The sequence below is a fragment of the Peromyscus leucopus genome, chromosome 9, assembly GCF_004664715.2.
Source record: "Peromyscus leucopus breed LL Stock chromosome 9, UCI_PerLeu_2.1, whole genome shotgun sequence".
Taxonomy (NCBI): domain Eukaryota; kingdom Metazoa; phylum Chordata; class Mammalia; order Rodentia; family Cricetidae; genus Peromyscus; species Peromyscus leucopus.
Genome location: NC_051070.1, coordinates 65940767 through 66076585, shown reverse-complemented (window position 1 = coordinate 66076585; position 135819 = coordinate 65940767). Strand labels below are relative to the sequence as shown.

At 42.7% G+C, this 135819-nt stretch overlaps 1 protein-coding gene across 2 annotated transcripts; it reads left to right on the top strand.

Annotated features, from left to right (window-relative positions):
• Positions 1–24310: 24310 nt before the first annotated feature.
• Positions 24311–130709, top strand: Ift88 (intraflagellar transport 88). Of its 2 annotated transcripts, XM_028870417.2 has the most exons (26): positions 24311–24446; positions 30989–31084; positions 35149–35211; positions 37826–37882; positions 39120–39173; positions 40290–40353; positions 41127–41196; positions 44851–44941; positions 48193–48297; positions 49942–50044; positions 51255–51369; positions 53283–53514; positions 56132–56202; positions 58850–58936; positions 72878–72977; positions 76444–76530; positions 78070–78256; positions 80645–80753; positions 82976–83126; positions 83545–83660; positions 89144–89196; positions 90438–90503; positions 102113–102219; positions 113006–113072; positions 129742–129852; positions 130084–130709. In XM_028870417.2, the coding sequence occupies exons 2-26, from the start codon at positions 30995–30997 to the stop codon at positions 130203–130205; spliced, it is 2478 nt and encodes an 825-aa protein (XP_028726250.1). In that variant the 5' UTR covers positions 24311–24446; positions 30989–30994; the 3' UTR covers positions 130206–130709. The 2 variants fall into 2 exon arrangements, with proteins under 2 accessions (XP_028726250.1, XP_028726249.1); XM_028870416.2 differs by lacking the exon at positions 129742–129852 and having other exon boundaries at positions 24367–24446.
• Positions 130710–135819: the final 5110 nt, after the last annotated feature.

The window sequence follows — 135819 nt, the reverse complement described above, 5'->3', positions numbered from 1 at the left end:
GTGTGCTGGCTCCATGACTACAAGATTACTAATCATTGGTTTGAGTTCCCAAGGGCATCTAAAAACTAAATACTTTGATGGTGCTTATTTTTTTTTTTAACCTGAAGATTTTTGTTTGTGTGTTTGTTTTTCAAGACAGGGTTTCTCTGTGCAGCCCTGGCTGTCCTGGAACTCCTCTGTAGACCAGGCTGGCTTCAAACTCACAGAGATCTGCCTGCCTCTGCCTCCCAAGTGCTGAGATTAAAGGCGTGTGCCACCACCACCCAACTTCCTCTTTTGTATTCTTATTTTCATGATACTAAGGAATTAACTGTTAAATTGGTGTACTCACACATGCTAAGCTCACCTCTGACACCAAGCAACTCTCACATGCCCTTGAGTTTGGATCCTCAGTGTTTCTCACATGCCCACATGTTGAAGGCTTGGTCCGAAACCTGTGGCACTTTTGAGAGATGACAGAATCTTTAGGAGGAAGTTAGCACATTGAATAATAAACAATAACAACCTTGAGTGGCATATTGAGACCCCAGCCCTCATGGTCTTTTCTTTGGCTTCCTGGCCACCATGAGGTAAACAGATTTCCTTTGTCCTTGCTGCCTCCATGATGTACTTTACTGCCCCAGGCCCAAAGCAATGGGGCCAAGTGATCCTCAGAGAGATCATGAGACAGAATAAAGCTATCCCTTCTTTAAGTTGATCATCTTGGACATTTTGTGACTGAAAGTTAACTAGCGATTTTTTTTTTCAATAAGGTAGCCACCAGCCACATGTATTGACTGCTACTTTAGCTATGACTGAAACAGCCAAGGAAATTCATTTCATTTCAGTTAATTCTACTTTCAGTAAATGGCCGAGCGTATCCAGTATTGATAGCTCATTCTAGGCATTGAGAACAATGGTAACCAAGACCAACAAAGACGTTTAGTTTCATGAAGTGTCCTCTAAGTAAAGATACAGAAACTAAAGGGAGACAAATAAGCACAGTATATATGGCTTTGGAATCAGTGGTTAGCAAAGGCCTCTTTGGGAAGGTGAGATTTGAAGCACTGAAAGATGTCTGGTAGGGTTTGTATATTTTTTTTAGGGTTTTTGTTGTTTGTTTGTTTGTTTCTGTTTTCTGTTCACTTTGGCCAGAGAGGACGTACAGATTTGATCCTTGGGCCTAGTGCATAGGCAAGCATTCTATCACTGAGCTATCTCTTCAGCCTGAGATTTGGGGTGTTGAAATAGCTCTACTGATCTACAGCCTCTCCAAATCCCAGACTGTTTTCACCAGAGATTCTCTGAAACTCCCTCTCTTCCTAAAGAGCTCACTCCACTTCCCCTTTGCAGCTCTGACAACTGCATCCACGATGGCTGCTCTTTTCTCCGAGCTCCCAGGATGCTGATCACCAGCACTGCACAGTGCAGCCCTCAAGTTGTGGTTATTCATTCACCCGATTTTTTTTTTAACTATGCAAACCAGTTGGTTAACAAATGCTTAATGTTTAGTCTTCGACTAAATTATAAACGTCTTGGTTTTTTTTTCCTTACTAAGCACATAATAGGTTTAATCTTTAATGATGCTCCTGAAAGCTTTCTCTCACTTGTTTCCAAACCCCCAGGGAGGGGACAAAGCATTCTCCTGCTTTGTTTCCTTTTCCAGTTTGACAGAGGCACTGTGCAGGTGAGGACATCCACGCCAATGGAATCTGCCAGGCTTTAAGTGACCGCTGCACTCATAGACTAACAAATCAAAGCAGTGAGCCCCAGAGCAGACAAACAACATTACTTTCCAAACAAGTTGAGATGAAATAAAATTCAAAATAGGCCAGCCAGGACTATTGGTACATGACTGTCATGGCAGTTGGTCTGTAATGGCAGCCTGGTCAGGACGATGAGGCAGGAGAGTCACTTGAGCCCAGGAGTTCCAGACCAGCCCGAGCAACACATTGGGACTCAGGCTCAAAAGAAGAACAAAAGTTTATTCTAAAGCCTTAAATAGGGTCTGGCGATGGTGGTGTACACCTTTAATCCCAGTACTCAGGAGGCAGAGGCAGGCAGATCTCTGTGAGTTCGATGCCAGCCTGGTCTACAAAGTGAGTTCAGGACTATGTAGAAAGACCCTGTCCCAGACACACACACACACACACACACACACACACACACACACACACACACACACACACGCCTTAAATAGGAAAAATAAAACTGTTCCCAGCACTTCAGTTCTAGGCCAGCCTGGGCTATAAAGTGGGACCCTAGAGAGGGCGGAGTGGAAAGCAGGAAAGAAGGAAGGAAGGGAGAAGAATATGCTCCTGCTGGAAGAGACAGGGACCCTTAAAAAAATAGAATACAGGGGTTGGGGGTTTAGCTCAGTGGTAGAGCGCTTGCCTAGCAAGTGCAAGGCCCTGGGTTCGATCCTCAGCTCTGAAGAAAAAAAAATAGAATACATTAGCAAAATATGACAACATTTTAGTGTATCATAGTATTATTAAAATTATTAGAAAAAAGCAGACAAAAGTTAGCTGTGGGGATACACGGTAAGATTTTTTTTCAAGGGATGGCTCAGCAGTTAAGAGTACTGACTGCTTTCTCTGAGGACCCAGGTTTGATTCCCAGCACCCACATGTCAGCTCAAGCTATATGTAACTCCAATACTAAGGGATCCAGTGCCCTCTCCTGTCCTCCGTGGACACCGGGCACATTCGTGGTACACAGACATACATGTGGACAAAACACCCATTAAATATAAAATAAAAATAAATAAATCTCAAAAGTTTTTTTCAAGCCTTGTAAATGTCTGTTTCATAAACAATAAAAAAAAGTTACTTCAGAGAGTTAAATTATAGCCAGGAGGTGGTGGCACACTCTAATCCCAGCACTCAAGAGGCAAAGGCAGGTAAATCACCGAGTTCTGGGCCAGCCTGGTCTACAGAGCAAGTCCCAGGACAGCCAGGGATGCACACAGAGATATCCTGTCTTGAAAACAGAGAGAGGGAGAGGGGGAGAGAGAGAGAGAGAGAGAGAGAGAGAGAGAGAGAGAGAGAGAGAGAGAGAGAGAACTATAGATCTCATTTGTCAACATTAACTGGGGGGTATGATCTGAAGAACTCTGCATAACTCTGATGGGGAATAGAAAAGAAGCCTAGGGGCTGGAGTGTGGTGGTATTGTGTTCCCCGAAATATTGTGCACTCTAATAAACTTATCTGGGGTCAGAGAACAGGACAGCCACAATATTAAACATAGAGGTTGGGCAGTGGTAGCACACGCCTTTAATCCTAGCATTCCAGAGGCAGAAATCCCTCTGGATCTCTGTGAGTTCAAGGCCACATTGGAAACAGCCAGGCATGGTGACACACGTCTTTAATCCCAGGGAGTGAGGGCAGAAAGCAAAAAGGTATATAAGGCGTGAGGACCAGAAACTAGAAGCATTTGGCTGATTAAGCTTTCAGGCTTTCAAGCAGCACAGTTCAGCTGAGAGGCATTGGGATGAGGACACAGAAGCTTCCAGTCTGAGGAAACAAGATCAGCTGAGAAGCTGGCCAGGTAAGGTTAGCTGTGGCTTGTTCTGTCTCTCTGATCTTCCAGCATTCACCCCAATAACTGGCCTCAGGTTTGATTTTTTTAATAAGACCGTTTAAGATTCCTGCTACATCTGGAGAGATGGCACAACAGTTAAGAGCACTGGCTGCTCATCCAGAGGTCCTGAGTTCAATTCCCAGCACCCACATGGTGGCTCCCAGCCATCTGTAATGAGATCTGATGTCCTCTCCTAGCATGCTGATACAACACTCATATGCATAAAATGAAGCCTAAAGGGAACTCCGTGGTAAAGACAGCCTCAGTTAGAGAGTTAAATTTCCGGTCCCCACTGGCCGAAGTTGCAAGGAGGGAAGAAAAGAGAGTCAGGCAAGATCAGACTGTTTCTCAGTCACTTCTGTCCCCTTCACTGCTGCTTTGTTCTTCCTGGGTCCAGTTGGATGACAGGAAGAGGCTGGTGACGGAGGGCATAAGATCCTCACTGCTCACTGCTTCTCTTAAGGATGCTTAGGGAGGTCTGGATCTGGCAGATAATCAAGACAGGCAGTGTCTCTTGGCTGCTTGGATGGACTGGACCTCTAGAGGGACCCTCTGGGTCATTTAAACTAACTCCTGTGACTGGGAAGAGGCCTTTGCTCCTGTGTCTGCCTTCCCTCCCTCAGATTTCCTGGTGGCCTGCTTGGCCCCACTCTCCTGTGGGAGTCTTGCCCACCCACGTGAACCTGTCCTCTTTGGAGTCACGTGGTCCCAGGAGTCTCCCATGTGTTTCCTCATCTGTGTTCACTTAAAAAACTCAGAGTTTTGCTGATCTCAACCTAGCAGCATTTTCTGTGTTTGCTGAGCAAGGATTTAACACACACACACACACACACACACACACACACACACACACACACACCCTTTTTTTTCTCTTTAGTATTTCTGCTTTTTAGACATTTTGAAGTCAAATATTAACCCATCAATCCGTGTCCCAAATCACAGTTCTCTGAGTGGTCATCAAGCTCAAATTCCACTATATATCAGCACTTCACACTTTCAGATTCAACCAACCACAGGACAAATACATTTTTGAAAAAAGTACTACATTTGTAAGGAACACATACAGACTTTTCTCTAATTATTCCCTCAACATTCCATGTAATGACTATTTCCATGCTGTTGGCATTGTTGTGGGCACTGTAAGTCATCTGAAGAATGTACATAGGTTCTATGTAAATACAACACCATTTTATTTAAGAGCCTTGTGCATCTATGGATTGGGGTATTTGCACACTGATCTATCACCACTCCTAAATCCATGCAAAGTCTTAAAACAACTAGAAAAAAACAGCCAGCTTCTGTTTATATATCTTCTAGCATGCCTCTGTGTCCTTTACCTGCATTCTGTTCTTCCTCAGCACCTAATATTTACCCTTTTTGTTTGTTTGTTTTCTAGACAGGGTTTCTCTGTGTAGTTTTGGTGCCTGTTCTACATCTTGCTCTGTAGACCAGGCTGGCCTCGAACTCACAGAGATCCACCTGGCTCTGCCTTCCGAGTGCTGGGATTAAAGGTGTGCGCTGCCGCCGCCGCCGCCGCCGCCGCCGCCGCCGCCGCCGCCGCCACCGCCACCGCCACCACCACCACCCAGCCTATTTACCCTTTCTTATTCTCCCTTATACTAGTTATACTGGATCCACGTGTGTAAACTCCAGTGTGAAACCCTGCACATTCATAATATCTGTTCTTGCTGTATAGAGGTTCATTGAGAGAGATAGACTTTGAGTCTGGCTAATCTTGATTCATATGTTTTCTTTGCAATAACATTTGGTTAAAAAAAAAGACATAAATCCTGATCAGCACAAAGTTGTCACAATTTCTTGTGCATACATATTCATATATGTATGTGGGTGTGCATTTAAGTGCACATCTGTGTGCCTGAGTATGGAGATCAGAGGTGTTTTCCTCAGTTGCTCTCCACCTTATTTTTCCCTGTGTGCTCCAAGGATTTGCAAGGTGATTTGTCTTCACCTCCCAGGCACCAGGCTCACATACACACACCCCTGAACTGGCCATTTATATGGTTCCTCAAGCTTATGTGACAAGAACTTCTCCTACCGAGCCGTCTCCCAACATCAAAGTTCTGTTTTGTTTTTAAACAAAACCAAACCAAGATACTTTACTGCCATCTTCTGGAAGATTGTTTTTTTGTTTTTCCTGTTACTATCATTATAAGTATCAGATCTGTGATGCCCATGATATAAATAGGACCACCTTAGGTAGTTCTGTCTCCATGCATAACAAGAGCTGTAATAATCATAATATTCTTTAGGGAACTTGATAAGCTTGAATGTAACTATATTCAGTCAGATGGTGACTTTTCACCAGAAAGTCCTGTTTCTAATAACCATGTATAATTACCATGACTTCTTTCCGAGTAACCACTGAATTTGCTACGAGATGACATCACATATATTCTAAATGTGTGTGAATACTCTGAGTGGCAGGTGAGTTGTCAGCAGGTGATGGACATCCTGAATAAGAAATCTATGCAAAGGCAAGAAGCTCATTCAACAAGCACAGTCTTAGTCGAGGAAATGGAATGATTACATCATGGCCCAGGGTGACTTTTGAGGGCTGTTTGTGCTAGAAACGGAAGCTAGGCTTAGAGAATTCTAAGCAATCAGTCTACTGTTGAGCTGCCCACAGCCTCCGTTGACTTCCTTTCCTGGGATTTCAGAGGACAGACTTAGGTGCCCCTTCAGAGCTGTTAGTGGGTAAAGATGTACTTGTAGTGACAAGGACTTCTTTGTTTTTTTCTCACAGGTCTACAACCCCCCCCCCAACACACACACACATATATATCTACCTTAAATTTAAAAATAGAGGGCAAGGATTCTTTATTATCGAAATTTTAGGTCAAAACAGAAAATAATGGATTTCATCGTGGCATCTTCATACACGAGTGTCACTATACTTCATGTTCATTTGTCCCCTCCCCGACTGGTGTTCTCTGTGCCTCATTCCCCATTCCAGCTGGTTCTCCCCCATCAGGCCCTGTTGGCTTTTCCTGTTCCATGTGCTCCATTACCTTCTCTATGAAAAATAGAGACCAGCCCGATGCGGTGGTGCACATTTTTAATCCAAGCACTCAGGAGACTAAAGCAGGGGGATCTCTGAACTCAAGGCCTCTCTGGTCTACATAGTGAATTCCAGATCAGCCTCAGCTACAGAGCAAGGCCTTGTCTCAAAAAAGGACAAAAGAAATGCAGAGAAACAAAGATTTTTGAAGCAAAAGAGTCACCTAAAGAGACGAAGAATATAGCTGTGATCTGTGCATGTCCTCCAGGATTAATGCATCGTAGAAAACACTTCCCAGTGCAACAGTGACATGGGAGGGACCTTTAAATGGCTTCGAGGCCACAAGAGCAGAGCCCTCGTGTGGCTGCGTTCCTGCAGAGCTACTCCTGGCCTGGCTCCAGAGAGCAGCACCTAGCCCTAAGCCATCCTTCCTTTAACCAACACCTTTTGTTTCTCTTATCACCTGATGTGAGTCTTGTCTGAGAGTCTCCCAAGGATCAAAGGCCTATGCAAAACTTGGTTCAGGAAACCCAGAAAACCATGGTACCTGAGAAATCAAGGAATTTGCACTTGGCATTTTATCTTTGGGAGCTCCTTTCAAGTTGCTTTAAAGGTACGGAAATTAACTGACTAAACTGTAAATAGAGAGAAAATAAAACTGCCCTAGGCAAAGGGAACATGCTTCAGTCCTTCGAGGCTGGACCCCCCCCCTACAGCCACAAAAGGCTAAACTCATTCTTAAGATGCCTCTGAGTCTTCTTTCCACGGATCCGCATGAACCCACACACCCAATGCCACGGCAAACAGCGACACCTCAGGACTGGAGAGATGCTAACACTTCAGGAGTGGGGTCCTGATAAGAGCATGAGTTCAGTCCTCTTCCCCCCACTTCCATCTGCCCTTCCACTTTCTACTGCAGAATGACCCAGCCCGAAGACCCTACTGGATGTAGGCCTTGATCTTGGATCTCCCAATTACCGGAATCATGAGCCTGATAAGCTTCTATTTTTATACACTATACAGTACCTGAGAGTGTGTTACAATCAGCCAGCTGGGATTCTTTTACTGTTGATCCAGACAGTACTCACGGGTAATAGAGGAAAAGCTCTTGCAGTGTTGGTGCTTGGGCAGCTTTTATGGCCTTTATTTCCAGCAGCTGTGAGCAGAGGTGACACACTGTAGGTGGCTTCCACAGCTGTGAGCAGAGGTGGCACCCAGTAGGTGGCTTCCACAGCTGTGAGCAGAGGTGGCACACTGCAGGTGGTTTCCAAAGCTGTGAGCAGAGGTGATACCCAGTAGGTGGCTTCCAAAGCTGTGAGCAGAGGTGACACCCAGTAGGTGGCTTCCACGGCTGTGAGCAGAGGTGACACCCAGTAGGTGGCTTCCACAGCTGTGAGCAGAGGTGGCACACTGCAGGTGGCTTCCACAGCTGTGAGCAGAGGTGACACCCAGTAGGTGGCTTCCACGGCTGTGAGCAGAGCTGGCACACAGTAGGTGGCTTCCACAGCTGTGAGCAGAGCTGGCACACAGTAGGTGGCTTCCACAGCTGTGAGCCATGGTGGCACACTGCAGGTGGCTTCCACAGCTGTGAGCAGAGGTGGCACCCAGTAGGTGGCTTCCACAGCTGTGAGCAGAGGTGGCACACTGCAGGTGGCTTCCACAGCTGTGAGTAGAGGTGGCACACTGCAGATGGCTTCCACAGCTGTGAGCAGCAGTAAGTAGCACCTCTAGCTTACAGCTGTCCTGCAGATCTAGGGAGTCAGGATTCCCCAGCCTTGACTTGGCTAGTGTTACAGCTCATGAGCCTGGAATATCCAAGACCTTTGACCTCTAATGTCACAGCCCTTTGGACTACTTTCAATGGCCAGGCCTGCAATTTCTCTTCTCTGGGTCTTTATAGCCTTCCATACTTCACCTCTTTACTTCTACTCATCCTCATTCTCCCTGCCCTGACCCCTCTCTAGAACTTTCCAAGGCCTCTCATTGCTGTTGCGGCGACCACAGTTTTCCCTTTTTCCCATTGGAGTACTCTTCTGTCTGTGCTGCAGCTCCTACCTCTGTCACTGTCCCCTTCTTTCTTTGTGTTTCCACTTGGTCCCACCCAAATAATGAGAGATCAAATGCAGCAAGAACAGACCATCAAGAGGAGGTTCTTATTGGGTCCAACGTTGCAACACTTGGTGTGAGGTGGGGGACATAACAGAGTGACTCCCAGCTAGCCCAAACAAGCAACCTACTTGTAGAGCCAGAGGGTGTGCTTGCAACAAACACAACAGAGCCCTTACCTGGCACACATAATCCTGAGGACTGCGAGAGGGGAAAACGGTTTGTACATAGGGTGATTTTAACATTCTTTCCATCCTTGTAGCACTACCCAGTACAACTTTCTGTGTGATAGTGTGAAGGCAATATGAAGGTCGAGACTTGACTTTACAGACTCCATCTTAGGGAAGGGCCACCATCTTAGACCACCTGCTGTACTCGGTTCCAGGAAGGACCTCAGGAATGTCCCATGACAACTCAACAGATACACGCAGTAGAGTTTAACAAGATCCAGATGCTCCTGCAGACATTCTGTCTGCGGTTTATGGCCCTTGAAGATATCCAGATAATCCTGCTCAGCAGGTTGTGGTTCCCCGCCAAAATTCTAAACCAATAGTTTCAAATGTGGTTTTGCACCAAAAGTCTAGACCAATAATTTCAAAAAATCACCTTGCCCCATATCCCTTCTACCCAATCCCAAGATGCCGAGACATGTAACTGCTGACTTGTGGTTTTTCCTTTAAAAACTCTCCTCTCCCTGGGCCTACTGCTGCTGCAGAATTTCCCTCCATCTGCTGAGTGGTCTGACAATAAAAAGGCTTTTAGGTGCTTGCATTGGAAACCAGCTCCTTGGTGGTCTCTAGGGTTTTACAACACGTGTACAACAATAGAAGTGTTTGGTTTTGTCCTCACCAATATAGTGACCTGTAGCCCCATGTGGCTCTTGAGCTGTTGAATGAGGCTAGTGTGACTGAGAGACTGATTTTTTTTTTTTTAACAGAAGGAAAGGCTCTGTGGTAGTTTGGATGAAAATGGCCCCCATAGGCTCACAGAGAGTGGCACTTTTCGGAGGTGTGACCTTGTTGGAATAGGTTTGGCCTTCTTGGAGGAAATGTGTCACTGGGGTGGACTTTGAGGTTTCAGACGCTCAAGCCAGACCCAGTGACTCACTGTCTCTTCCTGCTACTGCCAATCCAAATGTAGAACTCTCGGCTACTTCTCCAGCACTATGTCTGCCTGAGTGCTGCCATGCTTCCCACCATAATGACAATAAACTAAACCTCTGAACTGTAAACCAGCCCTAATTAAATGCTTTCCTTTATAAGAGTTGCTGTGGTCATGGTGTCTCTTCACAGCAATAGACACACTAATAAGACAGGTAAGAAGAGTTTATTTCAGCTTTCAGTTTGAAGAGCAACAGTCTATGAAGGAGGGGAAGGCATGGCGACAGGAGGCTCCACAGTGGTGGGTCTGTGCAGCTGGACTCATCGCTCCGCATCTTGGAGAAACAGGGAAAAGACAGAAGAACTGAATATTTGTTTACCATTCTAATTGGTGGTGGGTCCTAAAAAACTGGAACCAACAAATGAGGCAGACTAAAGCCTCATGCAATGGCCAACTTTATTCAGAGTGTCAGACAGTTTATACTCTGAGGATTAAGAGGAGTCACCTAATCAAAGTGTCCAGTCACAAGGACAAGTCTCAAGTGACTGTAGCTAGAGTTTTCCTGCCTGGCCCACAGTCAGGACAAATCTTTGTCTCCCGCCAGTCCCACAGCCGCTCAGACCCAACCAAGTAAACACTGAGACTTATATATTGCTTGAAACTGTATGGCTGTGGCAGGCTTCTTGCTAACTGTTCTTATAGCTTAAATTAATCCATTTCCATAAATCTATACCTTGCCACATGGCTTGTGGCTTACCGGCATTTTCACATGCTGCTTGTCCTGGCGGGTGGCTGGCTGGCTGTGTCTCCTTCTGCCTTCCTGTTCTTTTATTTCTCCTCTCTGTTAGTCCCGCCTATACTTCCTGCCTAGCCACGGCCAATCAGGTTTTATTTATTGACCAATCAGAGCAACTTGACATACAGACCATCCCCCAGCACAGCCAAGTGCAGACCATCTCAGACACACTCAGGCCCGTGGTCCCAATCATCCTCTATGCGGACCTGCTGGGTAAAGCCACGAGGAACCCGAGAATGGGCTCCCACAGGACATACAGAACATCCCACAGCAAGTGACAGACAAGCTGCACATGGCAGAAACATGTTTCTCCATAGGTGCACATAAACAAATAGCAATAGCCAGCTGTAATGAATAATCTGAAGCAAACTCTCTCCTATCCTCTATACCTGTGAGGAGCACAAAAACACAGTCCAAGAATAATTGTGTGTTTTTGAAAAAACTAAGGTCACAAGACTCTTGTTTGTTTTCTTGGAGTTTTCTCACAAGCACTCAAAGTCCTCCTCACATGACTCCATTCTTGGACCCTGTTCCAACAACCATTTAAAGCGATTTACTTTGAGCCACATTAAATTTAGTTTGAAGTAGCCACCAGCGGCTAGGGGCTCTGGGTTGGGCAGCACCGTTTCTACACGCTGCTCTTCTGCCTGCCAGGATTGTCACTGACTGACACCTGTGTGGATTCCCCATAAACAGATGGATGAGTGAAGAGTGACAGCTTCTCTTGGCCTTCAGTAAGAGACCACTAATGCCAGAAGTAGCATACATGTAATTGTTTCTGTGAGTCTGTCTGGTTGGTTTCATTTTTGTTTGTTTTGTGGAACAAAATGGAAGCTGGGATGCAGGGTTTTGTGCATGGTAGACAAGTACTCAATCACTGAGCTATATCCCCAGTCCAGTCTCACTGTTTATCATCAATATCTTTGCATAACATTCCTTTGGAGATTCTAGGGTTCTCATTTGTTGGTGATTTTTGAGGCTGAACAAGGGGGAGTTTACTTTGGGTCGGAAAGGATATATCTGTTTCTTTCCAAACCACATTCTAGCCTTCACCGATCCTACTTCAAAGTGAAAGCAGAATTTATTCTATTATCATGAAATCAGTTCCATTACTGACTCAGGCAAGCAGAAAAAAAAAGGACATGTTACACTAGAGAATAAGGCTTTTTATAGGAAAGCACATTTGAAACAGAAAAAGGCAACGCCCAAGGGTAGAAATTTACTTTGCACATAAGATACACAGACCATCCTTTCACTGGCTTCAGACAGCATGGAAGCCTGGGCTGCAACAAGCAAGCAGTGTGTAGAGCCCATGAAAGGGCCCTAGTGTGTAATGCTAGAATTCCACAGAGTCTATTTAATGAGCAAGGGAATTTATTAGGGGGCAACTCACTACAGCATAGGTATTTATCATGGGTCCAGGAAAGCTGAGCTATGACCCACACTGATCTTCTTCCAAGATCTGCCTGGTCAGTCCCAGCATCCAAACCATGAGGGAGTGAGGAGAGTGCTGTGTAAGTGCATCCCAGGTCTTAAGAGTCCCGAGTGGATTCCCCAGGGGCATGTATTTCAAGGTCATAGGCAAGGGTAGCAGTTACCTGCTGCCTCACTAGGGGTGGTGTTTCAAGGTCATAGCTAGAACTGCTACCCACTACATCTCCCCCTTTTGTCTAAATAAGAAAGTTCTAACCTAACACAAACTAAATACAACAGAAATGATTATCAAGTATTTCCAGGAGAAATAAAGGGTAGAGGCCTAAACAAAAATGAATCTACAACCAATAAGAATAATGTCAAATAAGAGGCACATACTAAAATCCAGAGATGTCCAGAACAAAGGTAAATGGCATGTTATAGAGATTATCCCAAAAGTTATCCTATCCTGAAGAATCTGAATCTAGTACTTAATATGTTTTAGCTAAGATATGAGAAGATTGTAACTGTAACTGTTAGTCTTCAACCCCATCAAAGATATGAGAAGGAATATAACAATTTCTGAGAAAACAGGAAATGCACACAAGCAATTTTCCAAAATCTTGTGAGAATAGAGAGAGAACTGTCAGCCTGGACAGTCACCTAAAGTTTCTCAGCACCATTGGGGCATCCAATTTGGCTGCAGGCCTAGAATATCTGACAGACCATTTTTCAGAAGCAGGAATTTTGAAAGACAATCTTATCCTGTCTTGGCAGAGTTCAGTAGTTGCTTTTCCTTGTGTCCTGCTCATCCAGAAAGGACAGTATTTGTACTGTTAGAAGTTGAGGCAAGGCAAAACTATACAATGGAACAAAGAAAGTATCTTCAACAAATGGTGCTGGCATAACTGGATGTCAATATGTAAAAGATTACAAATAGATCCATATCTTTCACCATGCACAAAACTCAAGTCCAAGTGGATCAAAGACCTAAACATAAATCCAGTTACACTAAACTTAATAGAAAAGAAAATAGGAAGCACTCTTGAACGCATTGGCACTGGAGACCATTTCCTAAATAAAACACCGACAGCACAGACCCTGAGCACAACCATTAATAAATGGGACCTCTCAAAACTGAGAAGCTTTTGCAGGGCAAAAGACACAGTCAATAAGACAAAAAGACAGCCAACAGATTGGGAAAAGATCTTCACCAACCCCACATCTGACAGAGGATTGATCTCCACAATATATAAAGAACTCAAGAAAGTAGACATCAAAGCACTGAACAGTCCAATTAAAAAATGGGCTAAAGAGCTAAACAGAGAATTCACAAAACAAGAACTACAAATGGCTGAAAGACATTTAAAGAAATGCTCAACATCCTTAATCATCAGAGAAATGCAAATCAAAACGACTCTGAGATACCACCTTACACCTGTTAGAATGGCTAAGATCAAAAACACCAATGACAACCAATGTTGGAGAGGATGTGGAGCAAAGGGAACACTCCTCCACTGTTGGTGGGAATGTAAACTTGTACAACCACTGTGGAAATCAGTATGGCGGTTTCTCAGAAAATTAGGAATCGAACTACCTCAAGACCCAGCCATCCCACTCTTGGGCATATACCCAAAGAATGCTGATACATACCATAAAGATACATGCTCAGCTATGTTCATAGCAGCACTATTTGTAATAGCCAGAACCTGGAAACAACCTAGATGCCCATCAATGGAAGAATGGATGAAAAAAATGTGGTACATATACACAATGGAGTACTACTCAGCAGAGAAAAACAATGAAAGCATGAAATTTGCAGGCAAATGGATGGAACTAGAAAAAATCATCCTGAGTGAGGTAACCCAAACCCAGAAAGACAGTTATGGTATGTACTCACTCATTGGTGGATTCTAGATATAAAATGAACAATCAGACCACAACCCATAGAACCATAAAGGCTATATATATATAGCATGGAGGTCCCTAGGACGACTGTGGCATATAATAAATTTCAGTTTTACTCAATTATTGAAAAAAAATAGCCAAATGAATGGAAACACATGAACTATGAACCAAAGGCTGAGGGGCTCCCAGCTGGATCAGGCCCTCTGAATAGGTGAGACAGTTGATTGGCTTGATCAGTTTGGGAGGCATCTAGGCAGTGGGACCAAGTCCTGTGCTCATTGCATGAATTGGCTGTTTGAAACCAGGAACTTATGCAGGGACACTTGGCTCAGTCTGGGAGGAAGGGACTGGACCTCCCTGGACTGAGTCTACCAAGTTGATCACAGTCCTCGGGGGAGGACTTGTCCTGGAGGAGGTGGGAATGGAGGGTGGGCTGGGGGTATGGGGAGGGCATGGGAGGGGGGAGAATAGGGGAACCCATGGCTGATATGTAGAACTGAATGGTATTGTAAAATAAAAAATATATATCAAAAAAAATAAATAAATAAATAAAAAAAGAAGAAGTTGAGGCAAGGGCAGTTTTTTGCTGCAGGCCATTTTGCACCAAGAAGATGACAAATGTCCATATGGAGTATCTTAGAAGCCCAACATTTTCTAGGGGTCAGATTGGTGCTGCCAGGAGCAATCATGTTTCACATCAACACAATTCTAAGTTATCAAAACATTTAAATGCCATATTTTCGAGGTATATGAAGTGTTTGAAGATTACCTATCCATCTGACCTATGTATCTATAAATCTGGACAACATAACTAACATAACTATAGGAATGGCAAGCATGGGTGACTATAAATCTGTAAGTCTTATCTACTTAAATAACCTAAGGACAAAGGCTTCATATAAACAAGGTAAACAGTCCGTAAACAAATGTACAGTAAGAGGACAATGACCTCGCCAGGTGGTGGTGTTGCACGCCTTTAATCCCAGCATTCAGGAGGCAGAGGCAGGTGGATCTCTGTGAGTTTGAGGTCAGTCTGGGCTACAGAGTGAGTTCCAGGAAAGGTGCCAAAGCTACACAGAGAAATCCTGTCTCGAAAAACAAAAAACAAAAACAAAACAAAAAAAGGACAATGACCTCAAACTTGTGACAATACACAAAATATCTTAAACAGAAGTAGAAATGTATAGTGCAACATGCAATATGACAACAATCCTAAATATGTATCAATATACAAAATATGTTAAACAGAGGTAGAACACATATACAGTATGACAAATGTAATTTTACATTTGTATCAATATACAAGATATTTCAAATAGGAGTACAAATATATGTACAATATAGCAAATACAATTTTGTATTTGTATCAATATACAAATTATCTTAAATAGGAATATAAAAATAGTTTACATTTGTATCAATATACAAGAATCCATAATAGTGCAAAGTATCTAAGGCTGATATTTTACTAAATTAGTTTACTAGTATATACAATAATCTACCTCAATATCTTATACCTATCCATTCCCCTTTTTCTTTTCTTAAGGAGAATACTAAGTCTAAATTTTGTTATTGTTCCACCCCTAACCCTATAACCATTATCTATAACCCAGAGAAAAATTAAACATTTGGGAAGAGGGGGCGTTGTTTTCTTAGAATTGTTTCCTGATGTTTAGGGGGCGATGGTATCTCTGTGGGGTCCTGTAAGAAAGCTCAGATAGTTAGATCTCAATAGGACTAGTTGTAGATTCTGCAGCTAGTCTTGGAGTAGTGGGTAAGATTGTCTGAGATTCTGGCTAGAAGTGTAGTATGATGGACCATCTCATCTTGGAACTGTCCTGGAGAGTTTTCAATCCAAAGCTGACCATTGAGTAATGTTCATGGGTACCATGGCATCATCTGGACTGGGTAGAGTCATCGTTGTGGGGCCCTGTCTTCCTTCTAGAGACTTCAGAGATTGCTATTGAGAAGACTTATTTTTTTTACTGTGGAAAACTTGAACATTATTAATATCAAAATGGAAAGTTTGGATTTATTTTGGCTAGATAAAGGATTCTCCAAAAGCAAGGACAAGCATGGAAAGAAATAGAATCTTGACAACAATGGTCCCTAGATTATTGGTTTTCTTCTGTCTCACACCAGTTGGCTCTTCCAATATGAGGCAGAATCCCCTAATTTTTCTTTTATCAATACACTTGGGTTTAGAGAAGGAGAGATCCACATTCCAACTCCAAAGCCAGCTTGATTTATAAATGAATCAAGACCACAACTGTTCCAGAGGTAAAGAGATACTGATGTTAGGCAGCGAGCTATTACCCTGTAGAGTATAGTGGTACCAATAGGTCTTTCCCTTCTGCTATAGACGTCTGGGTGTCCAAGGCCTTATGATTTCTTGAAGATAGGTATTCCTATTATCCTTTAAAGACAAAAAACAAAAAAACAAACAAACAAACAAAAAAACAACGGAACTCTGCCCTGACCCTTGTTTGTTGAGGCTTTCTTACAACTTATAGAGTTGTCAAATCGGTGGATGAGCTATTACTTCTCTTCATCAAGGTTTAATCTGTTCAAATCTAATTTTTATTAATTTTGTTGGTATCCATAGCTTTTTTCTCTTGTAGAAACAAAAGCAAAACTCCTTCCCCAATGTAGGATGTATCCTGGTTTCCATTCCATGGTCAACACATCTTTGAAGTAAACCTGTTGGTTAAGCTCAGGAGTTTTTTCTGTTGTCCAATGTCTCTCTGCAATTGTTGTTCCTTTTTCATCAGCACTGAGAAAATTCAAGGTTAATAAAGCATTATGTAATCTATTTCTAGGGGTTATTGTTACCTCTTTCTGTTTATTCAGCATATCCTTTAAAGTTTGATTAAATCTTTGTATGATCTGTAGCCTGTGGGATTGTATGGTATACCTGTAACATGCTTTATATTGTAATAAGCAAAAAAAAAGTCTCATTTTACTGGAGACATATGCTGGAGCATTGTCAGTCTTAGTTTGTACAGTTATTTCTATGATGGCCATAACTTCCAATAGGTGTGTAATTACAGAATCAGCCTTTTCAGAACTCATAGGAGTTGCCCAATGAAATCCTGAATAGGTGTCAATGATATTGTGTACATATTTTAACCTTTCAAATTCTGCAAAATGAAACACATTCATCTGCCAAATTTCATTTCTTTGTATACCTTAGGATTACTTCTTGCAGGTAATGGAGTTTGGTTATAGAAGGAAAAAGTAGGACTTTTTTTTTTACAGTTTCCTTGGCTTGTTGCCAAGTGATGGAACAATCCTTCTTCAAACCCTTGCTATTTACATGGTGTTTCTTATGAAATTCTGAGGCTTCCAGTACATTGCCTATTAGTAACTGATCTATCTCATCATTACATTGTGCTAGAGGACCTGGCAGACCCATATGGGATCTGATGTGTGTTTTATATATATAGGATGTTTCCTATTTCTGATTTCCTGTAATTGTATAAATAGTGAAGTTAATTATGTATTATCAGGAATAAATTCAGCAGTTTCAATATGTAAAACAACTTTCTCTGCATATTGAGAGTCAGTGACAATATTGAAGGGTTCCATAAAGTCCATTAGTATCATAAGAATGGCATGTAGTTCTGCCTTTTTTACAGAATTGTAGGGGCTTTGAGCCACTTTACTTAAGTCTCCTGATTTATATCCTGTCTTTCCTTATTTATTTGCATCCATATAGAATGTGGGGACTCCAGAGATTGTTTTTTTTTCATATAATATGAGGAAGGACCCATTCAGTTCTTTTTATGAATTCTATTCTCTTGCCTTTGGGTTAACAATTGTTAATCTCCCCCAAAAAGTTACTGCAGCCGGGCGGTGGTGGTGCAAGCCTTTAATCCCAGCACTCATAAGGCAGAGGCAGGTGGATCTCTGTGAGTTCAAGGCCAGCTTGGGCTAACAAGTGAGTTCCAGGAAAGGTGCAAAGCTACACAGATAAACCCTGTCTCGGGAAAAAAAAAAAAAAAAGTTACTGCAGGCTCTTTGCTAGTATTCATTATCTTCTCATAAAGAGGAAATCTCATTAGTTTAGGGTATTACAATTTCTGCTGGGTCCACTCCTGTCAATTGACAAAGTCTTAATTTTCCTTTTAGAATCAAATCAGAGATCTTTCCCACATAAATTTTTAATTTCTTACTCGGTTTACATGGTAGAGATATCTAGTCTAATATATATCTTCCCTCTGCATCGAAATCTCTGTTTGTGGGTGTGTCTAGAGGGGAATATGACTAGAATGCAGTTAAGTTCTGAATTCACATGATCTACATGTGTTTCTTTTATTTTATTTTCTACTAGAGCCAATTCCTTCTCCGCTTCAGCTGATAATTCTCTTGGACTATTTAAGTCCTTGTCCCCTTTTAGGTATTAGCCAAATTCACTAGTCCATCTTTAAGTATTCCAATGATAACCTGTAAGTTGGAAATGCTTCCTAACAATTTTTGAAAATCATTGAGAGTCTGCAATAGATCTCTCCTGAGTCGTACCTTTTTGGATCTAATTTTTTGGATATCTATCTTATATCCTAAGTAATTAATAGAATTTCCTCTTTGTATCTTTTCAGAAGCAATTTGTAGTCTCCAATGAGGGAAAACTTTCTTCTTCAAACATACTTTCTAAGGTACCTAACTTTGGATCAGCTAATAAGATATCATCCATATAATGATAAATTATGGATTGTGGAAATTTCACATGAATTGTTTCCAATGGGTTTTGCACAAAGTATTGGCACAGGGTGGGGCTATTTATTCCTGTGGGAGGATCTTACATTAATATCTCTTGACTGGCTGGTAATTGTTATAAGTAGGTACAGTGAAGGTAAATTTTTCTCTATCATTTTCTTGTAAAGGTATGATAAAGAAACAGTCTTTTTAGTTAATAACTGTAATAGGCCATCCTTTGGGCAAGGGTGTCCCATTCTGTAGGGAGTCCATAGGCAGTATTATTTTATTAATTGCTCTCAGACCCATCAGCATTCTCCATCTACCAGACTTTTTTTTTTTTTAATAACAAATACAGGAGAATTCCAAGGGCTGGTAGTTTCTTCAATGTGTTGAGCATTTAACTGCTCTTGAACCAGCTGTTCTAAAGCTTGTATTTTCTCTTGTTTCATGGGCCATTGTCCAACCCAGACAGATTCATCAGTTAGCCATTTTAAAGGTAGGACTGTTGGTACTTTAGAGAGTTTAATGGCAGTTGTGCTGTTTATGCACAGCCTGAAAGGTTGGTGGCTGTTTTTTTTTCTTTTTTATAGTATCTTATACTATTATTCCCAGAAACATGAATTGGTCTGTATTCCACTTCTGAGATTGGAGGAATTTTAATTTGGATATTCCACTGCTGTAATAGACCTCTGCCCCAAAGTTCATTGTTACCTTTGCCACATATGGCTCCAGCCTTCCTCTCTGACCTCCTGGCCCTATGCATTCAACCCATCTCGAACTTTGTTTTACTTGAGATAGGGTTCCAATTCCTAGAAATTGGACATCTATCCCTTGAAGAGGCCAATTCAGATGCCGTGACTTTGATATAATTATAGTAACATCCACACTTGTGTCTACCAGGCCTTCTAGAAGAACGCCATTAATTCATACTCTAAACTTTGGTCTTTTTTCACTTATGGAAGTCTGTCAAAATATTCATTTTATGATGTTTTTTTGAATTTTTGATCCATCTATCCAATCTGTTCTATCATCTAGTGCAATATCATTCTTTACATTAGACACTGGGTTATTTAATTGTCCTGGAGAGGAATTTCCTCCACAGTGGCTCACAATGTTTGGACCACATTCAATTTGGGGGCCTGTGAGAGGCCCCCCAAGGTGTTTCCCACCGGTAAAGGATTGCCTTGGTCTATTGTTGATCTGCATTCATTGGTCCAAGTTAATAGAACATGAGATTCTTAATCTCAGGGTTGTGGGCTCATGCCCCACATTGGGCTTCAGATAATGTGAGAAATCCATGGAGTCTATTTAATGAGCAAGGTAATTTATTAGGGGGTAACTCACTACAGCGTAGGTATTTATCGTGAGGTTAAGGAAAGCCCAGCTATGTCCCACACTGATCGTCTTCCAAGATCTTCCTGGTCAGTCCCAGCATCCAAACCATGAGGGAGAGAAGAGAGTGCTGCATAAGTGCATCCCAGGTCTTAAGGGTCTCAAGCAGCCACACCCCAGAGGCTTGTGCTTTAAGGTCATAGGCAGGTGTGGCAGTTACCTGCTGCCTCACTAGGGGCAGTGCTTCAAGGTCATAACTAGAACAGCCGTCCACTACAAGTATGGGCTCTTCATCAGGCTTCACTTTGCTCCAAGCACACTCAGGGTCTCATAGGCAGCAATTCAAGGGCACCAGACTCCCTTTTAACCATTTTCCATCTATAACAGCAACTTGAACATTTAATGTTTTTCCATGTCTTTTTCCCCATGTTTGCGACATTTCCCTCAGTTTTAATCAGCAATCTCCTTTACACTGAATACAGAGTGGTCGCCTTAAGCCTACAACATTCTCCTGGTTCTTACAATGAGAAATGTGTTTAGAGGAATCTTGGTGTTGAACCTGGCCTAAGTTCCCTTGGCAACTGCAGAACTTCCTTTCCTTGTGAACAACGAGGCAGTGAAATGCCAGGGTCAAATTGCTTTCCTGACAGGTAAATAAAAGACAGATGAGATCAAAGACCCAAAAGCCAACAGGGTGTCTGTCAGGAGGTCAAGTCTGACCCCTCCCTTTCACAGGTGAAAAGATGATTCTAGAACAAGAAAGGACTGGGCCAAAGATGCACAGTGCTGAAATAGTAATGCTGATGGGAGAACCAGAAACCCTGACTTAAACACGCTTTCCAACATACTTACCTCTCTGGGTCCAGGCCCAGGCCCCTCCAAGCCTAACACTGTGTTGAGAAGCCTTTGTTAAAAACCTTCCTCAGTTGGTGGTGGTGGCACATACCCTGTGAGGCTGAGGCAGGAGGATCATGAGTTTGAGACCAGCCTGAGTTACACTGGACCCCTTTGTGAACTCTCAATCTCTCTCTGCATAAAAATTTCCTTTTCTCAACTAAACTGAATTTTTAAAAATCTTATTAGCTGCTAATTTCTTTCTGATGTATAGATTTAAAAAGCTCATCTTAAAACCTTGCTAAGCTTATGCTTAAGATGGGGATTTGAGGTCTCTAAGTAACCCAGGCTATGGTCTGTGATGGTTTAAAGACATTCTTGGGCTGAGAATGTAAATCAATGGTAGAGCCTGTGCCTAACCTCATGCCAGGTTGGGCACTCCATCCCAAGACCAAAAGAAGCAAATATTTTCTTCAAAAAAATCCACCAGAAAACACATTTTAAAAACTTTATTAAACTACATAAAAGTGACATGCAAACTTCTAGTGTCAATTTCTTTCTTTCTCAACTTCACAGTGATGCAACTGCAAAGCACAGATGTTCACAGCTCAGCCAAATGATGCAAAAGCAGATGCCCCCATGTCTCTGACACCACAGTGGCCTCCATTCATGTCTCTACCGTGGGCTGCATTCATGATTCTCACACCAAGCCGCTGCTTTCCTTTGTTTTGTACTCTCTACTGAAAACTTAGGTTACGGCCTTCTGCTTTTTCAATCTTTAGTTGTTATTTTGTTTTGTCTGTCTGGTATTATTTAAACTTTCTTTTGCATTTTTTATTAGAATAAATTTTTTATACATAATGATGAAATTCATTAAGATTTATTTTTATGTGCATGATAACTATATGGGTTCTGGGAACTGAATCTGGATCCTGCAAGAGCAACAAGTGCTCTTAATCACCGAGCCCTCTCTTTGGCCCCAATAATGGGTTTTATTATGACAAGCCAAGAGGAGCAAGCCAATAAGCAGCATCCCTCCATAGCCTTTGCATCAGTTCTGCATCCAGGTCCCTGACCTGAGTTCCTGCCCTGACTTCCTTCGATGATGAATGCTGTAGAAATGTAATCCAAATAAACCCTTGCCTCCCTAAGTTGCCTTTGGTCATGGTGCTTCATCATAGCAATAGTAATGTAACCCTAACTAAGATACTCACCAAAAACAAAATCAAAACAGCAAGAACAGAACAAAACAGGGCTAAGGCAGACCGCAGCCAGCAGTGGCTTCCTACCTGGTGTTGTGATCACTTCTCAGACACACACTGCTATTTGTCACGGGGCCCTTGTCAGAGCCTGACTCATCCTCCAAAAGCATGTGAAAATAAATTTGTTTTCTAAACAAAGTTAATTTACCTCATGGATTTCATTGTAGTAACATGAAATAGACTAATACAATCCCCAATAACCAGCTAACCCTATAGAATCAGGCTTCTATTCCACTATCCATCAAGAGTTCCTGATAAATCAAAGGTGACATTCAAGTTACTTAAATATAGTAAAACATCCTTTGCTTAAACTTAATCTCTCAACCACATTCCTTCCAATACTTACACTTCCCTCCTGTTTAACACACTGGCTTCCTGGTCTTCCAGTGCTTTCTCTGTCTGATTTTTGCCTCCATGTCTGACCACTGAAGAGTCATTAAGGGCTCCTCTTCTATAAAATCTAAATATCAAGGCTCAGTTCTAGGATTTTTTAAGAAATGTTTTAAACTGGTATATGCTTACACAACAGGGTTCATTATAACATTTTCATACATTCATATAATGTTTTGACCCTGTTTAGCCACCCTCATTACCTTCTCGTCCTGTTTTTTGACTTTCTACATAACCTTATCCTAAAAAAAAAAAAACCTCATTCACAGGCTTCCAAACCATCCTTTTCAGGAATTACTGAATCCCAAGTATGTATCTCTAGATGGGAGTCTCTTTTCTGAGCTTGTTTATTGTGATGCTGGGAATCCAAATCAGGGCTTTGTACATGCCAAGCAAATGTTCTAACACTGAGCCACATGCAGGGCTCTCTGAGTTTTATATCCTTATACACAACTGCTTACTCAACACCTTTTCTTGGGTATTCTACAGGCACCTGGACTAAACTCATTTCCCCTCAAACCTGCTTCTCCTCTAGTGTTCTCCATATTCACATATGGAACTTGTACTCAGTTACTCGAGTCATGGGACTCATGCTTGTTTGCGTCTCGCTCACCCCACTCTATATGTAACTAATGACAAACCTCGACAATTAATTCAATATTGAGTGAACAAGTCAAAAATGTCTGTTGCCTGAGGAACTTTTATTTTAACAAAACATAATAATGTCTTCTTCTCAGACAAGGCCTGGGAACCCTGATGTGCAATCATTAAAAAAGATTCAGTGCTGGGGGTGGGGAGTGCAGGTCTTTAATCCCAACACTCAGGAGGCAGAGGCAGGCAGATCTCTGTGAGTTCGAGGCCAGCCTAGTCTACAGAGCAAGTTCCAGGACAGCCAGGGTTACACAGAGAAACCCTGTCTCGGAAAAACAAAAACAAAAACAAAACAAAACAAAAAACCAACAAAAAGGTTCAGTGAGTCTAATTTTATCTTTCTGTATCAAAGCCTTTGAAAGAAGGGCTCTATGGTGTTCACTAACTCAACAAGTATTTATTGACTGCTCTGAGTGATGCACGGTAGCCAGATACTGTCAATAATTGTAGGATTTATCCCACTTGCAAGCTAATACATTAGCTTCTGAATGCTGGTACAAAACACCTGTATCAGAGACAAAGTGCTTTAACCTTCAAAGTACACCAAGTAGCACGAGCCTGATCAACCTAATAGTTTGCCCCTACACCCACCTCCATATGTCCCGTGGTGGGTAAGATGGATGCTACATATGCAATGCCTTTCTGATACAACTGAGCAATTCAAGGTTAGTAAACCTCGGTGTTTTATAATAGACTTCAAGTCAACATGCCCAGCTTTTGTTCCGGAGGGAAACATTATTTTGCTATTAAGACAGGGTCCTGGGTGGCCCTGCTGGCCTCGTATTCCCGATCGTCCAGTCCACCTCCCAAGTGATGGGATCCCAGGCGTGCGTCATCACACCTAGCACTGCATTCCCTTTACTTTTTAATTTTTCCGATTAAATTTATTTAGAAAGAATCCCGACAGGATCATCTGACCATTTATCGTGTGGTGAATACAATTTCTACGCCATGTCCCACAGAAAACAGCTTTCCAAGGTTCCCAAGCCCTGTGTGATGGCTCGGGGACGTTTCATTCACTCGGCCATCTCGCTCCGGTCGCCTGCTCTCGGAACCGTTGCTTCGGGGCTCACACGACCTTGATAATTCCTTCTGTGATTATCCCTGGCGCAGGCGGCAACTCCCGGACAGCAAGCAGTAAGGCCCGGTGAACCCCGCAACAGCTCGGCCGACTCTGCGGTCCACAGTTCCCGGCAGCCCTGCACTTCCGGTCCCGAGCTTCCGGCCTCGCCCCGGCGGCGCGGGGGACTGTGGGAAAGGCTTCCTTGGATTCGCGCCTGGCAACGGCTGGGCGTCCAGCTCTGGCCTGCGGAGGCTCAGGCGTCGCGTCTTCCTCCGGCCCACTCGTGGTCAGCCCGCTCCCCTCGGCACGAGGTAGGAGAAGGGCCCGGGCCCTCGTGGCCACCCGCCCTGCTGCCCTGGTACCAGCCTGGTGCGTGAGCGGCCAGCAGGGTCGCAAGGGCAGGCGGGGTGGTGGCGCTCCAAGCCCGGCTCTGGCGAATGCGCTTCCGTAGCCAACACTTTGTTAATGCTCCCCCACAGCGAGTGGATATCCCTGCTCCAGCTCGCATGGCGACCCGGGCCAAAGTGACACGGCTTGGCGATGCCATGGCACTACTGAAACTTTCAGAGTTTCACCGTGGGTAACAGAGAATAATTTCTAATACTTTCGTCAAGTCAACCTTTGAAATTGCCTAGTAATCAGGAGTGAAGAAGTACAGAAAAGAATGCATAAAGCACAGTCTCACAAAGATTAAAAACGTATCCCCTAGGGTTTGGTTCTAGGACACCCACTTTCCCGGGATACCAAACTTCCCAGATGCTCATTCACATATACAAGGTGGTATGATATTTGCATTGTAGCTAAGACATTTTCCCATTTAGTCATCTTGGACTGTTCATTGCTCCATAAATAATCGTTATGCTTAATTTTTCAGGGAAAAGGAAAAAAAGTGTATATTCAGTCAATATAATATTTTTCCCAAATATTTTCAGTTTACAGTTGGTTGAATCCAAGGATGCACAGATAAGGATGGCTGACTACTGTTTTCCCAAGAGTCTTCCTAAGCCTAAAATTCCACTTTTCCTTTCCTTTTTCTTCCTTCCTTCCTTCCTTCCTTCCTTCCTTCCTTCCTTCCTTCCTTCCTTCCTTCCTTCCTTCCTTCCTTCCTTCCTTCCTTCCTTCCGCCCTCCCTCCCTCCCCCCTCTCTCTTTCTTCCCTCCCTCCCTCCCCTTTTCCTTCCTTCCTCTTTCTTTCTCTCCCTCTCTCTTTCTCCTTTCTTTTTTTTCCTTTTCCTTTCTTTCCTTTCTTCTTTCTTTTTCTTTCAAGACAGGTTTTCTCTGGGGCTGTCCTGGAACTCCTGTAGACCAGGCTGGCCTTGAACTCAGAGATCTGCCTGCCTCTGCCTCCCGAGTGCTGGGATTAAAGGCGTGGGCTACCACCACTTGGCACTACTTTTGCTTTTTATAGGCTTTATTCTTTATAGGCTTTATTCTTTATTCTGGTTATGAGCTTTGGAGAAACTACCACTGACATTTTGAGTGTGAACTGTATCATAGTAGAAGTATATAGAACTTTCCCATGCAAAATGTTTTTTGGGGGCAATATTGAGCTGATAGTATCCCAAATTATTTTTGAAACACCTTTGAGAATCTAGAAGCCCTGGGTTGTACTATTTGTCAGCCTCTTGTGACTGTTAGTAAAGGATAGTTAATCACTTAATCTTTGCTATCCTTGCTTTCCACATCTTTCAAATTAGTGCATTCCACTATTGGTCTGTTCAGCTATCTATGATGTTTCTCAGGTGTGTGTGTGTGTGTGTGTGTGTGTGTGTGTGTGTGTGTGTGTGTGTGTGTGTTTGTGTGTGTGTGTGTGTAAATCTGGTTGTAACCCGGAAGGAAGGAGGTCTAGTTTTAAATGCTGATTGTTTTAATACCTTATGGATAAATTCAATTGGCATCAGAAAGGTTTGTAAGCAGGAAGCTCTTCAGCATGGGATTCTGAAAGCATGTTCCCCGGAACCACACTTGGGAACTTGTTTGGAATCTAGGGTTGGGGAAATGGCTCAGTGGGTAAAGTGCTTGCTGCAAAAGCCCAAGAACCTTGATCCCCACCCAGCATGTGCTTAAAACTATAGTGTAGTGGCCGGTATGCGCTTGTACTCTCAACTCTGCAGAAGTGAAGTCAAGGGATTTGTGCTGCTCACTGGTCAGCTAGCTTGGCGGAATCTGAGTTCCAGGTCCCACTGAGAGATCTTGTCTCAAAAACAAGGTGGGCAGTGCCTGAACAGAAGGACACCCCAGTGTGACCTCTCGCCTCCACATGCACACGTACACAGTGTGTCTACACACATGCAGGAGCAACCATACCCACACAAAGAAATTCACATTCTGGCTGGGCAGAATGACTCATATCTCTCATCCCAGCTCTTGGGAGGTAGAAGCAGAGTTCAAGGGCAGCCAAGGCTACATAAGACCCTGTCTCAGAGACAAAAACACACCCTCTCCAAAGAAATTCCCATAAATTTACGTTCTGAGAGATCAGAGGATCTCCTTCATTGAAGATTTCCTGAGTCAGAAGCATAGATGGCTGGGGAGCAGCTGTCTGAAACGAACAAACCTTTAAGCTTCTGATGGGCGCTCAGGTTTGAGAGACACTGGTTTGATATCACAGTGTTCCCTCTTATCTGTGGGGGATACAGTCAAAGACCCTCATACCACACTGAACCCTTCATACAGTTTTGAAGGGTGAAGGGTCAGGATAAGGTTTGTCTGTGTAGCCCTGGCTGTCTTGGAACTTGCTTTGTAGACCAAGCTGGCCTTGAACTCACAGAGATCCACTGTCTTTGCCTTCTGAATGCTGGGATCAAAGTTGTGTGCCACCATGCCTGGCCTTGCTGTTTTTGTTTTTTTCAGATACATATATACCTGTGATAAAATTTAAATTATAAATTAGGCACTGTAAAGAGCCCAGCACCGAATCCCCGATGTGTGGCACAGTGTGGGAAATGTGGTGTATTGAAGACCCACTCCCTGGCGCCGCTCAGGGTGAGCCCAAGTCCTTCTGATCAAGGCCCAGAAAAAAGAATTAGGCACTGTAAGAGATCAACAGCAATAATATGTTCTGTTTCTCTCTCTCTCTCTCTTTGTTTTTTTGCTGTTCTATATTCACTTTCTTTAATAAAGTGAGGTGGTACTTAAATAGAAAATACTTTCCAACTTCTCTTTGGCATGTTTGAATTGCCAACACCTCTGATCTTGGGCTTTGAGACCAATGATAAGGAAAATAGCAAGGACTGCAATACCAGAAAAATTAACCTGATAACTGAGATAGCTGCTATGTGGCTAATGGGCAGGCAGCCTATACAGTGTGTATACAATGGAAAGGGAATGATTAAATCCCAAGTGGCAGTGTTTAGGGTGGTATAATATTTTATTACTGTGCTCAGAAAATGGGCAGCTGTTCCAGAAGCTTCCTATATGGCCCAGCAATCCCATACCTTAGTATATGCCCAGTAGAATTGAGCATACACTCTGCTAGAGAGATGGCTCAGTAGTTATAAGCACTTGTTTCTTTTCCAGAGGACTTGAATTCAGTTTCCAGCACCCATGTTGGCCAACTCCCAACACAGACACATACATTTTAAAAAGAAGGCATATTCATGTAAAACTTGAATATAAACATTTGTAACAGGGTTATTCATAAAAGCTCCAAAGTAGAGCTAACCCGATGTTCTTTTACTAATGACTAGAGAAGCCAAATGTTGTAAATTTATTATTGAGCCATGAAAAAGAATGCAGTATAATGAAACTGCATCGTGAACCCTGAAAACATGCTAAATGAGAGGAGTTAGGCATAAATGCAGCATGCTATATGGTTTCATGCACATGGAATGTCTGGAATTGGCTCATCTATAAGGATCCGAAGTTGTTTAGTGGCTTTCAGAGGCTGGGGAAAAGGAAGGATGGGAAATAATTGCCTAAGAGCCCTCAGGTTTTTGTTTTTATGGGATGAAGAAAATGTTCTGGAATTGGATAGCAGTGATGGTTGTACATCTTTCGAATATACTGAAACCCAATGAGTAATATGCTTTATTTATTGAGATCTAAGCTGGCCTCTAACTTGCTATGTAGCTGAGGCTGACCTTGAACTCGTGAGCCTTCAGCATCTACTTCCTTAGACTGCCACCATGCCCTTCATGGTAGTTTAAAAGGGAGAGTCTTGATCTTTTAAGATAGCTGAAGTAAAGAGTGAACATGGTTCACTATTACATTGGCCCAGAAAATGCTACACAACCATGCGAACCAAGTGGTTCACGTCTGAGTGTTCTATTGGGCGTGGTGACACGTGTCTTTAATCATTGCCCTTGAGAGGCGGAACCAGGCAGATCTTGGGGAGTTTGAGGCCAGCCTGCTGTATATAATTAGTTCTAGGCCAGCCAGGGTTCTGTCTCAAAAAAGAACAAAACAAACAGAAAACCACCAACCCCCCCCCCCCACACACACACACACAAACAAACAAACAATACAGTAAAACAAAAAACACTTGTGAAACTGGCCAGGTCATCAAAGGTAGGCGTATCAAACAAGAGCCACCAAGTATTTGAAAGATATCAGTGTAAAGAAACAGTTCACACCACTCTGGGGATATAGTGGTGGAGTTGGTAGGTGTGCCTAGGCAAAACAGTGGACTTGACCCAAGGTCAGTGGCCCAAAAACGAGAGCTAAAGTTTTGGTTCATATGTTAAAGAATGCAAATAATACGGAACCAAAGGTTGGTTTGTTTATTATTATGTGTGCATGATGAGGGTGAAGGATGAGTACATGCCAAGTCCACCTGTGGTGGTCAGGGGACAGCTTTATGAAGTCTGTTCCCTCTATTTACCTTGATGTGGGTTCTGGGGATGGGACTCAGGTCACCATGCTTCTGTAGCAAGCACCTTTATCTACTAAGCCATTTTCTGGCCTCTGAACCGAAGGTGTAAATACAGATTCTCTGGTTATTGAACATCTACAAGTAAAGCCCCCAAGGTGCACTGCTGCACTTTTGGAGTTCATGGTTGCGTTGACCCATGCCTAAGCTCCCCTGCCACATTGAGGTGATCGTCACTGACTGAAAAGAAACAGGCTATTCCTGGGCTAGCAGAGGAGACTCTACTGGAGAAAGATTCCAGGAGAAACCAATGAAACAGAAACTTACAGACAGGAGAAATCTGCAGAAAGTGAAAGCAAATACGGTTTAAAATGGGGTGGGGGGATTTATAGTATATGAATCCCAAAAGAGCATTTTAGTATTCAAAAGGTTCTAAGAAGCCACATAAACTTGGTAGTATGACAAACAATACGAGTGTATGGAATTCTCTTTGGAATTTACTAGCACACCTAAGATATAAGTTAGCTAGACATTGCAGTCCAGTGCTGTATTTCTTGACTATCTTACTCACCACCACTCCCAGTCTTCCTAAAATACTGACTTGACTTCAGCCGAATTTTGGGCCCTTCCCAGATGCTCATGTAGTGAGTCAGTTAGAGTGTATGAGTGCAGTGACCACACAACTCTCCTTCAGTCCACTTTGTATTGCCATGCTTTTCTGCCTACCTTCCACTTTCTCAGCATTTAGTAGGAAGACTTCCAACTGTGCAGCTTTTTTACAGTGACTCTGCTTGCAACCTGGGGCCTCCCATCATTTTCTATACTTCCTTGTTATATATCCACCCCTCTCTCTCTCTCTCTCTCTCTCTCTCTCTCTCTCTCTCTCTCTCTCTCTCTCTCTCAATATCTTCTTTTTGTACTCTTCAAAGTAAATTTCCCCCTGAATACACCGCATGTGGCTTATGTTTGGACGTGTATTTAGATTTTTTTCTTTTGATGTAAAATTTGCAAAGAGCTGAACTAAGAACACATTTGCTGGATTTTCTAGGTAGATGCTCTACCATGGTGTTACACTCCCAGTCCCTTTGCTGAGTTTTCATGTTGTATGCCAGTGTGACCCAAATCCTTGTCAAGATAGAGAACATTTATTGTCACTCCAGAAAATTCTCTCATGCCCCTTTTTATTCACTCTCCACCACCCAGCCCCAAGAAGCAGCTATTGTCCTGACTATTTTCTCCTCCAGATTTGTTTTGTCTGTTCTAGAACTTACAGAAGTAAAACAATGCCCAGTGTGTTATTTTCTGTAAGGCTTCTTTCCTCACAGTGTCTACTCCATGTTACTTGTCGATGTGCATTTTCTAGTTGTGACTAGTACTCCCTGCATAAGTATGCCATGTTATGCTCATCCATTCTGTCGTAGGGAACCTGGTCTGACCATTTGGGGCTGTTGGGAATAGCATTGCTATAAATGTTCTTGCATTAATATTTTGGTACACATATGTTTTCATTTCGGTTACAAAAATACTTGAGTAGAATTCTATGTCATAAAAGGTTAATAGTATGAAGCAGCAGATTTTTTTGCAGTTGTAACATTTTATGTTCTCACTAATGATAGCTAGGTATTCTGGTTGCCCTGTGTCACTGCTGACCTTGTGAGTTGTTGCTCTTTATAATTAGCACTAATGCCAGGGGTATAATGGTTTTTGCCTTATATTTTAATTGATTACTGCATTTTTTTCTGTACTTGATATTAACCTCTGTGAAAATCAGGGTAACCAACTACCCTTCTCATTGCCTGCTACTTACATAGAAGATGTGGAGCAAACAAGAAGTGAGGGTAGTGGAGGTGTGTTTTGACAGTTTGGGGAATTTGGAAAATATGAATGAATGTCACTGTTACTTGCTTGAACTAAGAATTATTTTGTAGGTCTGGGTGTGGCTTGTAGCATGCTTAGCATGCATGAGGCTCTGGGTTCAGTTTCTAGCATCAGAAAAATGAATTCTTATACCAGGAACATTTTTATGTTGCTGATTTTTTAATAGGTACAAATGATGGAAAATGTGCACCTGGCACCAGAAACAGATGAAGACGATCTTTATTCTGGTTTTAATGACTACAACCCAGCCTATGATACTGAGGTAAAAACATTTTTACATTGTTCTTTTGTTAACCAGTTCAGCTGATTTATGAAGACTTTGGGTTTAATTGTGTTTTGCTTTGTATGTGCTTCAGATCAAGTGCAGTATTAAAGAGTAGGCAAGTACTTAATGAAGAACCTGTTTGTACCAGTGACAGTGGCCACAGCAGAGGGCAAGATCATGAGGAAGCTCACGTGACTGAACCAGGATAGCTGTGCACTTATATACTCTTCCGCACGAGCTGTCGGCATAAGTAAAGGCTTGGGTAACCTGGAGACACCTACGATCAGTTTGGGTTTTGTTTATTTAAAAGCTTCTTTAAAGATTTAAAAATTTTTGTTTTATGTGTATGAGTATTTTGCCTACATGTATTTATGTGCACCGTGTGTATGCCTGGTGCTTACAAAGGTCAGAGGAGGGCATCAGATCCTCTGGAACTGGAGCTATAGACAGTTGTGAGTCACTGTTCTAGGAAGCAAACCCAGGTCCTCTACAAAAGCAGTAAGTGCTCTTAATCCCTGAGCCATCTCTCCAGCCTCAGTTTGTTTGGCTTTTCCAGTCTCCACTGTCTTCTAATTTGGGATGTGTTGACATATGAGATCCTGTCATGGTCCCCAGGGATCATGGACCGGGAATGCAGCTCAGCGGATAGAGTGCTTGCCTGGCATGCACAAGGTCCTGGGTTCAGTCTCCAGCATCATCCTCAAGAACCTTAGAGTAGAGACCACCTTTGTGCCATGTAGTGATTTTCTCTTGTTATGCATGTATTTTATAGAGAAATTAGCAAATCAAAATGAATATAGAGGGAAAATTACAGACATAGAAACTGTTACTCTGCAGACTAACTTACAGTGCTTATCTTACCAGATTTTCCCTTATGCCAACATATATGTATCTATGTATGTTTTGATAATATGGGATCATGCTGTGTATTGGTATTTCTTTATGTCAGTTAATCTGTTTGTTTAATATTTAATTTTATAGTAATTACAAAGATGAAATTACTACTAAGACAAATTTGGATATTTTCACCTATTTACATCTCTTATAAAAGTTATAGTTTCTGAATTTTATAACAACAAAACAAAACAGAAAACCTTATAAAAGTTATCTTGGGGCTAGAGAGATGGCTCAGAGGTTAAGAGCACTGGCTGCTCTTCCAGAGGTCCTGAGTTCAATTCCCAGCAACCACATGGTGGCTCTCAACCATCTGTAATGAGATCTGGCGCCCCCTTCTGACCTTTAGGCATACATGCAGACAGAACACTGTATACATAATAAATAAATCTTAAAAAAAAAGTTATCTTAACCAGGTATGGGTAAAAGAATGAAAGCATCTGGCATAGTGGTAGCACACACCTTTAATGCCAACACTTGAGAGGCAGAAGCAGGCAGAGCTCTGTGAGTTTGAGTCTAGCCTGGTTTATGTAGTGGGCTCCAAACCAGCAAGAGCTGCATAGTGAGACTTCGTCTCAAAAACAAAGACAAGAAAGATGTGCTTGTTAATTTATTTGCAAATGCATAAGAATAAAATACTAGTGTATGTGGCCTTTAGACATTCTCATTCTCTTCTAGAATTTTTCACATGGCTTTCTGGAGTTTTTACTTTGGTGTAAAGTGGCTCTCTGTGAATGTGACATGTAGAGAGGAAGCAAGAAGGAAAGGAAATAGAGATGGTGGAAATCTGTGTGGTCCTGATCATTACAGAACGTGAGGACAGTAGCCGGGGGTGGCAGCACATACCTGAGCACTCCTCAGAAAAGTAGCAAAATTTAGAGAATTGGAGAAAATAAATAATAAAAAAATCTAACAAATAACAGTAAAATAGTTATAAATAATAAAATAACAGATTCAGCATTCAGGAGGCAGAGGCAGGTAGATCTCTGTGAGTTCCAGGACAGCCAGGGCTTCTCGAAAAACAAAAACCAAAAAAAAAAAGGAGGAATATTTCAGTAGATAACTGAATGATTTGAAATTTGCGTAAGATGTTCATGTGCAAGTTGATAATTAAGGTACAAAGAAAAAGTTAGAGTGGTATTTATTGTTTGTAATTGAAGCATTGATTGGCCATCTTTTTAAACTTGTTGGTTTAGTTAAGTTGCCCAATTTTTTTTTTTTTTTTTAAGACAGGGTTTCTCTGTGTAGCTTTATGCCTTTCCTGGAACTCACTCTGTAGCCCAGGCTGGCCTCAAACTCATGGAGATCCGCCTGGCTCTGCCTCCCAAGATTAATCCCTAGGATTAAAGGCGTGCGCCACCACCGCTCGGCCCTTGCCCAATTTTTACTACTAGTTTGGAGATCTTAAGGGATATCTTTTTGTCAAAGATCTGCCAAAGTAAAGGTATCAGTTATGGTGGTGGCTGCCTTTGACTTTAGACTCACATAAAAGTTCCCAGTTTTTATGACTAATAGTTATGTATACATTTAATTTTGTAAGTTTGATATGAAGTTATAAGTATGAAGCATATATATTGTGTGTGATATATATGTATGTAATTTATATGTATGTTTTATGTATCTATACATTTATCACATATAACTTGTATGTGGTAAAATCATGTTTTAAAGTTTATTGGACTAACATCCTGGTTATGTAGATATTCAGTTTTGATTATCCATATAGTTTTTTTTCTAGTTAATTAATACTGACTATTTTACAGGCATTGGCTATATTTATTTTTCAAGTGTTTTGTAACAAAATACCTGAGTCTGCGAACTGTGTAGAAAAGCAAAATACTTAAGCCACAGTTTTGAGGCTGAACATCCAAGATTGGACAGTTGTATCAATTCATCCTCGTCAGTATCACATTTAATTACCATTCTTAGTAATATAAATATTACTTGGCTATATTACCATTAGTATGGTAAGTGGCATCGTGATGAAGTGTCTACAGGAAAGACAGATCACAAGTGAGGCAGACAGCCATAGTGGAGAGGGGCATCTTACTCTTACAACACCCCATTCGCTCAGGAACGGTATTAGTCATGTCTGAGCTCAGCAGCCGCAATAATCTCACTGCCTGGCCCAACCTCGTGAAGATCCACACTGTCTACACCACCACACTGAGGGCTGAGCCTCTATCCTTAATCCCTGGAGGCAGAAGCCGCATCCAAACCACAGCACCAAGTGTGCTTTTTAGGAAGCAGCCTGAAGTACATCAAAGGCAGGTGCGAGGTTGTGTTCAGTGTATCTGAAGTTAGTCCAGAAGCAGGAAGTGAGAGCTGTTCAGAAGACAGGCACTTGGTAAGACAGGATTCCACATAACTCAGGAACATGTATACCCTGCCTTGACTAGCAGGCCTTTCCTCAGACTTCCTCGGGGAAATTAAGTGCAGGTCAAGAGTCAGAAAAGTGTATTTCAATGGAGACATTGGTTCCCACCTGCACTGCAGGTTTCCACTTGTTACATGGACAAACAGAAAAGGAACAAGAGAAATTATTTGCCTTCTTGCTTGTAGAGAATATGGCCCTTTCCATCCTGCAGCTTCCTTAGGTCGGGACTGTAGTGTGATCCTGGAATATAAGAGGAAGGGACGGAAGAGGGGAAGGGTGAGGAAGGTGGGAAAGGGGAGGGAGAGAGGGAAGGGGAGAATGAAGAAAAAGGGGGAAGAGGAGAGAGGGAAGGCAAGAGATTTGACTCTCATTCCTCCAGCCACCATGGAGGAGGGAGGAGGAAAGGACGTGCCTGAGTATTTGATAGTTAGCCAGGTGATGGCTCCACCCTTAGGGGGTTTTGGTTATTTTAAATGGTGAATAAGTACACAGTTCTCAGTCATAAACACTGAGGACTTTCCTGGGACATGTGCAGTCAACGGCACCCACCAGCATAATTAATTATTCTTCTACTTTGGCTGAGTTTTTTGCAAAAAGATGTTTCCCAAGATTCCAGGGGGTAGAAGGAGCCTTGATATTTGGAGGATCAGGGGTTTAGAACTTGAAGACAGGAGACTGTCTTTGGGGTAAGATGAATTATAGGAGGTCTTGAATATGAACCAGACGAGTTTAAAGTTTGTCACATTTATTCACATTTGAATGTTATGTTAATTTTGTCTTTTTATTTTAGGAGTTGGAGAATGACACAGGTTTTCAGCAAGCGGTGAGAACCAGTCATGGCAGAAGACCTCCAGTAAGCAAATCAGAAATGATTCATTGATAAAATTTACCATCACAGTCATGTTTAGGTGTCCAACCCAGTAGTGCTAAGTACATTGTTGTGAGGCAGAGCTTCAGGATGATCTCCTCGTGCAGATTGAAAACTCTTGCCCATAAATACCTCACCCCCCAGCTTTTCCTTCCCCACCACTCCAGTAGCTACCGCTCAGATTTCCCTTTCTGCGCCTTTGACTACGAGACCCCTCACACGGTGGAATCCTGCAGTATTTGCGTGTTGGCTTCAGCCAGCCCTTCATTTTACTTAGTACATGTTCTCTAGTCCATCGTTATAATCTTTGTTGTCCTCTTTCAGGACACGTGGTTCAGGAATGGGCTTTCCTCCCATTCTGTGGGCTACTTTCATGTTCTTGATTATAGTCTCTGGTACATAAAAGTTTTTGGATTGATGTAGTCCTGTTTGCTTATTCTTTTGGTGTCACGTTCTAGAAGTCATTGCCAAGGCTAAGACTGTGAGCCTTTCTGCTAATATTTTCTCTCAGGAAATTTGTAGTTTTGGTTAATTAATTTTATATGTGTGGTGTAAGATAAAGAATCAACTTCTTCCTTTTGAATGTTGAAAAGGCGTTCTTTCTTTCTTGGTCTATTTTAATTTATGAATGCTCACATAGTTTTCCCAGTTCCTAACAATAGCAGAATTTTACATTGTTTTCAGAACTGTAATTGCCACCTATTCCTGTTTTTTGGTTGTTTTGGAGACAGAGTCTCACCATGTAGGCCAGGCTGGCTTTGAACTTGCTCCTGTGTTAGCCAGGATCGCGGGTGTGCAGCACCACGTTGGCTCATTCCTTTTTCACTGTTCTCAGTTTTCTGCTAAAACTGCTGGCCTTGTGATCTGCCTCCTGGCACTCACTAAGCATGGTGGTGCATGTCTGGTGTTTGCACTGTATGTGTGCCTCCTGGATCGCTGTCCATTTGTCTGTCTCTCTGCTTGCCTCCTGGCCTCAGTGTATAGCCTTTTGAGATGACCCACTAAAGCCTGGACGATTACCAGGGCTGTCTCCCTGGCAGGCCCTCTCTTCCAGCACATATTACCTCAGTTTGAATGCCGGGCTTTGCTCAGCTTCTCAGCCTTGCCTGTGGAATGGAAAGATGCCTTGAGGACAAAAAACTGCCCTGGGAGCTGGAGAGATGGCTGCTCTTCCAGAGGATCCAGGTTCAATTCCTAACACCCATGTGGCAGTTCACAACTGTCTGTAACTCTAATTCTAAGTGATCTGACACCCTCACACAGACATGCATGTAGGCAAAACACCGGTGCACGTAAAATAAAAATAAATGGTTAAAAAACCCAAAACCTGCCCCAGTACAGACTCCTTTTCTTCCTATCTTAAGACTTTATGTCTTACTTTAGTAGTTCTACAATGCATTCAAACAGATTTTTATAGTGTGTTTGGGGAGGGTACAGTATGTATGTATCACTTGGTCAGAGGACAACTTTTTGGAGTTGGTTCTGCTTACACCAAACCAAGTCTCCTGGTTTGTCTGACAAGTGCTTTTTTTATACACTGAGCCAGCTGACCAACACAAACTTGGTTTTTGTTTGGTTTTCAAGACAGGGTTTCTCTGTGTAGCCCTGGCTGTCCTGAAACTCTCTCTGTAGATCAAGCTGGCCTCGAACTCAGGGGCTCACCTGCCTCTGCCTCCTGAGTGCTGGGATTAAAGGTGTGCGCCATCACTGCCCATCCCAAACTTGTTTTTTAACAGACATTTTTGTGCAGCCTTTTTAGTAGTTCTCAGTAGGAAGACGTGGTAAAACAGTCCAGTATAGCAAGAAGTAGAATTCCTTTTTGAGTGATACTCAGTTATTCCCAACAGCTAGCATGTTGAGGTCACTTTCACATGGTCCCTTTTGAGTCTAGCTCCAATCATATGATGTGTTGTTTGTATCCTTTGCTCTCAGAATCCTTTTTACTTAAAAGTTGAAGGAATTTGGACTCAAAGATATTAAATATAGTTGAGGGAGAACTGGGATTCAAATCCCGTAGCCTCCAAAGCTGTATCTGTTGGTGGGGTCTGTGGCTGTAACACCAAAGATGCAGCATGTGTTGAATGAATGGTGGATGCAAGCATAAAAGCTGGGCTTATTAGGGTCTCGGATCATTCCCAAGTCCCTTTCCTTTAAAATCAACTTCAAACCGAGGCTCCTTCTGAGCACTTTCAATAACTGAACTCCCTAGTATTTAAGCAATCATTCTAAGTATGACATTTCCCCTTTTTTGAGATTATAATATAATCACAACATTTCTCTCTTCCCTTCCCTCCAAACCTTTCCGTATAACCCTCCCCACTCTCCTTCAAATTCATGGGCTCTTTTTTTTATTGTTATTGCATGCATGTATGTACACACACACACACACACACACACACACACACACCCCTAAATATAACTTGCTCAGTCTGTATAATGTTATTTGCATGTATAACAATTTGGCATCAGACAACCAATTGGTGTGCTCTTCTCTGGGCAGGACCACCAAATACAACATTTCTTCACCGTTGAGTCTCTGCATTTTCTGCTTTGTAGCCTGATCTGAATATTGCTGACTATGCTCCTTTTCCTTCCCAAGGTAACTGCTAAAATACCAAGCACAGCAGTCAGCAGACCCATAGCCACTGGATACGGGGTAAGTTCTATTTTTTTTTTGTTTTTTTTTGTTTTTGTTTTTGTTTTTTTAGAGACAGGGTTTTTCTGTGTCACTTTGCACCTTTCCTGGAACTCACTCTGTAGCCCAGGCTGGCCTGGAACTCACAGAGATCCTCTTGCCTCTGCCTCCCGAGTGCTGGGATTAAAGGTGTGTGTTACCACCTCCCGGGTGCGGTAAGTTCTATTAAGTGGAAAATATTAAGATGTTTCTTAAAATATGTGTAAGTTTATATAAGGCAGTTCTAAATAATTTAGGCTTTGTCAAGTCATGACCCAGATATATAGTTATAGGTATTAAAAAGTCTAATTTGAGTAATAGCTTTGAATATTTTAGTAAGTTTGATTTATGCACAACTATATTTTATTATCCTTTTCTATTTGTAGACCTTCTTGTTTGCCAATTGATTTCTGTTTCCTACATAATATAACCAACTCTTGTGTGCATTCCATTCATGAGTTCTACATGAAGTTAGATGTTACATAAGAACAATAGTGTTTATAAGAACTTAACTAATGAAAAGATGAAATTGAAGAAAATGTTTCAGGGATATATGTCTGGGTTTTATCTTATCTACCCTTTGGGGAAAATAGTCTCTAAATTCCCTAGGAGTAATAATCCTTTTACTTAACTTACATAAGTATTTTTGGCTTACATAAAATAAGAAAGAATGGTAGAAAAATGAAAGACTGAAGTGGAGTAGCTTTTTTTAATCTTTATGATCATGTACTCTAGGGTCAGCAAAATGGCTTCACAGCCCAGAGGCCCAGAGCATTAGCCTTTACAGCACTCCTTTACGTGAGTAAGGAGAGCAGCCTCCTACAGGAAGCCTGAGGAGGATGGATTTACATTTGGTCTTGCTTCACAGTAAGAGGAGGTGAAGGGACAGATATTTTCAGTTTTGCAGATCAAATGGTCTTTGTTACAAGTATCCATGCAGTGGTGTTTGTAATACAAAAGCAGCCACAGGTGGTGTGTAAATGGGTGGGGTTTTGCTGTAGTCCAGCAAACCATACTTACAGCACAGAGGGTAGTGTGTGCTGACCCCTGTTTAATAGGTTTGCAAATTGATTCCACACTATTAAGTGACAAATGGAAAAATTTGTGTTTATGGGTAGATAGAGTGAAGAAAGAGTTAAGAGAAATGCCTGCAGTTTGATTTGTAAAGTTATAGGCAGCTGTTTTAGGAATCGGTTTAACTTGCTTTTCTGCTTATTAGTCTAAGACATCCCTGACATCATCAATGGGAAGACCAATGACAGGGACTATCCAGGTATGTCTGTCTGCTCATGTGGTTTATCTTGTGACTTAGACCTTATTACCAAAGGTTTTCCTCTTCTTGTACTTTAACAATTCTAACAAAGATGTTACTTGTATAGTAACACCTTTACCTTGTAGGGTAACATTTGGGCTGCTTTGCATCTTCAGAAGCATGCTTTCTTTGGATTTGTATGCTCCAGTCTCAAGTGAGATCCTGTTAGAACTGACATAGACTGATGCTTTGTTCTTCTGAAGTAGCTGGAACTCATTCTCTTGTGCTACTTTTTACAGCAATTTCTATGGATTCTCTTGTAGCATGTGGGAGACCAGCCCGGAGTAGCTGACAAATAAGCTGGTTTGTAGGCAGAGTTTTTTTTTTTGTCAAGACCGCCAGCTCCCAAATAACCACTCAGAGACTTATTATTAACTATAAATGCTCAGCCAATAGCTCAGGTTTATTACTGACTAGCTCTTACAACTTAAATTAACCCATTTCTATTAATCTGTGTGCTTCCCTGAGGCGTATGGCTTTTACCTCTCCTGCTTCCTTTCCATCTGGCTGGTGACTTCTCTGACTCTGCCCTCCTTCTCAGCATTCTCTCTGCCCCCAATTGGCAATCGGCCAATGAGCTTTTTGTTAACAATGAGAGCAACACATATTTACAGTGTACAAAGATTGTTTCACAGCTCTAATTAGTTTGTTCTTTTATAACCAAGAAAAGAAGAGTTGGATCAAGGCATTTAAATTTTAGAGGGCAAAGAGAGACAGAGTTGCTGCATGAGGATGCAGAAGTAAGGCATGAGGAAATGGCTATTAAAGATCAGGACTAAATGGGCTGGAGAGATGGCTTAGTGAGTAAGAGCACTGGACGCTCTTCCAGAGGACCCAGATTCAATTCCCAGCACCCACATGGCAGCTCACAACTGTCTGTAACTTCAGTTCCAGGGGATCCAACACCCTCATACAGATATATGTGTAAGCAAAGCAACAATTTACAGAAAAAAATAAAATTAGTAAATCGTTTTTTAAAAAATCAGGACTAAAGTAGGATGTGTGTTATATGCAGAATTGTCAATAGGTATAGTTCTTATTCAGGAATAAGTTTTAAATGATTCTTGTTCTTTGAAGGATGGAGTTGCTCGACCCATGACAGCAGTGAGAGCAGCTGGCTTTTCCAAGGCAGCCTTACGAGGTTGGTTCATTCCCCAGCACCCACGCCCATTGTGTATGTGCGTATCATTTCCATTTAAGATAAAATCAAACCAGCCATTGATTACAAGATGCACCATGATTTTAGTTACCATTAAGAAAGGGACGGGGTAAGCTGGCTCTGGTGGTTTGTACCTGTAGCCCCAGCAATGGGGAGGCTGAGAAAGGTGTGTCACCTGTTCTCTAGCAGGCTGCATGTGGAGAGCCTGCGCAAACGGAGAGTAAGAGGGAGGGAGGGGCTGGTGAGACTGCTGTAGCTCACTCGGGGCGGTCGTTACACCAGTGTGGAGTTTGTGAGAATGTGTTCAAGTATGCACCTGAAATGTCGTTTGTATAAGTTAGAATTTGATCTTTAAAATGAAAGGTGAAAATATTCCTTAAATACATAAGTTAAATTATTAAAAATAAAAAATTGTTTATTATACCAATAAGAAAAATTAGAAAGCTAATCTCAGGTTATACCTTACATGCTTGATAATTTAGAGTTCATAATAGAAATACAGACCTATGAAGGAAGAAAGTAAATACTTAGGGAATAATTTATTTTTGTTTTTGTTTGGTAATCTGTAAGTTTTGTTTATAGTTTCATGTGTGTTAAAAATCTTAACAATTTCCATGAAATACTTAATATGTGTGATAAGTGTTTTGCCTATTGAACTTACACCATATAATAAATGGTAACTTATGTATGTACTTATGTACAAAGTTCTCTTCAACTTTGCTGGATCATAAACTTAGTCTTGAATTGTGTCTCAGGCTCTGCGTTTGACCCCCTCGGCCAGTCCAGGGGCCCTGCTCCTCCTTTGGAAGCCAAAAACGAAGATAGGTACGCAAGGCCTTACGCTGCTGTGTTGCTGCTGCTGCTGCTGCTGCTGCATGATTTTTTTCTAGATAGATCCTTTAAGCTGTGTGAGCAGCATGCTGATGAAACTTCATCCCCATTCTTGAACTTAGTGAAGAAAAAAAAAATCTAGGAATAGTCATGTGAAGTCGTGCCATCTCATTGGACTGTAAGTTGACTGCAGTTGTGGTCTAAGTTTCATGAGTAGGAATTCTCTGGAAGGCCAAACAGGATTATAAATGGTATGTTATTTTAGAAGGGTATTTTTCAAAGAAAAAATTTAAGAGAAAAATAGCAAATTAGTTTGCCATATTATTTAATGACCAGTTTAGTTGTGTGTGTGTGTGTGTGTGTGTGTGTGTGTGTGTGTGTGTGTGTGTGTTTGGCTGATTGGTTGGTTTTGTGATGCTGAAGGTCCAACCCAGAGCCTGATACATGCCAGCAAGCACTGTACTACTACACTGCATCCCCAGTCCCTCCTGTGTTTAAAATTGTAAATCTTAATCACAGTACTCAGGGCTATTATGTTTGTTATATAAGTTCCCCTTTGACTAACAAGGAATCTCTATAGATGACCAGTTTATTTTGTACCCAAGCTAGTTGGGAGAAGGGTGTTATTTAAATATTAATGTAATTTAGGTTCTTTTTACTGCTCACGAAGAAGAGAAATCTGGAAACATGCACACGTAATTAGAGCATTTATTGTGTTACCCAGCGTGAGTTCTGAAGGAAGGGCAGTTCTGGTGTGGCTGATTTTATTGCTCAACAGCATAAGCCTTTGTTTGGCTTTTCCTCCATCCTTTTGGCTTTTCCCAAGAGCCCGCTTATCGGTGTGATGCCCGAGAGTGGTGAGAGTTCAGGATAACATGTGACTGAGAAGTTGAGTGGCTGAAAGCTCCAAGATTCCAGTTCCTTTCAACAAAGCAGAGACCTTTGTAGCTCTCTCTACCACAAACTCATGTGCCCTTATTTCTCATTGACCTCGAATGCTCAGAGGCTTAGGGCCGAGTCCACTGCTGGGAGGAGAGTGAGGTGCTCTGCTCCAGCTTGGTGTCTGCACTGGCTAGCAGGCGCTTGTCAGACACCTAGCAGTATCTGCAGACCAGTTTTATCTTATTGGAATTGATTAGAGCATATATATATATGTTTATATTAATGTTTTTGGTTTACTAGCAATCTGTAACATTTAAAGACTTTTATTGAAGCTGGATGGTAGTAGCCATGCCTTTAATTCCAGTACTCAAAAGGCAGAGGCAGGTGGATCTTTGAGTTTGAGGCCAGCTTGAGCTGGCAAGTTGAGTATATTTAAACTTCACTATAAAATTTTAAATTTCTGTTTATTTTATTTTATGTATATGAGTGTTTTGTCTACATATATGTCTGTGTACCACATGCATGCCTGGTACCCACAGAGACCATAAAAGGATATCAGATCCCCTAGAACTGGAATTACAGATGGTTGTTGAGCCACCATGTGGGTGTTGAGAACTGAATCCTGGTCTTCTGGAAGAGCAGTTAGTGCTCTTAACCACTGAACCATCTCTCCAACCCCTTATCGTTTTTTTTTTTTTTTTTTTTAAATAAAAATTTCCATTTGTTATGCTATTGCTCAGTTTGAATTTTAAAGCTCTTTATTGACCACTAGAATGCATATTCTTAGTCTCCCACAGAATAAGAGGTTATAGATAAAACTACTGTATATTTATTCCTGAATTCTTTTAAAAAGACCATTTGTAGTGAATTAAGAGAGCTATCTACTTGGATGTAGGTGGATTTTTCTCTTGGGCAACCAGCTCACAAAAAAATGACACGGAGACTTATTATTAACTATAAAAGCTCAACCTATAGCTTAGGCTTGTCCCACTAAATCTTAAAACTTAAATTAACCCATTACTATTCATCTACATGCTGCCATGTGACTCATGGCTTTTACCTCTCCTCCTGCTTGTCTCTCTGTGTCCGGCTGGCGATTCTGCCTTTCTTCTTCCCAGAGCTCTCTGTCCATTAGTCCCTGCTATACCTCCTACCTAGCTATTCACCATTTAGCTTTTTATTAAACTGATCAGTGACATATCTTTACACAGTGTCATCAAATATCTCACAATACTTAGATGTAACTTCACTGGGATTTTATTAAGGAATCAGTGCATATAGAGAGAGTTACACTATTTTCCTGGAAGAAAGTGCTAGCAAATCAACATTAACATTATTTTCAAATGTGACTGCTTTGGCAATTGTTTATTTATTAATTTGTGTGTGTGTGTGTGTGTGTGTGTGTGTGTGTTTTGCTAGGAATTGAATAGGGCCTTGCACATGCCCAGCAAATTGTTCTACAACTGAGCTGTATCTACAGGTCCAGGATAATTTGCTCTTAATAAAGTCAAAGTTTTTTTAATTCATGCAGTATTTTTATGAATTCTTTCTGAATGTTATACATGCACGCAGTGTATTCTGATCATGTATACTTCCTCACCCCTCCACCAGTTCCCCTTAGAGACACTCCTAAACCACCTTTCAACAACTTGATACCTTTTTAAAAATTCTTCATAATTCACTGAATCTGATTTGTGCTGCACAGATATGAGCCGTTTATTGAAACATGGTTGACCTCCCAGGGACCATACCCTTAAGGAACCACATTGGTTGTTTTTGTTTTTTTTTTTTTCGTTTGTTTGTTTGTTTTCTTTAGTGTTTTTGGACAGGCTCTCACTATGTAGCTTTGTCTGGTGTGGAATGCTCTGTGTATACCAGGTTGGCCTCCACGTCAGGGATCTGCCATCCTCTGCTGCCCAGGTTCTGGCATGAAAGGCTCATGCCACCATGAGGCCCAAGAGCCAAGATTATTTCTTTCTTTCTTTCTTTCTTTATTTATTTATTTATTTGGTTTTTCGAGACAGGGTTTCTCTGTGTAGCTTTGCGCCTTTCCTGGAACTTGCTTTGGAGACCAGGCTGGCCTCGAACTCACAGAGATCCGCCTGGCTCTGCCTCCCGAGTGCTGGGATTAAAGGCGTGCACCACCACCGCCTAGCAAAGAGCCAAGATTTTTAAACTGTTTACTCTTGTTAGAAATTTTCTTTATAACATTCTTGTGTTCATAAGTAACTTTAAATCTCTTTTATGAGCTCTAGTTTTCCTAGCCATAGGGAAGTTTTCATTTTTTATAGATCTAAAAACCAGCCACTCCTTGCTGGAGTAGTGACTCCAGTTGCAGGGGCCCAGTGTGCCTGCCTGGTCTAGATCCTGCTCTGTCCCTTGCTAGCTTTGTGATCCTGGGCAAAACTTTCTAAACCTGTTTAGTTTCATTTCATTATGCATTTCATTAAAATGCAGTTACACGTCAAGTGTTTTATGAGAAGTAATTGAAGTTGTTAGGGTGGCACATTCTGTTCAGTGTGTGATTATTACACTTGGCCCTAAATAAATATTCATTTTATTTTGATGTTTATTTATTATGACTAATTCACTAATGTAATTATTAAGCACAATAGTGGTTGTTTTGTTTCGCAATTCCATGTATATTCTTATTCGAAATCTAGTTTTAAAGCTTAATGGCATTTAATAGGCAATATCCCAAAGTAACTGGTGGTATAGATTTTAGTGGTTGGGTGATTTAATCTACACCCACTGGTGTTTCAACAGTCCAGAGGAAAAGATCAGACAGTTGGAGAAGAAAGTCAATGAGCTGGTAGAAGAGAGCTGCATTGCCAACAGCTGTGGAGACTTAAAGCTGGTAAGTTCACAAACACGGAAAACCAGATTCTGAGATGTGTGCTGATGTCTGCATCTGCTTTTAAACATACACATACATGGGCACATTTTCTTCTGCTGTTGTCTGGCCTTAGGCTTTGACTAAGACAATTATTTTGAGAATTTTGCTTTACAAATTCTGATACCACAATGGGGTGATTTTACAATTTTTGACATTGTTTTTTTTTTTTTTCAAAGATTTATGTGTATTTTGTGTGTGTGAATGTTTTGCCTATATGTGTGTATGTAAATCACATGTGCCTGTGGAGGCCAGAAAAGGGTGTTGGATCCCCTGGAACACGAGTTACAGACTTTTGAGCTGCCCTGTGGTTACTGGGAACCAAACCCTAGTTCTCTGCAAGAGCAGCAAGTGCTCTTAACCCCTGAGCCATCTTTCTAGGCCCAACATTAACATTGGTCTTTTTAATATGGAAACAATTCTATGTAGTGCTTCCAAAACTCAGCACCATGACTCATGAATCACACTGTGTGCTATAGAGCACTATTTCCCCTTTCTACTGAGCCAGGGTCTCACTATAGCCAAGAGTGGCCTGGGAATCATGCCCCTCCTGCCTGTACATTTTCACCCTCTGTGTGCTGGGGCAATGGGCATGTGCTACCATGCCCAGCTTCCTAAGTTCTGTTTCCTCATCGAAACCTCACTGGCCCTTCAGGATTTCAACTCTGCTTTTTAATGTGCACATGTAATGCATTAGTGATTAACTCCTGAGTTGCCAATCATGCATTAAGGAAAGAAATAAAAACACTTCCCCCTAGAGTTGTTTAACCAAGAGTGAGTTCAGATGGAATTCTCTGCTTTATACTCCCTGTCTTCTGTCCATGACCTCTGTCTGCTGCATGAGTCTGAATCTGTGCCTGCATCTGTATCATGGCTGTCCCTGTATGTCTGTCTGTGTGTCCATCCCACATAAAGGGCTTCACTCTGTATGTACTGGACATCACAGAAAGCATCACCTGGGGAAGGAATGGGATTCTTTTGTTTGTTTGGTTGGTTTTGTTTTGTTTTTTGAGACAGGGTTTCTCTGTGTAGCTTTGTGCCTTTCCTGGAACTCACTTAGTAGTCCAGGCTGGCCTCAAACTCATAGAGATCCGCCTGGCTCTCCCTCCGGAGTGCTGGGATTAAAGGCGTGCGCCACCACCGCCGGCGGAATGGGATTCTTTTTTTTTTTTTTTTTTTTTTTTTTTTTTTTTGCTTTTTCGAAACAGGGTTTCTCTGTGTAGCTTTGCGCCTTTCCTGGGACTCACTTGGTAGCCCAGGCTGGCCTCGAACTCACAGAGATCCGCCTGGCTCTGCCTCCCGAGTGCTGGGATTAAAGGTGTGCGCCACCACCGCCCGGCCAGAATGGGATTCTTACAGAAATCTTTAGCAGAGTTTTTTTATGGGATTAAGTCACTGGCTGCAACTGATCCTAACTGACCCAGACAACAACATACTATAAATACCATTGTTTATCAACCAGTGTCCATAATGGTTGCTTTCAACCTTATTATAGATTTTAGGAAGTTGCTTTCAATTTCCGTATTTGTTCCTTTCAGCACATGATACATGCACATGCATTATCTGGTTCAGGGGCATGGAAGAGAACATAATTTAAGATTGCAGCTATGCATTATCTTAGGTTGTAAAAGCTGACAACATGGGAAGCCCAAGGCAAGAAAGGTTGGTTGTTACATTGTTCTCTTAAAGGCAGGTTCTTCAAGCAGTTTGAGCACACAGTAGGATAGCAGTTTCAAGTTTTAAATGACTTCAAGGTGTATCATTAACTCTAGCTGTGAAGTCCAGCAAAAGTTCCAGTCTCTTAGGCTGTAAGGGATATTTTCAGAATATTGTATCACCACATTTTAACATAAAATTTTCCTTTCCTTCCTTCCTTCCTTCCTTCCTTCCTTCCTTCCTTCCTTCCTTCCTTCCTTTGCCTTGTGCATGTTAGGTAAGCCCTCTACCATGGAGCTATATCCACAGCATTCTTTATTTTGAGATAGTCTTAGTTACCTAGGTTGGCCTTGAACTTGTGATCTTCCTGCTTCAGCCTCCCACACAGCTGTGGTGCCACCAGGCCTAGCTCTTTTCTTGCTTGCTGCTTCTGCGTCTTTTTTGTTGTTGTTGTTGTTGTTTTGGTTTTGGATTTTTTAGTCAGGGTCTCTCTACATGGCCCTGGCTGTTCTAGAACTCACTCTGTAGACCAGGCTGGCCTCAAACTCACAGAGATCTTCCAGTCTCTGCCTCTGTAGTGTTGTGATTAAAGGTCATACCTGCATGCCTGGCTGCTAAATCTTTACTTTCAGTTTGGTTTGTTATATTACTTTAGTTCTCAGTCCATGCAAGTACAACTTTTCATGACTTAAAAGCTAAGTCTCTTATTACGCTTTTTTTTTTTGTAGAAATCAACGAAAGATCCATGATATTTGAGTATTCTAGGGCCCAAGCTAAACATTTCTCATAATATTAGACATTTATTATCTTTTAGCTTGTTGAATTTTGAGTATCCCCAAAGCCAAACAAAATCCATCTAAATCCTACCTTGTAAGATTGAATTAAAATAATCAAATACTTAGAAATTGGGAGGAAAAAAGATAACGTAAGCATAATTGTAAATGGAGTTTCTGTGTCTTGCTCCAACCTGCAGCCACTTCCAAATAATCACTTGGAGACTTAATATTACTTATAAATGCTTGGCTGTTAGCTCAGTCTTATTACTAACAAGCTCTTATATTTTAAGTTAACCCATATTCTTTATTCATGCTTGGATGTGTGGCGGTACCTTTATTAGCATGGTACATTGGTCTCCTGCTCCCTCTGTGTCTGGCTGGTGACTCCTTTGATTCCTCCCTTCCTCTTCCCAGTGTCCTCTGTGTCTGGCTGTCCCACCTATACTTCCTGCTTGGCTATGGGCCTGTCAGCTTTTTATTAACTAATGAGATCAATATATATTCACAGTGTACAAAAGAATTATTCCACATCACATAATCAAATCCAAAAGGTGGCAGGAAGAGGTGGTACAATGTTAACTTGCAGTAAATACACCCTTTTCCAGGAAAACAGTTATATTACAGAGCACCATTTTAACAATATTCTGGGAATTTTGTATGAGCCTGCAAAGGGGCATTCAGGGAAATCTGGGGTGGAAGATGAATTCAGTCATACATCATAGAGATGTGTAAATATTGGTGAATGCGTGAGCCTGTCTAAATCAAGAATAAATCTGATTTCAGGCCTTAGAAAAGGCAAAAGATGCAGGAAGGAAAGAGAGAGTCCTGGTGAGACAGCGAGAGCAAGTTACGACTCCAGAAAATATCAACCTGGACTTAACGTACTCCGTAAGTGTTGCTGTGCCTGATGAGTATCATGTGGGTACCAGCATCTCTCCACTCCAAGGCTCTCCATTTTTGTCTGTTTTGTTTTTTATTTCTTTCTGCAGTGATAAGGATCAAACCCAGAGCATTGTATATGTCAGTCAAGTACTCTGTCACATACATCCTTAGCCCTGTTGTAGCATTTAGGAAAAGATTTTTTCACTAAATCATAAAGTTTGTTCAGACTTATGGGATACTGTCTTACTTTTCTATTGCCATGGCAAAACACCATGACCAAGGCAGCTTATAAGAGAAAGCATTTAACTGGGGGCTCACAGTTTCAGAGGGTGAGTTCATGACCATCATGACAGGGAGCATGGCACCAGGCAGGTAGGCATGGAGCTGGAGAAGTCGCTGCAAGTTTGGGACAACAAACCATAAGGCACAGAGAGAGTAAGCTGACTGAATGATGTGAGCTTTTTAAACCTCAAAACCCATCCCAGTGACACACCTTCAACAAAGCCACACCTCCTAATCCTTCCTAAACAATTCCACCATTTGTGGACCAAGAATGCAAATATGGCAGAGTAATGGTGGCGCACGCCTTTAATCCCAGCACTTGGGAAGCAGAGGCAGGCAGATCTCAATGAGTTTGAGGCCAGCCTGGTCTACAGAGTGAGTTCCAGGACAGCCAGGGCTATACAGAGAAACCCTGTCTCGGAAAAGGAAAAAAAAAAAGATTTCTTTTGTTTAATTAGTTGTTCATTTGTTTTTATTTGTGACGTAAATTGAACCTTGGGCCTCAGGCATGCCACATAAGGGCCTCACCTTGAGCTGCATGCCCACCCCTCAGTTGTAAGCCCGCGTTCTTATGCCTCTACTTTTCAAACATTCCTAATATTTATGCTGCACGTAGGGTTATCTTAATGAGGGGCTAATGTCGATTTTTGAGTCAGTAAATATGTGACACTAGTGGAAAAATCAATGCCTTTAATTTCTAACTAAATATCTTCAATGCTAAAAAGATTCTTCCTTGATCACTACACTGCTATTTAAATGAGTGTATTTTCAGTAGTCTGAGTCTTATATGTAAAATAAATGAAAAAGGAAGCATCTGAAATATTAAAGGTACTATTTACAGGTCCATGCCTTTAATCCCAGCATTCAGGAGACTGAAGCAGGCAGATCTCCGTGAGCTGGAGACCAGCCTGGTCTACATAGAGAGTTCCAGGCCAGCCTGGGCTACATAGTGAGACCCTATCTCAGAAAAAGCTTTTGTTATACAAATCATTCTCTGGTATGCTTTACAGCTTAAGCTATTTCTATATAATATTTCATTTCTACTTGTAAGGAGAACTAAATAGTCCTTTTCTTGATTATTTTTCTACCAGTAGCATTAGCAAAGCACATTTATTCTTTGTGGGTCTTCCTAAAATTACTTATGTAGTACTCAAATTAAAAAAAGAATACAAAGAAAATTAAGTGAAGCTTAGAGGACAGCCCTCCATTGTCGGCATTCTGTTTACTTGTAATGCAAGGTAGGTTTACATGAGTGACTGACTATCTTGAGACATAGCATTGTTCAAGCGTTTTAACCTCCAGAATGACTGCAAGTGAATGGGGCCTAGAGTAGTCATTATGTGGCTTCTTACAATGTTTCTTTCCTAGGTTCTCTTCAACTTGGCCAGTCAGTATTCAGCTAATGAAATGTATGCAGAAGCACTAAACACATACCAAGTTATAGTGAAAAATAAGATGTTTAGCAATGCAGGTAGGTGTATAAAATGAATATTTCACGCAGATATCTAATTCCTTTGTAGTGTTAATTATATTTCCTCGCTTTATGTTTTCTTATAATAAAATGATCTGTGCTTTAAGTGAATTTATATTTATGATGTGGTGTCATGCTTAAACATACTGTGTGTGAAAAAATACATATATAGGAATAAATGCAGTTGGCATGAAATAAACTGCCTAATACCAAACAGAAGATATATTCCAAGTGGGGCGAGGTGGTGCATGCTTTTAATCCCAGTACTGGACACAAGGCAGGTGGATCTCTTGAGTTCAAGGCCACCTGGTCTACATAGAGAGCTCCAGAACAGCCAGGACTACATAGTGAGACTCTGTCTCAGACTCTGTCTCAAAAAAAAAAGTATTATGTCATCATAGGAAGAAGGAGCCATGCCAACCATATGGAACATTTCTTTCATTATGTGACTGTGTTCCCAAGAGAGAAATGTATATTTATATTACATAGTTTTTGTTGTAATATTAAGGTTTATTATAGTGAGTATTGTTTCCTTTAATAATATTAAAATTATGTACCATTATGGAGTAAATTACAAATGTCTTATATCCCTTTTTAAAATTATATGGTGTGTGTATATGTATGTGTGTAAATGTAAATGCATGAATGTTATGGTGGAGCCAGAGGACAGCTCTCCGGAATCTGTTCTGTTCTTCCATTATACATTCCAAGAGGGAATCAGCTCCTCAGGCCTGCACAGCAAGAACTTTCACCATTGTCTCCTGTTTCTCTTAGCATAATGCACTTCAGTTTTGTAATAAAAACAGTTGTCTAGCCGTATTTTCAAGAAGTTCCATTTCTCCATAGAGAAGTGTGTGACCATATGACAATGGTGTGCTGTTTTGATGTTAGAATTTTAGCTCTAAAACTTTTAACTGGGCCAGTGTAATTGCTCAGTGGGTACACACACTTGTACCTATGGCTGCTGACCTGAGTTTCGTCTCCAGATCCTAGAAAATGGCAGGAGAGAATCAACTCCCATGAGTTTTTCTCTGACTCCCACATGTGTGCTGTGACACTTGTATCTGTACACATACACACACAATAAAATTTTAAATCATTTAAAGCTTCCTAACTTGAAAAATAAGCTTTAGAGAATATAAACTAAGATTATCTAAAATATAGGAAAAGTACAAACATGAGAATGTTTAACACTCATCTTTTTAATTAGGGAGACTGAAAGTGAATATGGGAAATATTTATTTAAAGCAGAGGAATTATTCCAAAGCCATTAAGTTCTACCGAATGGCCTTAGATCAGATCCCGAGTGTCCATAAAGAAATGAGGTAAGTGTGGAACCTGGTGACTATAAAGTTTAAGTGTCTTTTCAGAAACAAGATGACTTGTGGTTTGCTGTCATTGGGCTGAACCTTTTGAAGTGTTTGTAGATGGGAGGTATTAGATTCATGTTTCAGATGTGGCGTTTTGCTCTGTTCACTTGTAACATATATATGTAATATATATCACATATTGGCAAATTAAAGGTTAAAGAAATAGTATATGATCAAAAAATAAAAATAAAACTAAGCTGAGCATGTAGGCTGTTAGTAACATCATACAACTTAATGCCAGCACGGCCATACAGCATTCCTGACAGCAGAACAGACTACAGTGCACACTCTTCCTACTGTTTCGAGAATAAGGCTAAAAGAGATTACTGTGGAATAGAAAAGGTGGAGAAGTTGGGGTATCTTCTACTCCAATATTCAAGAACAGAAATAGTATATTTATGGGCTTAATGTTCCCTAGGCGTAGGGGACATTTCATATGTTATGGTCCCTTATTTGTAGATGCTACTTTTTAGCAAGTGTCACCTAACTTACAGAATACTCTAGAACAGTGGTTCTCAACCTTCCTAATGCTGCAACCCTTTAATACAGTTTCTCATGGTGTGGTGACCCCCAACTATTAAATTATTTAGTTGCTACTTTATAGCTGTGGTTTTGCTCTTATGAATCATAATGTAAATATCTGATATGCAGGATATCTGATATGTGACTCCTGTAGGGGTCACAACTCACATGTTGAGAACTGCTGCTCTAGAAGAATCTTTAACCCAGGTAAAACAAAGAATTTGAGCATTTCTGGAAAATTTAATTTAGGGGCATGTATTATATGCTTAATAATAGCTGAGGCAGTGGATACTATAGTAATTTAGCCGAGGCAGTAGCTACCAAGGACTTGAGGTAGGTTACATTGTAGACAAAAAGAACATCATAGAATGAATGATCCTGATCCAGTCAGCTAGTTATGAATAAACACTGGGGTTATGTTCGGATATGCTTGGAAACGAGGCAGGATCATATCCACTAGAATGGCTGAAAAGGACTGACAGTGACAGGTATTGACACAGATGCTGTTACATTAGAAATCTCATACATTGGATATGTGAAATGCTACGGCTGCTTTCAAGACAGGCAGTGTCCTAAAAGGTAACCATTTACCATATGGTCAACAATTCTGTTCCTTGGTATCTACCTAGAAGAAATGAAAATTTACATTATTTCAAAGCCTTGTATGTGAATGTTCATAGTAGCACTAATCATAGTATCAAAAAAGTGCAAGTAACCCAAATTTCCAGCAAGTAGGCAGTAGATTAGAAAGTATGGCAAGGCCAGGTGTTGTGGCACACATCTTTAATCCCAGTACTCTGGAAGCAGAGGCAGGCAGATCTCTATGAATCTGAAGCCAGCCTGGTATATGTAGAAAGTTCCAATCCACCAAGCCAGCCAGGGCTGCATAGTGAGACCCTGTCTCAAAAAAATAATATAATATATCTATGCCATAGAATACTATGTAGTGATTTTTTTTAAGGGATGAGGCATTGATACCACAGTATAGAGGAACCGCAGGATTGTGTCAAGGGGGTGGAGCCTGACATTTCATACAGTTTTATTTATAGACAATAACTAGAAAAGGCAGAGAGACAGAAAGTAGATTAGTGGCTCTGTAGTGACTGTGGGGATGGGGAACAACTGTTAATAGGCACAGGTTTCTTCTTCAGGTAATAGAAATGACTTAAATATGTGGTTACTGTCCCACGAGTGTAAATATGGCAGTAACATTAAATGTTGTGATCTGTCTGTTGTACTATTAAAGCTTTAAACTTAGGAAGTAAAATGAGAAAGGAAAGTGTAGCAACTTGAATGTCATATTAGGAGTTCAGACTTTTCAGGCTAACCTGTTTCTCTTTGTTTAGGATTAAAATAATGCAGAACATTGGAATTACATTTATAAAAACTGGTCAATATTCAGATGCCATTAACTCATTCGAGCACATCATGAGTATGGCCCCGAATCTGAAGGCAGGCTTCAACCTCATTCTCAGTTGTTTCGCCATTGGAGATCGAGAGAAAATGAAGAAGGCATTCCAGAAATTAATTGCTGTTCCGTTAGAAATTGATGAAGATGATAAATATATCTCCCCAAGTGTGAGTATGAAAATGACAGTTATGTGGCATCTTTCTATTTCTGGAAATGAGCAAATTGTAATTTCTTAACAGGCAATTAATACATTTCATTTGCTATTTAAACTGAGTTGAGTATGGAGCTCTTGACACGGGGTTAGAGATTATGGTTAAAACAGACTGCAGTGGTGGCGCACACCTTTAATCCCAGCACTCGGGAAACAGAGGCAGGTGGATCTCTGTGAGTTCGAGGCCAGCCTGGTCTACAGAATGAGTTCCAGGACAGGCACCAAAACTACACAGAGAAACCCTGTCTCTAAAAAACAAACAAACAAACAAACAACAACAAAAAACCAGACTGCACAGTTGTAGTCAAAGCTTTAAAAAAGGAATCATTAAAAGTAAGATTTGACTGTACCTTGACCATGTGACCGTGGAACTTTTAGTTTTTGTCAGCTTGACACAACTAGAGACACCTGGGAAGAAGGACCCTCAGCTGAGGAATTGCTTCCATCAGCTTGGCCTGTGGCTGGGTCTGTGGGGCATTTTCTTGATTAAGGTTTGGTGTGGAAGACTCAGATCACTGTGGCCAGTCCACCCCTTGATGATGAAACCTGCAAGCTAAATAGAACTGCCCATCCTATAAGTTGGTTCGGTCAGTGTTTTGGTCAGAGCAGTAAGAAATAAACTGGAACAGTAGTACTGAGGATTGAACCTAAGGCTTGCACATGCTCTGCCACTGGGCTCCACCACTGGGCTATACCCCTGTCCATCTCCCGTGGAACCTAAATTCTGTCTTGTTTTTGTTTTGTTTGACATAGGATCTCAAATTTGCTATGTAGCTAAGGATGATTTTGAACTTCTGGTGCTCCTGCCTTTACCTCCTGAATGCTGGGATTCCAGGCATGTGCCACTATGCCCAACTTCCAGTCCTGGGATATAACTCAGGCCTTCATGGATCACAGGCAAACATTCCACCAACTGAGCTACATCCTCTGAAAAGTCTTATTTTTTAAAGACCTGAGGAGATATTATATAATGTTAAGTAAAGAGGTATAGGTCCATATTTTACACATGAAAAACTGGGAGAAAATACATCAAAATAGAAACAGCAGTTTCTGGACAGTTAATGTTGTTTCTTCCTCCTCTTGCTCCTCTTATTCTTCTTTCTTAATATTTTGAAAACATTTCCCATATTTTTATGCATAAATTATTAGCATTCTGATACATTAAATCAAACTATATGAAATTGCCTATATTTAGATAGGTAGATCTATTTTTTTTTTTTTTTTTTTTTTTTTTTTTTTTTTTTTTTTTTTTTGGTTTTTCGAGACAGGGTTTCTCTGCGTAGCTTTGCGCCTTTCCTGGAGCTCACTTGGTAGCCCAGGCTGGCCTCGAACTCACAGAGATCCGCCTGGCTCTGCCTCCCGAGTGCTGGGATTAAAGGCGTGCGCCACCACCGCCCGGCATGGTAGATCTATTTTTATAGATCAAAGTGATATTTTTTTTTTAGCTTAATAGAGTTGAACTTCATTGTTTATTTTTGGAGGATCTCTTAAATCTAGCTGGTCTGGAACTCAACCAGTAGCCCAGGCTAGCCTCAAAACTCCAAATCCTCCTGTCTCAACCTCTCCAGTGCTGGGATTGCAAGCGTAGTTCACCATATCCAACAGAATTTTCATATTCATTCTCTCTCTCTCTCTCTCTCTCTCTCTCTCTCTCTCTCTCTCTCTCTCTCTCCCTCCCTCCCTCTCTCTCCCTCTCCCTCTCCCTCTCCCTCTCCCTCTCCCTCTCCCTCTCCCTGTCTCTCTTCTCTAACTCCATGTGTATGTGTGTGTGTGCATACCTGTCTGCCTCTGTCTCTTTCTGTCTTTTGGTCTGTCTGTCTGTCTTTCCCTCCCTCTTTCCTGGCAGTAGATTTTTGTTGATAGAATGTAAGGGTGTTATTGATCCTAGTAAAGAGAGAGTGTGGGCTCTGGAGCCTGATGCCGGGCCTGCCACTCATGACTCACTCCTCTCGCAGCTCAGTTCCTCTATATATAAAATGGGACAGTTATAATAACCTGCCTTACAAGATTGTGAGGGTTAAATGACCAGTGTATGTAAACTGTTGAAAGTAGATCTGGAACACAGCGCTGGATAAATATGGATTATTATACATTACTTAGTGAGAAAAATGGTGTGTGTTGTTTTCAAATAAATTGGTGTTTGTTTTGGTGGTGCTGGCAATTAAAGCCAAGCCTTCCATGCTCAGGTTGGTACCGCATCACTGTCTCAGCCCAGCCTTGTCTGCGTTCTCATCGGGAGTTACGTGGATTGCAATAGGCAGTGGATAACCATGAACACATTTGGATTTGAGTTTACAATCTAGAGTATCACGTATTTCTACAAGAATCCCTAGCTTTTGTGTATTTGGTTTTATTCTTTCTGTCTTAACCCTTTATCTGCTGCTCAGAATATATATATTAGTTCCATGGAGAGTGGTAGGCAATCATAAAAACAAAACAAAACCAAGTTCTGCTCTATGTAAGCAGAATAGATTAATTTGTGCACCATTTTATAAAACTAGTTGTTGGGTTTGGGTTAGAAATCTTAAGTTTTTAATTTTTATTTCTGACTTCTTTTCATTTTCTTTTCCTAGGATGATCCCCATACTAACTTACTGATTGAGGCTATAAAAAATGACCATCTCAGGCAGATGGAACGTGAAAGGTAACGTTGTGGCTGCAGTTTTAGAAAATGACACCTTCTTGTTGATCCTTACAGAACTTGTCAGTTGTGCCTGTTTCCCAAGCTGAGTGGTCACAGCATCCTCTCCTTAAGGATGCTTTCTCCTCCTTCGCTCGCTTGCGGTCCCCCTGCTGGCCCAGTCTTCTCATTAGGGTGTGTGTCTAATGGGGGCGGGGGTTATGCCCAGGCCCCTGCTCCACCACTGCCTGTGTCTCTAGCCCTTTCCTTGCTTTTTGTTTTGAGGCAGGCTCACTAAGTTGCCTGGCCTGCCCTGAGTTTACTCAGTCACCCAGCCTGGCTTTGAACTTGTGATCCTCTTGCCTCAAACTGGGATTAGAAGCCTACTTTACCAGGCCTGGTCTTATTCAGCAATTCTTAACCATTTCTCTGTAATTCCCTTTCCACACATTTGGTACTATATTGCAATTTAGTTACCTTTATTTCGTTTTAATTGTCTTATGTATGTTTGTCTTAACTGCCAATTAGATATCAAGCCTGAAGAAAAATTCATATTTATTTTATTATTTCCTCCCTCTAATATGGACCACAGTTGTTTTCTCTTCTTTATTTTTATTTTTCAACATGTGTATAATGAATTTTGATTATATTAACCCTTTATCATCTTCTTCTCAATAAGTCTCCCCCCACTATCATGTAATGTGTGTCTCTGTGTGTGTGTATTTATGTGTGCATGTACGTGTGTGTGTGTGTGTGTGTGTGTGTGTGTGTGTGTGTACCATTTCTACTCCTAACACCAAATATATGGGACTTTTCCACACCATGATTGTTCAGCTCTCTGGACATCAAGTAGGTGTCCAGCAGTTCACTTTTGATGCAGACCCCACAGGTTAAGGGCTCAGTCCCACAGCCTCTTCATCCCCCAGTACAATCAACAGCCATAAGCAGAGGCCTTCCTTCTGTTCTGACTGACATCCTATGAGACAGGTTTTTACCAACTCTCCTTAGACTCTGTAATTTGCCTTGTATAAATGGAATTCTATGCTGGTTTTCTTTTTTAAGATTTATCTTTATTTTATGTGGATCAGTGTTTACCTGCATGCATATGTGTATACCACATGCATGCCCAGTGCCAATGGAAGTCAGAAAAGAGTATCAGATCCCCTGGAACTAGAGTTACAGGCAGTTATGAGCTACCATGTAGGTACTGGGAATTGAACCCAAGTCCTCTGGAAGGCAACTAGTGTTCTTTAACCACTCAGCCACCTCTCTAGCACCTTGAGTCCATTTTTAAAACTGCTGCATTTATACATCCAAGAAAGATAAAGATAAATAAAATCTATCACTGTAAACTGGTGTATCCACTTTGGAATACAACGGATTTTCCAGATGTTGACAATAGGCGTTTTGTAGTACATAAATATGGTGCATATATACACATACTTACATACTTTCAAAAGTAACATACACCTGGGCATGGTGACCCAGTCCACATCTGCACATGGATCTCTGTGAGACTGAGATCAGCCTGGTCTACAGAGCAAGTTCTAGGCCAGTGGGACTACAAAGTGAAACCCTGTCTCAAAAACCAACACAGGCAATATGTTATGATTCTGTTTTAATAACACACAGTTTCTTTTTGTGGGTTGTATGCATGTGTGGTTTATGTGTCTGCATGTGCATGTGTGTGCCTGGATGTGCAAGTATAGAGGCCAGAGGTCAATGTTGCATTTCCTTCTCTATCACTGTCCACCTTTACTCACGGAACCTGGAGCTCAACCAGTGGCTGGAGTGACTGTTCAGTGAGCCCCCAGGGTCCTCATCTCTGCATCCCAGTGCTGAGATTACAGGCACATGCACCTGGCTTCATACACGGGTGCTAGGGAACCCATAAGGCATCTTCCCAATCCCATACATCATTTCTTTAATGACTGTTTACACCTCACTTATGTAATTTAGCTGCAGAGCTTTGTCTATGTTTCATTATTTCTTTACCTTGTCAGAAGGCATCATCAGGCAGGAAAAGAAAGGCCCACTGGTATCCAGGAGGCACTCACATTGCTAGTCGTGTTTGCTAGTCATGTTTGCTAGTCAGAGTTACAGACATGTTTTTCTGTACTGGGAGTGGCAGTGCTGGGACTGAACCAGACTTAGTCATGCTGGGCCAGCGCTGTAACACTTGAGCTGATCTCAAGCCCTTGTTTTGAGGGACAGGGTATTACTGTGTAATCCAGAGTAGCTTGTGACTGGCTGGCCTCAAACTCATGATCCTCCTGCCTCCACCTCCCTTGTGCTAGAATTAGATATACAGCCACTCCTAGCCTTTTTTTGTTTGGGTTTCATTTTAGTTTTTGGTTTGGGGTGTTTTTTGGTATTGTTTTTGTTTTTAGAGATGTGGTCTCTCAATATAGTCCGTGCTGTCCTGGAACGTGCTGTGTAGACCAGGCTAGTCTTGAACTCAGAGATCCACCTGCTTTTATTTGCCTCCTAGGAGGCATGCCCTGTTCACTCCTAGGCTTTAGAAACATTTCTTATGTGGCTGCCTGTCCTCTAGTAAGCTTCTGTGGTATGTTAGTTTTGATAGATAATCTTTATACTTGTATCTTGAGAACTAAATATAAATCACTTTCATGTCACATCTAACTATAACTTTTTGTTTGTGTGTATATAGGAAAGCCATGGCAGAAAAATACATCATGACAGCTGCAAAGCTCATCGCTCCTGTGATCGAAGCGTCCTTTGCTGTGGGTTATAACTGGTAAGGGAAAGTCAGGAACACTCTGTGAGTGTGCTGTGATTGAAGCATCCTTTGCTGTGGTTATAACTGGTCAGGGGAAGTCAGTAATACTCTGTGAGTGTGCTGTGATCGAAGCGTCCTTTGCTGTGGTTATAACTGGTCAGGGGAAGTCAGTAATACTCTGTGAGTGTGCTGTGATCGCCATCTGTGTTGGCATCAGAAAAGTGAACACAGGATGGTTAGGATCCATCTTACTTCCCATGCCAATTATCTTACATGTTAAGGTTAGTGCCTACCCTTGTGAAAGTTCTCATAAGGTACTTTTCTTATTGCTCATGTGGCTAAGGCCAGTGTGCTGCCACCGTTACGGTTCTTCTGTTGTAGAAATTCCAATCTGTGCTTTTTTTTACATTTTTCTCTTTTCTCCTTTTTTCTGCCTTAATTTTGGCATTAGTATTAAACTTTCTATCCTGAGTAATAGCTCTAAAGAGGCCATTGTCTCCATGTATACTCTGTTTCCTAGAAAGAAGTAAAGCATTTTAGGATAGGTAAGTCCCAGAACATTGTTACATGAGCAGGGGTTGAATTGTTTCCTGTTCTTACACCCAGCATGATGTTCTCTCTGATAGTGTCTCTGATAGGAGATCATGTAGTTTCTGCTCGGAATCTACTTTTTATTGGCTTGATGTTGTTTAAATATCTGTAAGGAGTTAAAAATTCTTTCTTGTATTGAATACAGATCTGACTTTTACAGAATTCTTATTTTGAACTTTTAAACAAACATAGCCCCTTACCAGAATCTTTAAAACCTGAAGTACACACACATGGTTTCTAAAAGGTAAAGGAAGCCTGGAGCATCCCAGGCCTGATTTTCCGATTGTTTCTCATTTCTTACTGTGAGAAAGAACAAGTAGCCTCTTATTGAAAGTCTTTCAGTGTGGTTAGCACTAGTAGTCAACTTTTTAATTTGTGCTGGAGGCTTCAGTTTGGCCCATGATGTTTTTTTGTTTTTGTGTTTTCCGGTTGCCTGCTTACCTTTCTTTCTGTCTGTCTGTCCTTCCTTTCTTCCCCCCTCTCTTCCATTCTCCTTTCCTTCCTTCCTTTAGACAGGTCTAGTGAACTCACAGCATCCTCCCTCAGCAGGGATTGCAGAGCCGCCCTGCCTGACTGACTCTGACCTGGCATCCTTTGTTCCTTTGTGGTTCAGCCTTCCTCACCCTCCCTCACTGAATCCCTCGGTCTTTGCTTTTGTTTCTGGAAGGGTTCCTGTTGTGACCTGGGGCTGAAGGCCATCTTGGGGTCTGCTTGGATTTCTTTCCCAGTTTGAACCCTTTCGTTTAACAAGCAGTAGCTTCATTTTTCTCTTGATTGTATCTTAATATCTGTCTGTGTGGGTCTCCCTGGGGTATCCTCATTCTTTCTCACTGTTTGAGGCAGGGTTCTCAAGAGCGTTGCCTCGGTTGGCCTCTGAACTCCTCTTCCCTTGGTTTCCTGAGTGGTGGGACCACAGGTGGGCCCTCATGTATCCAGCATTGACTGGTCACTTCGTCAGGTTTAAGGTCTTGCTGACTTGCCTTGCTGACTAGCTTTGCTGGTGACTAGAAGGCTATTGCTACTTGTCTGTTATCTGTAGGTGACTTGCATTTTTTCCCAAACGTTTCAGTTTTGTTTCTCTGAAATTCTATAACCATGTGTTTAAATTTGTCTTTTTATTTTTAGTTGTTTCTGTTCAACTGAGGGAGACATATAAATTCCTTGATGATTTGCTCTCTTCACATGTTGTTATGGATTTCCATCAGACTTTAGACTTCTATGTTGCTTTCCTTCTCTGATTTGGTATTTCCTAGATCTCATGTTTCTTTGATTTCTGAGACTTCCTTGGATTTCTCACCCAAACTTCATTTTTTTTGTGTGCTTTTATTTTTCCAAGAGCACCGTTTTTCTGTTGTTTTGTTATTGTTGTTGTTTTCTTTTTGTTTTTGGTTTTACCGGGGTGGGGGTGGATTATGGAGGATGAGGAGCAATCTTCAGTATTTTATATTTTGAGAAGATTATTATAGTAGTTGTCTTAGCATTTTTGCTGCTAGTTTACAAGTGACATACTGAAGATTTATCAAGCTCACAACTAGTGTGTCTGAAATTTTCCTCTAAATGAAAGTTTCAGATTTTACTTTTTTTTAATTGATTCTTTGGGAATTTTACATCATTCACCCCAACCTACTCATCTCCCAGTACCCCACCCCCATATTCACCTCTCCCTCTTGTAATACCTTCCCCAAAGGAAAGCTAAAAAATAATAATAACAAGATAAAATAATACAGATAAATAAATAAATAAATCTTTAAAATATGTATACACACATCTATATACACATAAGTATATGTGTGTATGTATATATATATCTGGGTGTGGGGTGTGTGTGTGTGTGTGTGTGTGTGTATATATATATATATATATATATATATATATATATATATATATATATATGGAGGGGCTTTATTAGAGTGACTTACAGGCTGTGGTCGAGTAGTCAGCAATGGCTGTCTCAGGTCTGAAAGGTGGGAATTCAGTAGTTGTTCAGTCTACGGGGCTGGATATCTCACAGTCCCAATCTGACGTTAGAGTCCTGAGATTTCTGCTGAGCTGCTGGTCTTCAGTATACATTGGGATCTCAAAGTTACTTCTAATACAGGCACAGCATCGCTTCAGAGATGAACTTGCCAGAGAGAGTGAGGGCAAATCAGGAAAAAGCAAAAGCTTCCTTCTCCCTGGTCCTTTAATGTGGGCTGCCACTAGAAGGTGTGGCCCAGATTTAGTGGGAGTCTTCCCATCTCAAATAATCCAGTCAAGCAAATCTCCCACAGTCGTGCCCAACAGCTTGTGTTTTAGTTCATTGTGGGCTAATCAAGTTGACAAGCAGGATAACATCACAGTGGTCTAGCCTGGAACTCACTTGTTCCTTCTACCTCAGCCTCCCAAGTGCTAGGATCACAGACATAGGGACAGTGTGTCCCACTCCCACGTGTCATCTCTAATCTTTCAAGTCACTCAAGCCAGGTGTTCCTTTCACCTTGCTTCAGAGCACGGTGAATATTCTTGTTTGAGTGTATTTGTGTTGTGAAACTATAGCCTCCCGTTTAACAAAAAGATAGGCTTGCTTAGGACATGTTCTCAGACAGCCGTGACATAGGAAATGAGCACACCGATACTGGAGTCTATCCAGAGATTCACCTCAGTCCATGTGTGGTGCAGACTGACCTAACAGGAGGGATCGAGACAGAGCACTTAGTCAGCACGTCCTGCCATGTGAGCTCCAGATTCACCCTCATGGAGTTTTTAGTCTTGACTTAACATTTTTAAATATGAATGTTAGTTTGTTTTAATCAAAGAGCATAGTCTCCTACTATTTTTCTTTCTTACATTTTTTAATTATTTTATTTTATATGTATGGTGTTTTGCCTGCGTGTATGTCTGTGCACTATGTGTGTGCCTGGTGCTCTCAGAGGCAGAAGAGGACATCAGATCCCCTAAATCTGGAGTTACATAACTGAGCCACCATGTAGTTGTTGGGAATCAAACCCAGGTTCTCTTAAGAGGTTAAGAAGTGCTATTAACCAGAGCCATCAGTCCCTTACTGTAGTTCTTATCATGAAGGAACTTTCAAGGTTTCATTTGCAACCTAAAATGTGTCTTATTTTCCTATTTGTAATCTAGATAGGCACCCATTCCTTTATATGAGACCTTCTGATTAAAAAAAAAAAAAAAATGCTCCAGGCAGCGGTGGCACACACCTTTAATCCCAGCACTCGGGAGGCAGAGACAGGCGGATCTCTGGGAGTTTGAGGCCAGCCTGGTCTACAGAGCAAGTTCAAGGACAGGCACCAAAACTACACAAAGAAACCTTGTTTCGAAAAACAAAACAAAACAAAAATGCTGGAAGGTGGTGGCTCAGTCCTTTAATCCCAGCACTCAGGAGGCAGAGACAGGTGAATCTCTTAGTTCAAGGCCAGCCTGGTCTACAGAGCAAGTTCCAGGATAGCCAGGGCTACACAGAGAAATCCTGTCTCGAAAAACCAAAAATTCTGCTTATAATCCCAGAATATGGGAGGTGGAGATCAGGAATTCAAGGCCATCCTTAACTATATAACAAGTTTGTGGCCAGTCTGGGCTACATGAGACCCTATCTCAAAAGCCAAAAGCTTCCCCCACCTTTTTTTTTTTTTTTTTTTTTGCTAGTTCTCAGATAACAAGAAAGTCAAGTGTAAATTTGATTTTAGTAGCTTGAAAAAAAAGTATATATTCATAAAATTACCTTATATAATCTTTAAAAAATTATAATTTGTAGGAGCAAAGGAAGACCTAGAGGAATGTACAGTTCACCTGGGCACATACTGAGGACTCTAAGGCCTTGGACCTAGGGGACTGTTGACATATTGTCCTGTTGGTAACAACCTCTATGGGCCAGGCTAAAGGGGGGTGGCAAAGCTTTCCTGAGGAGTCAGAGTGATTGGTCAGCATGTGCAAAGACAAGCAACTGCAATTTTCTTCTCCAATGCTTACTGCCTGAGACTGATCACCCACAGACTTCCTACCAAGACTAGCCAACCCCATTTGCTCTACTGTACCTCATAAATGTGTCTTTCCTGTCCTCACCACCTCTAGTCAGGGTTCCAGGACTCAAACCTTGCAGGATTTGGCAGTGATTGACATATACATATACATACATACATATATATGTGTGTGTGTGTGTGTTTATAGGTGAATATTTTATATCCATGTTATAATATATACATATAAGATATATTTGTCCATATAGCTTTTATATGTACATAAATATACTTGCAGATAGAGAGAACTTAGTGGACAATACTCTTTGGAAACAACTTTAGAGTTTATGATTGATATTAAAGACTTTCTCAGGCCTCTGTCTCTGAACCTGCCATTTGCCCACCATCTTGGGATCTGTTGCCATATTCCGTCTGAATTCAGGAAGTCCGGGAGGCTCTGAGCATCCTCTGTCACCCTGTGATATGCTGTTGTGAAGAGAACCATAGGGAGGACACTGGGTGTCCAGAAGGCGGAGATGGAGCTAGTTAGTCTTTGAGGACCCTCTGAGGGGTGTGATGCAGGATGACCACACAGCCTGGTGTCCTTGGGGCACTGCATAGCCAAACCTGAGTTGTTCTCCAAGTTGGAGTGTGAATATGGACCATGAAATGTATCAGAAGTCTTAGTCCACAACCTTCTAGAAAATACCTGGGTCCAGGAGGTGAGTGAGATGTGTAAAGCATAAGAGAATTAAAGAAAGAATTTGGGGAAAATTGTCTCCTACTTTGGGAAGATGATTTGCACAAGAAAACCTATGGAGATTCTCCTGCTGTGTCTCAGTGGCCAGATTTGAGCACATGCATTGGAACCCTTTTCCTAACCTGTATTCCTGCTCAGAACAGTAGACCATATCTGCATCCTTAGAGTGGCTAGAGGCCGAAAAGGTTCCTACTTCACATGTGGAAGAGGAGAGGTGGGGTATCCGATGACGACATTATTTGTACACTTAATGTAATAAAGAAATGGAGTGAGAGACAGAGGGCAAGTGGGAATTACCACGGGGGCTGAGGGGTGGGTGAGAGTGAAGTAAGGCTGCACACAGGCGGGACTCGGAGTCATGTGTATGCGGGGAAACATTGCACGTGACCGTCATTGTTGGACTTCTGCCTTTTGCTCCTTTCCTGCACTTCACTAACTGCTGTGATTAAGCCAGTCTTTTCAAGACATGACAGCTGTTCAGTGTTTGGAGAACTTTGAAGACTTGGAATTAAATAAAACATTTAAATTAAGCTATTTGATATCTGTTCTGTTTATATATCATTTTAAACTGACATTCCTAAGAAAGATGCCAATCAAGTCTTCCATTTAATTTAGTTTCTTGGGCAGTTCTGTGTTTGTATGTTTAAAATTATCCAGTTAAAGGGAAGCAGTTTTGAGGTCCAAAGACTACTTTCTGTTCATTCAAACCAGCTTTCTGAAGCTCATTTCCACTTAAAAGGATTTTCAATGGTAGCCGTGGGGTTGTATTTTAAGTGGTTACTAGTTTTGCTGTGAAACATTTTAGCCCATTGAAATCTGAACTATGCAGATGTGGAACTGAGCAAGGGGGATCCCTGTAAGCTCTCCTGCTGGCAGGGAAGTGATGCATGTGAAGTAAACTTGGTTTAGGTCAACTTGGTCAGGCTAGATCAAACTTCGGGAATCTGACGCCAGGAGATTCATTGTAGGCCTATTTAAACACAGTACAATTTGGAAAAGAGTTCCCAGGCTACAATCATTGCAGTTCCAGGTGCACAATGAAGACTCCCTTACTAACAACATTCCATACTGTATTGTGTGATAATCCTACAGAGACACACCGTCATTACCCCAGGCCTGGGGTTCAGGCTTCCCTTTGTGCTATGAAACATGAGGCGTGTGTCTTTGATGTATCACCAGAGTATCCCCTGCTCATTCCTCCATCAACTCACAACCTTGGAAAATACCTGGAACTGTATTTTGCTTCCACAATTTTTTCTTTTCTTTACTGTCATGGTGTTGAATTCATATATTATGTAGCTTTCTCATGTTAGCTCTGACATGTAGTAGCATGTCTGTAAGTTTATTTTTGAGGTTTGCTACATTTTAATTCTTAGTAATGTTTCATTTTACAAGTATTTACTCGTTGACCATCCAAGGGCACCTTGGTTGCTTCTAAATTTTGGCAGCTGTGAATAACACTGTTAAAAACATCCATGGGTAGGTTTCTGTTTGAACTTAAGTTTTCAACTCTTGAGTACACACCGAGGAATGTAGCAAGCAGCCAGGTCATTTTGTCAGGCCCTGCCCACTGTCTCCCAGAGCACCTGCACCACTCTGAATCCCCCGAGCAGTGTTGCTCTATGTCCTTGCCAGAGTTTGGTGGTGGTGTCTTGAGTGTTGTCTTTTCTAGTCGATGTGGAGTAGTATCTCATAGGCACTGTAATGTGTAATTTCCTAGTGAAATCAAGCATCTTTTCTAAGGCTTTCTTATTTGCCAAGTGGTCATTTTATATGATCAGTTCTTTGCTAAATTTCACTTTTATAATTATTTGTTGGCTGTACTGGGGATAGAGCCCAGTACATTATACAGGTTAAATGAACCATCACCAGCCCTTGGATTTTTTCATTTTTTTTTTTACTTAGAGTCCCCGTGTGATTCAGGCTGGTCTTGAACCCACTGTGTAGCCCAGGCTACCCTGGAACTTTGAGTCCTCCTGCCTCCTTCTGCATCCTAGGATTGCAGGAGCACACCATCCTGCTCAGGCCAGTTTTATGGTTTTTGTTTATTATTGTTTGGTTTCAGGAGTCCTTTACATATTTTTTGTTTTAGTCCTGTATCAAGCAAGTGCTTCACAACTATCTTTTCCCACTCTGTAGATTTTCTTCTCACTCTTTTGACCTGGGAGGGGATGTGCTTAGAATGCCACTGCAGTCAGCAGATGAGGAGAGGGAGAGCAACACCCTTGTATTGTGAGCATTCCAACCCATGAACATGATACATGCCTCCATTTATTTAAATTTCTTTCAGTAACACATTTTAGTTTTAAGTTTAGTAAATCATTTGTTACATTTGTCCCATTTGGCATTATTTTTGTTGTAAATATCTCAGTTTTTAAATTGAATTTTTTACTTGTTTTGCTGATACATAGTCATACAATTTTTAATGTATTTTTCTTTTACCCATTGACCTTAACAAATTATCTTTCCTTTTTTTTTTTTTTTTTTGTTTGTTTGTTTGTTTTTCAAGATAGGGTTTCTCCATGTAGTTTTGGTGCCTGTCCTGGATCTTGCTCTGTAGACCAGGCTGGACTCAAACTCACAGAGATCCGCCTGGCTCTGCCTCCCGAGTGCTGGGATTAAAGGTGTTCACCACCACTGCCCGGCTCTTTTTCACTGTTTTTAAGAAGTATGTGTATGTATATGTGTGTATGTGCACATGCTGGTGCTGGTGCCCATGGAGTCCAGAATTCCCTGGAGCTAGAGTTAAGGGCTATGAGCTGCCCAATATGTGTGCTGGGAATAGAACTCAGGTCCTCTGAAAAAGTAGTATATTCTCTTAACCTCTGAGCTATCTGTCCAGCCCCCAACAATTAGTTTATTAACTTGAGTAGCTATCTCTAAATGCTCTTTGAATATCTACACTTATGCCATCTATAGGTAATCATTTTTCTTGTTGACCTTTATGCTTTGCTTGTGGGGTGTGTGTGTGTATGTGTGTGTGTGTGTGTGTGTGTGTGTGTGTGTGTGTGTGTGTGTGTGTGTGAGTGTGTGTGTGTATGCGTTTGTGTGTACTGAGGGAGTCAGGAGACAGCCTTGGGTGTTGGACCTCACCCTCTGAACCCGTTTGAGACAGGGTCTCTCTTGTTTTCCTCCCCGCTGTTTGTCGGGTTAGCTGGTCCTCTCTTGTGTCTTCCTCCGATGCTCTCAGAGCAGTGCTGGAGTCGCAGATGCTCGCACTGCCCATCTGGCGTCTAGGGATTTGAACTCAAGTTTTGGTGGCAAGCACTTTCCCCTCTGAGCCGTCATCTCCCTGGTCTGTTTGTTGGTTTTTGAGACAGAGTTTTCCTGTGTATCCTAGGCTGGCCTCAAACTTAGAGTCCTCCTGCCTCTGCCGCCTCGCCCGGCAGAGCTCCTTTGTCCTAGAAGGGCACCCATCCATTTCAGTGGTGAGGAGAAGTGGTGATGTAGATGGTTTTGTCTTGTTTCTGATCTCAGAGGGTAAAGCTTTCAACAGTGTGCCATCCTCGTAGGTGGGGGCATTTTACCTCGTTGTCGTTTTCAGATAATCACTAATGGCTTGTATTGTTCAGCATATTTTTTATGAGCCTCTCAGACATTGTATGTCTTCTTTAGAGACCTGTCTCTTCAAGTCTTGCTATTTTAGAATCGTGTTGTCATGTTGTTGTTGAGTTTTAGGAATTCTCTGGATCTAGATAGTAATACCAGCTGTGATTCACAAATAGTTTCTCACATCTTGTGGATTGCTTTTTTGTACAAGCTCTAATTTATCTGTTTTTTCTTTTATCGGCTGTGCTTCTGGTGGCATATCCAAGATATAATTGCCAGCCAAATGTCTTGATTGTTTTTCATATTTATTTGAGGGGAGGGGCATGAGCATGCCACAGTGTGCACGTGGGCATCAGACTTGTGGGAGTCAGTTTTCTCTTTCCACCACATGGATTCCCGGGATAGAACTCAGGTTGGGAGGCTTGGCAGCACATGCCTTAACCTGCAGAGCCTGCTCACCAGCCCTGTCTTAAGACTTTTGCCTTATGTTTCTTTCCAAGAGTTATGTGGTTTTAGGTCTTACAGTTAGGTCACTTTTAAGTTAACTTTTGTAACTGAATAAAGTCAAGGTTGAACCCAGCTTCATTCTTTTGCATGTAAAATGCTAGTGTTCCTGACACTGTTTGTTGAGAAACTGCCGGTTTTGACACCCTCACCTACACCATTTGACTGTATGTATATGTATCCCAAACAACCTGACCCCAGTACAAGAGAACTGGGTCCAGTATGCTGTAAGACCAGGACAGATCTTCGAGGATTGCACAGAGTACCCTTTCTGGGGATGATGTACTTCCTGAGAGAAGCATGGTCTGAGGTGGTTGCAAAATCGCATGATTTGAGTGAGAAATTTGGAATTTATAAAGTGGTCAAGACAAAAGTACCTTCTTTGAAGCCGGGTTGTAACTGGTTTCAGTTAAGCAGATAGTAAAGAATGAGGTCAGTTCCTGGTGCTAGGGTCTGCTTTTAAAGTTCCATACATATATCACACTAATGGAATTGCTTGTCACATGCTGGAAAACCACACGGGGAAAAGCATGATGCTCATTTAGGGGTACAATACAAGTTGTTCACCTGGCAGCTTCGTTGGTAATAGTGATCAACAAAACCATGACTGATTGTCTCTAACCTCTTACACTTTGTGTTATTTCTGTCAGGTGTTTTCATTCTGAAAAAGTTTTACTCTAACAAGGAATTGCTATAAATTATTTTCCAGGAAGAGTTTAATCAGTCTTCCTTGTCATTTATGATTTAGTATCATACTCAGAAAGCCAACAGCCACAACAAAAATAAATACTTGTTTATTGAGGCTAGTGACAAGTCAAAATTTTTTCAGTTTCTTTCATTCAAGAAGTTTATAGTTGAACTAAGTTGACAAATAATTATATCAACAATAACAAAGAAATCTAAGTGATTATTGCCCTGACATGAAGTAACACTTTCTAGGGCACTCTGCTCGAACTTAATAGGAGTGCCTAATTTATAAACTGGGGCCACAGAAATCTTGTATTGATATCTGGGTTGAGAACTGAAGAATTAGTACAGATAGACGTGGAAGGAAGGAGAACATTCTAAGGAGAAGGAAGAGTAGTCTCAGTGTTCCAGATGCCTGCAGCCCTTCACACATATATTGCTTAAAATACCTAGATCTTAAAGTGGAAGACCCCAGACTCCTCCAGTTTGCTGAGGACCCTTTTGATCTCACCCATTGTGTGTGGGTGTGGGTGTCATGGTGGGCATAGAGAAGTCGGAAGACCACTTTGTGAAGTCTGTTCCTCTTCATTTAGTTTGGGTCTCGAAGTCAGACCCAAGCTGTCAGGCTCGGGCAGCAAGAGCTTTAACCACTGAGCCATCTCACTGAGCCATCGTCACATTCTTTATCTGTGTCCTTCAGACTGTTATTTGTGATGAACTGGTCCAGTTCTGTGTGCTGTGACAGCAAGTAGTGGGGGCTGAGGAGCTTGAGAGAGCCTCCTCCCTCTGCTGCATTCAGGGTGCAATGTGAACCTGGACACACCTCACAACAGGGTCTGAAATGTCCGGCAGCTTTGTGCTCATTAAGTTGGTCACAGGATTGAGTTAAATGTAAGACAGCTAGTTTTTGTGCTAAGAGAAACAGAAACTTTCTTTGTGTAGAAGCCTCTAGACAGTCTGTGTTGGACATGTGAGTAGAAAAGTTTTCAGTTCAGCATTTCTGCCTCTTACTGTCCCTTATATCTGTCAAATCCCAAAAACTTTTTCTAAAACTCAGTGTTGTATTGTAGACTCACTTGTTCAGCTGCCAGCTCAGCCTGTCTTCTCAATGTTCTGTATAGTTCAGACTTTGTAGTCCCAAGCATATCTTCTCTTTTAACCTGTGATGTTAACGTGTATTTACATGTCCCATCCTGAATTGTCCGTCTGAGGCAATGATACCACTAATTAACCAACTGTCTAAGCCAGAAATCTAAACTTAGCTCCATGGCCTTTATCTCAGCAGCCACACATCAATTCTGCCTCCTTTTCTCTCAGAATGACCTGTATGCTCTTCTGTGTGCTGTCTAGGTTCAAACCTCTGTGTTCAGAACGCATTCATCCTGTCTACCTATCATCTGACGGTTAGAGTAATTTTTCTGAGTGTAGAACTTGCACCGACATTCAATTTCTTACTGTCCTCAATCCCTGTCTGGAACTTTGAGAGTACAGTGAGCATCCTTGTCTCGCTCTCCAGAGGCTCTGAAGGATGTGGCTTCCACCCGCTTCTCAGGCCATCTCTCTTTCCACTTCCTGAGTGCTTTCTGCCCCATGTAGCAATTGAGTCTCTTGAGTAGGTCCGACTTGCTGGTCCTCTCCATCTTTAGACGTGTTGTTTACCCGCCCTAGGATACCTTTTCTTTTCTCAAGTCATTCATGCTTGTTTGTCCTCCAAACTGAGCTGCAGTGTCTGTGGAATTCCTTTGTACAGAGCTTGCTTTACTGTTCTTTCCTCACAGGGGAGGGACAGTATTGTGTCACTCTTGCAGCCCCTGTACCAAAAATAATGTCTGACGTGTAGTAGACGTTTAATAAATATTTGCTGTGTATACCTGGGTTTCCAGATTATTCTTTTGGAACTCAAATTTCGTGAGCCTTGTCTCCAGATGGGGTAGAGTGCAGAAAGGGCCTCCAGTCCTCTGTCCCTGTTTCAGGCAGACAGACACTTTTATATATGAGGCTTTTCAGGAAAAGGTTCTATGAAAGAAAGGGATTCCTTGTTTTGAATTATGGTCTAGGCCACTGAACCATACCCTTAATGACAAATATTATTTTGCTTTATTTTTTTTCCCATCACAGGCAATTTATTTTGTTCTATTCATTCACAGTTAATACAGAAAATACTTGGAAACATTTCCATATAATGTTTGACACAGAAATCATCAAATAGAAGTATACAATGTTGACAGGAGGCAGTACATTTATAATTTATAACCCCAAATGTATTTATAAAATAGAAATGGAAAGATCTACAAATGAAATTATGAAGGTTCACCAAAGTCATTTAATCTGTTAGTTTCTCATTCATTTTTATGTCTTAATAATATTCTATTGTATGAATAAGCCACATTTTATTTCTCTCCAGTATTTGATAGCTATTTGAGTTGTTTTAACTTTTTTACTATTAGCAACACACTGCTGTAAACCTTCATGTACATGTTTCATAGGTGCACATTTTCAGTAGTTTGAGGATATATTCCTAAGGGTAGAATTGTTGAGTAACAGAGTAACAATGTTTTGCATTTTGACCAACCACCAAACTGTTTTGCCAAAGTGGCACACCATTTTACTTTCTCACCAAATCCTTGTTTTTAAGGCTCTGATTTTTGTACAAAAGCATTCAATCATTCTGTCAGACCAAACCAGGAAAAGTAAGCTATAGTTCAGAGCTGTTCTATTCCATTTACTATGCAAAGCCATTCTTGGCGTTTTATTTTGCTTTATATTTGGTTTTTCAAGACAGGGTTTCTCTATATAGTTTTGGTGCCTATCCTGGAACTCACTCTGTAGACCAGGCTGGCCTCGAACTCACAGAGATCTGCTTGGCTCTGCCTCTTGAGTGCTGGGATTAAAGGCGTGCACCACCGTGCCTGGCTCTTTTGCTTTAGTCACTGAAGCAGGTGTAATGAAACAATCTGTTTCCTGTGTTGTTTTTCTTCTTTTTGGGTTTTTGTTTGTTTGTTTGTTTTGTTTTGTTTTTCAAAACAGGGTTTCTCTGTATAATAGCATTTGCTATCCTGGAACTTACTTTGTAGGCCAAGCTGGGCTTGAACTCACAGAAATCCGCCTGCCTCTGCCTCCCTAGTACTAGGATTAAAGGTGTATGCCACCACTGCCTGGCTAATTGTTTTTATTTAATTTTTTTTTTTGAGACTGGGTTTCTCTGTGTGGCCCTGACTGTCCTGAATCTCGCTCTGTAGACCAGGCTGCTCTCGAACTCATAGAAATCTACCTGCCTCTGTCTCCTGAGTACTGGGATTAAAAGTGCCCAGCTAATTCTTTTTTAAAATTGACAAGTGTTTTTGTTTGAATAAACATGGCCCTCATAGGCTCATACATTTGAATGCTTAGTCACCATGGAGTGGCACTATTAGAAAGAATAGGAAAAATGTGGCCTTATTGGAGGAAGTGTGTCACTGGGGTTGGGCTTTGAGGTTTCAAATGCCCATGCCAGGCCCTGGCTCTCTCTCTGCCTGCAGAACAGGATGTAACTCTCACCTACTTCTCCAGCACCACACCTGCCATGCCTGCTGCCAACCAGCCCACCATGATGATAATGGACCAAGTCTCTGAAGCTGTAAGCCAGGCCCCAGTTAAATGCTTTCTCTTGTAAAAGTTGCCAAGGTCATGGTGGAAAATGATGGAGGATGGCAGCTGACCTTGACCTCCGGTCTACATATGTTCATGCACACACATGTACATGTGTGCACCCAACAGATGGGTGCATACACTGCGCGCGCGCATGCGCGCGCGCGCGCACACACACACACACACACACACACACACACACACACACACTTGGAGAGAGAGGAGCGGGGTCAAAAACATGGATAGTGAAATGAAAGCAAGTTCCCCTTTGTCTCACCTTTCTCATAGGTGTGTGGAAGTGGTGAAGGCTTCTCAGTACGTGGAGCTGGCCAACGACCTGGAGATTAACAAAGCAATTACATACTTGAGACAAAAGGACTTTAACCAAGTAAGTGCAGCGGCATTTCTCAGGTCCGTTGGTCCAGGCAGTGAATACAGGGAAACTCCTTCTAGAATGTTATTGAAGTGCCCTACCCCTGAGCTCTACCCCCACCCATAAACTCTGACAAGTTTTTAATATGTTGGTTCTGTTTCTTAAAATGTAAATACTTTCCATATAGAGCATATTCTTAAATTACCAAACCTTGTGCTGGTCGAGGCCTTGAAATCCCCAGACTGCTCTGCAGAGAGCTAAGGCATGTAGAAGCTGGTGTGTGCAGGGAGCCCAAATAGCATCTGATGGTCTTGTCTTGTCCTCTCTGAGCAGCTCCCTTAGAGGCTGTTTCGAGTGTTTTTCTGTGATAGACACTGGCTTGGAACCCTGGCTTCCCTCACTGGCAGGCTGCTATCTTGTTGTCTAGGGGTGGGGTGGCGTATTTTGTTCCTTTCGGTGCTTGCTCAAGTAGAGCAGAGCTGAGACAGAAGCAGAGGATTGCAGAGTTTTAAGAAGAAGAAGAAGAGGGGATACCAAAAGAGAGCAGGCAGAATGGCCATGGTTTCCTAGTTCATAAGCTGATGATGGGTGTCCTATGTACCTGCAACTCAAAACTTCATTCGACCCAGACAGCAAGGCTCAGGGGAAGCCACAACGTCTTTTCCACACTGTCCAAGCCTGTGCTTTCTCTTTTCTTCCTGACTGAAGGACCCTCCTCTTGTCTGGAAGACAGGAGAAAGGAGTAACTGCAGAGACTGGGGAGAACACCCTTCCCTCAGAGCATGAGAACAGAGTGAAGCAATCCTGTGTTCATGTAGTAGTTAAATGGTTGATAGGCTGCAGTACCAGGAGGTGGCTAATTGTGTGGATCCATTCGCCATCCTTAAGTCTCTTAGTGTTTACAAAGCACTGAAGACTTCCAGAGAGTCCTCACATCTGTCCTGTCACTTTATCGTCACACCAGGGGGCTGGAGAGACAGCTCAGAGGGTAAGAGCACATACTTCTGCAGAAGTTCTGAGTTCGGTTCCCAGCACCCACATCTGGAGGCTCACAGCTGCCCGTAAATCCAGCTCCTGGGGACCTGACTCTCCTCTGGACTCCTAGGCCACCTGCACTCAGATGTGTATAACCACACAAGAGCACACATACACATAAATAGAAAAATAATCAAAATAAGTCTTTTTTTTAATGCCACTGTCAGCCTCAGTGGCTCATGCCTATAATCCCAGCACTGGGGAGGTGGAGACAGGAGGATCAGAAGTTCAAGGTCATCCTCAGCTATTGGTAAATCTGAGGTCAACTGAGTGCCATGAGACCCTGTATCAAACAAACAACCTCTGCAACCCCCGTTGCAGTAGAATCATACGATGTGACACAAACTGGTCTATGTTACCTTGCTGAAGTGACCTTGGGACCTGAATAATAATTTATGAATATGAAGTGTACTGTTATAGATGACACAGTGGAGAAATTTTTATTTATCTCTTTCATCTTGGCATTTTAAGTTTTGTTTTTTTTTAAGAACAGGTTAATAGTGCATTCCCATAGTTCATGTTTTAGAATTGTCCATCCAAAATTAAGCACTCTTGGTGCTGGAGAGCTGGCTCAGCAGTTAAGAGACTGGCTGTTCTCCAAAGGACCTGGGATTGGTTCCCAGCATCCATGTGGCAGCTTACAACCATCTGTAACTCCAGCTCCATGGGATTTAATGCCCTCTTCTGAACTCCACAGCACCAGGTACATAAGTGGTGAAGACATACATGCAGGCAAACACTAATACACATTAAAAAATAAAATTAAAATAAAAATAAAAAACACTCTTAACTGCTTCGGTTAAAATTAGCCCAGATCTTGTTATCTCCTGTTTTTTTCCTGTTTGTTTGCTTGCTTGCTTGCTTGCTTGTTTTTTGTTGTTTTTTGGTTTGGTTTGAGGGAGGAGGGTTGTTTGTTTGGTGTGTGTGTGTGTGTGTGTGTGTGTGTGTGGTTGCTTTGTTTTTGAGACAGAGTTTTGCTGTGAAGCCCACTCTGGCCTCGAACTCACTGTGGATTCTCCTTCCTCAGTTTGAAAAGGCAAGATGTGGTGTTAGGATGTTTCTTTTCTAGTGTTAGACTATCCTAGAAATGACCAACAGTTTTTTAAGGTCATTGAAACCCCTTTGAAAGGGTACTAGCATACTTACTGGGAACCAACATTGTGAGATTTAGTGTGTTTGTTTGTTTTGTGATGTGAGACATCAAACCAAGACCTTTATACATTCTAGATAGGCACTGTACCTCTGGGTGACACCGGTAGCCTTGGAATCCAGTATTTTAAAGACTCTCATCTAACCAAACTGATCATCGTGCTTGCTGGTACGACCTTGGACTCCAGCCTTGTGTGGTACATTCCTCTGGTTAGTTGTAGTCAGTTGAGCGGATGGTGGCATTAAAAGCAGGCAGGAGTTTTGCTTGGACACAAGTGATGCCATAAAGTAGAGACACCAAGATGTCAATCATAAATGTATTTTTTTTAAAAATGAAGAAAATAAACCCCACTATCCCTTTTCACCTATTCCTTCTCATATCAAAATGATTTCTAGGTTGGATAACCATGTACTGTTCATGTAGGGTGTCTAACTGTTCTATATCCTGTTTAGATAGCATTATATCAGACTTGGCAGGTGGCTAAACATGTACTTCCATATCTCAGGACTTGAAGATGGGGTTATATTTGCCTACTTTAGATAATATTTTGGTAACATTCCCAGAATTGTTTTCTATTATTGATTTCGAAGTGTTTGGCCATCCACTTTCCTCCTCCTCTGAGCATCCCAGTTACATTTATAAAAGCCCTTTTCCTGGGCTCGCCTCTGTCTTGTGTCCTCTGTAAAGAACATTTTTCTTAAAATATATTCATCCTTTTTCTGTACTTTATTCAGAACCTTTTGTGAGATCTTGGTCTTCAAGTTCTGGTTACCTCAGTAGCTCTCCAGTGCCTTCCAAGTTGTTATAGTGTTTATATAACTTTTTGGGTTGTTCTCTGTTGGAAAATGGCCCATAGATTAGTCTGAAATAGCTGTAACCAGAAGCCCTAGAACATTCTGTCAAGAAGAAGTTGGACTGAGTTAGGGAAAAGTTTTGAGGTCCTCATCCCAGCATAATGGAGGGTGAAGAGGATGCTTCTCTGACTCACGAGGCTCGGTATTCACAGTGACCCTTGCTGGGGCTTCAGTCCTTCTTCAGCTCTGTCCAATCAACTTTTAAATCCCTCTATATGCTCCTAAATTCAGTTGTTATTTCTTGTTGTCGGGCTTGTCTTTCTTTTTCTGTTTGATTAATTATTTTCTTGAATGAAATTCTCATCCTGCCAACTGTCGTCTAGAACTTACGGCTGCTCCATCCTATACCCTCTGTCTCCCGCTCCACACAGCCCCTTCCCCACCCACACCTTTGGATACCGCTGTACAGCAGTGGTAGTCATTTCAGACATTCTGTTTCTAGGCTGTAGACACCTTGAAAATGTTTGAAAAGAAGGACAGTAGAGTGAAAAGTGCAGCTGCAACCAACCTCTCCTTCCTGTATTACCTGGTAGGTTTTGCTTTTTTACACTGAGCTGTTTATGGGATAGTTTTGCATTACCAAATTTCTGCCTAAGCACGCAGCTGAGGAAAGGCCTCCAGAGAAGACTGGTGCATGGTGTAAGTGGAATGCGGTACGCTGAGGACCGACTGACCAGTGCTGCCAGGGGCTGAGTCTGCAGCCGTGAGTAAGAAGCCTGGCTCTAAGAGGTGAGGGGGAAACAGAGAATTCTGGACCGACAGCTGCAAGACCATGCTGAGCCAGCCCTTTCAAGCCATCGTGTTAGTGATGGAGAAAGTGGCATCTCAGGTGAAATGACTTAGGACGGGGTTGCAGAGTACCATCTGTAACAAGCATTCATTGAGTGCCTACTAGGTGCCAATCACTGGGACTCCTGGAAGTAGGTGGGCGCCACTTATGCCAGTTGCCTTCCAACTACAAACTTGATTTGCCCTTTGCTCAGCCGCAGAGAGCGGCTCCCTCCCACCTCTGCAGGTTCCACTGAGTTCCCTCCTCTGCAGTCCGCCACAGCAGCCTCACAGCTCTCCTAAGTTCTGTTTGTTGTCCACAAGACAGCTCTTCACAGCTGCTCTCCACTTCTTGGGACCAACTTTTATATAAGCTGTAGTTCAGAGTCCACACAAAGACTCACACATAGATGCTCACAGCAGCATTATTCATAGCAACCAAAAGGTGAATGAAAGCAGCATGAATATGTGTCAGTGACACAGGGATAAGCCTGTGTGGTGTCCATACGTGGACGTCAGTCAGCCATTGGAAGCACAGACTACGGATACATGGTACAGAGACCTTACAAACCACCAAGTACAGGAAGCCAGACACAATGGTCCCGCTTAATATTCAGTGTCCAGGATAGGAAGGGAAATAGAAAGTAGAATACAGGTTTCCAGAGACCAAGAGAAGAGGAAGTAGAGCGTGGCTGCTGATGGACACAGGGCTTCTGTTGAGGGAAGAAAAGTACCCTGGAATGGGGCAATAGTGGAATGTTTGCCACCGAGTTGGGCATTTTAAAGGGGTTCTCACTGAGCTGGCCTGACACAGAAGGCCATGTCCCAATGAAATAAAGGGGTCCTCGGGCCTCATGTGAACGATGGCAAGGGCCTGATCAAGCTCTCGACTGCTAGAGGAAGAGAAAGCAGTACCCGGGCAGCAGTGCCAGTGCCTCGTGGGTGCCGCAGCCAGGTGCAGAGCAGGGGACGGCTGAGGCCCTCCAGCTATTTCCGTGCCTCAGGTGGGAAGGCGGCTCACAGCAAACGAGGACACGGGGCCTGGGCGGTGAACGGGGACCGCCTACGTACAAATACTCGTGTTATCAAGCCAGGAGGCGAGAGGAGCCAGCCATAGGAACTTGGCTGCTTGAGCTTGACAGCTACAAAGAGCCTGTCAAAACCAAGAAATGTCAACTATTTGCCTCTGTTCATCTTCCTGTATAATCTCGGGAAGTCTGTTTATCGTTTCTGTAATCTCAGAACTCTCTGAAGAGACTGGAAATTTAGACTTGAAGTTTGTGTATCTTTCCTGCTGTAGGAAAATGAATTTGCCCAGGCCAGCAGCTATGCAGACCTAGCTGTGAACTCGGATAGATACAACCCATCAGCTCTCACTAATAAAGGGAACACGGTTTTTGCAAATGGTGATTATGAGAAGGCAGCTGAATTCTATAAAGAGGCCCTAAGAAATGATTCTTCTTGTACTGAAGCACTTTATAACATTGGTAAGTTCAACACGGCAAATTGCATTAAGGAATTGTCGACATCTTTAAAAAAATAACCCATTACTGGGCAGTGGTGGTGCACGCCTTTAATCTCAGCACTTGGGAGGCAGAGGCAGGCAGATCTTTGTAAGTTCAAGGCCAGCCTGGCCTACAGAGTAAGTTCCAGGAAAGGCACCAAAAGCTGCACAGAGAAACCCTGTCTCAAAAAACCTAAAAGAAAAATTAATAAATAACCAATTATTCTTAGTGGAGTTAATGATTCAAAAGCCATGCTATGTAAAATTTGGATTAGCATTGTTATGTTGCTCGACTTTTCTAATATCTGTATCTACCACAGTTATAAGACTGACTGTGTCCCCAAGTTTTTGATGACATGAGATGATATTTTTAAATGTTTCCCAAATAGGAAAAAAAACCACTGATTTTCCTTTTTAATTATGAAAAGTGTCAAATATACAAAAAGTACTTAGAGGGTGTTTAGTGCCACAGTTTGACACATTTTAATGTCTTGCCAAATATGCTTCAGAAATTTTAATATTTTTCCTATTTTTATTTTATGTGTGTGGGTGTTTTGCCTGCATGCCTATCTGTGCAACCCTTATGTGGCTGGAACACACAGAGACCAGAACAGGGTGTCAGATCCCTTGGAACTGGAGTTACAGGTGGTTGTGGCCACCATGTGGGTACTAGGATCCAAACCTAGGTCATCCGAAAGAGCGGCCAGTGCTCCTGACCACAGAGCCATCTCTCCAGCCCCTCAGATTTTGGTTGTATTATTTGTACTGTTATAAAACATGAAGGCTCATCACCATCTCATCCCCTTCCTATCCTCACAGGTTGCCTGATATGGGCACGGTTGCTTCCAAGGTGTTGCATATATGTCTGTAATACTGGGGCTGGTTTCTTTGTTTATTGATGTTTCTTTTAAAATATGCTTCTCTTTGCATGTGTTGTTTATGAATTTTGTTTGTATTTTTTGGTTTCTTGTCTTTTTCTCATTGTTTCTCTTTCCTTGGATGTCTGATGCTCTTAGACTATTTCCTGGTGTTTAGCAAGTTGCAGATAAAAGCTGAGTCGGGGGCTGAGGAGATGGCTGTCGGTAAAGTCCTTGCCACACAAGCAAGAGAACCTGAGTTCTGATCCGCAGCACTCACTTAAAAAGCCAGTCAAGGCAAGGCGTGCCTGTAATCCCAATCACTTGGCAGGCAAAGAAAGGCAGAGGACCTGGGGATTGTCTGGCCAACTAGTCTAGATGTATTGGTGAGTCCCAGGTTCAGTAGGAGACCCTGACTCAAAAAAATAAGGTAGAGAGTACTTGAGGAAGATACCCAGCACAGATCTCTGGCCTCAACATGTATGTGAATGCATGTGCATGCACACATACATGTATATATCACAGAATAAGGAAAAGATTAATAGGATCTGTGTTCGTTAGTGAGAATACATAGTTAGTGCTTTACATAAGCAGCCAATCTGGCCTGGTCTGTTTGGTTAAGACTGGCCTGTCAGTCAGTTGTCTGCCTAATAAAAGGAGAAAGACTCACTGCCAACCCTGGAGATGAGGTGTGGGACTAGGGAAGAGGTAGGGGTTGAGGCACGTCACTGAGAAATGGCAGGAAGGGACTAAGGATATGACGTTCAAGATCTGGAAAGGGTTTTATGGCTTAGGGAAGGGAAGGGTACAGGCCTTCCTAGGATAGCTCAGTCGCCTACTTAGAGGCTTTTTTACTCTATAAATTTGAGATTTTTTCAGACTCTTACTGCTTTATTTTTCCTCTGTAATTTAAAAGTAAATTTTGAATTTTTAAAACATTTTATTAGCAAGTATCAATTATAAATAATAATGGGTTTTATTATGACATTTGCATGAACATAATGTATTTTATCATATTTACTTCCTCTGCCCATTGCCCTCTTGTGTCCACACTCCTGCTGACCCCTTTCCTCTTCCTAACCAGCTCCCCTTCCACTCCTGTCCTTTGGATGTTTTGTAATGCAGTAAAGAACTACCCTTGTCCCTCTCATGTGCAATCAAGCAGTCCCAGCACAGTTCATCACATTTATCCCTTCATCTCCACGCCTTTAAATGTCCATTACATTTTACAGCTGGATCCATATCGGAAGTACTTATCCCATCCTTTGAGTCTGTTTGTTGGTTTCTGTCTGCTGTCCTTGATGTCCTGCACCCCTCCACACACACACTTTAAAAATCACTGGAGCTGTCTGTAGCTTGCTAATGTCTGCTTGGAGAAATTCCAGCCCCTATTGTTTTCTAAAACTGCTCAGTTCATTGTCGTTTTCTTCTCTGGATGATTTCGCATAGGTTTAAATAGTTACCCGTTGCCTTGAGTACAATGATGCCTGTGATGCACTTTCTCTCTTCTCAAGGCCTCACCTATAAGAAGCTAAACCGTCTGGATGAAGCCCTGGACTCCTTCCTGAAACTGCATGCAATCCTTCGGAACAGCGCTCAAGTTCTTTGCCAGATAGCAAATGTGTATCTCACTTAAAAACTTAAGAACATTATTAATCCCCTCAGTTGGAAATTGAATATTAATTATTAAATAATATTAACCATGGAGATAATTGATGAGGATAATATAACAGATTAACCTGCTGAAAATAGTTCAGTTGGTAAAAGATCATTTGCATCCTAAGAAGAATTAGTTTAAAATAGTTGTTAATTTTTATTTTAAAAAAACTAATTGAAGGATTGAGGATATTTTGAACACACATAATCTTTGAGTGAAAGTTAGATACTTTAGATCATTGTACTAATTCTGATTTTGTTTAGAAAGTTCATATAGGATATTGAAAATTTGTGACTAATTAGTACTGTTGAGTTTAGGTAATGAATTAATTTTAGCTGGTGTGTAGATATAGTGAAGCTAGCTCTCTGAAAACTGTTATCCTCAGAAGTCTTCAGTACTGTGTGGCCTCGTTCATCAGCTCTCATGCTGGTGTGTGTGTGCTGTGTGTGTAGGGTTAGATCCTGTGTTTGGATCTCTGCATGCATCACTCATCAGCATTCATGCCGGTGTGTGCTGTGTGTGCAGGGTTAGATCCTGTGTTTGGATCTCTGCATGCAGCACTCATGCCGGTGTGTGCTGTGTGTGCAGGGTTAGATCCTGCATGCAGCACTATAAGGTATTGCTGCCATGTCAGCTTCTACAACACTGAGGTCCCTTTGTTTTCCCTCTCATGGTTAGAAAAGCAGACGTGTGAATGTTTTAATGCCTCTCATTGATTGGAAAGTACTTTGACTTTTCTCATTTTGATGAACTTTGACCACACCATTGGGAAGAGCTAATGTTTAGGTTTCCATATACTGTTACCCTGCTATGTTTCAGGTAATATAGTTAGAGAAAGGTGAGGCATATTATTAAACTAAGTACTATCCAATCTACTTTGGATAGGTATTTTTTAATTTTTTTCATAAATTTTTAGAGCTGATAGCATTATAGTTATTCCTTTTATTCTTTGTGTTTATTATTGTGTTTCAAGCAGTGCTGAAGATAGAACATAGGGCCTTGCTCTTGCTGGGTAAATGTTCTATCATTGAGCTGCACCCCAGGAGGTATAATTTTATCCATTTTTCCTGAAACTAAACATCATGACTCTGCTGGGGCCTAGTTAGTGACTGGGCAGTAGTTGTTGATGAATTTGAGACTCTGAATAAACTTCCTTGTTTTTTCCTTGTGGTATCACATTTGCTTTGTCGTACTCAAAACAAGGCACCAAACTGAGTGGTAGCAAGTACCCATAACCCTAGCTACTGGGAAGCTGAGGCAGGAGCATCTGGAGAGAAAGGCCTACTTGGCAACAGTGCAGCTGACCTCATCTCCCAAACAACCACCAAAAAGCACAAACCAAACTGAAAAGCACAGGTGACTTCTTGCTAAGCAGACCTGGGGTTGGGGGATGTTCATTCCATTCCACATCAGCTATAAGTAGGTAATAGTCAACAAATGTTGATACGAACAGAGTGCTTGTGCATATGCAGAGGACTTACTAGGTACTACAGGAAACTACAGAGGGAAAGTGCCCTGTCCTTCAGCTTGTAATATAGTTAGGGAAAACACATAAAAAAAAAATGCAAGAAGACAGTTTCTTTACTGTGCTGAGTTTAAGAGAGCTGAGGTCACTGAGCAAACGTTCCAGCATTCCTGGGCAGTGCTTTGAGTGATTCTGCTAGACATTTGGTCCTTGTTCCATTTCCAGCTCTGCAAAAACATTGTAATAATAAATATATAAGATAACTATGCTGCTTTCTGCTCCAAAATTTTGTGGAAAAAAAGTTTAAATCTGCATCTAGAATAGATAGTACTTTAATGGTATACCTATCCTTTTCCTAAACATTGATATGGAACATATCAAGGTGACAGTATATGAAAACCTACCTACACTTTAGCTCTCCTCCAATGTTGTAGTCAAAGTTTATCGAAATGAGAGAAGTCAAGGTGCTTTTCCAATACAGTGAGGGGCATTAAAACATTGACATGTGTCTGCTTGTCTGAGTGGAGGGGAGACAGCTGAAGAAAAGCTAAAGGGGAGTAGACTAGAGAGAACCAAGGTGTCGATGGCCTCACTGCCCCATTTCCCTCCCCCTGGAGAGGGCTAGAATTACAGTGCAGACAGCGTGTTCCTGAGGAAGCATTGTTATTGTAATATTTCCAAGTTTGCTTATCGGTGACTGAATCTTAACTGACGTTGCCCAAGATACGAGCTAATGGAAGATCCCAATCAAGCCATTGAGTGGCTGATGCAGTTGATCAGCGTGGTGCCGACTGACTCCCAAGCTCTGTCTAAACTAGGAGAACTATACGACAGTGAGGGGGATAAGTCCCAGGCGTTCCAGTATTACTATGAGGTGGGTGTGCGGTCTCACTTTCCTTCTAGTTTCTGACGGTTTGTGGATTTCAAGGGAACAGGCCCTAGAATTCTAGAAAGGATTATTGGTTTAAAACTAATAATGATTTGTTAAAATGAAATATTATTAAACTATAGTTTTGATTCGTTTTAGTTAAAATGAAAAATACTGACTCATTTTTCTTAAACCATAATTTGCATCTCCTGATTCTTTTAAATATTTAATATAACTCAGATCATACATAACTGAAAACTGTTGAGTATACCTACATTTTCTAAGTCTTGTATCGTTTTAGAACTTGCAAAGTTATCTTGATACTTCATACTTTTTATCAATCAATCCATTCAACAGGTAAAGTAATCACGTATATTCTGTACTGCTACTGAAGTCATGTTGTCACCTTCTGTGTTTTCTCTAGTCATACAGGTATTTCCCTTCTAATATTGAGGTCATTGAGTGGCTTGGAGCTTATTACATTGATACCCAGTTCTGCGAAAAAGCTATTCAGTACTTTGAAAGAGCATCTCTTATACAGTAAGTAACTGTTTTATATTTAGTTAATGTCTTGCATTGAGACTGTTTTATCCCTAAAAAATTAGTATTTGATAAGCCTAATAAATTCATGAAAATATTTTAATGAGTTGTTTTCATTTTCTTGTATTTTTTTCATTTTACTTTGTCTCTATTGTGACAGATATATTTTCCTTTGCACAAGAACTTTAAATACCTTTTATGGTGTACTTTGTCGTTTTCCTCACCTGAACCTCAGTGAACAAGTAGTGTTTATTTACAAATCAGAAAGTGACTTTCTAAGTCTTAGGACAGTTTTATTGCTAGAAGAGTCTTCACAGAAGGAAGTCGTATTAGTTTCAATTTACAGTTGCTGTATATTGAACCTTACTCGTTTTCTCTCTTTTCATCTCAGCCTCCTCTTGGCTTCAGTTCTGATCATGGCTTTTCTGGAATGCCTGCTTGGTCATATCTATTCCGTTTCTTGCTGGTTCTTCAGTTCCATTTTCTCTCTTGTTTTGCTGGCCTGTCTGCTCTCCCAAAGTTTTGTTCTTGGGTTAATGCAGCCATTTGTTCCATTGGGGACAGCTGTGCAGATGTTTAAACGATGTGACCTGGTAAATGGATGCCGTCATCTACGTCTGTCAGGCCAGCACTGCTCCTTAGTCTCTGGTGCTTCCTTGTCTCCTCAGCCTTCTCAGGCTCTTCAGCTCCTCTCCTTGTTTTACACCTGAGTTTCCCTGAAAATGGGTGTCTTTCATGTGAAGTCCCTCTACACTTCTCTCCCTGCTTTTCTCTCTCTACCTTCATTTGCTTCTGGTCTTAGTGACAGGCATTCAGTATACATTAATTACATTTCCTCTATATTTTTGATCATGTATTTACTGTACTGTACACCATAATTTCTTTTCTGGTATGTTAAATCATTTTTAAAATACATTTTTTTTTGTTTGTTTTTTGTTTTTGTTTTTCGAGACAGGGTTTCTCTGTATAGCTTTGCGCCTTTCCTGGAACTCACTCCATAGTCCAGGCTGGCTTTGAACTCACAGAGATCCGCCTGGCTCTGCCTCCCAAGTTCTGGGATTAAAGGTGTGTGCCACCAACGCCCCACTCTAAAATATGTTTTTGTTTTTGCCAGGCGTGATGGCACACGCCTTTAATCCAAGCACTCAGTGGGCAGAGGCAGGTGGATCTCTGAGTTAGAGGCCAGCCTGGTCTACAAAGTGAGTTCCAGGGCAGCCAAAGCTACACAGAGAAACCCTGTCTCAAAAATACCAAAACAAAAAAAACTTATTTTCAACTGAAACATAATTATTGTAGATACTATGTGCTAAGTTTATTGCTGTATAAAGTCTGCCTCTGTCATAAGAACATAAGCACTTAAGGAGTGGGACTGTTCATTCTTCTGTCATATAACTGCTTACATATTATAGAGAACTGGCAAGTGGTTTAATTCAGTTTAATTTCTTCTTGTGACACCTATGATAGAAACGTCTCTCCTGGTTGTATCACCTATATTTTTGTGCTTCTTAGTGATCTACTGTCTCTTACTTGTTTAAGCCTATACTTTTGTTTTATATATTCTGTATATCTATAAATTACATCTTAAAATATTAAGAAATACTAGCCCCAACTGATGATTATAGTCACTCACATCTGTAATCCCAGTGCTTGAGAGCTGAGGCAGGAGATTTTCCACAAGTTCAAAGCCAACCTCTTTGGGATACAGTGTGAAAACCTGTTTCAAAAAAAGAAAGAAAGAAAAGGAATGAAGGAAAAAGGAAAAGAAAAGAAATTCTACTCCTATTGGTCCATTATTCAATGCAATTCTATTGTTTAGCAATTTTGGAGGATGTTATTTAATATGTTCATCATGATTACTGTGATAAAACGCCATCTGAGGACCAGTGTATGCACTGGGGGCGCTCCAGGAGAGGAAGAGAACAGAGCAGAGAAACTGCTGAAACTCACTGTGGCCAGCATTCCCCACAGTTGAGGAAGGTTGTGGATCTGTGAGTCTGCAGAGCTCAGTGAACTCCAAGTGGGAAAAACCCAAGGAACCCCATGAGACACCTTAGCCACACTGTTGAGAAAGTCTTTAGAGCATCAAAAGGAAGTGTCCTCACATACAAGGGGTGCTGGATAAGATTAAGCAGAGTCCTCAGCAGAAACCTTGAAGTCCAGAAGACAGTAGATGGTATATATAAAGTCCTGAAATCTCTGATTGTGAAGATAACCAAAATCTCTGAGAAATATATGCACAAAATTGAAATATAATAAAAGAATTTAGTAAAATTGCAGGATGTAAAGTCACATAAAATCTTTTTGTATTTATGTAGACTTGTAATAAACAATCCAAAAAGAATAACTATGAAATTAGTAAAAAAAAAAATAAAAATAAAAGTATCATTTATAACAGCATTAAAAAGAATAAGGTAACTAAGAATTCATTTAATTGTATTAGCTAAAAAGCATGTGCTTAAAGCCATGACTCACTCCTGAAAGAGATTAAGTACATAAACAAATGGAAAGACACCAAGTACTTGGATTAGAAGACTAGGGTTGTTAGCAATACCAAGCAGAGTGACCTTAAAGTCAAGGGTCTCCCTATCAAAATCTCCATCGTATTTTTTACAGACATAGAAAATCCACCTAATAATCATATAGAATCTCTACCCAAAGAGGAATAAAGTTGGAAAATTCAGAACTCCTATTTTCAGAATGTGCTTGCATACAACCATAATCAAAAGAGTGTGGTACTAAAAGGGGCTAGAAAGACAGATGTGAGAATAGCCGCTAGCACCCCAGAGTAACCCTTCTCATGCATGGAAGTTGATTTCCTACAAAGGTAGCAAAACCATTCAATGGAGGAAGGACAGTCTTCAACTAAAAACGTTTGACAAACTAGATATTTACATGCAGAAAAATAAACTTTGAAACCAACCGATGGTACACACCAGTAATCCCAATTACTCTGTAGCTAAGGCAGGAAGATTGAGAGTTCAAAGACAATCTGGGCTACAAATCAGTCCTCCATCTCAAAAACAACAACCACAGAAAATTGAACCCTTAGTTTACCCCATATACAAAAATTCACTTAAAGTGGATTAAAGACCCAAATAAATGTAAGACTAAAAACTATAAAACACCCACAAGAGAGGGCTGGAGAGATGGCTTAGCAGTTAAGAGCACTGACTGCTCTTCCAGAGAAACCAAGTTCAATTCCCCGAACCCACATGGCAGCTCACAACTGTCTGTACCTCCTGTTCCAGGGGATCCTACACCCTCACACAGACATATATGCAGGCAAAACACCAATGTACATAAAATAAAATAAAAAAAAACACTCATAAAAACCCTCGGTGGAAATTGTTCATGCCATTGAATGTGGCAAAAACTCTTAGAAATGACACCAGAACACAGAAATAGACCATTAGACTTAATCAAGTTTTCAGTCTTCTGCTTAACACAGAAGAGTACAGAAGGAAGCCTCAGAGTAGGTCATTACTGAAAATGTATAAAGAGCCACTGCAACTCGACAGTAACAAAAATGAGCGAAGATTTTGAGCACATGTTTTTTTTTGTTGTTGTTGTTTGTTTTTTTTTTTTGTTTTTGTTTTTGTTTTGTTTTGTTTTTCGAGACAGGGTTTCTCTGTGTAGCTTTGCGCCTTTCCTGGAGCTCACTTGGTAGCCCAGACTGGCCTCGAACTCACAGAGATCCGCCTGACTCTGCCTCCCGAGTGCTGGGATTAAAGGCGTGCGCCACCAATGCCCGGCTGAGCACATGTTTTAAGATGGTGTGGACTGCTGATAAACACATGCAGAGATGCTTGGCCGCATCCGGCTTTGGGGAGTGCGAGTCGCACACATGCACACATGGGCAGCAGAATTAGACTGCATGAGTTATTTGAAAGGAAGATAGGAACTAGGAGTGGGATTGTTGAAGGGGTGCCCTGGGACAGTGGAGGGGGAAATTGGGGGTCAGTATCATCATATTTCATTGTATACATGTATGAAATTCTCAAAGAATAAAAATATAGTCTTACTATGTTGCCCTGTCTGTCCTGAAACTCAGTATGTAGACCAGACTGGCCTCAAAATCAGAGATCTGCCAGCCTCTGCCTCCCTAGTGTTGGGATGAAAGATGTATGCCTGGCTCAAAGAATAAATTTTTAAAAATAATTTTTTTAGGCTGGGCTAAAAAACAAAAAAGTAAATCAAAAAGGCAGAGTATAACTTGGGGGTTGGATAACCAAGTGTTGAGGAGGATGTGGAAAAACTGGAGCTTCTGCACATTGCCAGTGAGAAAACACAATGCTGTCTTGTGTGCATGGTTTGCAGTTCATCAAAAAGGGACACTTAGACTCGCGGTAGGACCCAGCAGCGCGGCTCCTAGACAGGCATGGAAAGGAGTGAAAGTGGATCGTATCCTGTCCCTTCAGCTAACAGCCTGGGAAGTCGGATATGGTCCCGTGTGAAGAGGAGGGTGGCCGTGGTATTCAGAGACAAGAGTAACAACCCTGTGGTAGTGCGCTGCTGAGAGGTGGTGCCAGGAGCTGGTCTAGAGCAGTAGACCGCAGGTTGTGTAGGATGGCAGAGGCTGGGCGGGCCTTCTCACAGAGGGAGTGCATGTGACCTGGAGTCCAGCCATGCAGCCATGCTCCTGCCTGGGTTTGCTGAAGCTGAAGCCTCAACAAGGCCTGTCGAAGAGGACTGGAGAGGCAGACGGGCACTGGACAGTGGGTAAACTGGGTTAGGACCCTGAGTGTAACATGTGGGTGGAGTCGGTGACTGGTTTCCAGGGGAAAGTAATACAGTTAACTATGTATTTTATTTAGATTGCAGTGGGTAGGTGTGTGGCAGTGGGCTTAAAATTAAGAACTTGACACACAGCAGTGCTGAGATTGAAGCCCAGATGTGTCCAGCCCCAGAGCTGGTAGGCTTGCCATCGAACTAGCTTAGAGTTGGAAGGCGTCTGGAAGCCCCTGGGGAAGAAGCGCAAGGGAGATTTGAGGGCAGGGAGCGTTAAACAGTTCCCTGGGCTGTTCCTGACTCAGATCTGGAGGTGGGGGTGGAGACAGGATTTCCCACTGTGACCCAGACCAGCCCAGAACTCACTACATAGCCAAGGGTGGCTTCAAAATGAGCAATCCTCCTGCCTCAGCCTCCTGTGCGTGCTGAGAGTACAAGCATGCGCCCTGTGCCTGTCTTGGATGTTTGCAGGGTTAGTCTCTAGAGGTCTTGGTTATGATTATTACTTTAGAAAAGAATGTGATTTCTTGTTAAAGGTGAGGGGCGTAAATAGAGTTCTCGTTGCCTCTCTTTTGATTAAAGCCTGCTTGTTCTAACACAAGATCAAATATTTTATGTTCTAAATTTGTGAGCCTGTATATTACTAATAAAGGTTAAATAAACAAAAGGTCTGAGGTCTTAAAAGGAAATAGAGGTAGAAAGACATTTCACTGTCTCATTGTTTTTGTTTCGTCTCTAATTTCTTTCTCTTCTAGACCCACCCAAGTGAAATGGCAGCTGATGGTGGCTAGCTGTTTCAGAAGAAGTGGTAAATGTTTTGACTTTCTTCATTTCTTATTTAGGAGTTATGCGTGTAAATGTGCTCCAGTTGAGTGTTTATTAAACATGAGCTTTCTAAATAACTACACATAATTGAAGCACGTCATCTAAAAAACATAATAATTACTACAGAATTAGTCACACAGAAAAGGTCATGCTTCCCAAGCAGGGGTGTTTTGTTTTTGTTTGAGGCAAGGGCGGGGGCCTGGCACTGGCTTTGAATTGAAGCGCAAACACTCTACCGCTGAGTACACCCTAGCCTGCAAGACAGTCCAGTGACTCTCCTAAAAACGGCTTACATGTTAACCACAAAATATCCTTTTTATATTAGTTTCTATTTCCATATTTTGCCCGAGTGATTCTTAATTCAAAACTGTGACATCGGGAACCGTATTATTTACAACAAAGGTCGCTAGGTACAGAGATGTGCACTTCTGTCCTGAGGAGATGCCTGCGGCTTAACTGCTGGAGAGCCACCCAGGAGGTCGGTGTTAAAAAGTTACAAACCCTCCTTAGACCATAAAATGCCAGGAAAGACAGTCCTGACCCTCCCCCCCCAGGAAGCACAAGCTGAGGTGGTCCGAGTTCACCTGCTTGAATGGGAGGTTTCCTGATAGCTGTCAGTGTCTTCAGAACGGCTGGGACATACATTATAAACTTAGTCTGGTCCTAAAGTAGTGGAGGGCCCACTCTTGACCACTGCCGTGGCCCTGTCACGTGGACAGTTTGACTGAGAGGTGCCATTCATTTGCACAGGACCACGAGTCACACCCCAAGCTCTGAATGATCTAAACATTAGCCACTGAATTATTTCTGCTGAGAAGTGGAAACTGAATTTCAACCATTTCCTTCCACTCTAACCTTTTTTCAATTTTGTTTGTTTATTCATTTATGTTTTGTTTTGTTTTTGAAGCCCAGTCTTACTGTGTGGCCTGAAACTCTCTGTGTAGTCAGGCTGGTCTCTACTCGACAGTGGTCCTTTCCTCTGCTTCCTGAGTGCGGAGGGTACAGGCATGAAACACCACACCCACATTATATATATATTTTTTCCTCCCAGAAATTACTCAAGAATAATACATATTTGCTTGTGCAAACATGAATGTTTTCTACTAAAGCATTAAAGTATGCCAATGCTTTGGATTCGAATCAAAAATTTTATTAAATTTAGTAAGAGTTATATAACTTTATATAGCTAGCTATTATTACATTTTCCTCTCTCTTTACTTACAGGTAACTACCAAAAGGCATTAGATACTTACAAAGAGATCCACAGGAAATTTCCAGAGAATGTTGAATGTAAGTGATCTTGTATTTTATAACTTTAAAGGCAAAGACACCACATTCTGTGTTCTAATTGATAGTTAAATTTGCTGCAGTAATAGTATGCATAAATGAAGCCTCAATTGTGGTACATAGCTTTAAAAGTTTTTATGCAAGCCGGACGGTGGTGGCACATGCCTTTAATCCTACCACTTGGGAGGCAGAGCCAGGCAGATCTCTGTGAGTTCAAGGCCAGCCTGGTCTACAGAGCGAGATCCAGGACAGGCACCAAAACAACACAGAGAAATCCTGTCTCAGAAAAACCATAAATAAATAAATAAATAAATAAATAAATAAATAAATAAATAAATAAATATGTTTTATGCAATAATAAAATTTGACTCCATAAGTATGCATTTTTATAGAACTTAGTTGTTGATAGGTTTAAGTATAATACCACATTCTACTTATAATTAAACAGATCTGCATCTCAAGCTTTTATGAAAACGTTTAAGAACAAATTTTGGGGAAAGCAGCTGTAGCACTGTTGGTAGAATGCTTGCCTGACATGAACAAAGTCCATGGACCAACCCCACACCAACTAGATCCAGATGTGGTCCAGTGCTGCGGGGTGAAGACAGGAGGGTTAGAGGCCCAGAGTTAAGGTTATCCTCAGCTACATGAGCTCATACAAACAGTGATGTTTTATAGGACAGGCATTTGTAGGATTTGTATTGGAGTGTGTGTGTACGTAATGTGTGGGTAGGTACACGTGTGCCCCATGTGCCTGTGTAGACCAGAGGACGACTTTGTGGGGTAGGTTCTCTCTGTCCACTTTTACATGGGTTTTGGGGATTGAATTTCAGTTACAAGATTTGCATGGAAACTGCCTTTACCTGATGAACCATCTTGCCAGCCCAAGAGAAGCACTTTTTAATTCTTTTTTTTTTTTTAAGGTTTTGTTTTGTTTTCTCAAGACAGTGTTTCTCTGTGTAGGCCTGGCTGTCCTGGAACTCCACTTGTAGATCAGGCTGGCCTCGAACTCAGAGATCTGCCTGCCTCTGCCTCCTGAGTGCTGGGATTAAAGACATGTACCACAGGCATGGGTAGGGGAGAGATTTCTCCCCATTGACACCTGAGGCAGGTGGGAGAGCTGTCTGTCCCCATTCCTCATATGTCATGTGACAGCATGGGGTAGGGAGAGATAGGGGTGGGAGAACCAACCCTGAGGACAGGAAAGCAGGAGGAGAACTAGCCAGGGCAATGCTGGTGGTGAGGACAAGGAAGAGCAGGTGGGCTGACCAACTCCCCAGGCCCAGGGTTAAGTATTGGCCCACCCCAACTTCCACCCCACCTGTGATCTGGGGGAGCACAGACGGGGAGGGGGCGGTTCTGCAGACCCAGGGCTACAGGATCTCTACCGCACAGGGCAGCAACAGGATGTCCAGGGAGAGTCCCAGTGAGGGCTCAGTGTCAGGAGTGTAGCAGAGACCTGGGGCCTGCAACAAACCAATGATTCTTTGCGACGATCACCTGCATGTAAAGATGTGTGGATAAAGGGGTTTACCGCGAGACTCACTGTGTCACACTGCAGCTTCCACGACGAGGTTTTCCCTTTCTTCCTTTTTCCCCTTTTTTATCTTAAATTTTATTTTGTTTTATTGGGGGGGGGGGAGATTGCAGGGGCAGAGGGCAGATTCGAGGGGACGGGAGATGGGTGGCATTGGGATGCATGATGTGAAAGACACAAAGACCAGCTTGTTCTTAAGATTCTTGTATATGTGTGTATGCCTGTGTGCATTCATATGCACCACATGTGTGTAGGGGACCACAAAGGCCAGAGGGTGTCAGGTTCTCTGAAACTGGAGTCACAAGTATTTGGGAGCTGCCTGATGTAGGTACTAGGAACTAAACCCATGTCCTCTGCAAGAGCAGCAAGCGCTTTTAACAACTGAGCCATTTCTTCAGTCCTGGGAGAAGCATTTTTAACTGTCCATTTTAGTGTATAATGTTTTCAGGGTGAAAAAAAGATACTTTTACTATTTTGGAAAACAAAACATGAATAATAGTGCAGGTAATTTTTTTATTGGGACTTTAATGTGTTTATGTGTGTGGTTACTGTATACAGAGACATACATATGTGTGCTAGAGGTCAATATCCGGTGTCTTCCTCAGTTGCTCTCCACCTTATTTTTTGAGATAGCGTCTCTCACTGTCCTGGAGCTTGCCAGTTTGGCTAGACTGGTTTACCATGGAGCTCCAGAGACCTGCCTGTCCCCGTCTTCCCAGCACTGAGACTGAAGCTCTGTGACACCATGCCTAGTGTTCCAGTGTGTGTTCCGGGGACCCAAACTCAGACCTTGGTGTCTGCACAGCGAGCGCTTTACTGACTGATCGTCTCCCACCCCGATTTTAAAATGCTGTCTTGAGATGGTACTTGCTTGTACGTTGTGAGGCGAGCTTTGCAGAAGCACCCATGCAACAAGCCTCTCTTGTTGCACTGTGGATTTGAAGCCTTTCATAGTGATAAGGAAAAGTATTACAGCAGGAACCACAAAATCTTCTCTAAGAAAAACAGAAAATAGCCACCTCCATTCACTGCATATTGCCACCAACCTGTCAATTTTGTCCTTGTAGTCAAAGAGGAAAGTCAGCTGGGCCGTGGTGCTTACACCTTCAATCCTAGCACTCAGGAAGCAGAGACAGGTGGATCTCTGAGTTCGAGGCCAGCCTGGTCTACAGAGCGAGTTCCAGGACAGCCAGGGCTACACAGAGAAACCCTGTCTCAAAAAAACAAAAAGAAAAGAGAAAAGTCAAAGTCAGTTTAGAATTTTTACCATTTTTGTTAACAAACAAAAAGCAATTGCTTGAGAAGACATCTCTTCATTCATGGTGAGGATAGTCATTGAGAGGTGTGGGAGGTGTTGAGAACAGCGCCACAGCAAAGAGAACATCTTTGAAAAGTCTTTTTCATTTTGTTCTTAAAAACAATAACCACGTGACACATTACAGTAAAAACACATCTCTCCTGAGCCTAGGTTCTGATGATGCAGCCTGATCCAAGGAGTAGGTAGAGTCCCAGCCTGGCTCCTGGAGGGGCTGCGGAGGGCTGAGAAGTCCAGGACCAAGAAGCAGGTCCATCACCTCACAGCCACAGTGCAGACACCAGTGAGGAAACAATCTATAGGGCGTCACTTGTAGCTCTTCCCTCAGAGGTGTTTAGGTTCGCAGTAGACCCAGGCATCTATTTCCTCTGTTTCTTTTTAAAAAGAAACTTTCTGTGTGGTTCTTAGTCTCAGTCACATTAGAGACCATTCAGGAGCCAGAGGTCCAGGGATGGTGTATTTAAATGGAACCTGCCTGCCTGCACCTGGGGCTAGGTGATTGAGGGGTCCCTGCAGGTATCAGACAGGAAGGCAAACCCCGAGAAAGAGATGAAAAGGAAAACCTGGTGCAGATTGACTTCATCAACCAGGATCAGAGACTTCTGGGAGTCTAATGCCAGGCTATTCATTGTCAGCATATTTAAAACAGTACAGTTTGTGAAAACCTTTCCAGACTGCAATCAGTCCAATTCCAGGTCCACAATAAAGCTTAAGGTGTGACTCCATAACAGTCTAGGGGAAAGAAGAGTGTAGATAATCATTCTGGGGAATTTGGGTGAAGTCTGTCTCTATAGCAAAAGGTGGGTGAGGTCTGCCACACTCACTTTCTTTCTCCACAGGTAGCAAAGAGGTCACCAGGTCATAAACAAAATCCACTGCCAGCCTTCTGGGCAGGAAAACAGGACCACTGAGAAGAGAACCGTTGGGTCTCCCATTCCTAGTTTCCCTGCTGGTCTGTGGGTGCAAGGACCTTGGGCCCCCAGTAGTTGATCCTAGAATATGTGGGCCATCCAGCAGGTTTGTAAGCAGCATCTGCAGCCTCCACCTATTAGATGTTAATGGCGCCCCCTTCCTCCCGCCCCCACCCCCGCCCCATTTGCTGAAACCTGAGGTCTCCCGGCTTGGCAAGATGTCCCTTTAAAGGGTAGAATTGCTTCCTGATGAAAACCACTGGAGTAGCCACAATGCCTTGGTGCAGGGCCAGCAAGGCTGCATTTTTTTCCTTTATAGAGTGTTTTAAGAGTTACCCTAAAAAGTAAATGAATGATTGTGTACACTGTAAGGAATATCTAAGATGACTTGGGCCTATATAATTTTCAAAACAAGTGTAATCAATTGACTTTAATAACTGGAGCTGTAGTGGGGAAATTTGTGGAATGTTATCTGAAGCAGGATCACTTTCTGGTGAACCCATCAAGATTCTGTGGGAACGGCATGCATGTATGTGGTGGAGAGACGTATATGCAGGCAAAACATCCGTACACACCAGAAAACTTTTAAGTTTAAAAGTTGGCCTATTTTACACACTTACAGATGATATCCTACATTTCATAGGACAGCTGCCAAAATGGTTTGGGGTTGTTTATCTAAGTGGGTCTCATGTAGCCCATGTGAGGTGAGAACTTACCATGTAACTCAGGTTGGCCTTGGAACTAGTCATTTTTATCTTCTATAAATTGCCACTAAGCTGCTCTTCTGAGGGAAGGCAAAAGAGAGAAACAATGGTCTATTACTCCCAGAGCATAAACTACCTTTTCATTGTGGATTACTAAGGTAAATGTGTACATAGAAGACTTATATAGTAATTATGACACTTCCGATTATTTTAGAACTGCTAAAATTTTCAGTGTTTTACTGATCAGAAACTAGCTATTTTTGTACACATTTTTATGAATGATGACTATATCCCAGACACCATTGAACACTGAATGTAGCATAGACCCAAATCCTTGGTGTTGTGGATCTGATATCCTACAAGGAAGAGAAGTTAGTAGCAAGTTTGATGTTGAGAGCATGGAGGGACTGGGGCCTTAGGCCACCGGTGCTGGGCCTTTGAGGTGGTATTTAAACAGGTACCTGGAAGAATCGAGGAGAACAGTGATGAAGACATGGAGCATTGTCAGTCAGGCACAGTGACCATGTGATGTGAGACCTGGAGGGCAGGGGGCCAAGAAGTCCCGCAGCTTAGACTCAGGACCTTGGAGCAAGGCTTCACAGGGCGCTTCACAGAGATGAGGCTGAGCCACTGGAGGATCTTAAGCGAAGAATAAGATTCGACACACATTTTCAGAAGACTACCAGAATAAGGTATACTCACACTTCTGTAACTGCAGTCCACCAGCAACATAGCTCTGTAGGTAAAGCACTTGCCACACAAGCCTGTTGAAATGAGTTCAGTGCTCAGAATCCACAGAAAGGTGGAAGGAGAGAGCCAGCATGGCGCGTGAGCACACGCACAGACACACACACACACCAATAAATATTTCTAAAAGCTCACCGTTCTCTGCAAAGTAACAGAGACAGGCAATGGACTTGTAACAGTAACAGTGCTAGCATGGACTTGAGTGATAGGAGGAGAAATGGTGGCGGCGATTCCGAGTACATTTGGAGTGCATTAGTGACAGTCTGTGCGAGTTTGGATATGAAATAGATCGAAGTGGATCCATCCAGAAGGATTGAGCACTCACTGCTCTCTGAGATATGGGAAACTGGAAAGAAAAGTAGAGAAGAGGATCCACCTTGCTTGTGATGTCTTCCTCTGGGTATCTGAGAGGCTGTGTTCATTGTGCACAGAAAAGTTGGGGATCACTAACATACAAATTTATCTCAATGCATGTTTGTTTTCTTCTGTTAGAATATTATTACAAATAATTTTTAATCAGGTGTTTGTTAGCTTAATGCTAATTGCTCATTCCCAACACATTTGCAGAACTTTTATCAACTGCTTCCTGTGTGCTGGGGGACACAACAGTGTTTATTCCTGAGACTCTAGTAATCAGTCTACTGATGCAGTATAGTAAGTGATACTGCTTCAAATGTTCAAAGTGCTGTGAAAGGACAGAGCTCTGAATCTGCTGGGAGTGACACTGGTTGTGGCCCACAAGGGAGGCAGCACAGCTTTACCAGGCAGGGAGGGGAAAACCAGGTATCCAGGCAGTAGAGCAGCATCCAAAAGAACAGGAATGCAGGGACACGCTCTATTTCAACTAGAGCTATTCTGAAACAAATATATATAGAAGGAGGAACATATGTTTTCTTACACAGAGACAAAAAATTGCTGTCTAAAAATCATGACCCTACAAGGACAAAGATATAATTTACTTTTATCGTTTTAGACAAAACTTGTGGAGGGCATAGGTAGCAGAGCAGCCAACAAAAGCAAAGCTGTTTATGACACTGACCCCAGTGAACCCCAGGACCAGAGGCATCAGGAGAGGGAGGGGTGCTGGCTGTGAGTGTGTGGAGGAGTGACAGGTTCCACATCCCCTTGGAGTCCAGGCAGAATGAGATGAGGCTGCCGGGGAACGTGAGAGAAACACTTAAAAGATATTTAACAGAGGGGCTGGGGAGATGGATCAGGGTGAGGAGAGACTGGCTGCTCTTCCTAGCATCCACATGGTCTCACAACTGTCTGCAGACAGACATGGCAGACAAAACACCCATACGCAGGAAATAATATTTTTTTAAACATATTTAACAGAGTCAGAGCTGGGAGATGACTCAGTAGAGTGCCTTCCATGCAAGCAAAAGCACCTGAATTTGGATCCCCACCACCCATGGAAAAAGCCTAACGTGGTGGCACAAGCTTGTGACCCTAGCCTGGTGCAACAGATGTAGCAAGATCTCTGGAGCTTGCTGACCAGCCAGTCTAGCCAAATCAACAAGCTCCAGGTCCACTGAGAGACCCTGTCTCAAAAAATAAAGTGGAGAGCAATTGAGGAACATCTGGCACCCACATAAATACATGCACCCCCATACACACGTGAACATGTACACATCCATATATCACACCTGGCACCCACATAAATACTGGCACACCCATATACACGAACATGTACACATGCATACATCACACATGACACCTACATAAATACATGCACACTCATATACATGTGAACATGTGAGCATGTATACATCACACCTGACACCCACATAAATACATGCACACTCATACACACATGAACATGTACACATGCATATATCACATGCACATACTCAAACAAGATATTTAACAGTCAAAAGGAGTGATTGTGAAAGCAGGCGACAGAGAAGCATAACTCAAGTATTTATGTAGAGGAAACGTAGGAGGGAGAGGTGGGGGTGGTGATGTCAGCGTGGGGCAGGTGTTCTTGGATCTTATGATTTGGTTGAGCTATCCAAACTCCTCTGCCAAAGTCACCGTGATGTGTAGACTGGTAAACACTGAGGAGGAGGAATGTGCATCTTTAATTATTAAAATGTAGCCTGGCTGAGGCTGATAAAGGGGAGAGACACCCCAGGATGGATCATAAATTAATAGGCTGGAGTGGACCTGCAGAGCAGTGACGTCCAAGTGAGGTAGAGGAGACATGGATAGAGAAGGGAGGTCGGGAGAGCAAGCAAGAACGGTGCCCCGAAGACAGGGGATGGACTTCAGGAAGACACAATGGCTTGTGAAGCTCGGGGCAGGGACTGTCACTCAGTGGCAGCACTTGCATGATATCCGGATGCCCTGGGTTTCATATGCAGCACTGAGAAAAAAATCGTAGACGTTAGCGGCCAGAAGCCCCTGATTTTGGAAAGTCATTGGGGAAGTAGAGGCAGAAACGGAAGAGCATCGGGTGTGAAATGAGAGGTGGGCGTGAGGAGTGGTCTAGGGAAGCTTCTCCGTAAGGATGAAGAGTGGCCATTTGTTGGCTGCAGGGAACAGGGGAGTAGAAAAGGAGAAACTGAAGTGCCAGGGAGCATAGCAATGAGGAAGGATGTCTGTGGGATGGAGTCATCCATGGGGAGTGGATGGGTTAATCCTGAGAAGCACTGGAACACTGCATATGGAAGAGAGGACTTAGGAGTCAACCGTCTGAATCAAGAGGACATCGTGCCAGAGCGCGTATAGAGCAGGACCAGGACCAAGAGAAGGCTGCACTCTTCTCTGTTGGCAAATACAGAGTCTGGATAAAGCTCTCCTTGTCTGAGCCTCAGAAAGGGGAGAAGGCCAGCTTGGAGTAATGGGAAGTACAATTTGCCAGAAAATATAAACAACTTTTTAGAATTTGATCACAATATAAGTTAATAATTATATTGCTAATATAGCATATTAGTAATCATTAATAATAAAGTGGTATTATTAACTTATTGATGATTTACTAGCTTATTGTTTTCATAATAATTTATTAAAATTGTTATAGGAACCAGAAGAGAATGTAGAGAACTATTTGGCCCCTTCTGTCTCAGAAACAGAAAGTTATAAAAAGGCCAGAGGACGACACAAAAGAAGTGTGCTGGCAGGTGTGCTCACAGAGAAGGCTCAGAGGGTAACACCCGAGCCTGATGACCTGAGTTTAACCATCCCACCCGCTGCACCCTAACACACGGTGAACAGAGAAAACTGACTCTCAACACACACAATAATAATAATAATTTTAAAGTTAAGTACAAATGTTCAATTGAGACAAAAAAGACAAGCAAGAGAGACAATCTAAGGATTGAAGGTGTTGCCAAAGACTATGAATAATGGTAATGAAAGCAGAAATCAGAGATATAGCAGAAGAAAACATTCCAGGACATAAAAAGAACCCATCTCCTCATCTGCAAAGAAAACCAGACCAGGTGGTTGTCAGCAATGCCGTGGACACAGCAGAGCCATAGTCTTAGAAACTTGGGCCTGGCAACTGTGCTCATCTCACTTCCTGCAGAAGCAAGCCTGGCTTGGAAACTCAATTTGGAAGTTCACTAGAAAGATGAGGCAAACTTTAGAGCCCAAACGGGATTTTTTTTTCTTTGTTCAATCAAGTGAGGATAGAAACTAAGTCAGGCAGTTGTGGTGCACACTTTTAATCCCAGCACTTGGGAGGGAGACAGAGGCAGGTGGATCTCTGTGGGTTTGAGGCCAGCCTGGGCCACAGAGTGAGTTCCAGAACAGCCAGAGCTGTTACACAGAAAAACCCTGTCTGAGAAAAACAAAAAGCAAAAAAAAAAAAAAAAAAAAAAAAAAAAAAAAAAGAAAGAAAGAAAGAAAGAAACTAGTTTTTAACATCTAGCTAGCAATTATAAAGTATAATTTTGATGATAGTTGTGGATTATGATGTATGCCTCCTTACCCTAAGGCCATCAAGAAGTGTGGGTTAAGCCTGGCTGGATGTAGGTGCCTGCAGCCCAGCAGTACTGCAGGAAGCTAGACAAACAGCCTGGGCAGAAGCGAGCGCAGGAGAAGAGTGCAGAGCTGGATTCTGGTGGACAAAACCATTGCCATGCCAGCACACCTACTGCGTGAGCAGTCTCTGCTCCCACAGAATGACTCAGAGACCCCTGCGCCCTGCTGGTGGAAGCCAGTACAGGCTCCCTGGAAGCTGGAGGAGGTAGCTCTCATGAGCCTCTGAGTGTCTGGAAGTTTGGGTTTGTGGGGGTCTTCTGCTTTGGAAATAGACACATTTTGCAACTACTTTTTCAATTAAATCAGTACAATTTCAGCACACCATGAATATTTTTAGGTATTAGAAACTTATTTTTAGGGGTTAAAATCTAACATAGTTGGTAGAGCACTTACCCAGCAACCCAAGTTTGATCCACAGTGTTGCTGAAGCTTGGTATGGTATTGCTTGTCTGGGAGGTAAGAGACAGAAGGGTTAGAAATCATAGGCTATCCCCAGCTACATAATTAGTTGTAGGCCACTCTGGACCACATGCATGACGACGCCCTGTCTCAAAAAACAAAAAACAAAAAAACAAAACAAAACAAAAAAACCACAACTAGCTGGTTATTTTTTTCATTTTTCTTTTTATTTATTCTTCTCTTATACAATACATCCCAACCACAGCCTCCCCACTCCATTCCTCTCAGTCCCACACACACATACCCTCTCCTCCAGACCCCTGGCTCCTCTGTTTCTTTTCAGAGCAGGCCTTCCAGGGACATCATTGGAACACGCTATAACAAGACACGATAAGACCAGGCACAAACTTTCATATCAAGGCTTGACAAGGCCACCCAGTAGGAGGGAAAGAGTCCCGAGAGCAGGCAAAAAGAGTCAGAGACACCCCGACTCCTACTGCTAGGAGTCCAACAGAAACCCCAAGCTAAACAGCCTCAGCATGTATCCAGAGGACCTGGTGCAGACCCAGGCTGGCTGCTCCATGGTTGTCACTTCAGTCTCTGAGCCTCTGTGGGCGCTGCTTAGTTGATCCTATCAGTGTGTTCTCCTGGTGTCCTCCACCCCTCTGCCCCCCCCCCTTCCTTGAGTTTCCCTGAGCTCCGCCTAATGTTTGGCTGTGGGTGTCTGCATCTGCTCCCATCAGCTGCCAGAGGAAGCCTCTCTGATGGCTGTTGTTCTAGGCACCGATCTATGAATATAGCAGAATATCATTAGGAATCGTTTCATTGACTTTTCTTCTGTTAATCGTATTTGGTTCTACCCTAGGTATTTGAGCCATCCAGCTTCTGGTTCCTGGCCATCCAGGCAGTGTCGGGCATGGGCTCCCTCTCATGGAGTGGGCCTCAAGTTAGACCAGTCACTGTTGGCCACTCCCACAAGCTCTGAGCTACCATTGCCCCAGCACATCTTGCTGGCAGGACAGATGTGGGTCGAAGGTCATTCTCAGCTGCCTAGCAAGTTTGAGGCTAGCCTTTGAGGCCAGCCTAGGGTACATGGACCTTGTCTCTAAATAAACAAATCATTTGTGTAAGCCCAATTAAATATGTTGAGTGAAATGTATTTAAGTGATGTATTTAAGTATTTAGTACTGTTTTATGCAATGGCATGATGACCATACACACAGACATTCCAGGAGTGGAAGTGTGGGACGGATGGGGATGGGCAGAGGCAGAGTGTAGAACTATTCTAGTTCCTCACCTGGGTATCAACTCAAGTGTACACGTCCACCCTCTCTTGTAATTATACATATTTAATGTTGGCTTCAACCCAACTATAAAGTGTATGTTTCTGTTAATGCAAATAATATTGATTAAAAGAATGACTTTACCAACAGTAAAAAGAACATTTACCAGTAATATCCTCCTCCTCCTTTTCCTCCTCCTCATCCTTCTCTGTACACTCTCCATTTTGTAGCCCAGTCTCCCTTACGAATCTCTATGTGTGTATATCTGTCATTGGCACATTAACAGATATTGCAGCTCTGAGTTCCCATCCAGTGACTCCCTTGTGCTGTGCTCTTTCTGTGATCTGGTGGCATGAGGACATGGCAGGTCACCAACAAGGAAGTCAGTTCTCCCAGGTCTAGAGATTGCAGCATGTAATGGGTTTGGGGTGGGGTGGGGAGGTGAGACAAGCTCTCACTGTGTAGCCCTGGCTGTCCTTGAACTTACTCTGTAGCCCAGGCTGGCCTCTAACTCACAGAGATCCACCTGCCTCTGCCTTTAATCCCTTGTACTGGCATTAAAGGCGTGCGCCACCACTGCCAGGCTATAATTATGTTTGAAGAGAAAATAGAATGCTGTCAGCATCCAGCCTCTGCCAAAAGGTCAGGCTTTCGTTGTTGGGTTGAAACTGCTCTGTACATCTTTCCTTTCCTAAATATTTCTTGTTTTGTTTTGTTTTAATTTAGGTTTGCGTTTCTTGGTTCGTCTCTGCACAGATATTGGATTAAAAGAAGTTCAAGAATATGCCACAAAACTCAAGAGGTTGGAAAAAATGAAAGAAATGAGGGAACAGGTATCTCATATGGGCCGAAAACTACTGTCTGTTAATTTTCAAAATGTCAGCCTGCTGTAGCTGAAATGCACGGGGCTGGGAGCTTGCCTCCAAGGAGAGCTGGAGTTTTACTCAATGGTAACAAAAACTGAAATTTTCTGGAAAATGAATGGATCTGGAAAGTACAATATTGAGTGAGGGAACTCAAACTCCGTAAGACAGAAACCACGTGTTCTCTTTCATATATGCATCCCAACGTGTGTGTGTGTGTGTGTGTGTGTGTGTGTGTGTGTGTGTGTGTGTGTGTAAGGATGAGTGAGCATAAGGACACATGAAACATGAAAGAGGAAAGGGGGGCACGAAAGGAGGACCAAGGGTGGCAGGGGGTGGGAGATCTGATGGGAAGGAGAATCTACTAAAACCCATCCTGTTCAAAATGCTGTGATGATTCTCTACTGTGTATGCCAATTTTCAAAAGGAGAAAAGGAGAAAGATCTTAGAGGCCAATACAGAGCTAACTACTTGGCCTACTACAATCTGAGAATGGTGTGTACATTTGCAGTCACTTGAGCAGACATTCCCATTGAAATCATTGCATGTTTAGTGTTTAAAGGATAGCTGTTCCCCCTAGAAAATAATGCAAAAATGAAAAACAATGTTTGGAGCAGAGTTGAGCAGGGAACGAAGAGGCAGAGTTGAACTGCTTTTTCTGCTCGACTGGACTAGGAACTGTCACTTCAGTCGCAGTCTGGGACCGAATCTGATCTGAGCAGAGCAGCTTCTATGGGAGGAATCCCGATGGCTTCTATGGAGTCCTTAGTAGAGAGCTACTATACTCATAGGTAAATAATTTCGGTGTTCCAGAAGATGAAGTAACAGAGATTAATTTGGAAACTTGATTTTTATTGGTGAGACCTGTATCCCATGAAAGCCTGTCACTTGCTGTGGCATCAGTACTTTGTTCTGGAGGTGTTCCTGTGAGGCAGAGTATAGTGCCCAGAATACCATTGTTAACGCATTTCTGCAGCAGATGGAATGGCGGGGTTCCCACCTCCACTTCCTCTCCTGCATTTGAGTCTAGAACACTTAGGTTGTGTGTGAGTTTTGAATAGTTGCCTTTTACCAAGAACAAATATGGTCTTCAAGCTAATACTGATATATTAAAATTAAAATTCTCTTTTTGTTTGTTTGAGCTCACTATGTAGCCCTGACTGTCCTGGAACTCAATTTGTGGACCAGGCTGGCCTTGAACTCACAGAGATCCTCCTGCCTCTGCCTTCCTAGTGCTGGGATTAAAGGTGTGCGCTAGTACATCCAGCTAGAAATAAAATCCTGGGTTTTTTTTTTTAAGATTTATTTATGTATCGTGTGTGGGTGATTTGTCCACTTCTATGTCTCTATACTAGAAGAGTTCATTGGATCCCATGGTACTATAGTTACAGACAGCTGTGAGCTGCCATGTGGGTGCTGGGAATTGAACCTAGGTCCTCTGGAAGAGCAGCCACTGCTCTTAACCATTGAGCCATCTCTCCAGCCCTAGAAATAAAATTCTAAGTGAGGAATAATGTAGTAGCAAATGATGTTTATGCAATTATCCTGCCTGCAGAGAGGATCTAATTCTCACATACTTGCAGAATGTGGCTGGCTGTCTTCACTTCTTAGATGTGACCTAATCTCTTGTAAAAATATTATGAGCAAACTAGTTTTGCTTTAAAAGTCCTGTAAAACATCAAGTTGATATTTATTTGCCAAGCTAGGCTGCACCATAAAGTGTGCTGTAATGGCCAATCTATGCACTGTACCAAACACTAATAAAATTAGATAACTGCATGATAGCTTGTGACACATGAACTGCTGTAAGTAGAAGTTCAAATGATTATGGTTGTAATTATGTATTTAATAAGAATCTAAGTATGCATTTAGATGAAGCACATTGGAATTGAATTCATTGCTGGGGCCCCTCATACAGGTATACTAAACAAGCGTGTGCCTCAGTTCCGGGTTTACAGTTTGCAGTGAGCCCAAGTTTCTACAGTCAATTCTGCAGCCTCTGGCTCTGGGGCCTGGCTTCCTAGACTTCTAAGAAGAGTAGCCTCTTGGCTTCTTACAACTTGCGGGTAATTCATAAGCAACTTTTGTTTTGTTTTGGAGACAGGGTCTCACTATGTAACCCATGGTTATAGGTTCCATGGAACTCTCTGTGCAGCTCAAGTTAGCCTCAAGCTGATGGCAGTCCTTTTCCCCCCCGGCCTGCTGGAGTTATAGGTATAATTCCAAGCATAAGCTTTAGGAAACATTGATTACAAAGAATTCCTGGGCAATGTAATTTAGGAATTAAGTATACTTAGAATTACTTTTCTCACAATATTTTCAGTTTGCCCCTAACTTTCTCCCATCTTAACTCTGAACTGGGTTGAATCAATGTGTTTGCCATTCACTCTTCATTTCTCTGAGAATCACGTTGCCTCTGCTCTCTGCACCTTGTATCTTCTCTTTCTCTGCCCCCCTCGGCCCTTGTATCTTCTCTTGCCCTCTTTGCCTTCTTACAGTCTCAACAGTAATGGGACCCTTCTTAAAATCTGGCTGGCGTCTTTGGACTAACAGTCACAAGGACTAAAGAACTTCACTAAATTTAAATGACTGGAGTAATGTCACTGAAACTGCGCTGCCTTTTCAATCCTCTGCATCAGAATATTTGTATGTTTATTAAGTAGCTTTTACTTGTTTCTTGCACAGGCTTCTTCATGCTATTTCATACTCATTGTACTTTGACAAAATAAAGCTACCTTTTTACGGTGAAAATGAATGGTTTCTTCTGAGGATGGATCTTGAAGGGGATTAGACTAGTAATTGACAAACCTTGTTGTCCTTGGAAGGATGCACCTGATCACGTAAACTGTACATCAGGAAGAATACTTAAACATTAGAGAAACAAACCATTTGTCAGGAGCCCTAAGGGATTAGAGAAATCTTTTAAACAAATAATCCATTTTTTATCTGCAGTTAATTCTTATTCCTGGGTGGCTCACTCAGACTCGCCCATGTTTTTCCTCACTCATCACCCACATCAACAGCTCCATGCCCTTTCAGGGCCTCTTCAGATACTTCATCCCTGGCCTCAGTGTCACCTGTGGAGCCCACCGTCACTTAGACATCTTCTGTCATTACAGCTTTGCCTGTAGTTCATACTCTGCCATTGACACACCTCGGTCTCTTTATAGCTAAAGTCTTTATATCCACATCCATGAAGTGTCAAAAGAACACTTCACACCTTCAGGTTCCTCAGAACCTTCGGCTGTCACACACTCTGTGCTCCCTGGCTGGTTTTCTTTTCTCCCCTCCACCCATGATGCTGTTTGCATAAGAGCATCCTTTTTTGGCCTCTGCCTTTAATCCCAGCACTCAGGAGGCAGGTAGATCTCTGTGAGTTCCGGGCCAGCCTGGTCTACAGAACAAGTTCCAGGACATCCAGGGCTACACAGAGAAACTCTGTCTTGAAAACACCAAAAACAAACATTGTTTTCTTTGTTCTTCAGTATTTCTCTTTGCATCATACATCAAAGAAACATTTTCCCGTGTTCTCACCTAAGTTTGGCTGATCAACATGGAGTGGAGAGGATCAGTGTCAGGGAGAGGTTGTAGGAGTAAAGGCCAAAAGCTTCTCGTAATTGTTGGGGGCCCCACTTCAGTTGGTTGTTCTTAGATTGTAAGCCTATGGGGCAGGTCTCTGTCTCCTGGCTTCTGTAAGGAAAAAGGCATTATTAGTTATGGAAGAAAATATGATAAACTTCTGAATTAAGGATGTTCCTTTCTAATGTTGAATTTGAAGCTTGTTATCTCTGCATTTCTTGTTTAGAATCAATCCTTAGGGGGTTTTCCTATGTAATTTAAATTTCTTCAGAGACATCATTGTTAACACTTATATAGATGTATTTTGATTTATTGAAACATTTCCACATTGCTACATACTCAAATGTCTTTTTTTTTAAATGTTCATTGGTGTTTTACCTGCATGTATGTATGTATGAGGGTGTCAGAAACCCTGGAACTGGAGTTACAGACAGTTGTGAGCTGCAATGTGGATGCTGGGAATTGAACCTGGGACCTCTGTAAGAGCAGCCAGTGCTCTTAACCACTGAGCCATCTCTCCAGCCCTCAAATGTCTTTTTAATACTGACAATTTTCTATGACCAGTCAGATTTTCAGGGTTTTGTTTGCTTATTTGTTTGTTTGTTTTTGTTGTTGTTTTGTTTTTTTTTTGTTTTTTTTTTTTTTTGCTATAGTTCTTGGCCCCTATAATTTTATTTGTGAGCTCTTCCTGCAAGAGAAGTTAACCAGAGACATTCTGTGCAGTGGCCATGTGATTGAAATGAAGACTACTTTGATCACACCTAGCTTTTACCTGGAACTGCTGGAGAATCCAGAACTAACTAACCCTGTGCTCAGAAAGGGAAGGAGGAAGGAGGGGTCATTCATCTTCCTTCTGTAACGCAGGGGTGGTAACAGTAAAGAGAGCCAAAGCAAAGAGCTTGGATGACCTGCTCTTGAGTGACCCTAGCCGTCTTCTTCATGTTTCTAGTAGCAGCTTTCCCTTTAATTAACTTTGGTACATCGACTTCCCTAGACATTAATTATATCCATGGAGACTGGGGGTGTAGCCCAGAGCTGAAGTGCCTGCCGAGTGGGGGACAGCCTGCGTTCCATCCCTCGCACTGCAGATGGGAAAAAAAAAACCAGCTTATATTTATCGAACGTATTCTGGAGGCAGACACTGTCTGAGCACTCAACCTATGTTGACCATTCATCCGATCTCACTGATCTTGTGATGCTGGAGAAGGGTCACCATTGACATTTCTTGGCTGAGAAAGCATAGACCCACAGCGGTTACAGAACTTGTTCAGGTCATGTGCTCGAGCTCTCGCTTTCTCACTCCCTTCTCCTCTCCTCTCTTCCCCTCTCCTCCCTTCTCCTCTCCTCTCTTCCCCTCTCCTCCCTTCTCCTCTCCTCTCCCCTCCCCTCCCCTCCCCTCCCCTCCCCTCCCCTCCCCTCCCCTCCCTCTCCTCTCCTCTCCTCTCCTCTCCCCCCTGTACCAAGTGGGACTGGCTTTTTTTTTTTTTCAAAATAAGAGTGCTGTCTCTTTTTCTTATTTCAAACAATAAATAATCTTTTAAAAATTCAGGGCTGGACCTGGGGGCTAGTCATAGCTGCTCAGAAGGCTGAGGCAGAAGGATGGCAAATCTGTGGCCAGCCTGAGCAACTCAGCAAGACTTGTCTCCAATAATTAAAAGAGGACTAAAAATATAACTCAATGTTGAGCACTTGCATGGTATATACGTAGCCCTATGTTCAATCCCAGTACCATGGGGGGAAATTCAGGCAGATTCCTTTTGAAAATAAGTTTGGTTTACTGAGAAAGGGTCTCAAAAGTTTCCCAAGGTGATCTCAAGCTCAAAGTCCTCCTGCCTCTGAGTTCCCACTGCTGACACTGCAGTCATGGCCACTGTGACCCACTCTAAATAACTTTTATTCAAATAAAATGTATGAAGAAAAAGGTGAATATCACTCATGCCACTAGTGGAGATTGATCAACATGGTATGCTCCCAGGCATTTTCACAAATGTATATGAACATGCATAATATGTATATTCTTTTTTTCTTTTGTTGGTTTTTCAAGGGAGGGTTTCTCTGTGTAGCTCTGGGTGTACTGAAACTCGCTCTGTAGACCAGGCTGGCCTTGAACTCAGCGATCTACTTGCCTCTGCCTACCGAGTGCTGGGGTAAAGGCATACATATATTCTTAAAGGAAGTGACTTTTACAAAAACACTACCTTACAACTTTTAACCTCTAATTAGCCAATAACATGGGCGACTGGCATTGCCAGCCAATGTTTTTGCTCTTTATTCCATTACATGGCTGTGTCTCACTTTAGCACTGAGGAGCTGAGAGCCGTCGTTGACGTGGCACCCGTGCCTCCTGTGTCTACCATCACTCCCGCCACCTGAAATGAGTGGGACCCTGTGAGTTTTAGTAACAAAACCTGCATCTCCCACGTGGCAAGAACACCAGCCTGATGCTATTTAACAAGCCGCTGCTGTATTCCTGAGATGGACCTGGTCCTTGGATGGATCAGATATGTCAGTCTAAGAGTAGAATCCGGGGAGCTACACAGGCCCCCATGGCCAGGCTGTCACTGTGGAGCCACAGAACTTAGCTGCAGCCTTCCATTTGCATTTACCCTTCATACATGAATTATATTTTTGCACCTATATGATTTTCATAGTTAATGCTTGCTCCAGAAGCCCTCTCCAATCTCAGCGTCTGATTACAAATTCTAGATCCACTCCATCATTATCTTCATACACGATGCCCTTGACCTTTATTTTCTCATCATGGGTACCTCAGCTCTGCCCACTCACCCTGCTGGCTACCCCATTTGTGTTATGCCCTGGGCCTGGGACTTTCTTCCTGTGCCTCGCCTAGCAGGAACTGTTAGGTAGCTCTGTAGTGCTGTAGCCGGCCCTCCTGAGTTCCTTCTATTTCTTCTTACCTCTGCCTAGGCTTCTTTACCTCTCACTCCACACTGACGGGGCAAGACCAACTTCCAGCCAGTTCTGGAATCCCTGGAGGGCATGCAAGAGTCAGACCCATGGCCTGCTGGGATTGCTGTTGGCATGGCTCTGTCCCTGGGGGTTTTCCTCTGCATCTGCTGAGGAAGCATGCCATCACCTGAGGTACTGTTGATCAGACTTCTCCCGTGTACGTGGTGTCAGAAGTGAACGGCTGATTACGGCTTCACGGTTCCTATTCTGTGAACCTCAGTGTCATCTTGGTGACGTCTGTACAAAAATCTTTGTCATGGCTGTTAACAGTGGTTGACCCATTAAATTCCCTCCCGGTGGGATTTGTTGATTTTTTTCTAATTTTATAAATTTAATATGTATGTGAGAGGAGAGAAAGAGAGAGCTACGAAGAGATACAGAGCTTGCGTGTGTCACAGAGTGAAGGTCAGAAGACAACCGTCTAGAGTTGGTTCATTGTTTCCACTGTGTGTTCAGGGGTAGAACTCAGTGATCAGGCTTGCATAGCTGTTATTTGTTGGATTTGAGTGCACGTGGATGTTGAGCTGGAAGTAAGGATAAATACCGTTCTACACACAGGATGTTTGTGAAAACCTTGAGCCAGCAGAGACAAGGGGAAGCCACCAGGGACACACAGGGCATCTCTGAGTAGAAGGACTGGAGGAAGACTTAGAGACCCAATGGGATGCTCTCACCTCTAGTCCATGCAGCAGACAGGACCTCACTAGCCACAGGTGAAGAGGAGAGAGAATGGAGTTTAATGGGCATGGGTTGAGATGCTGAGTATACCGTTGGTGCCCTGTGGTGTCCATCGGCGTGCCTAGCCATTTCCCAGTGTCCTGGGAAAGAGGCGAGTCACAGAAGCAGCCAAGGCTTATGTTTCTCTTGGTGATTGAGCCAGAGAAATGAGTCAGACAGGGCTGACCAAGGTGGGCCAGCAGTCTAGATGGACAGAACGCAGAGGTTTAAATGGTTGTTAGGGAAACAGGGATCAAACGGGGTAGAAGGTTGTAGCTGAGGGCGGGGCCAGCATGGTGAATAAACTAAGTTGGTGGTTGTGGAAGCTCACACCTTCCTAAGTGTCCTGTTCCCACCTAGGGCCACCTGAGCAGGATGCAGGAGCCGTCTTCACATTTGGTGGGGTGGCTCTGAAGCTGGGTGTTAGGATAGTTGCAGCGTTGCTCTTTCTGTGTAGGATGGCTTTGGCTACTTGGAATCTTTAGTTCTGTTCATAGGGTCTTCAAGGCTTTTATCGTGGAGGTGTTGAACATTGTTGACAGCCTTTTCTGCATGCATGGAGGTCATCATGATTTCTGTACTTAGGTCTGCCTGTGCGCTGTATTCCCTTTGTAATCTGCAGCTGTGAAACTGTTCTACAGCCTTGTACTAGGGCCATTGTGGTTAGGCTGTATGGCCTTTTTAATGTGTTCTTGGGCAAATATCTTACTGATAATTTTATGCCTTTGTTTATCAGTGAAATTGTTTGAGTGTTCTCAATTTTTTGTCCTGTCCTTACCCAATTTTAGTATTAGGTATGCCAGATTTATAGGATGAATTTGGAATAGTGTTCTTTCTCCTTCTGTTTTATAGAACAATTTGAGGGACAATGGTGTTACCTCTTCCAATGAATGGTGGAGTTTGGCAGTGAATCCAGCCAGTCCTGGGCATTGTTAGACTCTTGATTACACTTTCAACGTCATTGCTAGTTATAGATTTGTTTAAGTTATTTTTATCTTCTTGATTCAATTCTGGTCATTTGTATGTGTCTAGGAATTTATCTATTTCTTCCAAATTTTCCAGTCTTTTGGAATGTAAGTTTTCAGTGTATTCTATAGTAACCTCTGGATTTCACTGGACTCTGTAGTAATCTCACTTTTTCATCTCTAATGTTATTAATGTGAATCTTTTTTCTCCTCAGTTTGGTTAAATTGGCTAGGGATTTTCAATCTTTGTGTTTTTTCAAAGAACCAACCCTTTGGTTTAATTCTATGTGTTGTCCTCTTAGTCTCCATTTCACTAATGGATTGTATTATTTGTTGCCATCTACTATTTTGGAATTCATCTTAGTTTTGTTTTTCTAAGACCTTGTGGTGCATCATTAGGTTATTTATTTCAGCTTTCTTTAACTAAAAATGGTATTATTGTGAGTGTGTGCGTGATTGGGGTGGGGCATGCCTGCAACCGTGCACATGAGGAAGTCAGGGGACAACTCTGTTGGCTTGGTTCTCTTCTTCCACCTTTGGAATGGGTTCTGGGGATCCAGTTCAGGTCACGAGACTTGCTGGGCAAGTACTTTCACCCCCTGAGCTATCCCACTGGCCTTGAATGTTTAATGTGCATGTTCGTAAGCCATCCACTTTCCTCCTACAACTGCCTCAGCTGTATTCCAAAGGTTCTGATGAAGAGTGATCTCATCTGATCCTAGGAATTTTTAAATGTCTCCTGATTTCTTTAACAACCTGCTGGTCACTCAAAGTGTATTGTTCAATCTCCAACTCTGTATTTTCTGTTTCTTCCTGCTGTTGACTTCTAGTTTTATTCAATTGATAAGGTGTAAGGCATTATTTTGTTTATTGCTGTTAAGATTTGCTTTGTAGCCTAGCATGTAACCTATTTTAGAGACTATTCCATGGGCTGCTGAGAAGAATGTGTATCCCATATCCATTGGATGGAATATTCTGTACATATGTTAAGTCTATTTAATCTATGGTGTAATTGAACTCTGCAGTTTATTGAGTTTTTTTTAGCTTCGATGACCTATCTAAGAGAAAAATGGAGTGTTGAAGTCAGTTATGATTATTGTTTCAGGACCTACCTGACCTTCCTATGTTTATTTTTATGAAAACAGGATCTCCAACATCTAGTGCTTGTATATTTACAAATATTAAATTTTTTTGATGAATTGTTGGGTTTGGCACTAATATATTTATGCATGTGTGAATATTAAATAAAATACTTAATTAAAAAACAGCTCTAGCTGGGCGGTAGTGGCGCATACCTTTAATCCCAGCACTCAGGAGGCAGAGGCAGGCATATCTCTATGAGTTAGAGGCCAGCCTGGTCTACAGAGCAAGTTCAAGGACAGGTACCAAAACTACACAGAGAAACCCTGTCTCCCAAAACCAAAACAAACAAACAAACAAAAAAACAGCTCTAAATAAAAAGCTTGACGCTTAGGCAAAACATAAAACAACCATATATTATGGAAGGAAATTTAAAGAGTATCACAGCTTTCCAAGCAAGTCGGAGGACCTGAGTTTGATACCCAGTACCCATATAAAAGGCTGAGCATGGCACACATCTGTAACCCCAGCACAGAAGAACAGAGACAAGAGGATCCCTGGAACTTGCCAGCTAGCCAGTGTAGCCAAATCCCTGACTTCCAGGTTTGGAGAGCCTGTCTCAAAAATTAAGATAAAGAGCAACTAAAAAGACATTCAGCATCATCCTCAGACTTCAATGCATGTGCACATGCGCACCACAAACATACACATATACACTCACTTGCTCACATGCCACTATCACAGCCCAAGGATGCCTATTTAAATGCTTCTGAGGATTCAAAAAAGTAACTTTGGACAAACCATAACTATGTGTGAGATTTTTAATAATGCTTTTATTTAGAAGTTTAATATCAAAGGCCAGGATGCTTTTTTTTTTTTTTTTTTTTTTAACTCTCCAATGAACTGGGTCAATTGTTACAGTTTAGGGATAGGGGTAGGAAATGGTCTTTGATACATGTTTTTCTCCTATTCCACTTTTTTTCTCAAACTATTACTATGTTTGAGTCCTGAATCTTCTCGTCAAAAAAATGCTGTTTAATTTTTTAATTGCTTTGCTGTGCAAAGGTTGTTGTTGAGTAAAAATGCCATTGGTTTACTCTGTAGATCCTGGGAGGTCAGACTTTACTTTCAAATGGATTCTGTCCAGCCAGGTGTGATAGTACATGTGTTTAGTCTCATCAAAGGCAGGCAGATCCATGTGAGTTTGAGGCCAGCCTGATCTACAGATCCAGTTCCAGGACAGCCAAGGCTACACAATGAAACCCTGTCTTGAAAAAGGAAAACAAAAGATTCCGTCCTTTTTTCCTGTTGACTCGGCTCTTGGGTGGTGATGAATCAGTCCTGAGGGTCATTTGCTAATGCTAGTTTTATACTCACTCTTTTGTTGTGTGTGGTTCCAAAGGAATGTCACTAATTCTTCTCTACTTGTCTTCCTATTGCTTTAGCGCATAAAGTCGGGCAGAGACAGCGGTGGAGGCTCTCGCAGCAAACGAGAGGGGAGCTCTGGCAGTGGTGAGTGTCTTCTGTGCTCTAGAACACTGGCTTCGACAGGTTTCTAGAAACACTGAAATCATCCAGAAAGGTCCTCTGTATGTTTTATGTTCTTCATCTGTTGATTTATGTACACAGTGATACCTCCCTTATTCTAACTTGGCAAGTGGTTGTTCTGCTAGGTATGTGAGTGTTTGTAAATGTTACCATATTTTAGTTCTCAAATTGCATGCCTGTTCCTGCCCTCTGGTTGGAGAAGAGCATAGATGGGCATCTGCTATTGCCCATGAATGAGGTTTACTGTTAAGATTTCAGAATTCCCATTTAAAGAACTTAGCATGAGTAGTGGTGTGGTCTTGGGGATGCTGACAGCCCAGGTCTTTAGTCTGACCTCTGCGGCAGCACCAGTCTGACAAGGAGATGTGGGTCACCGTCTTGATCTTGACAGCGTACTTCTGCTTGTGAGTCAGCCATAAATACTTGACATGCTTTTGAAGTTCTTGACATGTTTTCAATTCCTTCATCTTGGCTCCTTGTGGCATCATTTGTTGATAAAACATTATAGTACATTTTCTATTCTTTTTTTCTCAGCTTCTGTCAGGTAGTGGTAGTGACAGTAGAAATGTGATGGTTTTAAAGAAGCTAATTTTTAAAAATGCTAAATTAAGATTAAGATTTGGCTTTTCCTACATTCTTTCATTCCCACACTCAGCACTGTCCCACACACAACCTTGCTCTGGCTAACAAACCAACAGTGCTGCCTTGTAGTGTTCTAATCCAGGAGCATAGCAGTGAGAAGAGGAGATGAACAGGATGTGGTCCCTGCAGGCGAGGCTGTTGACATCTAGTTAGAAAGACACAGGCTTCGGTGCCACTGCCGGGGCTGCTTGGGGAGAAAAGCACGTGGTTTTCTGACTTTCCTGAGGATAGAAAACTGCAGCTGAGACAGATTCTACCATGAATTTGGAGCTCTATTTTGCTAACTATGTTTAGGCAGTTGTTGTTATTGGTGCCATGTGTTCTTAGCCAGACCTCCAACTCCTGGCCTGTTTCTCCTTAGGCCACAGGAGCCATGACACAGTTTGAGAAGTGCAGAGGAGCAGTGTTGAGCCAAAGTGTCAGGAGCATCAAAGGCGTGTGCTCTGTCAAAGCAGTGGTCCTTCCTCTCAGCATCCCATGGGCCTGATGGACACCACTGTCTTCTTACTGTCCCCATCTCCTACTTCATAGAATCCACTTGACCTTCAGTGAGACTGAACTGAGTCTTGAGTCTGAGAGAGCTAGGCCACCACTCCTTCATTAGCTGGAGGCAACTATAGAGTCTGTATGCCCCTGTCCAGAAGTTCTGAGCTGAGCAGGTTGTGAACCCAGAAGTTAGTGTGGAGTATTAACCAATCTCCTGAAAGCTGTGTGTAACACTTCACAGTCAAGCATGATGTTCTTAATCCAGTGTCACATATGAATAGCCCCACTAAAGAGAATAAGGCCTCTAACTATGTTTTATATCCAGGAAGTTCACATATGGCCACCTGGAGACCTGGCCTTCCAGCTTGTGGACTTTTGAACTGGAGGTGAGAGATTGAGGATCTCTATCAAAAGATGGTATTAGCCAAGTATTGGATAGCAAGCACTATGCACCCACTGAAAGAAATTCCTGAGCCAGGCCAGATGGTGCCCACCTGTGATCTCAGCCCTGGGAAGAGGAGCTGGAGTTCCAGGCCAGTGTGTGCTACAAACCAAGACCCTATCATCCCTGCCTTCCTCCCAACAAAAGAAGCTTAGAAGGTTCCGCAGACAAAACTGATAGTCCTTGATCATAGCATCGGGAAGGTCTGTGACCTAGGCTCTTTTAAAATCAAGTAGCCCTTTCCTAGCTAACCTTTAGGAGAGTAGTCATCGTACATTAAAATTCTAGGACCAAAGTGGGTGAGATGGTTCCCCCTGTAAGCCCAGCACTTGGGAGGCTGACACAGGGGGATTGCTACCACACATTTGAAGCTAGCTTGTGCTAAATAGTGGGTTCCAGGTCTGCCCGGGCTACAGAAGGAGACCCTGTCTCAAAAAACTAAACGAATGAATGAACGAACGAACGAAAGAGAGAGAAAGAAAAGAGAGAGAGAGACAGAGAGAGACAGAGAGAGACAGAGAGAGAGAGAGAGAGAGAGAGAGAGAGAGAGAGAGAGAGAGAGAGAGAGAGAGAACATTCTAGTAGCCCTGAGGACAGCACCTCTGAAAACCTTGAGTTTTCAGAATAAAGACTAGCCTGTTCCTAATGCTAACCAGCCTACACTGGTTTTCAGAGCTGCTTGTTCATTTGGAAGCCTGTGAAATCCCTGTGGAAGCCTGAGCCTCCTGGGTTTCCACTCTGAAAGCCTGCCTTAGAGCCCCCAGGTCTGTGAAGGACGCTGCAGTCAAAGGGGGAGCTGGGAGGTAGTCTGGAAAGTCTGTGGGAAGACTGCCCAGCCTCCAGCGGCCCTTCCAAACTGCCCTGAACTCCTGCACAGCCAGGGCTGAGTGAGAGAAGGCACCCTGTGTGTCAGGGGAGCTGCCCGGCCCTGCCTCCCCCTGCTCCACTGCCAGTTTTAATCAGGCTTGCTTTTTCCCATCCAGTCCACTTCAGGCCAAAACAAATACTGCTAACACACAAGCGAGCTTTATGCTCACAAAAAGCTGTTCCAAGGAGAAACTCGGCCCTGGTGGCACTTTCCAAGCAGGGCCTCATGTCGCTTGGTTTGCTTGGCACCAGTTTAAAGGGCTACCCAGGACCTTCCCCGGGGGCTGCGGCTTCTCCTAGTACTGGCCTGTTTGTCCCTTCTTTTCTGACACCTCAAGCACGTCATTCCCGACGTCCTCCCTTCATCCTGCTGTCGGATGTGAGGCCTCTGTCAGCACCCACCCTGCAGTCAGAATAACCAGGCTGCGGCTGCCTTCTTCTGTCTTGACTTGGGAGCCCCTGCCCCTGCCCCGGACACCCTCAAGCCCTCTGTGGCGGCACCCTTGTCCTCAGATGCTCTACCTTCCATCCCCATTATCCCCATTTAGGGGTTCCTGGAGGCAAAGAGCCCCTTCTCCACCCCTTCTCCACACCTCCATGGTGAACCTGAGATTCCTGGCAGTCTTTGCAGCATGGCAGAACTCAGCTTCCATACATGCATGGATCAGATGGGAAAGAAAGGCTTTCCATAGGGATCTGCAAAACGCCTGCCTTAAGCAAGTACAGTATGGTAAAAACAAATGCTGGAGCCAGGCCTGGTGCGCACGCCTTTAGTCCCAGCACTCAGGAGGCAGAGGCAGGCGGGTCTCTGTGAGTTCGAGGCCAGCCTGGGCTACAGAGTGAGTTCTGGGATAGTTAGGGCTGTGTAGTGAGACCCTGTCTCAAAACAAAGCAAACAAAGATGCAGGGCCTCAGCTAGCTTTGAAGTCTTGTCTAGGAGAAGAATACAAGGAACTTGGATGTGTCAGGGTTCCCGATTGTACAGTGTAGCTGTCTGCAGGGTTCACCTCTGAGAGCTCTGTTTGTGCTTATGGATCAGACTAGGTCGTCCCTCCTTCCCCAAGTAGCTGCAGACGCAGAGTCATCTAGAAGGCTTGTCAGACTGCTGAAGCTACTCCCGGGGTTTCACTACCGAGTCTGGGGAGCTCCCGGCCCTGCTGTCCCCGCTGTGGCACCAACCCGTGCTGGAAGAACCAGGGCTCTACTCTTGAGTTAATGCCCAGACTGAGTGTGACACAGTTACAGGAAAGGCCATTCCTGCTGTTACCACAGTCAGTTCCCAGTGCGTGCCAGTGTGCTCATCCGCCTCAGGTCTCACCCTGTCCCTGTCACTACAAGGGGTCACCCTGAGGTGCTTCTTCCCACGGTGTAGGAATTATGTGCACAGCCACGGAGCTGGCCTCCACACTGCCTGGGACACATTTTCCCTCCAATGTATACCAATTGCTGTAGGTGTTTTGGGGACACACTTGCTGTGGTGGCCCGGGTTTACCTTGAAACTCCCAGCCATGCTCCTGCCTCAGCTCCCGTGTATGAGGCCACAGGCGTGCCCAGAGTTTTCAGAACTTTAGTTTCACAGAATTAACTAAAGTTAAGTGAACTTAAATATTTGTCACTACTTGAGGTAAAAATGCATTACAAGCAGAGGTTGGGGGCAAGGCTTAGCAGCTGTTGATAGACATGCAGAAACACTAAATCAAGCATGTCAGCCTCGTCAAAATCAGAAGCACATACTCACAGTTTCAGAGTAGTCTCTGTATTCCTGTTCTCGCCTAGTGTGCTGACTCCATTGAAGAGCCAGGGAACCATCTGCACATGTCTGTCTGTCCTTCTCCTGTCTGCCTGTCCTCGAGTCACAAGTCCTGGTAAAGCATTCACTGCCCCACCATGGCTTTGTGAATTCGTCTGAGTGCTTTGTTATTAAGGTTTTGTTTTAAATGGCTCTTTTTCATTTGCTCTGTGTAATTTTAGTGGCTTGCTGTGTCTTTCATGTGATTTTGACAGTGTCCTGGTTGTGAACTCCTCCAGTGAAAATATATCTGTTTTATGCTCCAACTGATTTTATAATGAAAAGCACTATGGCTCAGTGAACAGAAATTCACTTTTCAGTCAACTTTCTGAAGGACATTTTAGTTTTGTAAAAGTCCAAATTTGATTTGGAGATTATAGTCCCAAGGCAGGCAGTTTTTTGTTGCTTTTGTTTTTGTTTAGAAAACACCTTTCCATAGTTTTTCTGGGTTTTGTGGTATTGCAAGCAGAGAGTGAGAAGGCCGCGCTCCTGAGCCTCCAGGAGAGGCTCCCAGGCTGTGTCCTGGAGTGGTCGCTACAGTCTTGCCAGGGAGGTACCAGACCTGAGTGACCTGGAGGAGCGAGTGGGCCACTCTTGTGGAGAAGCAAGCTCTGAAGGCCAGGCTGGGGACTGTCATGTCTCTGAGTACTGTTCCTGCCAATTGCACCCAGAGCATCCCTTCACCCCAGAGATCAAGGTGATGGTTTTGCTGGACACCCTCGTTTCTGAGCACACTGCAGCACGTCTGCCTTCGTAGGGATAAGCATTAGAGGATGGAGGGACACGCCACTCCAAAACCCCTCAGTGTTAGAATCCAGAACTTTGACATGTTAGTACCCACTGTTAAGCTGCTCTGTGGGGTGTTCCATTTGGTTTAGTAATCTGTAAACCAAACTAGACCATGCATGGATAATCTAGGATTACAGACCACATGTCAGCGATATGATTCCATTCTGCCATTGAATTATGAAAGCATCTACACACATTATATAAATGAATGGGCATCAGACTAAATTATCAGACATAAGGATTTGAAGACCATGATATTTAAATGTTCCAATATATTCTTCTTTGCCTTTTGCAACCACTGAAAATATGTAACCTTTCCTTAGCTTGCTGTATGTACGAAAAGACTCAGGTCTGAAGTGTGCCAGACCCTGCGCGGGCTAAGCTGGCCATGATGGTAGTGACAGGTGGTACTGTCCTTGTGGTCTAAGTGCCAGTTTACAGTGATCTGAGCAAATATACTTCCTGGGTTGTGAGATTCTGTGTCCATGCCCTTCTCCTAAGATGTTAGTTACGCCTCAGCTCCTTAACAGCTATGTGGTTTTGTGGCCCACTTCTGGTTTTCAGGAGAACATATGCCTTTCCTCCAGCCTTCAGCTTGTGCTGAGTTGGAGATCACTATGGTTAGTCCCCTGAACTCACTCAGTGTCTATGAACCCCTTTGTCAAATCAAGCTCTTTGTCATAGTTCCCTGTCAGTAACATGAGAGGAGACTAGAACCCCTGAATGGAGCTGCCAAGAGGAAGAAATGAGTTCACACAGGGAGAGCTTTTAAAATAATGTCTGACATGGGCATTCCCTGGGTAAGGGCATCCACTGGGTAGTGGGCATCCCCTGGGTAAGGGCATCCCCTGGGTAAGGGCCAGCAGTGCCCAGACCTCACTCAGCAGAACTAGAGATGCTGCTGGCCACCCTAGTACTACATCCGTATTCTTTCCTGTTGTTTCTCTACTGTGTGTGCTTATGTATGACGGAAGGGCACACCTGTGTCATAAAATGTGTGTGGCAGCCACAGGACAACTTGGTAGAGGTGGTTCTCTCTTATACTTTCTGTGGATTCTGGAACTCGAACTCGGTCCCTTAACACATTCTCAGAGGCTAACCTTAATCTAGACAGCTTCTCACAGGGGTACCCAGAGACTTGCCTCCCAGGTGTCGAGTTAACAGTTAACTGTCACAGCTGGTGAGGTAACTCAGAGAGTAAAGGCACTTGCCATGATCGTCACGTGACCTGACTTCAACCCCCAGGACCCATGTAAAGGTAGGAGAGAACCGACTCCACAGTTGTCTGTGACCTCCACACACATGCTGTGGCATGTGTGCCCACATACACAATAGTATTGTTTTAATTTACAGATATAAATATATACATACACATTTATCTATAAGTAGACACACACATCTGTATGTATATTTCATTTTTATTATCACATTTATTTATTTGGGGGTGGCATACATGCATGGACATGCTGTGCTTGTGGAGGTCAGTTCTTGCCTTCTACCACATAGGTCCCAGGGATCAAACTCCTCAGGGTTGTTAGGCTTGGTGGCAAGCATCCACCTGCTGAGCCGTCTTCCCACCTCACGTGTGAATTTTATGTATATCTATTGTACACATACATATGCATACACACAAACTTTTTTTGGTTTTTCAAGACAAGGTTTCTCTGTGTAGCCTTGGCTGTCTTGAAACTTGGTCTATAGACCAGGCTGGCCTCAAACTCACAGAGATCCCCTGCCTCTGTCTCCCAAATGCTAGGATTAAAGGCATACACCACCACAGCCCAGCAAACCACAAACTTATTTTATCAGTTATTCCCTTGTTTTCCTTCTGATCTTCCTAGCTTCATTTTTCTTTCCGTTTTGAAATAGGTCTTGCTGAGCTAGGTGTGGTGGTGCACACCTGTAGTCCCAGAACTCGGGAGGCAGAGGCAGGCAGATTCAGGGCCATCCTAGTCTACAGAGCAAGTTCCAGGACTACACAGAGAAACCCTGTCTCAAGAAAGAGGCAGAGGCCGAGGCAGAGGCAGAGGCAGAGGCAGAGACAGAGACAGAGACAGAGACAGAGAGGAAGGAAGGAAGGAAAGGATGGAGGAGAGAAAGAAAAGATCTTGCTATGTAATCCAAGCTGTCCTTCAGTGTTCAAGCCTCCTGCCTCAGCCTCCAAAGTGCTGGGGTTTCTGGTGTGTACCACCATGCCCCGGTGCACCTCTCTACCAACAAATAAGTCATATCCAGTTCCTCACATAGTAGGTACTCAGTAAATGCCACTGTCCTTCTGCCTTTCCCTCCCGATCCACTTTACACATCAGCTATTTAAGCATTTAAAATTCAAATGATTTTTATAAAATATATTAAATCCCCAGGCGGTGGTGGCGCACGCCTTTAATCCCAGCTCTTGGGAGGCAGAGCCAGGCGGATATCTGTGAGTTCGAGGCCAGCCTGGTCTACAGAGTGAGTTCCAGGACAGGCTCCAAAGCTACACAGAGAAACCCTGTCTCAAAAACAAACAAACAAAAAGACAAAATATTAAGTCAGTGTTTCTTTGCCTGTGTCTTTATTGAATCCCTGCACAGGCTCCCTCTCCTCTCGTGAGGAGTCAAGGACTGTGGCTGGCAGGGTCAGCTTTTGCAGAGTCTCCCCGTGTCAGCTGATTGTGTGCAGTGCGTTTGGATCAACAGTGGAGAGACGGTGGGAACCACGGCTGTCTCTGTGTAAAGATGAGTGTCTGTTTGCTTCAGCATTTCTAGATACCAGTAGTTCCTCACACTGGGAGACTGTGTCTTCTCAGTTACTTTTATATCAGTATCATCTTGGGGGGTGGAAGAAAGACCAAAAATAACTTTTAAAATATCTAATGAATTAGGAAACCAGAGTTATAGCTTACAAAGGCAAATCCTTGAATAACAGATTTGGAAGGATCATAGCCACTGTCTTGATGACATATTCTGATAAATGGTGGGATTTTTTGTTATTTTGAAAAGCTTTGTTTTAGGAGGTACTTTGTTTCAAAATCAGGAAGCTGATAGGTGACATTTGAAGGGTTTCTTAGCTTCAGAGAAAGGAAGGTTGAAGAATTACTGGGTATGGATTGATCAGTTGGTCCTTGATAACTGAAGGGCCAGTAGAGCCGTGGAGAGAGCAGTTTCAGGCCAGTCAGAGGCAGTGATAACATCTAGTGATCTAAGGAGTCAGTGGGTTGCAGGGAGAGAAGATACACTGTCCTCATGTGCATGGGAGTAACACATGCAGCCTCACTGCACACGAAAGACAGGCCAGCTAACTCAGAAAATCAGCACTGTCTTAAAAAGGGTGTCCAGCTGCAGTGAGGTGGGCAGGGGTTTTATTTTCCTTGGCTTTGTTTCTGTTGGGTGGGCTTATTTTTGTTTGCTTTCTTGAGACAATGTCTCCCTGTGTACCATGCCCTGCCTATCATGGAACTTGCTATGTGGGCCAAATTAGGTCTAAACTTCCAGCAATCCTCCAGCCTCTGCCTCACCAGTGCTGGGGTTGTAGGTCCATGACACTGTGCCCATTAAGACGTGAAGTCTTTATGAACTGAAGACCTGCTGTCTAAAGTGCTCCACCCTGCTGCGGATGCCTGGGAATGTTCACCAAGACCTTAATAAAAGGTCTGTGCCCTCAGGGCTGGAGAAGTGGCTCAGTTAGAGCACTGGCTGCTCTTGCAGAGCACCCAGGTTCAATTCCCAGCACTTTCGTGGCAGCTCACAACCATCTATAACTCCAGTTCCAGGGGATCCAGCGTTCTCTTCTGGTCTCTCTGTAGGTACCAGGCATACAAGTGGTGCATAGATATACGTGCAGGCAAAACACCCATATACATAAAATAATAAATCAAATGTTCATGTCCTTAATAGAACTTATTTTTAAAAGATAATCAGGGCCAGGCAGTGGTGGCACATGCCTTTAATCCCAGCACTTGAGAGGCAGAGGCAGGTGGATCTCTGTGAGTTCAAGGCCCTGGTCTACAAAGTGAGTTCCAGGGCAGCTAGAGCTGTTACACAGAGAAACCCTGTCTCGGGGGGAAAAAAATTGTGATTTCCATCCCTTACCACCAATCTGCCTTCAAGTCAGTGACGAATGGTTTCTTTTTCCTGTTTTCTTTATCTTTCTCACCACCACGGGTAAAGTACTACTGCTATAAAAATAGGAGTAGAATTCCAGATTATACTAAATTTGGGGGGTCTTATTTCTTAAAAGATAATCAGGGCTGGAGAGATAATAGCTCAGTCTGTAAGTACCTACCATGCAAGCACAAGAGGTCTCAGATTTGATCCCCAGAACCCACATAAAGAGCTGTGTGTAGTGGCTCCTGCTTGTGATCTCAGTACTGGGGAGGTGGAGACAGAAGGCTCCCGCCCTGCAGCTTTGCCAGTGGGCTAGCCTGTGCTAATCATTGACTACCAGGCCAGTAAGAGACTGTTTACACACAAAGCACACACACACAGAGATAGAGAGACCCAGATGCAGACAAAGTTACACACACACACACACACACACACACACACACACACACACACACACATTTAGCACATTATTTGTGGTAGAAAACACTAAGGATAAATGAAGTGTGAACTAGATATAGCCCCAAATGTAATTCTTCTCTGCTTTGGTCTGTGACAGTTCCTGCAGGACCCTGGTACCTACCCTGGACAGGATCTGCTAGCAGGCTTCCTAGCTCTATTTAAGAGAGAGGATTTTGCCTTTAGGAGCCCTAAGACTTGGATGCCTTAATATCACAATTTCCAGGGGTGCAGCCAGAGTACAGTATTAATGTTCACTAGAAAGTGCCCAGAAATCAATAAAATGAGAAAAATGCAAGGAATGTTATTGGTTGTTTAAAGTGTTTTATGGATGTGATTTTATGGAAATATTTAAGATAAAAGCCACCTTCAGGCTATCAGGTGCCCAGTGAAAGTGCTGTGTCCTTTCCTCTTGTATGGAGTGCATCAGAGTCGTTAATACTCACAACAATCCAAACCATCACTGGTACTGAAGAAGGATGTCCAGGAGTTGTTCTTGTTTTCATTACTCATCTAAAGGTGATACGTACTCAGTTTGGGCAAATCACTGCATTTGAATCTGATTTTAAAACCTCAACCTTGCCGGGAAACACATGCCTTTAACCCCAGCATTTAGGAGGCAGGAAGATCTCTATGAGTTCAAGTCCAGCCTGGTATACAGAGTGGGTTCCAGGACAGCCACAGAGGTTTTGACACATAGAAACCTTGTCTCAAAAGCAACAACAAAACAACCGTTATCTTATTCTAACCATTTAAAAAATTAACAAAAGTGAATCGCATACATTGTATGTTCTCTTTACCAATTTTTCCCCTGCCTTGAGTTTATCAACCACTATAAATAATTTTCATTCTGTGTTGTCATTGGGCAGGGACTGGGCCAGGTATTCTAGGTTCTTGGCCTCTTACGTAAGAATGAAATTAAAGTCCGTGTAGATTGCAGAATAGCAAGGAACCTTATCAAAGCCAAGAACTAGAACACTGGAAATGAACACTGTCCAGACTAAGAGCAGGCCACCCAACTGAGGGTACTCAGGGCTGGCTCCAGCGATTGCTTTGGGACTTCCTTTTCCAAGTTTAACTGTTCGTATGGGTGTAATTTAGGTAGTTCTCTCGTCTGCATGGAAGATGTGGACTTACATCATCCCTTGCTCACTGTGCATGGCCCTTCCCACGATGCATCTGATTTTATCATAGGTATGTCCAAATTACGTATGCCCAAATTATGCACAGGCATAAGATGGAAGTAGAGAATTGTCTTTAAAAGTTCACTTTGAGGACACAGTTTGCCTACTTGCACATGTACCCAAAACCAGTCTAGGGCGGATTGGCCCATTGCCTGTAGTTCCCAGATGGTACTCCAGGATATGTTTACTTGAAACCAAGGAGTATCAAAGGGCTGCCCAGAAGAGTAATTTATTGTTCTTGTTTAGTGCGAGTCTATATACAGCTCTACGAAGGTGAGGGTCACAGATTGCTAACAGGTTGCTAGGTACATTGTTCAGAGATGGGTATATGTGTGTGTATGTATATATATAAACAGCCCAAGTTATTCTCTATGATTACCTGCCTTATTAGGAAGCATACTCTTTCTAAATAAGCAAAGACTGCCTCTGTTGGGAATTTATTCATTTTTTATTTGAAGGAAACATGTGGTGGAAGTCTATATAGTTAGTCCCCTTAACCTTACTTGGTTTAGTGAGTAGACCTTATATTGAAAAGATCACTTTGTCATGGGTGCTAGAGAGATGCCTCAGGGGTTAAAAACACTTGCTCTTACAGAGGATCCAGGTTCAATTCCCAGCTCCCACATGATGGTTCACAACCATCTGTAACTCCGGTTTCAGGAGATCAGATGCCTTCTACTGACCTTCACTGTTGCTAGAGTTTTCCTGGTCCTGCCTGGCCCACGGTCAGAACAAATCTCTCTTACCTGCCAGTCCTGCAGCCACTCAGACCTAACCAAGTAAACACACAGAGACTTATATTACTTACAAACTGTGTGGCCGTGGCAGGCTTCTTGCTATCTGTTCTTATATCTTAAACTAAAGCATTTCTATCAATCTATACCTTGTCACGTGGCTTGTGGCTTACATCCTGTTCTCATTGTGGCACCAGCAGTGTCTCCTCACTCAGCCTTCTTCCACCCAGACTTCTCCTCTCTGCTTGTCCCGCCTACACTTTCCTCCCTGCCTGGCTACTGGCCAATCAGCGTTTTATTTATCATTCAATCGTAGCAACATATATTCACATATGTCATACAGGACGTCCCACAGCACTTCACAGACATCAGGCATTCACAAAGTACACGTACATACACACAGGCAAAACACTCATGTGCCTAAAATTAAATAATCTAAGAAATGGTTTTAAGGATCACCTTGTCACAAGGGGGGAAAAAGAGTGCATATGTAAAAACAATAACATTAAAATGTTACAATTGGTCACCAGGACAGGTGATGGAGTCAGTACCAAGAACTGCTGTGAGCTTCTGTGAGCATTGCCGAGACAGTAGCCTTGCCCGTAAGGGCCAGGAAGCCAGTGCTCTTCCAGAGTTGGAGCTGGGTTGAGCTCGGAGACAGAGTGCATGTTTAGTTTGTCCAAATGTCCAGCTACTGTAACTGAGACAGCCACGTTTTGTAGAGTCCACCAGATTATTGAGCTGGAACTGCAGAAGCTGGGGATATGCATATAAAGAAGGTCCACGTGCCATGCTGTATCCCTCCTCTCAGCCAGACAGCTATCACTATATGCTGCATGAATCTGGGTGGCATGCAGGAAGCCTAGGGTTCAGGGTTACTGTCATGGGTGCACTATGTTTTCATAAAGAAACATAGATGGACACGTGTGTCTTTCCACAATGTCAGAATTGAATGGCAAGTTCACATCAGTTATGCTGGCTGCAATCTTCCAGGTCCTCTGAATTCCCTTGATAGCTGCCTGAGGCAAACCTAAGTTCTTTTATCCGTCTTAGCCTACTAACATTAACTCTCAGGTCACAGTTGCATGTCACACAGTAATCATGTCTACATGTATGTATATGTAGGTTACAGGACAACTACAAAAGAGTTAAGGAGGTCACAACAGAGTTCAAAGAGGCTTTCCTAGAGGCAGAGGCAGAAGGCTGGTAGAGATACAAAGAGTCTATGGGGAGAGGCAGGGGTAGATAAAGAACCCTGTTGGAGAAGCTTCCCGAAACTCTTCCTCTGCAGAAACAAGACGCAAGGTTAGGTCAACTGCAAAAGTGGACACGCAGGACCGTGGAGGCCATGGAAGCAAGATGCAGGACTGGCGGGTGAACAATGGGACAGATGTCAGAGGTTCTCTGCCTGTTGGTCCCATGCACAAGCCAGGTAGTCAGAAGACAGGTTGGTGGAGGCTCTGGTGTCAGGGGTGAGGTGAGAGTGTTGCATCCATCTTCCGTCCGGAGGTTCTGCCTCTCCAACTATGGCCACAGAAAGGAAGGGCTGCTTCCTGAACTTACTATATAATTTCCCTCAGTAACTATACTGGTTTTTAATATAGTGGAATGAGTATATAATTGCAAGTGATTTGATTTTATTATTTGTGTGCATGCGTGTATGTACACCTCTGTGTGTACACATATGCAGAGACCACAGCTCAAGTTTAGAATTGTCTTCAGAAGCTATCCATCTTGTTTTTTGAGACATGATCTTTCATTGGCCTGGAGTCTGCCGACTAGGCTAGGCTGGCTGGCCAGTGAGCCCCAGAGATCCTTCTGACCCTACCTCCCCACTGCCAGGATTGCAGGCGTGGGCCTACTAACTCTTGTTTTCTTTTCTTTTCTTTCTTGTTTCTTCATTTACTTTTTTAATTTTAGAGACAGGGTCTCTCTGTATAGCCCTGGCTGTCCTAGAACTTGCTCTGTAGTTTGAGGCTGGCCTCAAACTCAGAGATCCGCCTGCCTCTGTCTCCCCACTGCTGAGACTAAAGACATGTGAGACCACACCATGGCGTTTTAAATGTGGATTCTAGGGAATGGAGTCAGCGCTTATGACTACATGGCAAGCACTTTTGTTGTACTTTAAAAACGGCAGGAAGGAGTCACACCATACAACAGGCCCACGTGGGAGGTTTATTGAGGGAGGGGAGAGGAGGGGGCAGAGACCGGTCCCTGGGGATGAGAGCGAAGGAAGAGAAAGAGACAGAGCCAGGCAGGGCCCGCCTTTTATAAGGGAACAGATGCACACAGGGGCTGCTCTTAGTGGCTGCAGCTGAGGATGTATCCTGTCAGGACCCTAAGGGCAGGCCAGTACAGATGCCTGAATGCTAACAACTTTACCAACTGAGCCGCCATCTCCTCCGCTTTCATTATGTAAGCACAAAAGCCACCCAGACTCATTCATACTTAGTAATCTGTTGTGCCCCATGGTATTCATAGCATACCCTCAGACTATAGTATGAGCCAAGCATGGTGATCTGCCCTAGCCCAAGCTACTCAGGAGGCTGAAGCAGGGGGTTAATTTGACCCCACAGAAGTGTGAGACCAGCCCGGGCGGTGGTGGCACACGCCTTTAATCCCAGCACTCGAGAGGCAGAGGCAGGTGAATCTCCGTAAGTTCGAGGCTAGCCTGGTCTACAGAGTGAGATCCAGGACAGGCTCCAAAAGTACACAGAGAAACCCTGTGTCAAAAAACAAAAAACAAAAAAAAAAAACAAAAAAAAAAAGTGTGAGACTACTCTAAGCAATACAGTGAAACTTATGTCATTTTTTCCTTTTTGTTTGCTTATTTACTTATTTACTTGTTTGTTTATTCATCCATTTATTTATTTATTTATTTAATTTGAGACAGTGTCTCACTCTGTAACTCCTGGACCTCACACAGATCTACCTGCCTTTGCCTATGGAGTGCTGGCAGTGACATTTATTTATTTATTTATGTGTTTGTTTGTTTGAGACAGTGTCTCACAGTGTAACTCTGTCTAGCCTGGACCTCACGCAGATCTACCCGGCATTGCCTATGGAGTGCTGGCAGTGATGGTGGGTACCACCTCACCAGCCACATTTTCAAATGGACATATCAAGTTTATCAAAGGATGTCAAGGGTTTGGTTGCTTGGCTAGTAATTTTTTGTTTTTGAGACAAGGTCTCATGTATCCAAGCTGAGCTTGAACTCATTATGTAGCTGAGTATGATCTTCAACTCCTAACTGGAACTTCAGGCATGTACCACTACACCAGCTGAGGTTTCATTTCCTTAAAGGTTTCTTTTTTTCACAGGATTTGAATCTTCTATGATTGGGAATTACCTTTGATCCCAATACTCTCTCCCAGAGGCAGGAAGACCTCTGTGAGTTCAAGGACAGCCTTGATGAAAAATGAGTTTAGGCCAGTCAGGGTCATACTATGAGTACCTGTCTCAAAACAAAAACAAAATAAAACTGCCTAGAGCAAGCCAAATATGGTGGAGCACACGCCTTTAATCCTAGCACTTAAGAGGCAGAGGCAGGCAGATCCGAGTTTGAAGCCAGCCTAGTCTACAGAGCATTCCAGGGCTACACAGAGAAATCCTGTCATGGGGGAAAAAAAGAAAGGAAGGAAGGAAGGAGGGAAGAAGGGGGGCGAGGGAGGGAGGAAGGAGAGAGGAGAGGTAGGTTAAAAGAAAAAAAATACAGCTATTTTCTACCACTGTTAGTATTAAGACTCTCTGAAAATCTGCCCCCAGCCCCCAAACAGTGTTTCTCTGTGTAATTCTGTGTATCACTCTATAGACCAGGCCGGCCTCAAATTTAGAGATCCGCTTGTCTCTGCCTCTGGAGTCCTGGGATTAAAGGTGTGCAACACCCCTGCCTGATGTCTCTGAAAACCTTGACTGACAAAGTGTTTCCACCAAATAGGTGCTATCTTTTGGCAGCCACAATTCTTTATGAGTTTTGCCTGGTGGTGAGCTAAAATCTTTCTCACTACCCAGAGGAACTCACCCCTCTTCAGATGTTTGAAGACTGTGCTTGTATGGCACAGGTCTTCTTGCCCACCCTGGCTTCAGATGACAGCCTGCAGTAGTTTCCAGATGCTAACAAGCCTGTGTGGTGGCATGCACACACAGTCCCAGCACTTGGGAGGTGAGGACAGGAAGATAAGAAACTGAAGGAAAACCTCTCAGCTACTGAGTTCAAGGGCAGCCTGAGCCCAAGATACATGAGACCCTGTCTCAAAAACAAAGTGAACAACAGCCTAGTGCTGCCCTTCAGGGCACCTTGCCAGCCTTGAGTGAGGCTGCTTTGCACCATCCGTTTGTCCTTCCTTCAGATACTCTTTCTTCCCAGGAGTAATCTTCAGGGCAACTGGTCAGCTTCTTATGGCTTCTCTAAAACTGAAACCTAGGGGCAGCAAGGTGGCGCAGGAAGGGAAAGGTAATGCGATTAAATAGCTATCAATCCACAGAATCAGCTTAGTGATCAAAGGAATTTATTTGGGAGTTAACTCACAAGACAGAAATAAGGGACTGTAGCAGGACCCTGGAAGGGTGAGGCAAGGGCCAAGCTGTTCTCTAGTGAGTTCTGCCCTGGTCCGTCTCAGCATCCAAACTCCATGAGGTGGAGAGAACACCTAAGTATATCCCAGGTCTTAAGGATCCATGGCGGCTACGCCCAAGGGGCAGGTACCTAGCAGCTACCTGCTGCCTCACTGGGGCGGTGCCTCAGGGAAGGATATAAACAACCACCCACTACAGAAAGGCACTTGTCACCAAGCCTGATGACCTGAGTTCAATCCCCAAAGTCCAGTAGGAGAGAACCTGCTCCCACAAGTTGTCTTCTGACCTCCACATGTAAGCCTAGCAAGTGCACACAGACACATACACAAATAAACACATGTAAAAATAAAACTGAAACCTGTAAGTAAGCACACATTTGCAGGTCACAGATGCTCAAGTGGTATTTTATGTGTTTGGATTTCCAACAAGAGGTTTCTTTCAAACATGAATTCCATTCCCCAGAAGTTGGCTACTGATGAAACAGACTACGTATTTCTTGGCAAACACATATGATTTGAGATGTGCAATGTGATGTCATGATTCCTCGGCTTATTAAACAAATGCATTTTTATTTTTGTTTTCAGACAGTGGCCAGAACAATAGTGCCAGTAGTAAAAGTGAACGACTGAGTGCCAAGCTCAGAGCTTTGCCTGGGACAGATGAACCTTATGAAAGTAGCGGTAACAAAGAAATAGGCAAGTGCTGGTCCCCGCCCAGCTCCTCCAGCACAGCTGGGCTACAGAAGAGCCCGAGGGGGCGAGTGTGTCCTGGGGAACTGCTGAGAATTTGGCATGTGCAGACTGGTCACAGACTTGGAAGAGCCTTTCTGTTCACTCAGAGTCATTGGGTTTGGACTGAGTCTAGATTTCTTCCATGTTTCTTATTTTTTCTGTTGTTCTAATGGCATGATCTCTTTTGAAACCTAGATGCCTCCTATGTGGATCCACTGGGCCCTCAAATAGAAAGACCAAAAACAGCAGCCAAAAAGAGAATCGACGAGGATGATTTTGCTGATGAAGAGTTAGGAGATGACTTGCTTCCAGAATAATACAAACTTTAATACTGTGTGTGTGTGTGTGTGTGTGTGTGTGTGTGTGTGTGTGTATGTGTGTCAGCCAGAAGACAGCCTTGGATGCTGTTCCCCAGGCACCGTCCATCCACCATTTTTGTGACAGGGTCCCTATCTGGCCTGGAACATGCCATGTAGGCAGTGGCCAGCAACCTCCAGGGATCTGCCCGTCTCCACTTCTTCCTCCCTGGTGCTGCGATTATAAGCACTTGCCACCACACCCAGCTTTCTGTAAAGGGGCTCTGGGGTCTGAACTCAGGTCCTCCAGCTTGTGTGGCAAGCGCTTTCCCAACTGTACTCTCCCTGTCCCAGTAAGTCATTTACTGAAGGAAAGAAATCGCCTTATAAGATAATGCTCTTGTTAAACCTGAGACCAAACTTTAATTTTGTACACTGTTGAAACTTTAAATAGTGTATTCTGTTCTCTGAGGATGGATCTGTGCTGTCATTTTTATGGAATAAAACCATGAAGCTACTACCTTAGGCCAATGACTTCCTTGCCTTTCTAGTAACACCAACCCACAGTGAGAAGTCGGTGTTTTAGAACAACAGAGTATCTGCCCACTCACAAGAAAGCGTGTATATATAGTGACAAAATTTACCTTTATTACTATATATAAAGTGCCAGTAGAGAGCTTTAAAATTACTAAGATGTATGTGTGATCTTTATTCAAGCTGCTTGACTCACTATTAAGACAGTTCTCTTTTGAAGGCAGCACAACAGAACAGACATAGAGAAAACAATGAACTGTGACCTTGCGCTTATTAATGGTTCCCACTGCCGTGTGCACAGTGAAGCAATGTCTCCAGGCTGGTTGGCCCACTCCTTGCCTAGAGCACGCGTCTGGGGCAGGATGGCTTGTGTTTTCCTTTAGACACGTCTGTGAGGGGCTAGCCTGTCTGAAGAACTGGCTGCTCCATCTTACTTGTCCAGGGTGGTTGGTATGGAACTTGTGGGCTCAAATGATGCTGCCTCAGCCTCTTGAGTAGCTAAGACTGTAAGCAAATGTCACCCAGAGACATTTTAAATTATGAAGATATTGTGGGGTGCCCAACCCTGACTAATACATCCCCAGTGCAACCCCTGCACCCAAGGTTCAGGGAAAATCATGGAGAGGGGGGATGAGTGTAAGAGCCAGAAGACTAGAACATCTGCTGTGAGGAAGGATCTCCTATACAAGATGGAGAAACATCACACGTGAGTTCTCAACAATCTCAATGATATAGCCACCTGAACATCACTGGCTGACATGCCATTGTGAACAGGGTCATTCCACAGGGTCCCACCTCTAGATGAGAAGCTACAATGGCCTCCTGAGAGGGAGAATCAGTCTCCTCCAGGGTAAACTCTCCTGCATAGGTTGTCCAGTCCCACAAGTGAGCCCTGGCTGAACATGTACATATAAACAAAATTAAATGGACTCAGTAGGTTATATACACATGTATTGGAGAAATTATTTTGGCCACTCCACGTAGTTAAAAGGATATTTATTTAATGGCGTAACTCACAAATTAAGTAATGGGTTAGTCGCAGGGTCTGGGGAAGGTGTAATGCAGTCCAGCGGTGTTCTCCGGAGCTCTGCACAGTCAATCTGCACCAGTCAGCGTTCCGGCACCGAGAGCGCCCAGCGCGAGCGCTGGCCCATCCAGCTCTCGGGTCCCCAGGCGCCTCCCCTCGCCCCGCCTCGTAGGCGTGACAGTTGCCAGAGTCTCAATGGGGGTTGGAACTTCCAGAACCAAGCTGGAATGGCTACCCACTACATCTCCCCCTTTTTGTCTAAATAAGAAGGTTCTAAACTAATACAAGACTATATACAAAGGAATGGTTATCAAATATTGTCCAGAAACAATGAGAGATAATGACCTAGATAAGATGTAACTACAACCAATGCAAACAATATCAAGCAAGAAACACATACTAAAATCCAGAGAAGTATAGAGCATAGGTAAACAGCATGTTATAAAGATCATTCAAAGGTGTCCTATCCTAAAGAACCTGAACCTAATACTTAATATGTTCTATCTAAGATATTATATATACTAAGTTGTAACTGTAACTGCTAGTCTTCAATCCCAACAAAGACCTGAGAAGGAACATAATGGTCCCTGAGAAATGGTAGATGGATGCAAGCAACTTTCGGGAATCTTGCAAGAGTAGACCAAGACAGCTGGCAGCCTGGACAGTCACCTAATGTTTCTCAGCATTGTTGGTGCATTCAAATTGGCTACAGGCCTAGAGTATCTGACAGACCATTTTCAGAAGCAGGATTTCTGAAAGACCATCTTACCCTGTCTTGGCAGAGTACAGTGGTCGCTTTCCTTGTGTCCCGCTTGTCCAGAAAGGAGAGCATTGCATTTGTACTGTCAGCCATCAAGGCAAGGGCAGTTCTTTGCCCAGTAGGCCATTTTGTGCCAAAAGACAAACTTCCAAATGGAAATGTCTTAGAAGCCCAACATTTTCTCGGGATCAATTGGTGCAGCCAGGAGCAATTGTGTCTCACGTCAACAGAATTCTAAGTTATTTAAATGCCATATTCTCCAGGTCTATGAAGTGTTTGAAGATTACCTGTCCATCTGACCTATGTATCTGTAAATCTGGATAACCTAACTAACGTAACTATAGAGATGACAGGCATAGGCGACTATAAATCTATAAATCTTATCTATTGAAATAACCTAAGGACTAAGGCTTCACATAAATAAGGTAAACAGTCTATAAGCAAATGTATGGTGAAGAACGATGACTTCAAAATTGTGACAATACACAAGATATTTATAACAGAGGTAGGAATATATAGTGCGATATGCAATATGACAATAATATTAAATATATATCAATATACCGAATATCCTAAACAGAAGTAGAGCATATATAAAGTATGACAGATATAAATTTACATTTGTATCAATATAAAAATGTTTCAAATAAGAGTAGGAATATATGTACATTATAACAAATATAGTTCTGTATTTGTATCAATATACAAATTATCTTAAACAGGAGTATAAAAATAGTTTACATTTGTATCAACATATAAGATTCTATAACAGTACAAATTACAGTGCAAATTATCTAAGGTTGCTGTTTTACTAAGTTTGTTTACTAGTATATACAATGATTTACCATCATATCTTATACCTATCCGTTCCATTTCTTCTCCCCCCACCCCACCCCCCTTTTTTTTTTTTTTTTTTTTTACAATCCTGAGTTAATATTTTCTTCCACCTCCAACCCTATAACCGTCATCCATAACCCTGAGAATTATGAAACCTAAGGGAGAAGGGGCGTCGTTTTCTTAGAATTGCTTCCTGCCGTTTAGGGGGAGATGTTATCTCTGTTGGGTACTGTGAGAAAGCTCAGATAGTTAAATCTCAGTTAGATTAACTGTAGGTTCTGCAGCAAGTTTTAGAGTAATGGGTAAGATTGTCTGAAATTTACATGCTTAACATATTAAGTATATACATACAGCAATAATAAAGAGATCATGAATTTGAGAGGGGGACATGGGACGAGGGAGGGGAAGAAGGTGATATAGATGTATGAAGTTCTCAAAAAATTTAAAATATATATATATATATATATATATATATGAAGGTATAGATATGCTGAAACAGAAAGGGTAAGAAAAGCTCAATCCAACCAAAGGAATAAAGGAGAAGTCAACCTTTTACACAGAAAACCTCATAACGATATTTGACTTTGGCAGTAATTATATATTATGCATTATTATTATATCATCTTCTGACCTTGTCAGAGTCGTTGCAATGAACTAGTGGGAAGAGTTCTCAGCTGGAGTGCATTGAGCAAACAGGAAGTGAGATTTTTAGAACCAGAGAACAAAGACAAGCCCGAGCACTTTGCTGTCAAAGCGGAGAAGGTAGCTAGTTAATACCTGGGGTCAAGAAGGCTCATAACATGCATCATGGAAGATCAGCGTGTGTGAGCTTGAATGCAAGCAAGTCAGTGTTCATCTGGCGGTGGCGACTGCTCTCATACATGTCTATGGAAGAAAATGAGAGATCTGGTGAGAACAGATATCCATCAGTAACCTTGGAAAAGGGAATAGAGGCAGAAAACTTAATAGGATATTTGTATTGAATGCTGCGTTAGTCAGTGTTATTGTCAATGTGTTTGGCACTGGCTCGTGTGTCTGAACATCCGGTCCCCAGCTGGTGATGGTGTTTGGGGAGGTGTCACCTTGTGGGAGGAAGTGAGTCACTGATGATTAGGCTGCTTAATCTCCTGGTCCACTGAGCTCTGAGCAAGCAGCTGCCTGCCACACGCCTGCCATCACAGAACCTCCTGCCACCATGCCTTTCCTGTCATGGACTGTACTCTCTCAAACTGAGCCAACACTCCCCTAAAGTTGCTTTGGCTATCCTTGAACTCGCTCTGTAGACCAGGCTGGCCTCGAACTCATAGAGATCTGCCTGCCTCTGCCTTCCCAGTGCAGACAAGTACTGCAGAAGAAAAGCACACCAAGGGATTGTAAGAATGTGGTAATAAAGATGAGCCAGGAAGCTGGGCTAGACAAGAGAGATAGGGATTAAAGGGTGGACTCTCAATGAAGAATACCATGATCTGAAGACAGATGAAGTCTCAGAAGTGCAGAACAGAACATACATGGGTGCTGGAATCAGACACTGGGATGTGGTCAGCCATTCCTGAGGAGGAGACCTTGGATACGGCCACACAATTTGATAGCCTGAGATCAGACAAAGCTGGGGTGGGGGGAGACAAAGATTGAAATGGGCACTCAGGACCAGGTCTTATTGTACAGGCTGATGGTGCAGGATTGAGCAGCAAAAATAATGCAAGATCCAGGTGCTAGATCCACCCGTGAATAAAAGGAGGAGCCCCGAGGGAGCATCTGAGAAGAGAATACTTTTGTATATGCACCTTACTCAGAATCCAAGGTCGGCACGGAAGTAGCCAATCACACATTGGCTTTGGAAGTTACAGTGCCAAAGAATGACTCTCTCCCAGCACTTAACAGTGTCCACCATTCTTGCTGAGGATCAAGGTTCAGTTTCCCAGCACCCATCTTAGGCCACTACAACCCACCTGAGGCACCAGTTCCAGGAGACATGATGCTCTCTCTTCTAGCCTCTGTGGGTATCTCAAGGTTGGTCCATGCTGTCTTGGTGCTTTGCTGGACTTGGGACAGCTGAGTGAAGCAAGGGATGAAAGGGAAAATATCAAACTAAGTCCACACAACTACACTAGTAGAGATATAGTACAGGATGCTAAACATGCAACATTACCTGAGCGACACAGTGAGATTAACTGTAGTTGGCACCTCTATTCCCATCCCAGCATATATTAAATCTAGACTTACATTTTTTAATTTTTATTTATTTTCATGTTTATTTTAAGATTTTATTTTATGGGCATGTGTATGGGTGTCGGATCCCCTGTAGCTGGAATTACAGACAGTTGTGAGCTGCCATGTGGGTGCTGGGGATTGAACTCAGGTCCTCTGGAAGAACAGTCAGTGCTCTTAACTGCTGAGCCATCTCTCCAGTCCTATTTTCATGTTTATGAATATTTTGTCTGCATGTCTGTCTGTGCATCGTGTGTACACCAGGTATC

Excerpts from the sequence above, each read along its gene's own strand:
- Ift88 (XM_028870417.2), top strand. The coding sequence starts at position 30,995 with ATGATGGAAAATGTGCACCTGGCACCAGAAACAGATGAAGACGATCTT. Across the intron at positions 31,085-35,148 it reads ACCCAGCCTATGATACTGAG|GAGTTGGAGAATGACACAGG; the intron begins GTAAAAACATTT and ends TTTTTATTTTAG. Across the intron at positions 129,853-130,083 it reads TAGCGGTAACAAAGAAATAG|ATGCCTCCTATGTGGATCCA; the intron begins GCAAGTGCTGGT and ends TTTGAAACCTAG.